This window comes from Stegodyphus dumicola, chromosome 1 (genome assembly GCF_044657685.1).
Source record: "Stegodyphus dumicola isolate Sdum_Otavi_A_Nest chromosome 1, ASM4465768v1".
NCBI lineage: Eukaryota > Metazoa > Arthropoda > Arachnida > Araneae > Eresidae > Stegodyphus > Stegodyphus dumicola.
In genome coordinates this window covers 171,070,997-171,215,175 of record NC_140768.1, presented here as the reverse complement: position 1 = coordinate 171,215,175, position 144,179 = coordinate 171,070,997, and the positions used below count along the sequence as shown (strand labels likewise).

Sequence of the window (144,179 nt, the reverse complement as noted above, 5' to 3'; positions counted from 1 at the left end):
TGTCTTAAACTATTTTTCAACATAGTTTCCGACAATGATCAAACACTTGTCATAGCGGGGGATCAGTTTTTGTATACCATCGTCAAAGAAACTTCCCGCCAGTTTTGATAACCACGACTCCACAGCATTTTTCAGATCAACGTCAGATCCAAACCGCTTGCCACCAAGCTCGCGCTTCGTGTGCAGGAACAAGTGATATTTGGACGGCGCCAAGTCTGGGCTGTACGTCGGGTGATCGAACTGCTCCCAATGAAACTGTCGAGTTAACGATTGAGTGACACCAGCATTATGGGGCCGAGCATTGTCATGGAGCAACACAATTCCTTTACTGAGCATTCCTCTTCGTTTGTTTTGAATGGCACGCCTTAGTTTTGTTAAAGTCTCACAATATCGTGCCGCATTAATGGTTTCACCTCTGGGAAGAAATTCAGTAAGCAAAACGCCTTTCCTATCCCAGAAGACAATGCACATGATTTTTTGTGATGACATTGTCACTTTGAACTTTTGTTTTTCGGAGAATGAGTGTGTCTCCACTCCATCGATTGTTGTTTCGATTCTGGTGTGAAATGACAAACCCACAACTTCACCTGTCACAATTTGGTTTAAAACGTTTTCTCCCTCATCACTGTACCGCGTGAGAAATGTCTGGGCACTACCAAGTCGCTTTGTTTTGTGAACATCAGTGAGCATTTTTGGAACCCATCGGGAACACAGTTTGCTATAATTCAAGCGGTCACACATAATTTCAAACAAAACAGTACGTGAAATTTGTGGAATGTGAAGCGTCTGTTCTCATGAATTGCTTCATCAACTTTCCTTACCAAATCATCGGTGACAACAGAAGGCCGACCACTCCGAGCCTCGGCGTGGACATTTGTTCGACCTGCATTAAACATTCTTACCCACTTTCTCACCATTCCATCACTTATCGCGTATTCAACGTAAACTTCTGTTACTTGACGATAAATTTCGGCCGGTTTAACATTCCTCGCGTTCAAAAATTTAATCACGGCACGCATCTCACAGTCAACGGGAGAACTAATTGTCTTAAACATTTTGAATGTGCACAGCAAACTGAAAACACAACATAGAGCAACATAGAGCTCCCTACTCAAGGACCCCATTCCGTATATGAATAGTTGGGGTATTTATAGGATTCCTTGCCAGTGTGGTTTAATTTACATTGGCCAAACTAAGAGAGCCTTAAAATTTCGCGTCAAGGGACATGAGGCATATTTTAGAAAAATGGAAACACAAGTCTTCTGTTGCTCAACATTGTTGGTCCGAAAATCCCACTTTCAATTTTTCTGCTGCCAAAATTATTCAAAAAGCATCTTCCATTGGAGAACTGGATTTTCTAGAGGCATTTCACATTAAAAAAAGTCTTTCTTTTTTAGTTAACGATCCTAATTCCAGTTCATCTTTGCCTTCGGCCTTTAAAGAAATTATGTTTTAATTCTGGTTTCACCAACAGATGGCGCCACTTGCTAATTCTTGTCCAGGCTTTCTTATCTAATCATTATTTCCTATCTTGTTCATTTGCGGTTTTGCAGCTGAGGATGGCGGTTCTGTAAAACCATCGAAACTAGTCCTGTGAAAATTTTGAAAATATAACGCTGATTTTTGTTTTTTGGCTCCTGTATTAGTATTTGTTCTGCGTGTTAGTGTGTCTTAATGACTAATTCATTATCAAATGCTAGCTATGAAAGTTCGTTCAGCAAATTAAAATAAATTTTCACATATTTACAATCAACGATGGGACAAGATCCCCTAAGTCATCTAGCATTTTTAAGTGTGGAAAGCGAAAAATTTGAAAGGATCGACATGGATGAAGTAAATGATAAATTTGCTTCATCCAAGGTAAGAAAAATGTATACATAGTAATTAATTGTATTCATGTGTTTTATTATTATTAATAAACATAAGTGCCCGACCAAGTCGAGGTGCACGGGATTGAAGCGAGATGAGGACAAATTAAAATTTTTAAGTTAACTGGTGGTGTGTCTGACAATTTTAGATCTTTGGCACTCCAAGCACGAACGTGTCCAGTTGGCTATATCCTTTTGCATGCTAAGCCATACGAAACGTTACTGTATCAGTTTCCTCGAAGCCTTGATGCCAGGATGTGACAGACGATGTAACTGACTAAAAATGGCATGGCGAAACCCAGAGGGAACATAAGCTCGAAATCTTGAATCCTGAACATCACAATAAAGTGATTTTCCAGGTGACAGCTGCATAAGCTGCAAGGTGAGATTGGTGGAAGATTTGCTTTCCAAGAGGTTTTGTAGTTCTAAATCCCAGTGTTGTTCATCCGCAAGGGCAGCAAAGTTTATTGGAAGATTATGAAAACGGGTCCCTCTAGCATATGTCGAAAATATTTGACAGCTTCATAAATTCCTAATAATTCACGATCTGGTTTGTGCTGGTGACAGTTTTTTAAAAAAAAATATGAAAGTGGTCTCCATTATTCTGGATCTTTCTGTTGTAAAACTGCTCCTATACCTGTTGTTCATGCGTCAACGTGTAGAGATATTAGGTTATTTTTTGGAAGAAGAGATGAAAAACATGCAACGCCTTTGCCGGGAATCGAACCGCGGACCTCTGGAGTACCGGCCCAGCGTGCAGAACCACTACACCACACGAAGGCATGCTAGGATAGCGGGAGAAGTACCTTATAAACGTAGAGTGATAATGGTTTAGATGTGGAAGGATACTGCAAATTTGTTGCCGAAATTAAATCATTTTTGCATTTTTGGAACGCTTTGCGAGATTCTGTGGCCCAGGTTATAACACGTTTATCGTTTTTCTTGCTTCCAACCAAAAACGAATTTAGAGGTTCTTGTTTGCTTGCTGTCTGAGGTAAGAAACGTCGATAAAAATTGAGCATAGCAAGAAATCTTCTTAAATCCTTCACTGTAGATGGTTCGGTGACTCTATCTGGAAGGGGTCGAACGCCATCAGCGGAAATTTCATGACCAAGAAAGGATACTCTTGGCTGGCCAAAAACGCATTTGGAAGGATTTACCTTTAAAACGTTCGAAAACTGTTCTCAAATGTGATAGGTGTTCTTGCTCTGAAGAGGAGACGTCTTAATAGACGTCATCAAAATAAGGTACACAGAAATCGAGGCCGATTTACACCTGATTCATGAAGCGTTGGAACCTTTGAGCGGCACTGCATAAGCCGAAAGTCATGACCGAAAACTCAAATGGTCCAAAAGGCGTAATAACCGCAGTTTTTGGAATATCAGCTGGGTTAACGGGCACTTAGTGATACGCCCGCTCAAGATCAAGGGTTGTAAAAATAGCTTTTCCCTCTAAAACTTGCATACAGTTTTGAAAGTGCGAGACTGAGTAACGATCAGGAATTGTACCTGCATTTAACCGATGATAATCGCACACGGAAGCCAGTTACATTTCATTGCCGAACTAGATGGAGCGGACTGGCCCCTGAACTTTTTTAAGGACGGAAATTCCCTGTTCCATAATGTATTGAAATTCCTCTTTGGCGGCTTCAAGCTTGTCCGGAGGTAAGCGTCTTGGTTTAGCTGCAATTGGAGGTCCGGTAATTTCAATATAATGTAGTACATCGTACTTGGGTTCGGAAATACCCATAACTGGGCGCGTGTTTGTAGGGAATTCTCTGAGAAGTTGATGCCGTGGGAAGTTACCCGAAATCAGTTTAATGTTTAAATCTTGACTATTTCGAATTACTCCCGGATATGTTAAGTTGGTTTCCCATTTGCTACATAAAGTTATAACTTGGTAAGGCGCTTTTGTTCGTGAAAATGTGGTGGAACGACAGAAACATCAGCCCCGTTGTCTACAAGAAACCTTAAGCCCGAATTATTTTCGATGACGAAAAGGCGTGCAAAATTCCGGCTGCTGTTGTTCACAACTTCGAGCAACGGCCCTTCTCGTTTCCCTGGTCGATGTAACGACACGGTGGGCGGCATTTGTTTGCCTTGTTTCCAAATTTGTGGTGATGAAAACAAATACTCGGGTTATGAATACCCGGCTTTCATAAAGTTTCCTCAGTGGGCTACGACGTGTATTTCCACCACATGATGTGAAGCGGTTGCGCTGAAAAGGTTCAGCTTGGATGGCTACTAAGCTACTTGTTTGAACAAATTATCAATTTGAGCCTGTAACGCCACAATAGCAGGAGCCTGCACTGCGTGTATTTGCGCTGGAATGGCCAGTTCGTGAATTATATCAGCGATTTCGGGAAGATTTTTAAGTAGCTCGCTACTGGCCGCTAAAATGGTTTGCATGTTAGATGGGAGTCTATTCATCCCTAATGTTTTAAGAATGCTATCCGTCAGGTTACCGGCGGCTAAGTCTGACATTTTAGACAGCAATTGAAAAAGCCTCATATCACCTAACCGTTAATCGTGCAACAGCTGCTGAATTTTAACTGTCTCGGATTCTTCATAAACAGAAATTAATTTTTTTTTTTAAGATTTGTATTTGCCCGTCACCGGCGAATTCAAAATTATTACACGAGCTGATTGCAGTACCTCTGATCTTTATACGGCGATCGCTGTATAAAATTGAGTTTCATCGGCAGTAATGTGACTAAACTGCGCATCCAATTGAATGAACCATAACGATGGGTCTCGGAGACAAAAAAGGAGGTGGCTTAACTACTACTTGCGTCAATTGTGACGCAGCATCGTTGTCAACCACTTTAAATTAATCCAATATGCACAATAATAATATGTATCGAAAAATAATCAATATGTATATAGTGACAGTTTCTTGGTACTTGAAATCAGAGAAATTGGCGGCGCAAGTGCAGTAGACGATACATATATCCGCTGAAATTATGACAGAAATATGTTGACTCACCGGAATGCGGCACAACGCTTGAAATGACAGGTGAAATGTCTTACTTGCATCTCATCACACTGTATAACTTACTGCTATTCAGAATTTGGACATATAAACTCCATATTCGTGCAACATTGAAGGTTGCTATTCGTAATAAATACGTGTCACCAATTATGGTAGTACAATTTTTTGAGACAGATCGTTAAATAATTATAACAATTGAATAGAATAAATATGATTTTGTTTTTGGTTGCTATGGGTTATCAGAGTGGCAGAGTTGAGTTGTAGTAGGCAAGTTGACATATCTATTTATCTACAATGTATATTAAACTTTGTAACAGACCTATTTAAGTGTAATTGAACTATTTTATTCACGCCATGAACTCATGAACTGTAACCGAACTATTTTATTCACGCCATGAACTCATGAACTGTAACCGAACTATTTTATTTAAACGTTATCTCGTGGCGATATGAAAAAACGTCAGTCGACCTCCAGCCGCCATGATGATAGCTTAATATGTTATGTTATTCTCAATGTTTGATGTTCCATTTGGTATATGTTTCATTTTTATGTATATTTCTTTTGTTTGTAATCGTTCCTGTGTGCTCTGTTAATAAATCCTTTTAAAGCTAGCCGGCATTAGTGTCTATTGAGGAACGGCTACATCACATTGGCGCCCAACTAAATTTGAATCCAGAATGGCGCAACAAAATGTTTAGAATTTCTGTTTGGCTTTAACAAGCTCTTACTCCCGAATTTAACTTTTAGTTGCTGGAGATCGGCTCAGTTTCTTTTCAGGTGTGGACTACTGGTCAAATATTCTGGAAACCAATTCAGGAATTAAAACTGTCATACCGTGCTGCTAGCACATCGAATCATCAACTGGACAATTTCAACGGAAAAGATAAGTTTCGTTTACATTATCGTTTAATCTGAGTTTAAAGTTCTTTTAAACTGATTATTTATTATAAGCTGCTTCTTAAAGCAAATGTAAATTCTTTACTGAAATCTCATTTATTGATACTACCTAAGAGTATTAAACGAAAGCAAACGGCTTTCTGTTAACCAGACATTATTTCTTGAATTGTAATTTGTTATTTTAAAATGTTAATGCGCATAGTAAATTAATTTGTGAATAATATTGTTTCACTGAATACATGTTTTGATGTTAAAATTTGAATATATTTATGGACGTTGTTCATTAGAATTTATTAGTTTCTATTCTGACATACAGCAGCAGATGTTTTCCCCCCGCGGAAATGTTTAGACTAGCGATGATTTATGATGTGTTTACGTCAAATCTTTTATTATTTTTATTTCCTTTGAGTGCTGTTGTTCCTTATTAAATGTTTTAATGTACATAAAATAAAATATTGTACTTGTTTATTTATCTTTCGACGAACATTTTGAGAAAATTATTATAGTATAATACTTTAAGAAAATACGATTGTTTTCCTTTAATGAATGCATGTCTTAAAAAATATTTCTTGAAGCGAAAGAAAATAATTATGAATAAAATCGAATGACTATTTAAATAAAGTAAAAGAGTTACTGTGTGTTGCTTAATCAGCTTAATATTTTGTTAAGATTAAGATTTCGAAGAATTCAGCTTAAATATAAAAGCTTATGGTAAGATATTTATGTATGTTTTGCTAAGTAGTAAACAATTTTTGAGCAATTTATTATATGTTATTTTCTTGATACAAGTTGAATTTATGAGGGCATTTTATGATATTTTTACGACTTCGAAATAATAAACTTTGTGAGTATTATTGTTTACATTCATAAATACTGTTTAATAGTGGTATATAAATGTACGAGTAACATTGTTTACATTCATACATGCTGTTTAATAGAGGTATATACATTTTACTTAAAGGTATAATTATTAATTCAATTTTTGAGCAATTTATTATATGTTATTTTCTTGATACAAGTTTAATAGAGGTATATACATTTTACTTAAAGGTATAATTATTAAAACAATTTTTGAGCAATTTATTATATGTTATTTTCTTGATACAAGTTGAATTTATGAGGGCATTTTATTTTTACGACTTCGAAATAATAAACTTTGTGAGTATTATTGTTTACATTTATAAATACTGTTTAATAGTGGTATATAAATGTACGAGTAACATTGTTTACATTCATACATGCTGTTTAATAGAGGTATATACATTTTACTTAAAGGTATAATTATTAATTCTAAAATACTGTATTGTGAATAAAATCGAAATAACAACAAATTCAACTTCATCTTTTCCCTCCCCTCTGACCTCTCATATAATTATGGCTTACCTTGCCAAAGCACGAAAAGAGGATTTAAAAACTCTCGCTGCAGACCTGGGTTTCACTGTAAACGACACTATGCGAGTAATAGATCTTAAAGATCTTATTGTCAATTCTGACACTTATGATGAGGCTTTTACCAGGAATCTTCTGGAAACTTTAATCGAAACTAGACAACAAAAACAACGTGAAAGCAACGATCTGGAGACACGTCAAAGAAAAGAACAAGAACTTTTATTAGAATTGGAACGTTTAAAATTAAACCTGGCAGCTGCTCGCTCAAACCCTAACTATGTCGCCTTTGCTTCAAATGCAGCTATTGGAACAAATATTCAACACCTAATCCCTAAATTTACAAGAACTTCTGACATTGCAACCTATCTGCAAATTTTTGAAAGACAATGTGAGAAAGTTAATATAAAACAAAAAGATTACATCACTCATCTCCTACCTCTTCTGCCTATAGACATTTCGCAAATTATTTTAAGAGAACCAAAAGACAAGTTAGAAGATTATTCTCACATCAAGAAGATTCTGCTACAAAGATTCAAATTAAATGCTGAATCATTTCGAATTAAACTTACTACACACCAAAAACACCAACTATTTCCATATGGAAAGATTTTGCTTACGAATTAAACGATTATCTCGAAGAGTGGCTTCATAGTCTCGATGTTACAGACTTTGAATCACTCAAAGACTTGGTCCTGACGGATCAGCTTAAAAGAAGAGTCAGTAGTGACGTTAAGGAGCATTTTATTGATACTTGGGGGAAAATAAAGAGTTCATCTGAATTAGTACAGAAATTGGATGATTATGAAGCTGTGCGTGTTAAAAATACGAACTATAAAACTCAACTTCCTGGCAGGCGGAACTATTCTTACAAACCGACTAATCCATCCAAACACAAAGTAGAAAATCGAACAAGTGACATACAGGGAACTCATAAAACCTTTTCAAATCGTGTTCAGCAACAAACAGAGGAAAAGCGACCTCCTTTAACATGCTATGGGTGCGGAAAAACTGGTTTTATCAAGTCTAAATGTCCAGACTGTAACCCCCCAAAGACTTCAAATTCATCAAATTTTGGCACTATCCAAATCTGATCCTGTTTATCTTCCACTCGGACTGCTGTATTTCCAATTAGTATTGGTTGTGTTTCCGGTACAGCTTTCGCCGACACTGGTGCTAGTCACTCAATTGCAAGTGAATCCCTCTATCATATTCTGCAGAAACAAGATGCAGTATTTGAAAAGACAACACTAGAGGTGTCTTTCGCTGATGGTTTGGTATCTGAAAAAGAGGTACTTCGCACCGAACAAATCATTCTTCTCGAAGGCAGAGAGTTCAAAACTCCGTTCCTTGTGTTGCCTGATGCCAAGAATAACTCGACTTTGTTAGGAACTGACTTTCTTCAAAAAGCTAAAATTGTTTTAAATCTTGCTGAAAATAAGTGGAACTTTTCTGATGAACCTCGAAGAAAATATAGCTTCGTGAAACCTCATCAATCCCAAGTACTGGAAGAAAGCCCAGTTGTTGTAAACAACTGCCAACTACGAGAAAACGAAGGACAACAATTAACTACAGCCCAACGGCTTGCAACTGATGCATTGCTTAACAAATATCACACTGTCTTCAAAGTAGGGGGAGAAACCACTAATCAAAAGCCATCTGGCTTACTTCAAATTCCAGTCTATGCTCAACGTTTTGAAACCTTGTCAATTCATCTTTTCGGTCCCCTTCCTGAAACACCGTCTGGTGAAAAAATGGATTTTTATTGTGCAGGATTGTGCTACGAAGTGGACAGAACTATTTGCTTTAAAGGAAGCCACGGCCAGAGAATGTGCCACTATTCTTTTGGAGGAAGTTGCCCTTCGATTTGGGTTACCCAAGAAAATAATAAGTGATAATGGTACCCAGTTTACTAGTGCTGTTATGCAACAACTATGCTATATCTTGAACATTGATCAAAGTCTTACTCCTGTCTATCACCCACAATCTAACCCAGTTGAAAGGAAGAATAGAGATCTGAAACCACGTTTAGCAATACTTGTTGGTAACGACTATCAGTCATGGAAGGATAAGCTGCCATTAATAAGGTTTGCTTTGAATACAGCCAAATGTGATTCAACTGGACATTCTGCTTCTTTTCTTCAATTTGCACGAGAGTTACGAACCTTAGATGATATAAAGCATGATATAAAAGCCGTAATTGAGAACGATAATTTTGTTCCCGAAATTACTCCATATTTGAAACGTTTTGCAAGAAATGTACAACAGGTACGAGAAAGAGTCGAATTGCATCAAGATAAACAGAAACGTTATGCTGACAGAAAACGAAGAGAAACACCGAAATTCGTTCCTGGAGATAAGGTTTGGGTCACCCTCCATCCAATCAGCAAAGGTCCACTGAAGAAAACTGCTAAATTCATGCCCAAGAGAGATGGTCCTTATGTGATAGTAACTACAAGATCTCCAACCACTTATGATATTGCCGATCCTCATGAACCAGACAAAATTCTCGGCAAGTATCATGTTTCAGCCTTGAAACCATATCAAGATCGAAATAAGCAAAACTCAGCTCGTGTAATTCCAGTGGTTCCCTTAAAGAAAAGAGGACGCCCTAAACGTGTAATACCATCCGAATCTGCACCTGTTGCACAAGGTGCTGGTGACGCAAAATCTACTCCTCGTCAAACTGGAGCCCGTCCATCTGATTCTCCGCCCGCTGCACTAAGTAGACAAATGTCAGTTCCTGACTTCTTGCCGAGAGGTCTACGAAGTCAGAGGGGGAGGATGTAACAGACCTATTTAAGTGTAATTGAACTATTTTATTCACGCCATGAACTCATGAACTGTAACCGAACTATTTTATTCACGCCATGAACTCATGAACTGTAACCGAACTATTTTATTTAAACGCCATCTCGTGGCGATATGAAAAAACGTCAGTCGACCTCCAGCCGCCATGATGATAGCTTAATATGTTATGTTATTCTCAATGTTTGATGTTCCATTTGGTATATGTTTCATTTTTATGTATATTTCTTTTGTTTGTAACCGTTCCTGTGTGCTCTGTTAATAAATCCTTTTAAAGCTAGCCGGCATTAGTGTCTATTGAGGAACGGCTACATCACAACTTTTAATTAATTAAGACACAATAACACGCCGAATAAATACTAATTCAGAAGTCAAACAACAAAAATCAGCGTTAATTTACAAAATTTTCACAGGACTAGTTTCGATGGTTTTACCGAACCATCATCTTCAGCTGCAAAACCGCAAATGAACAAGATAGGAAATAATGTTTAGATAAGATAAGAAAGCCTGGGCAAGAATAAGCAAGTGGCGCCATCTGTTGGCGAAACCAGAACTAAAACATAATTTCTCTAAAAGCCGAAGGCAAATTTGGATTGGAATTAGGATCGTTAACTAGAACAGAAAGATTTTTATGAATGTGAAATGCCTCTAGAAAATCCAGTTCTCCAATGGAAGATGTTTTTTGAATAATTTTGGCAGCAGAAAAATTGAAAGTGTGATTTTCAGACCAACAATGTTGAGCAAGAGAAGACTTCTGTGTTTCCTTTTTTCTAACATATGCCTCATGTTCTTTGACGCGAAATTTTAAGGTTCTCTTAGTTTGGCCAATGTAAATTAAACCGCACTGGCAAGGAATCCTATAAATACCCCAGGAATTCATATCCGGAATGGGGTCCTTGAGTATAGAAGTTGGAATTTTATTGATGGGAGAGTAAACAACCCGAAAGTTAAATTTCTGCAAAATATGTGCAACTTTATAGCTAATTGATGGAAAGAAGGGAATGACAACAGAATTTTTATAATCTCCTAAAATAAGAGTGTGGCTTTTAGTGTGTTGAGATGAGAATTTTTTAACTGCTTGATTAATAATGTTGGGTGAAAAGCCCCTGTCAATAGCTATTGCTTTTAAATAATTTAGTTCTTCATCAAGGGCTAGTTTCGAGGAGCAAACTTGAAGAGCACGGAAAACATAGGAATAAAATGAAGCTAACTTTTGTTTAGTCGGATGACATGATTTAAAGTGTGGTGGAAGGCAAACCGATGAAGGTTTACGGTAAACTGTAGTACTGAAGTTGGATGTGTTACGTGTGAACAGAATGTCGAGAAACGGAAACTATTACTAAATATTACAAGCAAACTGAGGGATTAGCCATGGGAAGCCCCCTCAGTCCCATCCTGGCTGATATCTACATGCATTATTATGAATCAAAATTGTTTGAAACTTTAAACTTCCCGGCATGGTTCCGCTACGTAGACGATACTTTTACCCTGTTTGAAGGTAATAAAGATGATTTAAATAGAGTTCTTTCAACAATGAATTCTATTGATCCTGCTATTCAGTTCACTTTTGAACTTGCAATTCTCTTCCGTTTCTCGACATTCTGGTCACACGTAACACATCCAACTTCAGTACTACAGTTTACCGTAAACCTTCATCGGTTTGCCTTCCACCACACTTTAAATCATGTCATCCGACTAAACAAAAGTTAGCTTCATTTTATTCCTATGTTTTCCGTGCTCTTCAAGTTTGCTCCTCCAAACTAGCCCTTGATTAAGAACTAAATTATTTAAAAGCAATAGCTATTGACAGGGGCTTCTCACCCAACATTATTAATCAAGCAGTTAAAAAATTCTCATCTCAACACACTAAAAGCCACACTCTTATTTTAGGAGATTATAAAAATTCTGTTGTCATTCCCTTCTTTCCATCAATTAGCTATAAAGTTGCACATATTTTGCAGAAATTTAACTTTCGGGTTGTTTACTCTCCCATCAATAAAATTCCAACTTCTATACTCAAGGACCCCATTCCGGATATGAATTCCTGGGGTATTTATAGGATTCCTTGCCAGTGCGGTTTAATTTACATTGGCCAAACTAAGAGAGCCTTAAAATTTCGCGTCAAAGAACATGAGGCATATGTTAGAAAAAAGGAAACACAGAAGTCTTCTGTTGCTCAACATTGTTGGTCCGAAAATCACACTTTCAATTTTTCTGCTGCCAAAATTATTCAAAAAACATCTTCCATTGGAGAACTGGATTTTCTAGAGGCATTTCACATTCTTAAAAATCTTTCTGTTCTAGTTAACGATCCTAATTCCAATCCAAATTTGCCTTCGGCTTTTAGAGAAATTATGTTTTAGTTCTGGTTTCGCCAACAGATGGCGCCACTTGCTTATTCTTGTCCAGGCTTTCTTATCTTATCTAAACATTATTTCCTATCTTGTTCATTTGCGGTTTTGCAGCTGAAGATGATGGTTCGGTAAAACCATCGAAACTAGTCCTGTGAAAATTTTGTAAATTAACGCTGATTTTTGTTGTTTGACTTCTGAATTAAACTTTTAATTGTTTAAAAAGTGTACTTTTTAGAAACACTTATATAAATATGTAAAATAAATAATACCCTTTTAATTAATTCTACATCATCGTATGTCTGATTTTTCCGCCGACACAGATGCATTTCCGAATCCAAGGCTAGTGTAGTTCGATAGTGCCTATTCTTATAATATATTTTTGAGTATGTTATGGCAGATTCAGCATTTTATTATTAGTTGCATTATTTTCTTATTACGAATATATTCTATACATTATATTACTGAAAGTTTTTTTTTGTGGTGGCAGGGTGGCGCCAAAAAGGTATTTTGCCTCGGGCGCCAGTTATGCTTGCTACGCCACTGATCTCAGACTAACCAACCTACTTGGAATTCGATGAATTTTATTTTGTTTAATTTTAACTCCTAGATATGAAAATGATAGCTTCCAGATATCATTTTTACTGTGTGCAGTTTGCCATTTAAACTATATCCCATCCATTCAGATTGCCCTACTTTCGAAGTACATGTGTATGTATATATATGTGCAAAATTTGCTTTTTTAAGAGGTTTCAAGTATTTATTATAGTTTTTCTAATTGTTGCAGTTGGATGAGGAGAAAAAACTGCATCCATTTTAAACCCTGCTCCAGGTGTTTATTGTTTTCAAGTTTCAAATTTGATAATTTGGCAAACTTGAAAATACTAAAATTTGATGCATGTTTCACGCGCAAGCATTCCAGGGAAACAAATTTGTAGCTAAATCTTGAATAAGTCTCTTCTTTGTATAAAGCTACAAGTCTTCATGTGGTGTTACTTTATAATGAAATAATATCATAGAATTTATTTTTCTATTACTTGGCTTTGCATTTTGAACTTTAATGGCAAACTCTTAGAGATGTTAGACCTTAATCTGAAGTTTTCAGTTTGCAATTTCCCTTTCTTTATTCCTCTTTGTTCGATGATTTTTATGTGTTATGCTCCTACAATTCAAAGCTCAAAATTCTTCAATCTTCACCTTACGTTAAGGATGGTATTCATTTTTTTTTTTTTTTTTTTTTTTTTTTTTTTACCAATTAAGTAATCATCAGATCACACTTCAATTCAGATAATTCAAATCTAATATTTACTTATGGCGGCCGGAGGAATAATTAGTAAAATTTTTAGTACTGCTTTATTTATGGTAGTTTAATAGAAGAGGTTATATTTTGAGAATATTTTATTTTTTCGATAGAATTTTCGATGAAATTGAGCTTCGAATAGGATTTAAACATTTCTAATGCAATGTGCAAGCTAAATTAATATTCATTCTTCATATAACTTCAATATTTTATACTAGATGGCAGCACCAAGTAGTTTGAAACAAATTAGAAATGGTGTTCATTTGTTTGCGCATACAATGTAAAATCTTTCTAAACGTAAGACAACAGTTAAAATTTCGATACATTATTAAATTTTTTAAGTCATGGAAGTAATTTAAAATAACATCATGTATATGTGTAATATGAGCTTTTACAAAAATAAATCTATATATTATGAACACTTTTACATCAGACACTTAGATGGCAGCACTACTCAAGAAGCATAGAAATTTCACAGTCTCATTCAAATATTTGTGGCATTTGTAAATTGAGACGAAGGTTAATGTTGACAAACATATATTCGCATGTTCAAATAATTTTAATTTTGGGGGGGGGGCGAAGAGGGGTTGGAAGCTAGTATTTCTGTCACATCGAAACTGTATAAATTGTCTTTAACAGTCAGGCTGTCAGGGCCGGCTCTAAGCATACTTCTGCCCCGTTTGTCCCCTAAATTTTAAAAATTTTGCAGTCCCTAAATTTTTTTATTGATTTTTTTTTCTATATTCTACTTTAAAAAGAAAGAAATTGGCGCAACTAAATTACATGGCGTGTGCCACCGTTTGCACTGGTTCTGGATCCGGCTCTATAGCTTGCTGCTTGTGCTCGGGTCCAGGTCGCTCCAAAAACTATTTTATCTTCATAAAATTAAAAATAACATGGATATTACGTCACAACTTCATGAATTTACTCATTTTGCTATTCTAAGAAATATATTCATTTTTTGTTTTGATTGCAACATTAACCTATTTGTCAAAAGAGTTTACGTATTCAGGTCCTTTTGGAGCCTGATGCCAAAGTGTAATTATTTAAAAAAAAAATTACCACAATTCCCCTATTTATCGTATGTAAAACATGCATACCTATAAATTAATAATATAATAGTTTTATTAATACATATTATAAATACGTATACGTATATGTCAGAAACCGGGACAACCACCTTTCGCAGAGCGGACCGCTGTCAGACATACATGAAGAGAGTCAGTTAGGTTCTTGAAGGTGTGCCTTGGGATGTTGAGCCATGCCGACTTCAATGCAGTGGCCAGCTGGCCTAAGTCACACGGTTGAGGATCCATGGCGCGAACAACCACAGAATTTATTAATCTAAAATTCATGAAATTCTCATGAATTATGAAATAAACAAATCACAAAATTCTAAATTCAGGCTTCGACTTTCATCTGTTCAATGTAGAGGATTACGAATGTTCGAAATTTGGTGGCTCTAGGTACCGCAGTTTTTCCACAGTGCGAGGACACTTACAAACATACATAACATAATTTAGAAAATTTGATGTCTTAATAGATGTGTAGTGAAAAATAATAGAAGAAGAAAATAAAGAAGTAGCCAAATTTAATATTTTCCTTTTATTTCGTTAACCAACACAAAATAAGTTGGTAGTCTGTTTTTCAAAAGCTAACTCGGTACGGTTCGATTTTCAAAATATAAGTATGAAGACAGATGGCAGTAGTGTGTTAACAGAAGTGAAGCAAATTTGACATATTCCATGATGGACTTTTACTTCAAAAAGCTGTAGATTTTAATTTACAGTGTTAATTTTCGTTTCAAAACCATCTGCGTCGCCAGCGTTATGTAATAATCATATGATGGCTATTTACTTTGGAATGACGCACCGTAGAGAGAGGTTTATAGTGTTACTATAGAAAGTAATTAAGGTAGAGGTTTAAGGGGCAACTTCACATTAAAAGTTAGAATTTTGATTTACATTTATTATTTTTACATGCATACATTCTATACATACTCACAGATTCTTCATTACTTAATAATGGAACTAAATGTGCATTACTTTATAATTTTTCCTCAAGTCTCATACTTGAAATTTTTAGTTTTCCTTTATTATATTATATTCGCTGCGTTTTGCCTTTTATTATGTTTGTTTCTTAATATTTATTACTTGCAAAATATATCTTTATAACTCAACTTCTTCACATTAAAATGTAATTTTAACCATTACCTATATTTAATATGAAATGCTATGAATGAATACATGAATTAAATAAATAAAATATATAATAACACATACTTTTTGGTCCGTCATTTTCCTTGAATAACTTATTATTTTTAAAAAATTAATTAATTTAACAGTATGTGTTTCAGTTCCGTTTTAAGGTTTTAGTTGAGGTATTGCTTGAATTTGAGTCACACAGTCCTGTTAACCAACTAGCGAGCTATCGGTAAGTCTGAGAATAATATGACACAGACTTGCGAAGGTTTAAACAAACTTTTTAATAAACTAAATTTTAACAGAAAATAGCGACTCGTGCTTCAAATGAATCACTGCTTGTGGCGATGTAATTTCATCAAGAACAGATATTTGAATTTAAATGTTCATAAAAGTAGTCAAAGACCAGGCAAGCAATAAAGTTGGCTCAACTAATTTTATATCAATCAGCTGCAATAAAATTGGCTCAACTAATTTCATATCAGTCAGCTGCAATAAAGTTGGCTCAACTAATTTTATCTCAACCAGCTGCAATAAAGTTGGCTCAACTAATTTTATATCAATCAGCTGCAATAAAGTTGGCAATAATGTTGGCTCAACCAATTTTATATCAATCAGCTGCAAGAGAATGCAAAGCCGAGATGATTACATTTAAGTAGAGTTGTCAAAAGTCTAACAGCGCTACGCGAATGCCAGAAGCTTTCTCTTTCTATGATCCAAAGCTCTCACCTTAAATATGATTAAAGCTAATTTGCATTCTGGTGAGGAATACGGAAAGAAGGAGTTAAAGTATACTAGATCAGATCATCATTATTGGTTAATTAACAAAGGAATCTTATAGTTTTCCCCATCAGAGTTAAGTAAACGCAACGAAGGCCAGATCTGAAAGATCCTAATTCAAGAATCTTGGTTAAGATTTTAAGTTTTTAATCTAAAACATAGCCAACATTTACAACCTAGTTAAATGTCTAAATGTTATAACTTCTTTTACTACAAAATCAAACCTTCATTCACTTTACATCTCACCTTCTTCCAGGAATTGTGAAGGAAAATTAGTTTAGCCATAGTTTATATTAAAGTTCACATTTCTCAGTTGACCATTAACAATTTCACATAGCGCTTAACTCTTGAACTTTTTCTAAATTAAATTTTCTCATACTCACTCTCCTGCCTTAATGTTCGTATAAGTTGTGCAAATTTCAACTACTGCCTACTAATTAAATTCCTAGACTGCTATTAGCTTAGACACACTAGACCTCAAAGTTCCTAATTCAAGAATCTATACCTAACATTCTAATCTATGCCTAAAATTTCCATTTAACTCTATAAGTGTTGACCAGAGAGCCTAACTTTTAAATAACTGTACTAGCTTTTACTTTAAATTCACAATACACGTCCTCAAGACACATTTAACACAGCATTCTTCATGGCTAGAAAACACTATAATTTTAAAGATTAATCTGTAAACTTTGTATGATATGCACTTCAATTGCTTAGATTTACTTTGCAATCGCGCCAAAATTTTACTCATTACACTCTTTTTGGATTGAAATTCAGAGAACCATCACGCAAAATAAAATTCTCCAAGATGTTATGTTAACATATGTTAAACTAAAGAGATTCCTTTCTGAATAAGATACCCTTCCTCACTTGCAGAAAAATTCAACAGAGTAACAATTGAGTAACATATTTTTCTTATAAAAAATAATAAGATGTCATAAGAAATTCACGTGCAAAATTTGACGAAGTATCAGAATTTGTGTAAATTTTGATGGAGTTTGTTTATTCCTCAAATCATTTTAATTAATATTCTTATGCTGAAAGAAAAATCTTGCATGGATTACCTAGTTAATTAAAAGGACCAAATTTTATTTGCTAATAAAAGAGTTCCTAAAAAGTTAGGAGTAATAATTGTGTACTATCTATTAAAAGAATTCGTTAAAATGTTAGGAATAATAACTGCGCACTTACTTTTAGTGTTACAAATAAACAATTTCAGAAAACAGTAATGAACGAAAAATTTCTATGATTTGTAATATTAACCCGATTTTTCTATTATCCCTGGTGACTCCTGACTCCGGTTCCACCTCAGGTAACCGAAGTTCAGCAGTATTTTAAATGTTCGGAGATAAAATGTAGTACGTTGTCACGTTATCTAATCAATTTTTCTATAAAGCTCATATTAAAAAAGATGTGAAGCATGTTTGTGATTAAACAAACTAAAAGGGCACAGCTTTAGTATTAGTCCTTTTTAGCGAGAAATTTGTTTGGCGACATTTTGGCGCGATGAATGAAACATTATGATAACCTTATTATTTATGGTAACCCTAAATACTTAGCTGAAAAACATGCCGCTATTTCTGTCCACGTAACTTTAACGAATTGGGTAGGTATCAGAGCATTGATGGCATGAGGTATATATAAACAGCATGTTTTTCTTAAAATTACTTTCGTGTTAGGAAAGCACAACATTTAAAATATTTTTTAAAAAGCCAAAATTTGATAGTTAAAACTGATGCTTTTAATATTACATCATATGAATCTTGACATTTCTTGTGTCAACTCTGCATATTATAAACCATGGTCTAAAAATACCTTTTTGCCTCATTTCTTAAATTAGAACTATATTGATGTGTTATTGCATGAATTCATAGACCAAAATCAGGTTTCATTAATGCTTTTCTAACATTTTTAGAATTTGACTATATAATGTTGCTTAGATTATGGAATAAATTGCTTATAATTTACAGTTCTCAAATTTTGTAAATCTCACAATCTAATAGCTGTAAATGAATAACCTTCACTGAGTATTATAACTTTTATTAATAGTATGTTGACATAACAGTCGACTTTTAATTTTAAATTTTATTCAAATTTTCTACATTACTTTAACATTTAATCTAACAGAAATCTGATTTTTTTTGTAATAAAAACTCTAATAAGAGTACAATTTATATATAAAAATTTGATTACATGGCAAGCACTTAGATACTGATTTCAATGTCTTTAAATGTAATTATTATAAAGTTTAGATATATTCTTATTAAGATATACTCGTATTCTGTTATAAAGTTTAGATGTACAGAACTGAAGGCACACTTTGTGCTTACGACTCAGTCAACCACTTGTGGCAAGATAACTTATGATAACAATTAAGTTCAAATGTAAAATTTAAATTCAAATAAATTTGTAGCCAAAGGCTACACAAATAAATTTAATGAAAGTTGGTTCAAAACTTAACCGGGATGGAATTCAACTATCAGCAATTATAATGCAAAACTGAAGACTACAAATCTTATCTTATCTAGCAACCTAGTAACATGGTCTCTAAAGGCAAAACACCGTTTGTTTTAGAAACTAAAAATTTCATTTGGATTCTGATGGGAAAATTGACAGTAAAGATCCCAAACATAAAATAACTCTGGTTACAAAATAAAGGAAAGTTGCATTATACATTGTTCCCTGATTAATTATTCACTACATGAAATAGTGTAATGCATTTTTGTTTGCATCATATACAAATTATTTATTTTATTTAAATGCTGTCCAAAACTGCATAGAATTTTGCAAACATATTGACCATATTTTTCGACCTATAGATGCAACACTTCTTCACTTCAGAAGTAAGATTTAGAATTAAGAAATAAGAAGAGAGAGTATTTAGGACTAGAAAATAAATATATACGCTGGCTAGCAGAAGGATGCTTTCATAAGAGACTTTTCAAGAAAAACTGGCTCAGATTCACATTACATATAAGGGAAACCACAAAAATTCCATATAGCCAGCCTGAGCTACCACTGTTCAGTGGCTTATCACTCCACCACTAGTGGATTCCAATGACTGTTCGAATCTTTCACAGAAATCATCAGTTATGATGAATGTTGTTGTTTATTATTACCATTGGTACAGAATTTACTCATTATGATAATTTAATTTTAGCTTTTAAATTATAATCATAAATTACTTGTAATAAATAGTGATTAAAAAATACACACTTCTTAATATTTTTACCATTTACAAAATTTAATCATAAAAAGTATTTCTAACGCTGGTACAAAATTTACTCATTATAATTTTAATTTGATTTCGTTCACTTTGAAATATTTTTTTACTTTCTTTTAATAACAGAATCTAAGAAACTAAAGTAACATATACTAGTTTGAAATGCATTTATTAACCTTTTGTAAATTTAAAATATTAGCTAAATATAATATAAATATTAACTAACTACTTAAAATATTAATGTTTAATACATTAATATTATATTTTGTAATTTAAAATACTAAACTTTTGTAAATTTCATTACTCATAACATAATCACTGCCTAAAATTCATTTACGGTAGTGTTCAGAGAATTTATCATAGCAGTACTAGTTCAGTGTTGAAAATTAGAGAAAGGCTGTCTGTTCTGATAGAGAGCTCATTTTTTAGAATTGTTTAGTCTAGATCGGGTTTTGTTGACAATCCGCCATTTTTTTCGGATCTTATAAGCCGGACCTTAGCGACCGAAGTTTGTCGCCAAATCAAAAAATCGCCAAAAGAAATAATACTAAAGCTGTTCCACTAAAAGAGTTACCAGCTAGATTTTCCGTGTTCTAAGTAAACGATTAGGCCACTCAAAGAATGTGTTTGGTGCTGCCATCTATTGGCATTTATGAAAATGTTTTTGCTGTAGAGTTATGTAAGAGGGATCGCCACAGAGTCGAAAAATATAATATATATATATATATATACACTATGTCCATAAATTAAGGATAATTCGGAGTCACGTGGAAATCAAACTCTAAAATAAATATATCACCTGTAAAATCACTACACACATCTTCAAGAATCATATGCAAATTTCAGGAAGTAACCAGATAACACCGATGGTACATCACAATGACGAGAGTGTAAGAGAGCGATATATAAGGAATACAGGCAAAGAAGTAAAATTGCTCGCAGGCGCTTTATAAGCATTTCAGTGCAATAACCGAATAGTTATGACACAAAGGACGCATTTGGGTGATTTTTTACGTGGTAAAATTATCGGCCGTCTGGAATGTGGGCTACCCAACTGGAAGTATCAGACGAACTTGGAATTGCCCAGAGTGTCATTTCCAGGCTTTGGCAACGATTCCAAGATGATGGTAATGTGAGTAAACGTTACAGCACAGGTCGCCCCAGAGTTACAACGCCGAATGAGGACCGGTATTTGGCAGTTACTGCCAAAAGAAACAGGCGGAGCACAGCCTCAGACCTGTCTCGTCAGCTCTCTTCAGCCACTGGTATGACAATTTCAAGGCAGACCGTGTACAGACGCTTAGGGCAGATTGGTTTATATGCTCGTAGACCTTTCAGATGCGTTCCACTTATTGCAACTCACTGTCGCCTGTGGTTAGCCTGGAGTAGAGAGCATGCATTGTAGACACCGTAACAGTGGGCTTGTGTGATGTTTTCCGACGAGTCCAGGTTTAGCTTGCACTCTGATTCTCGCCCGACTTTCATATGGAGAGCTCCAGATACCCGTTACCACCAAGAAAACATCATTGAACGGCACCGTTACGGTGGTGCAGGAGTGCTCGTTTTTGGTGGAATTATTCTGGGTTCCAGAACTGACCTGCATGTTCAAATTGGAACCATGATAAGCCAAATCTATCGGGACGTCATTCTGGAACAACATGTGCGTTTGTTTCGGGGCGCCATGGGCGCACAATTTGTGTTTATGGATGACAACGCTCGTCCTCACCGTGCAAACATCGTAAACGAATGCCTTCAATCGGAGGATATCACCCGTATGGACTGGCCAGCATTCTCGCCGGACTTGAGTCCAGTAGAGCACAAGTGGGACATGCTTGACCGACGAGTTGCAGCCCGTCAACCTCCTCCTACATGTCTACCGGAACTTCGGAGAGCATTGCTTTTTGCGTGGTGATTAATATCCCCCAAGATCAGATCGATAATTTGATACTCAGCATGCCTAGGCGTTGTGCGGACTGTATTGCATCGTCTGGGAGACATACAATGTATTAACAATCATACCAACCATGTAATATTGGTTTTTTTGGAAATAGGTTTTTTTTTTTTTTTTTTTTTTTTTTGTAATTTGCTCCAGGGAGAAAAAATCGCTAATTGTTTTAATAATATCAAATATATAGCCTCTTTTTTTGCTCTGTACCTTTTGTTTAATAAATAAGCTTGCAAATAAATAAAATTTATTTTTCTTCTAACTCTTCCATTGCCTGATTTTGCATTATCCTTAATTTATGGACATGAGTGTATATATAAGTATATAAGATAAAAACATGGAAAGATTATAGATATGTAAAGTATTTTTAAGACCATTCCTGTCTTTGTGTGATATTATATAACTGGAAGTGACTATATATTGTCATACTTCCTGATGTTAACAGCATGTACAACAATATGTAGTTTTTCATTGGCCAATAAAAATTAGCTAAAGCACGCGGCGTTGTCCGGTGCATTACGCAGAGCGAAAAGGGTACAATTAGGAGAATTGAGGTAGTTTGCTTTTTATTCATTTATATACTTTTTTATCAGATAACAGTGATTTTCCTCTTATTTTGGTCAAAGATGTGTTAAGCGACTGGCGGCCACTAGGAGCCTCGATCTCCTAAAGGAAGAACACCGTGTCTGGAAATGCAAGACTTTTCTAACTAAGTAACGATATTCAATCAAAATCGTTAATTACATTTATCTGAATAAAATAATATACGCATCAATCCATTTTACTGAAAGTAACACATCAAAATATGCTGAAATTTTAAATTTTGTCATATTCTCCTATTTACTTACTTTTTGTTGTTGTTGTTGTTCTTAGCAATTATGTACTGAAACTTTCCGAAAACGGCTATCTGCTATTCGAAATAATTTTGCGCTCTCACAGAAGTGATCACCTTAGAAAAAGTTACTATCATTATTGTGCTTAGGGGCCCACCAGCAGCCGAGCGATAAAGTTCCTGAACACTGGTAGTTCGGTCCGAGTCTCGAATCCCGCGAACGGGCTAGCTGCACGGATATTTTTGTCGCTTTTCCCATGTGTAACGTGTTAATACGAGCCAATATCCCTTAAAAAGTCCTCCACGAAGGCAACCCTCTTTTCTGTGTAGGACCTTAGGGCGGAAAGCGTAAATAATAATTATTGAGCTTAATTGTTTCTTTTCCATGATGTATTGATCAGGTGCAGATACTGTCACGAAAGTCGCCGCTGTAAAAGGCTTCGAAGCATTTTGTTTCACAACACTTGCGAAGATCATTTACTGACAACTATACATGAGACGTTACAAATTAGGTCATCATTAGGTTATAAATTGTACAGTCTTTTTTATTATTTTATTTTAGCGTAACTCAGAAGAGCTATTAGTCTTGAAATGGCATTTTGCGTTGTATCACTTAAATGCCATGTACCACTTTTCGAATTCCTGCCATCAAATATTATTACCCTGTATTAAGTCCTCCACACGAACATGGAAATTTCGGATTTGTTTCATTGTCTATTCATATTCTGTAAAACTTTAATGACTTTTTGATTAAAATACTCAACAATGTCAAAGGGAGATGTGACAACACTCTAGGGACAAAACAATTTTATCTCCAAGGCGCGAGACTGTCTATCGAAAATTCTAAAGATATGCTGTTTTTTAAATATTTTAGCCCAAAGTGGCGTTAACCCAAATCCTCTGGAAACCCGTATGTATGTGTAAATGGGAAAAAAAAAGGAAAAAAAAGCAGCTCGTTTGGGCATAATATAAAATCCGAAAGCTTTCAAATTTTATTTCAATTTAATTTTTATTTATTTATTTTTTGAAATTGGATATGTGAAAAATATGCAATACTCTCACCAGCACTCAAAACTGGATGTTTCGAATACGCGCCGAGTGTGCTATCGTTGCACCAGGCAGGTTGGAAAGAGGAAGAAAATACCTTACAAACTCTCCCATTTTTAAAAGGCGACTGGGGACATGGAGGTAGGAAAGGAAGGAGGGGCCAACCGGCACTAGAAGTGAAGCACTACTTTGAAGCTTGGGTCACCAGATGGGGTGTTCTTTGTTTACATTCAGAAGCTCGCTTGACAGGGTTCTGATAGTATTTCGACACACGACAGTTCCATACAAATCGAAAAAGGGACACTTTCGCATGAAAGGAACATTCATAGTGTGATGGATAATAGCAATTTGTATAGTTTAGTGACATTTACGCAAAAATCACATCTTGGTTATTTTTTGATAACTAACAGCAGCGATTTTGATTATGAATTTGTTTTATAAAATTCTAAGCTGTTGAACTACAAAAATATAGATTTTAAGAAAAATGTTATGCTTAAAGAATGAAAAATACCTTACGGTACATTTAAAATTGTATACGTCTTTCGATACCCTTGATAGAGTATTCTCTACTTTTATTTTATTTTCCAAATGCCAAAATGTTTTAAATAGAACAAATTTTCATGGAGGAATTTTGAAGAAAAACTGAACTTTGAGAGGGTATTAAAAATAATGCATATAATTTTCATTCAAATTATATTCATATATATTTTTTATGTAAAACTTTCGGCTGTATGTTAAATTAGTGTAAATTACTTTACACGAAAAATATAGTGAATGCACAGAAATTAAAGATTTGCACATGCCGGATATGAAAAATAGGAAATATGTATGGGTATTTATGCATGTGGCTTGCAAAAAGCATGTATCTGCCTTTGACAAAATACATGAGTATTCATTAAATTATTTATAAATGTATTTGAAATGAAGAATTTATTCACTTATAAACAACTGTGAAAGTACTGTGAAGAAATCTAATTATTAAATGTATCTAATTTATAATGATTATAAATGTTATCTAAATATATAATAAACCTTAATATTGAATTATAAACATAAATTGAAATCCTGTTGGCAAATATATTATAAAACTATTTAAGCAAGAATTGTTCGTATTGGAAAGCAATCTGTTAAAAGGTATTGTAAAGCAAATGCTATGAGATGGGTACTTAAGAACGTAATAAAGAGTTTTGGAATATGTATTTTTGAAATGAAGGGTAAAAAAAATCTGATAAGTATAATTAAAAGAATTATTCCCCTTACATTTTATAATAACTCAGTTACAAATTTTAAATAATACTTAAAAAAAAAAAAAAAAAAAAAAAAAAAAAAACTTATTTTATTCCTTTTTAGAAATGTTCAGAGAAAGTCAAGTACTATTTAAAGTATTTTGATAATTCCTAATAATTCTCTAATTTAAAATCAACCGAATAGAGCATTAATTATAAATTGACTTACATTTTTTGATTTAAAAGATGCCTCAGAAGCCAAAAAATCATGTCATATTTAAGAAAGTATTTTAGGAAGAAGCTCTATAAATAGAAAAGAAATAATGCATAATTTTAATATTAATAATACAATAAACATTGATCTTAATTTTTGTAGCTTAACAGAATAAAATCGAACTACCTTAATTTTTTTTACTAATGTAATTAACGAAAACTTGTGAAAATATTTCATTCAAATTAAACCATTCTGAGAAAACTGTCCTGTGAAAAGTATAGCATTTAATTCCGTTCAGAATGACATGTTGTTTAAAAATATGTTGTTTTCATATACTTAGGACTCTGAAGTGTTGTAGAAAAAGAAAATATATACATTTATATGTATATTTACGACGTAATTACAAAATATTTACATCCGAACGCGTCAAATCCCATTGAACTCAATGGTAAATGACCCAATGTTTTGGTTACCACGTAGGGATCGCCGGTGCTTCAGAGCAGGGTACGGAAGAAACTTGTTTAGGGCTACTCCATCTTACTTCCTACCTCCATGACTGGGGATGAGGGGAACCCAATCGTCAAATCCTAGTGGTGACAAATTATCGTCCACCAGTTTTTTGTTCCGGCATCATTGTAAAGGCATTAGGTGTTTTTTGAAGCAGGAGACATGAAAAAAGTGGAATGCCCTCGCAAGAACTCCAGCCGTAGAACCTCTCGAATATGCGTCGACTATGCTTCCAATTACACCACGAAGGCATGCGGAAAGTAGGGAGAAAATACCTTCTATATTCAAACTTGGCGACTGGGTGTTGGATGACCCAATCGCCAAATCCTAATGGTGACGAATTGTTGTCCACGACCATTGTTTATTAGTTCAGGTGCCACTTGTAGAGTAATTAGGTTATTTTGAAGCCGGAAACATGAAAAAAGCGCAATGCGCTCGTCGGGATTCGAACCTGGACCTCACGAGTGTACTATCGTTAAACCTCGAAGGCTTGTTGGAAGAAGAAAGGAAATACCTAGTAAAATTTCTGATAAAGAATGGAAGAATCATAAAAATTAAAATTGCGCAAAAAAAGGACTAATAAAAGCTTTAAAACAAGAAAGCGTGGAAAACACAGAGCCCCTAAAACGAGACCCTCTTAATTATCTTTTCTTCGGTTATTAATTTAAGAGGAGACTTTCTTCGTATTCTAAAGTGATACTGAGGCCAGTGAGACCTAGGATGGCCGAATCTGTAGGGATTAAATCTTAGCTATCCGTTTATATTTCTCTTGAACTTTTGGCAACACTGTAAAAGAAAAATCACGTGATGGAATTCTAAACATGCAACAGCCGAGTTTGAGTTCCTTACCTATGAGCTGACAATACTGAGAGCAGCAGGTTTTTTTTTCCTCTTCTGTAAAAATATGTGTTTGTGTTACAATCATATTTCTTTTGAGAAAAATAGGTACTATTGTTAAGAAAAATAGTTCATTGATACGTAAAATAGCCCTTAAGGGGACTCGGTACCTTTTGAATGATTTTTTTTATTTAAGAACTTTCATCTACTTTTTATACTCTTTATGACTAATATTAAGTGGTTTTATGAAGAAAAATGATTTTAAGCTGAAAAAAAATTTTTGCTATTAATTTTTGGTTAATTTTAATTTTTTAAAAAAAATTCAACAATTAAATTTTTTTTCTTCTTTCACAGTTTTCAATACTTTTGCTTCAAATTTTTTATCGTATTTATAAGTGTTCTTAATAACTTTACGGATAAATTTTGCAATTAATGAATTAGTTTCTGAGAAATAAAATAAAAAGCACATTTTTATATAAAAACTTTTATAAGGATTATGTTAACTTTATTAACAGTTAAATTTTAAGTTCCTTTCCTGTCAAATTCTTAACTTCAACTTACTACTTCCGCCCAGAACGTAGTTTTGGAATCTTTCTGAATACTTAATGAGGAGAAGTGAAGTCTACTTACAGAGTTAGAGAGAATCAGAGTTTCTGATTTGCGCAAAGTCTACTTACAGCGTTAGAGAGAATCAGAGTTTCTGATTCGCGCGCATCTGCCTTTTGGCTACTCTCCCTCTCAAAGCTGTTATTACGCTCGGCCGTACTCAGGCCCTTGATAAGCTTCGTAGTCAAATAAAGTTAAGGGGCCAACTCGAGTAGAATCTTGATAGCTTCGGCTGTATTTCTTTAGTTAATCTTAGTTTTAGTTTAATATTTAGTCTCTTAAGTTCAAGCCCAAGTGTCGGCTTTGTTTGTATTCAAACAAAACTCTGTCTTGTATTCTCCAAGACAGAGTTTTGTTAAACCTTATTGGTATAATAAAGGGTTAGTTACCCTTCCATCTTGTTGTTTCCTGCTACACGAACTTAAGCGATTATTCCCTAACTAGTTTTTAAGATTCGCCACCTTCTACAGTAACTGAGAATTACACTAGTGAGAAGCTTACACTTTAAAAAAATAGGATTTTAGTGGCATTTTCACTTCCAATGATTTTTCGTTTCGCTATTTTTCAAAACCCATCCTTGATTCTATTTAGTATATAATTTTAAATAAGCAGTAAAATTATTAAATAATTGGTCCATATCTTAATAAGTTTTAGGACTTTAAGTAAAAGGATATGTTGAAAAATTGCAAACTGAGAAAACGCAGTTTAAAGAATGTAAACTCTCTGAATGGTCATTAAATCATTTCAAATTTCTTTAAAATTTTATTACTGAATTTCAATACATATTATATATATAATAAAACTTAGTGCTCTTCAATTGATTAATATGAACATAAATTACAAGCTTTTGCTTAAAACTTTATCTGGCTAGAAATATTGCAAAAAAAAAAAAAAAAAATCATAAAATGCAAGTAGAATTTTTCTTTACCTGTTTTTATTTTATAAAACACACTCAAAACAATTTTAATGCATGAATTAATTATAATATATTTTCTAAAATGCATATAATCAATATTAATAATATTAATTTGTCGTTTTATTAAATTCTTTAAAAGCAAAATTTGAAATTTTAACAGACATAAAGCATTTTATTTAAAACCACTCAGCAGCTTATGTGATTTCTTCTCTTATTTTAGCCATTTGTTCTCGTATAAAAATTGCATTTTAAATTAATTTATGTGCATTTTAATTAATTAAAGAGTTTAATGTTTGTTCCAGCACTATTTCAATAATGCTACAGTCAGAAACTTGATCACTTTCATTACACCACCTCTTTCTGTTCGTGTCCAATCACAGATAATTTCAGTTTTTGAATAAGCATAGCAAAGCTAACATAATACACATAAAATTATTTGCTGAGCTCAGTATAAATATATAAACTTGCCAGTTTAAAGGTGAAGAAAAAAATTTTCCAATTTTAATTTGTATTTAAATAAATCAGTATATACACATAAACAGAGTTTTTTGATAGTTGGAGTCATAGTTAATTACACTCCTTTTCATTTACACTGATTTTTAGTAAGTTACAGAAAAAATTAAGAAGTAAAAAAAAAAAAAAAAAAAAAAAAAACACTAAAGTGGTGTCGAAATTTTTAAAAACCTTTTTATAACATTTATTATCGTCAGATCATTTCAAAATTTCTCTTCAATGTAGTAAGGGTATTAAAGTACTTTTCCAGCAAAAAAAATTTTAAATCTGTAATTTCATTGATTTTGGGGTACCGAGTGCCCTTACACTAACCATATCACTCACACGCACATAGGTACAGGGTGGGCAAATAAGACCTACTAATGTTAAATACGGATAACTCTTATAATGATAATTTATTTTGATTAATTCTTTCATGCATTAAATATATTTTATGGAAATTATGTATGAAATATGACATCAGACAAATGTCCACCATTTTTCTAGATACAGAGATTGGCTCTTTTTAACGCGTTTTCCATTACACCACGTAATGTTTCTAGTTGAAGGCTCAGCATTTCTTCTCGAATAGTCTGCTTCAGCTGTCTAATAGTCTCTGGTTTATTAATATACACTTTGTCTTTTAAATTAATCCCCATTAAAAAAAAAGATTTTATTCCGCCATTGGCCGCAAAATGTTTTCAATCATTGTTCTGTAAGAAGCTCCGGAAATCGTTTCCGGAGTTCCGTCCTCATTCTCGAAGATATATGGACCCGTAACTCTATTAGCCATAATACCGCACCAAACAGTACACTTGAATTAAAATGTTGTCGATATTTACGCTGCGTCATAACAATTGATCGTTGACAAGAATAGAAAAACTCGATAATTTTAACGCGTTTTTTGTACTGGGTTCCATAATAAATTTCCAAGAATTCAATTATAACCTACAAAAAGAAAAAAATAATTACATCAAAAAATAAAAAAGTTTTTGTGTTTACCATTGGTAGGTTTTGTTTGGCCCACCCTGTTTCTTTACTTTTTACCCCCTTTTTAAATTTCTACTATTAGCTCACACTCTCCCTATATATTATTCCAATTTTTAGTCGCTAATAAAATACTTTTTATTCATCCACTCAAGTTCAAATACATTTCTTAAACTTGTAGTGGATGACACTTGATGTAAATACAGCTTTTTCACATATTAAAGGTAATTAAAACTTAAAGTTTCATATATTTCGACTTACAAATGTAGAGACATTAGGTATTTTTTGGAAGCAGGCAAAATGAAAAATGAGCAAGCGCCTTCGCCGGGAATCGAACCACGGATCTCTGGAATACCGGCCCAGCGTGCAGAACCACTACACCACGAACGCACGCTAGGAAGGCGGGAGAAATACCTTATACAAATAATGACCGTTTATTAGGAATTCTCACGTACTGAAAAAATTAATTTTATAAAAACTTCTAAATAATAGTACATGACTGTCATAAATGGAATTGTAGTATTCAACAAAAATAAGTGGCAACAGTGAGACAGAGTTCTAAAGGTTTTTAAAGTGTGTGGAATTAAAGAATTGTAGTTTTATAGAGTTGGAGGAAGCGGATATGATGTCCCATTATGTAGCGAAAATTCTCATAAGTAGGAATTGACTATTATTGACTAATTTTTTTTTTTTTTTTTTTTATATATTACTTGTTTAATTTGATCTTCCGCAAATCGAGAGAGGAAAATCATGTCAATAATTTAGTTTACGAAAGACACTCTTATAGTATGAGCATAGCAAAGGAAACGTACACATCGATAATTAACAAGAAAATATCACAATATTATTCCTTTAAAAGAAACTTACATTCCAATAAGAATACATAGTAATAATAACATTGAAATATCTAATAAGATATCTCCCCTTCATCTTCCCTGTAACTTGAATCTCCTAGGTTCTTATTATTGACTCTACTACTCTTTAGGCCTCAAATCATCCATAAATAGTTAGAGAATGTGAATGACAACGAAATCGCAGACTGTTTGCACCGCTGCGACTAGTCCATTCTTATATTGGGCTAGATTAAGATTCAACGTTTAGAAAGGAATGTTCGGTGTATCCTTCACATGCAATTTTCAAGGATTGGTGTTTGTTAGTAAGACGAAAACATTCCCTACATAGGCAAATCTATTTTAAAATTTAGAGGAGTTGATTCTCTAAACGCACTGTAGAAGGACAAAATTACACGAATATTTTTAAAACTTTCAGAAGCTGTCGCTTAAAATCTAGGGAGAAAAATGCGCTAGGACTTATGGTACTTGAAAATTTGACGACCGTTTCCGTTAGATTAATAAAATTTAGAATCATTTGTTTCCTTTACTTGCTATGAAAAGATAAATAAATAAATATGCTTTAAAAAACGAAGAAATGTGTGTTATCCATTTAACGCATGCTACATATATTTCTGAGGTGTTTAGAGAGCAGAGAAAAACTGATAAATGCAAACAAAATAAACGTTTTTTGTATTTAGAAAGGTAAACATATTTTAAATTCCAGTTTAATAATAAAACACAAGGATAAAAAGTATAATTAATGCTTAAAATTTTTAATCCTTTTATGGTGTATTACACTTACCGAAAGGGCATACATCAGTTATGTACAACGAAAAATATATGCAAAATAATATTTTTATTTTAGCTGATCGTGAAAGAAAAATTTCAATTATATTGCTATTAAAATGTTCTTAAAGCATATTAATCAATCATTCAGTTAATTAATATTAAAATAATTCCGTTATCTATAAGGAGATAATTATATTGAATATTTTCATTAGGTCACCTTAATAAGAAGGTCAATACATTTGAGAAAATAAATCACAGTGCTAAAATGTAACAGGTCCATTGCTTTCAATATAACTGAAATTTAAAATAGGCATTATATATTTATACAGGTATATATAAAACATTAAACTCAGATATAGGGATTCTGAATATGCATAAACAATAAATATGTTCTTACAACAAATTTCGGGAAATAAATACTTAATAAATGTAATAAATCAAGAGCTGAGAAAGAAAAATACAGTAGGACTCTATTTTGGCATAAAACTGTTTTCACTGATGAAAGCCAGAGCTAGGCTGTCTTAAAAAGTGACTTCTCGAGATGAGAAGGAAATTCGAAAATAGAGTTTGTCAAAATAAGATTCTGTAAATTAAAATTAATTGATTAGATTTTAAAAAGTTGGAAAAATCTCTATTTTTTATATGCCACTTTTAACACAAACATAAACATTATTCATAGAAACATGAAACTCTACTCGCATATGAGAAATTAGATGAATTAAGATTGAATACTAATGTATGCCTTAGCAGTTCTTTTGCACATGAAATATATTTCTCAGCAATATTTCAGACTTATCAAATATCAGGCTACCTTATACATTTCTTGTTCTGTAAAAAGTTCACTCAAAATCGTAGCTAGGGTTTTCAGCGCCCAGGGACAACTGAAGATTTCACGCCCCCTACTGCTTGCCAAGGATGGAAAACATTTAATTCTAAAATGTCGTAACATCAGTTTGGCGTCCCTTGGATTCTGCGCCCGGGGACAGATGCCTCCCCCTCTAGCTAAGCCCCTGCAAAAACATCAATCAAAAGATTTTTCATTCCTATACGTATCTTCATAATAGGAGGTATATAAACAATTTCTCTGAATATAAACCAGTGCAGCTTTTTTCGTACCTGAAAGCTGTAGAGACATTAGGTAATTTTAAAGCTGTAGAGACAATAGGCAAGATTAAAAATTAGCAACGCCTTCACCGGGGAATCGAACCGCGGACCTCTCAATTACGCGCTGAGCATGCAGACCACTACACCACGAAGGTTCGCCAAGAAGGCGGGAGAAATACCGTATATACTCCCCCTTTTAAAGTGCGACTGGAGTTTTTAGAGGACCTAATCGCCAATTCCTGGGTGAGGTGAATCCTCATTCAACACCCTTTTTAGTTCGGGCGCCACTGTAGAGACATTAGGTATTTTTTTGGAAGCAAGCAAGATGAAAAATTAGCAACACCTTCGCCGGGAATTGAACCGCGGACCTCTCAATTACGTGCTGAGCGTGCATTCCACTACACCACGAAGGCTTGCCAATAAGGCGAAAGAAATAACTTATAAAGCAAGTAAAAAAGGCCATTTATTTCTCTTCGACATGTGTTTTATGTCTGTACTAAAGAATAAAAATATTAGATCTCCAATAATACTGTAGTGTCTTCGAATTCAAGACTTTTAAACGCAATTTTTAAAGGTCTCTCTATTAGTAAATTAATGAAATCAAGCTCGAATGATTAGGACAAAAATTAATTTTAAAAAAAATCTGAAATCTTTCGGGTTTTATATTACGCTCAAATTAGAATTTCCGATACACAGTCTCGCACGCTGGAGATATTCTTTTTTCCCCCATACAGTGTTGCCATTGCTCGCTTTGAAATCGTCGAGTTTCTTAATCAAAAACTCATATGCTTTACAAAAATGAAATAAATAATAAAATAAATTCCAAATTTGGGCTTTCAGATGCCCATATTCGAGTGGAGACATACGTTATTCGGAATTTGATGGCGAGAAACATATACACATTCATGCAGAGTCTTCATTATTTAATTTCTTTAAATATAATACAGAACGATAATATTTGTTAGCAGCAATTTAAAAAGTGATTCGCCGTTTATAGTGAATCAACACAAAACGCCAAAACGAAATTAATAATTTGCCTTTCTGGGCAAATTGCCTCTTTGGTGTAAAATACAAGAATTTGTGTTAATTTAAAAACAGAATATTAATGTCTGGCAAATCCATTAAGACTAATCATTAAAAATTAAAACCAGTTGAGTTACAGATGATCACGTAACGTTCTTGCTCCCAAGCATTGTTTCGACAAGGGAATGAAACAAGAAAATTAACTACAGTAAGGGTTTCGGACTGAATAAAAAAGTGGGGGGAGAGAGATTGAGCGGATGCATGGGCGTGATTTTGTTCAAAAGATGGAATAAAATATCATAAGCTTACTTAAGTGCATTACAAAAATAATTGGGGTGCACAAGCTTGTGAACATTTTCTGAGATGAACTTTCTTTTTGCAAAGTGTCCGTAAAAAAGCATTTAAAATGTTTACTTGCGTCACTTTCTTCATATGTATTTTAATATATGTCTATAATGCATGTTTTCAAAATATATACTTTGATCTAAAATTCTTCCTGGATGATTGCAGGTCCCTACCATATCCCCCTTTTGTTTCCAATAACTATCAGAAAATCTTTCTTCTATGATACTAGTTCCACATGTAAGTATTACTAAAAAGCAATAAATTAATCTTTATTTGCTACAGCACCCCAGGTACTGACTTTGTTTGATTCTGGATACTTATCGGAGTACCTGGAAATTTCATTTAATTGCTTCCTCGAGTTTTTTTTCAAGGTCATGCCCATAGGTAAGGTTCCTTTCCCCAAGCCGGTACCACAAACTGATTTCTTATCGGATTTTCCTTTTTGCATAGGGGCTAGCATGTAAGGGGGGTTGTTTAAAGAAGAAAATAAGTCCCCAAGTATAGGAATAACGGACGTCAGAGCAACATAATGCCATCGCTTCAAACTTCACAATACATCCATTAGGGACATTTGTGTAATTGGTGCAATTCTACACATTAGGAACCGGCCCCCTGTAAAGAGTCCCCAGCCGACACAAAAGGGGACACTTTTGACCCCTCTCGGGGCACCTTTTGTGCCCCACTGTCGGCACCTACTGAAGTTGTCGGTCTCTTCTGACATCTGTCCCAATGCGTTCGCTAATATCTCTGTTTGTATAATAGTCCACTAGAAACCGATTCTCATCCGCCAGTTCTTTTTACTGTAGCTCAAACCTTTTTTTTCCCCTTTATTATTATTTTTTTAAGTGGTTTTGTCGTTTGGTTTGGGTGGTGTGGAGTAAGTTCGCCCCTTCCTCTGTGATCTATGAGGAAAAAGAGAAAACGCTCAGGACTCCATTTTCCTTTAAAAGGAGGGGGTCTGCGTTTCAAAAGCGCGTTTTTCTGCCTGTTGCTTCTGATATTCCGAAGAATTAGTGTTCTTTTTATGCTGTTCTTTTGTGAATTATATTTTTATACATAAACCCTAAAACTATTTTCATTTAGAGTTAACCAGACACTCATATTGCATTTTACAAAATTAGTCGTTCGAAAGCAGTTTCAAATCTTTTCCTTTTTCTGATTGAAAATGATACAGATTTTGAAGATAGGATTTCCGCTGAAATATTCAGCTCAACACTTTCATACTGAAGGCATATCATACCTGACTTTTTTTTCAGTTGAAATTGCTGCATTTTTTATAATTCTTATTTAAATTATTTATTAATGAAAATGTTTAGTTGAAATATTGTGAGGGTTAATAGTTTGTTTATTAAATGAAAGAAATTTATAGTAAATTGCAATATTCCGAAAAGTGGTCATGAGATGTATCATTTTAACAATAAAAAATAGCCTTTAGAATTCTCAAATATTAATTACTGAATATTTAGTGCTATTTAGTGTCATTGACCAGGAAGAATAAGGTGCTATTTAAAAGTGCCATCATTGGAAGACCAATGACCAAGTTTCTAAAGAAACTCTGTCGACACCACAATTCTTGGTAAAGAGCAGCAAAATGGTTGTATCTAACCCACGCTACTTTCTGGATCTTACTCAATGCAACATATTTTTGTTTCTGCATATACGAGGGCTATCCAGAAAGTAGATTACGTTTTGGAATAAAAAAATAAACAAAGTATAGGAAACAAATTTTATTATATACAGATGAAAGCCACACTCAAATACTACTTTTCTACATAGTCACCATACAAATTAAGGCATTTATCGTAGCGATGTACGAGCTTGGAAATTCCTTAGTCGAAAAATTCGGCCGCCTGCGCCTTCAACCACTTCGTTACCTCTTCTTGCAGCTGTGCGTCGTCATCAAAACGCTGCATAGCCAGCCACTTCTTCATTGCTGGGAATAGGTGGAAGTCGCTCGGTGCCAGGTCGGGACTGTACGGCGGATGAGGAAACAACTCCCACTTAAAAGATTCAAGAACTTTACGAGTGACATTTGCCGTGTGGGGCCGGGCGTTGTCGTGAATCAACAAGATCTTAGAGCTCAACATTCCTCTGAGCTTGTTTTGAATTGCTCTTCTGAGTTTTTGGAGAGTTTGGCAATACCTTTGAGAGTTTATTGTAGTGCCTCTTTCCAGGAAGTCCACCAAAATTACACCTTTTCTGTCCCAAAAAACAGTCGCCATCATCTTCCTTGCCGACATTGTTTGCATGCATTTCTTGGGTTTTTGGGGAGAACTTGTGTGCCCCCACTGCATTGATTGCAATTTCGTTTCACAGTTCACATGTTTCACCCATGTTTCGTCACCAGTAACGATGCGATCGAGTAAAGAGTCACCATCCTTATGGTAAGCGTCCAAAAAGTTCAACGCTGCAGCCATTCGCTGATTTTTGTGGTCCTCTGTCAAGATTTTTGGAATCCATCTTGCACAAAACTTGTGGTAACCAAGCTTTTCGCTGATGATTTCGTGCAACAAACTTCGCGAAATTTGTCGAAAACTCAAAGAAAGTTCCGTTATTGTGAAATTTCGATTTTCACGGACTTTAGCATCGACTTTTTCGAGAAGTTCGGCGGTCACTATGCTGGGTCTCCCACTTCGATCTTCGTCGTGAACATTGGTTCGGCCATTTTGAAATCTTATGACCCACTGACGCACTCCACCTTCAGTGATAATGTTGTCCCCATACACTTCACGAAGCTGCCGATAGATTTCTATCGGTTTACAGTTTTTTGCAGTCAGAAACCTTATTACTGAGCGCACCTCGCGGGATTTTCAATTAACGCAGACATTTCAAACCGTCACAGTATCTGAACGGAGCACAGCACGAACCTCTCACTAGCACGGCTAGATGCAGACTGAGCTGCGCAACGCTCTGACCCCAAGATGGCCGCGCTAGCCCCGCCCCTAGCGGACACAGACGGAAACGTAATCTACTTCCTGGATGGCCCTCGTATATATATATTTATATATATATATTTAATTATATATATATATATATATATATATATATATATATATATTTATATATATATATATATATATATATATATATATATATATATATATATAATTGTAGAAAGCTCGCCTAAAAGTTACCAAGAGCTGCTGCTCCAAAAGGTTTAAGCCGTTTTCAAAAATTAATACACATGAAAAGCAAATCATTAGACATGTAAAACATAAATACAATAAAATTAAAAAACAGAAAAAGTTAAAAAGTAAGCGGAAAATGGTAAATTAGCCCAATTCGACATTCAAACAGGCTTTTCAAGGGAAATTTCATTTATTTGAACGTCGAATCAAGCTAACCCCGTTACGCGTTTCGCCGAAACAGACAATTGAAACTTTTTCGCTAAAAAATTTTTTTGACAAAGTGTCTTGGAAATTTTAATAGTCTCAATTCTCTGTTCCAATTTCCCGACGCGTCCGCTCAGAATGACACATTAAGGAGTTAAAATATGTTAATCAAAATCAAACTTTCTAAATCTAGTCTAAAATTAAAATCAAAACGAAAATAAATAGCGATGAGCTATTAGTCCTAAAAATACAAATACATTCGGGCTGGGCCTACAAGATTAACAATTTTATTTTTAAAAAATAGATTTTATAAAACTGTAAGAAAACCTGTAGTTAATAATCAGTATAAAAAATAAAAAATTGAGAAAAGAACAAACTCAGTGGGTCTTGCTAAGACCAAGAAAAAGTTGTAACAAAAGAAACAAAAAACTGACCTTTGGCGATGTAAAGCTGTCCCTCTGAAAACATGCAGAAAAATGGCTGCTAACTTCTAGCGTCTTATTTTGGATGACGTACGTAGGGGGGAGCGAAGTGTTGTGGGCGTTTAGCCACAACACTTCGCTCCCCCCTACGTACGTGTGTGGCTACGTACGTGTGACTATTAAAATTTCCAAGACACTTTGTCAAAAAATTTTTTAGCGAAAAAGTTTCAATTGTCTGTTTCGGCGAAACGCGTAATGGGGTTAGCTTGATTTGACGTTCAAATAAATGAAATTTCCCTTGAAAAGCCTGTTTGAATGTCGAATTGGGCTAATTTACCATTTTCCGCTTACTTTTTAACTTTTTCTGTTTTTTAATTTTATTGTATTTATGTTTTACATGTCTAATGATTTGCTTTTCATGTGTATTAATTTTTGAAAACGTCTTAAACCTTTTGGAGCAGCAGCTCTTGGTAACTTTTAGGCGAGCTTTCTACAATTTTTATTTTTTACTTATTTTGCAGCATATTGCGCAAGATGTTTTCTTGACCAAAATTGTTTTTTTCAAAAATTGTTATTACTGCTTTGCTTGATAAATTATATATATATATATATATATATTTATATATATATATATGCATTTATATATATATATATGCATATATATATGCATATATATATGCATATATATATGCATCCATTATCATATATATATATATATATCCATATATATATATATATATGCAGAAACAAAAATACTGCGGGCATATCATATATATATATATTTTCAAAATAATGATATAGGAATTGTTATATATTTTTGGAATTACCAATTCTGATGCAGCCACTAAGGAAGCAAAGTGTTTGAATAAAGAAAATAAAAAAAAAGCGTTAATGTGTGATTACTCCGCATTTTGACTTTTTACTCTGCAGCTGTTCTGGGGATCCAAAATTTATATGAGAAAGCATTAAATATTTACATCTTAAAGCATGTGTTCTATGAAAGGAAGACACAAATTTTAAAATTCAAAGTTCAGGTCTTTTATTTTTATATCTTAAAATAAATAACATAGATGATTGCACATAATTATGCTACAGGAACTGGATGATATATAATCCTGCACACGAATGCTGAAAATATATCAGAATTCCACTCTGTTTCTTGATTAAAGCTATAAACAGTGCTGCACTTGCAACAAATATTTGATCCCAAGGTAATAACTACTTGATTCAAGACTCTTTGCTAGTTATCGAGGATGCTGTGAGTTGAACTGCAACGCTTGGTTCATTACATCATCTTTGTCCTTTGTGATAACTGAAAGGTACTGCGCCCGCACTCAGAAATTCTATATTCCTTTTCCGTCAGTCTATCTGTGCATTATGCATTGACATAATCTTGTCGAGCTACATTTTCTCAACAGCATCTTATCCATTATCATATAATCACTAATCTCCTTTTAAATCTATGCTTTAGTTTGGCGCATACTGTTCCATCTCTCTTGATGCAATATTAGTTCATTGGAAATTTGAAACCGTGGATAGAGTTAAATGCTAATTTGGTTAGGGAACTTCTGTTACAGATCAGATGAAAACAGCACGTATAGGGAATGATGAGTTGCAATAAAAATGTTTTTATTGCGGGAAAACGCACTTTATATAATTCATTTTTTATTTCTGAAACCGTCAACGGAATATTTATTTTAAAAAAACTTTACCCTTTATAGATATTTATCAAGTAATTTTCGGTTTAAAATAGGGTCATGAAAATTTTAGATTGAAATAAATACAAAAAAAAAAAAAAAAAAAAAAAAAAAAAAAAACTATCTAGACATAAAGTATCTTTGTATAATATTGTAATTTATGAGAGACATGTTCTTCAGGTTAATTTTTTCTGAGCTTTTAAATTACATACAAATAGCAAATATGAAAACTGCAACAGCTACTGATCCATACCTTTCTTTTAGAAGATTTCTGGTCGCATATCTTTTGACACATATCCTTTCAGTTTCCCATTACTTACAAGCCTCATAATTCATATCAGTTGCCCATCATTCTTTGATTCTGAATTACTGACACTAGAAACTACACATTGTCGGAGAGTTTCCCATTGATGATAATAATTTTTCAACGCGCCATCTTGCACGTGTGCACGTCTGTTCGTACTTTATAATTTTTGCATTTTACTTCACAGCACCAGATCAATTTGCACTTTTTTTTAACTTGTAATACCTCACGAGTGTCATATCCTCTGCCACAACACAGAATACCACAGCCTTCTGGGCCCTTTGAATCCTTAACGCATCTTCTTCCAGCTGTACCCATTGTGCCTGAAAACATACGTGTTTCAGTTAAAACTCTATATTGTTAACTAAATTGCCTATTTAAAAAGAATTTTTATTAATATCTCTAATTTATAATGCAGCTAACTTATGTGATTTGTGATGTAATTAATGGATAGTTTTAAATATTTTCAGCATACCATAATTAAAAAAATCTGATGTGTACACCACAAGACTTCCTTGCACGGAATATTAAATCATACGCATTTTTTCTTGCATTTCATTTAAACGTATTAGATTGAATTAAATCTACTTCGTCGATAGCGCATAAACCACAATAGAATAAATGCACTCTTTAAAATACTAATATTTAAAATTCACTATATATAATATATATATATTCACTATACTTATATATCACAAGGACACTCTGGCGATAGGTTCACTTAACAGCGTTACATTTCGTTCATATTATATAAATCGGAATGCATATAAATTTATATCATTTGAAGAATTATCAATCGCTGCTACATGTCCTATTCAAATACTATAATAAATCTAAAACGATGTATAAAAGAAATTAAGCAAGCAAAACAAAAAAAGAAACAGTTTTCTACAGAAGATTCACTATTTCTCATTCAATTAATTCAGTTCTCACTCTCCGACAAGGCAAAAATACATAAAAACTCAAAATATCTATATTAAAAACTACGAAACAAATCTTAAAAACTTAGTTCCTCGAATAAATTCCAGAATGGATTAAACATGATTTAATTTGCAATAATAAAAGAAGGCGTTATCTTTGTTGTTGCGAAGCTTAGTCTCTCTAGATTGGCAATAAATCTGCTATTTTGCTGTTTAAAATGTAAACATGTCCGCCATGTTATTTGAAAATTAGGCTTAACCGCACTTAAACAGCTTTTAAATTGTTGATAACTCTACAAATATTGCTTGAGGATTTCCTAAAGGCATAAAATCCTTAACCGGAAGATAAGAACAACATAATTCAATCCTTTTTAAAGCAAAAAATGCACAACTTACAAACATATAAGAGTAAAGAAACTGAGCCGGTTAACAGATATACGTTTTGTGCGGCCGATTGCAACTAAAATACGAGGTGCACATCTACATGTTATAGGAGTCCTATATACAAAATTTCAACGTTTTGAAGCTACTCGTTTTTGTGTTATGCGAGATACGTATATACGTACGTACAGACGCCACGAAAAATTCTCTTCAGAATTCATTTTAAATCAGTTTTATAATTTTTTGGGGGGAAAAGAGTCTTTTATTCTGTCTTTACGTACAGATGTCCCGCAAGAACATCGTTAAATTGCATTCGATAGCGGTCAAAATGGATATTTTCGTAGAAATATGATTGATTAGAATACTTCCTTTTTACTTCGTACAAGAAAGTAAAAAGACGATTTTCAATATGATTTAAGTGTTATAATTAGTAAATTTTTCAGAAATTTAACAATAGCAGGCAAAGGTCGCAAGGTCTGTTTAAGTCGAAATTTTCGGTGTGTTCCTGTTTCCGCGGTTGTCAAAAACGTTCTTGTTTCCGTGAAATCATCAATCTTCATTACCCACTTTCACATAGGGTTTACATAATGGGGGAGGGGCGACTGGGCCTCGGCCTCTCCCGAAACGTAGATAAGCAAAAAATTTTAGATTTAATAAAAGAATTTTTAAAAGAAATAATCGAAAAATATTTACGATCTCAGATCTTTGCATGAATGAAGCTAATACTGTATTTAAAAGGGGAGAGAGTTGTTCAAACTCTGTGATGATTTTGTCAATGAACTAAAAGATTAAATTTTTTAAAGTAAAAATAATATTCTTTCGAAATTCTGCATAAAGGTGAATTACAATAAAATCGTTCAGAATAAATATTCGTTACGAAAAGAAAGGTGGATTAAATGAACGTCGAATACCACCGCAGCTTCTGACAAATCTTGATAAGATCAACTGAATGGACTCGCTTTATTTGCATTCATCGGAATATCCAAATACATAAATAGAAATCATTGATAAATTTATGAATCGTCAAAGGTAAATTTTTTAGTTTCAAAGATTTAATTCAAAAGTTCTAGAAGTATGGCGCAGGATTCTACATTTGTCATAATAATTTAAAATAATTAATTATGTATATACAGTACTTGTAATTAATTATTGATAGTAAATTATAAGCAGTTATAGAGTATATTTTAAATAATTCAGTTTTGTATATACATGCATATAGGTATATAATGAAACTGCTAATTATTATTAACTTTTTTAATATTATTTAATTTTACAGCGCTCTTTTTCGAAGTCTCCATATATCTAGCTTCTTTTTTAAGAGAAACTGTACTTTGTTAGTCACTTTCATTTCCAACTCTAAACGCATTTTGCAATTAAATTAAATTTATTCCTATGGTCGCAAAATTAAAAACTTCGAAAACACTGGTTCAACAATTGTAACGTAATTGAATTAGAGTCAACTGCTTTAAGGCAACTATCAAGTGACTTGGGTTTATTGTGACTTTGGATATTTTAAAAGACTTATTAAGGTAAGATGTGAAATAACAGCTAATATTGCAACAGAATTACAAATAGAATGAAACTAAAGATTTCGAGAGAGATCTAAACTAAAATACAATGTCGAGATGAAGACTAACTTATTCACAAAGAAACTGTCCAGCTCTTAATGACTTATCATGACACCCCCTGATGAGCTGTGGGAGGGGCACTGTACTCTCCGATTTCGCGGGAACAGGAAGAATTTTGAAAAACGCGGAGAGAGGAATCGCGGAAAAAGAACTAATTCGAAATTTTCGTGTTCTTAAATTCGACAAAATTCACTTTGGCATTGTAAAAAGTAGGTATTTTATAAAAAATTTACATGTTTCCCTTTTTTTAGATGGGAAAATATAATGCCTCATCTTGTTTAACTGAAAATATAAGAAATAATATGTGTGTGTGTGAGAGAGAGAGAGATTAGGGCAAAGCCTCGAGGGCTATCTGCCTAAGGGAAGGAATGCCTTCGTGGAGGACTTTCTAAGAGAAACTGCCTCGTATACACGTTACACATGGGGAAAACTACGAAAAGGCCCATGCAGCCAGCCCGTTCGCAGGATTCGAACATCGGACCGAACTACCAGTGTTCAGCGACTTTACCACTCGGCCGCTGGGGGGCCAAGAAATAATATGAAAGAATGAAATTATAATATATTGTGCTGATTTAAATAATCTCTAAGATTAATTTTATCCTTTCCGCTTTTAAATATTGTGGGGAAAATAATGGAATTAAATTTAATTAAATTAGATGCACCTTGGGGCCCAGTCGGTATAATGGTTAAGGTCGCTGACTGCCGTGCCGAAGGATCCGGGCTCGAATCTCGGAGAAGGCATGGATGTTTGTAAATGTATAGTGTCTGTGCGGCATGCGACACTCTAAATATGCGGCGAGCCGAAAGTCCTCTCGTGTGGTTTGGTAGAAGGGGAAAGGATGGGAGACTCTCGGACCCGTCAACCAGGGGTGCTCTCCATCAAAATTGGGGGGGGGGGGAGAAACTGAGCTAAATCGCACTGGTCTCGTTTCTCTGGGCCATAATTTTGTTCTTTTATTTCACATTTACTGAAGCCCAAGTGAAGAATACTTATATTTGTTGTGACTTCTAGTTGTGACAGTTTAAGGTAAAATTTTGCCCAATTTCGTGAGTAAAAGGGATTTTTAGACATTTTATTAATAAAGATATTTTTCATAGCAAAAATAAAATTCTTTATTACTGCCGTAAATTAAAGATGTTAGCTATTTATTAGAATGCTTTTTAAATGACAGATACTTGGGTCATTCTGACACTAGTCTAGAAATGAATTTTTACGGTTATGAATGTGTATGTGATACTGTGAAAAGAAAGAGACATTTGTGCAAATTCGAAATTGTCCAGAATCTTAAATTTTATGTACTAAAATAAATAATGTAAATGATTGCACAGAATTATGCTACAGGAACTGGATGACATATCACATCAAGTCTGTACAGAAAGCATAACAATTGCATTCTGCCTCTTGATTAAAGATATGGAAAATGTTATAAAAATTATATCTGCAAATGGAAGATTGGATTTTAAGGTAACACAGTTTGATTCAGCACACTTTGGTTTGATGGAATCAAAAATTTGCAAATAAGATGGCTTTCAACGCCTAGTTCATCTCAAGATGGCTTGAAATAATAAAAACAGAATATTTACTTCGACAACACTTCAAAAAGGATGATTTTGTTCTGCTATTCTTGTTTGCGCATTTCGCATTTTCAAGCTGCATTTAATATCCTTACTAGTTCCTTCTAAAGCCTCATGTTAATATGTTTAATATTTTTGCACAATCATAATACACTTTCACTGACAACTTCCAGAGCTAAAAATACGTATTTATTTGAAATGGAATCATATTTCATTTCGACTTTGATTTCTTTGTAAATTTTATGGACGTCCATCGCGCTAAGAGCTTGCACGTGCAATGCTTTTGCTTCTGTCTTTCAACTTCGAGACGATTATGAATCTCAACCAAAAATATGAAGGCAGAAAAATAACTTTTCTTCAGGCCAAAGATGTTTTGTCAGTTTTCTACATGGAAACGAAAGGGAATTCTCCATCTGAAACAAATCAATATAAAGCTTTTTTCAAAACGTAATTCACTGAATTTGTTGTTCCTTAAGAAAAAAACTAAATCACTTTTCAGCGCTTTCGATTCATTACTTTGTAACACAGTAAGTCTTAAGAAAATCTAAGAATGTTGTACTCGTAATACGATATAAAAATAAGTTAGTTGTTGAAATTGCGTCTTTCGGTCCAAAGACTTCTGACTTCATTATCTCTTTAAGACATTCTTATTGCACGTCTTACTTTGATTTTGAACTGACAATGTAACTAAGCACTGCGTATCAGCGCATCTTGCACGTGTACACATCTCTCCATTTCTTGCACTCATCGCACTGGACTGCACAGCACCAGTCTTTAGTTACCATGCAGTTACACTGATAAACATACAATTCCTGCCAAGTGTCGTATCCTCTACCACAGCAAAGAATATCACAACCTTCGGGGCCCAATGAATCCTTAATGCATCTTCTTCCGTTTATACCCATTGTGCCTGAAATAATATTCCAGTTAATCGATTTGTTAATAATCAATATACAGACATCAAAGAAACTTAAATAATATTGCCAAGATCCTTATAATTTCTAATAATGAGATATGTTTTTAATATTCTTCCATAAATTCTTAATTGTTATTTTATAATTATAAATGCTTTAGGATTTTTTATAATTATAAATTTGTTATTTTATAATTATAAGACGCTTTTAAAAATCAAATGAATTATTTCCCTTGAAGAATGTTATTGTTTTTGTAAAGTATCATCGATGAATCTTCCTTTCATAATACCATTATCGAATGTTCTCAAATGTCATTAAATCATTATGAATTGAAACGCCATTCTTTAAAATTGGGAAAAATTGAAACTTAACTGGCAATCATTTGATGACAAACCTCAAAAGAATATGATACTTATCTCTTTTCTTCAGGATTTTCTTATTTTGCACCACTTTGTCAGAAATACGACACTTATGGAGAAGAAATAGAAATGGAAGAAAATTTTGCAGTAGCATCTATTGAACAATAAGGAAAGCAGAAGAATTATTTTAATTCTCCCCTTGGAGTTTTCAAATATTTTAGTAAAGGTAAGGTATCTGCAAAGACTACATAGATTTTGTCTCCAAGCAATTTTCTTTTGATCATAAGTATTCCATTCATACGTATTAACGCCACCCTATCGAGTTAGTGGTTAGCAAAGACAGCTAACTAGGAGTCTCGCTAGGAGTCTGGATAAGGCTTGAACGCGTGACTGAATGAATACAAGCTATTTGTAATCATTGTGTTTATGTCTGCAGAGGCACTAAAATCTGTTTGTCTGAAAATCCCCTATTGTGAGTTGCGGCGAAGAGAAAAGTCATACGACCATTGAATCGGTTACCCCGAAGGTATTCGTTACCAAATTTAGTTTGCGCGCTAGACAGTCAGTCACCACGGATGCTCACAGATTTACAATCAATGACTACTACATTCATTTCTCAAGCATGCTTCTTCGTACCATTTTTTCTCAAAATGGCCAACGCATAAGAAGGAAAAGTTAATCAGAAGTTTAAAGCGAACTTTCTATATTTTCTATATTAAATTAATTAATATGCATTTTTTCAGTTTCGATTTTGGTACGCACACAGGCACTAGATTTAACCGTGCATTCTTTGGAAAATTATGTATATTTTCACCAGTAACTTTGCCATCAACATTTTTTTTTTTTTTTCCTTTTTCTACTCCTATGATTTAAAATATGTGATATATTGCAAGACTTTTTAATGTTTATTTTTTATTATTTTACACATACACCTTGTAGAGACATTAGGATTTTTTTGGAGCAGGAAAGATGAAAAATAAGCTACGCCTTCGCCGGGAATCGAACCACGGACCTCTGGAACACTGGCCCAGCGTGCTCTTATACATCACGAAGGCACGCTAGGAAAGTGGGAAAAATACCTTATAACCTTACCCTTCCACAAAACCCCTTATGCAGTCTTTATTTCTGCAACTGCTGGTCCTAGTTTGAAATCGTCAGTTTGTTATAAGAAAGTAAGACGTTAATTTTTACAGAATTGATTTTTAAAAAGGCAAAACAAATATATTTCCGAGATTTAAAACATTTTTACATTTGAAAGTATATCTCTAGGGCCCAAAAGATGTAAAAGTAAAAGCCTCTGAAAATATTCGTAGACATGCTATATGTTTAAACACTCCCAAACAATCTACTTAAAAATATTCTCAAAATAACCTTAAGGAAATATCAGAAATTCCTTTCTTGTAAGTTTCGAAGTAAATGACCAAATGAATGAGAATTGTTAATTACTCGTTATCAATGATCACTATCATTACTCATGAATTGCATTTTAATATAAATTATTGGATTAAATTAAATCTACTTCGTCGATAGCGCATAAACCACAATAGCATAAATGCACTCTTTAAAATTCACTGTATTTGTCTACCATAGCGACACTCTGGAGCTAGGATCACTTATTTCGCTCATATTATAACTCAGAATGCATATAAATTTATATCATTTGAAGAATTATCTAATCGTTGCCACATTTTCTATTCAAATACTATAATAGATCTAAAACGATTTATAAAAGAAATTAAGCAAGCAAAGTAAAAAAGAAAGAGGTTTTCGCAGACGATTCAGTATTTCTCATTCATTTAATTCAATTTTTACTTCCCGACAAGGCAAAAATACATAAAAACACAAAATATCTATATTAAAATTACGAAGTAAATCTTAAACACTTATTTCTTCGAATAAATTCCAGAATGGATTAAACATGATTTAATTCGTATTAATAATCGAAGGCATTATCTTTGTTGTTGCGAAGCTTAGTTTCTCTCGATTGGCAACAAATCCACTATTTTGCCAATTTTGAAATGTAAACAAACATGTCCGCCATGTTATTTAAAAATTAGGCTTAACCGCACTTAAACAGCTTTTAAATTGGTGATAATTCTACAAATATTGCTTGCAGATTTCCTAAAGGCCTAAAAACCTTAACCGGAAGATAAGAAAAACATGATTGAATCCTTATTAAAGCAAAAAATGCACAATTTACAAACATATAAGAGTAAAGAAACTGAAATCACTGAGCCGGGTAACAGAGTGGATATATATATAAATATATTTGTATACATTTGGTGCGGCCAATTGCAACCAAAATACGAGGTGCAAATCTACATGTTATAGCAGTCCTACATACAAAATTTAAACGTTCTGAGGCTACTTGTTTTTGAGTTATGCGAGATACATACGTACGTACGTACGTACAGACGCCACGAAAATTTATCTTCAGTATTCATTTTAATATAGTTTTATAACTTGTTTTGTAGGAAAAGTCTTTTATTCTGTCCTTATGTACAGATGTCATGCAAAAACATCGTTAAATTGCATTCGATAGCGGCGAAAATGGATATTTTCGTCGAAATATGATGTTTGAAACTTTTCGCGATTACAATACTTCCTTTTTACTTCGTACAAGGAATCTAGTTACAATCTAAAGTGCGTAATATAGCGAAATAATTAAATACATGGATATTTAAATTAAATAGCTGAATGATCTTACCTAATTTCTTATTGACGACACAGTAGTCAGGCGATGGATCCAAATAAACGAGGTCATTCTTTGTGAAGCGTTTGAGCCCTTCCACTGCTGCCAGTTTACGTTGATTATTTATCGTAACCTGTACTGCCCCTTCGTACTTCTGCTTTAGATACTGACCAATTTCCTTGAAATTACGGGGGAAACTAAAACATGTTCTGATACCACAGGATCCGCTTATACCGTGACATTTACACTTCAGATCAGAATTTATCATCACTGCCTGAAAGCAAAGAAAGCCGTTAATTTAAGTATCGTAGGTTGTCCGAATCATGAAATTTCGTTCTTTATACCACATAAAAATTTTTTAATTTGTAAGATTGGAAGACTATATTCACAGTGCAAGAGGAAAAAGTTTAATTGTTACACACAACAAGATAGTATTATTAATATTAAGAAAAGCAATAGGAATGGTAATTGTATTCTAGATATTCAACGGTGAACTTTTTTTTGTTGCCTAATCCTAAGAATTCTTAAAGTGCGGCATAGAAAGATACAGTACTTATTTTCAAAATGCTTTAAAAAGAAGATTGTTCCACTCTTTCCTCCAAAACATATTTTGCTTTCCATTGAGGCATTGCTTCAATACCAATTTATTATTCTGAGCATAAAAGTATAAAGTTTTATTCTGGCATCAAAATTGCTCCTCCTGATTTCCAAGGTAAATTCACTACAGTTCACGCCGCTTAATGTGGTTGTGCTTAATTTTATCATCAGGATATTGTTATCGAATTGCCGAAGTCCTTCCCATTTGTATACGAAAATATCTCATGTGTACTTACTTGTACTCATGACTTACTTGTACGGAATATTAAATTATGAGCATCTTTTCCTGCATTTCATTTAAACTTATTTCCTCGAATTTCATGAGAGACATATTTCTCATTGTTTTAATTCAGTTCTCACTTCGCGACATGGCAAAAATACATAAAAACCTCAAAATATCTTTACTAAAAATTGAAAACTATAAAACACCAAATACAGTTAAACCAATTAAATTTTTTTTTTTACAATTAAAATTAGACTTTTACGCAGAAACAAGCAATTCGGCCAGAGGGCAAGAAGACAGACTTTTCGATGCACAAAGCTGAATGTTTACGTTTGGTCCCACTCAGCAAAAGGACACTGAAGGTGCAGAATCTGACTTAATTTCACTTAATTCACTATGCTGCTAAGTTTCAGAGGCAAATAAATATGGCTGCTATCTGCTATGGTAAAAACATTTAGGCCTAGCCGCACTTAAACAACATTTAAATTGTTGATAATTCTACACCTATTGCATGCAGATTAACTAAAAGCCAAAAAAACTTAATTGGAAGATAAGAACAACATAATTCAATCATTTTTAAAGCAAAAAATTACCATCATATGAGAGCATTTTTAATCATATAAGAATACCATTTACCATCATATAAGAATAAAAGAAACTGGGTTCACGGAGCCGAGTAACTGAAGGGACATATATATATATATATTGTTGGTGCAGCCGATCGCACCCAAAAAAAGGAGGTGCACAACTACATGTTATAGCAGTCCTATACACAAAATTTCAAAGTTCTTAGGCTACTCGTTTTTGAATTATGCGAGATACAAACATACGTACGTACGAACGTACAGACGTCAAAGAAAAAAATCTCTTCTGAATCCACTTTAAATCCTTTCTGCAACCGTTTTGAGCAAAATAGTCCTTTATCCTGTCCTTACCTACAGATGTAGCGCAAAAAACATCGTTGAATTGCATTCGGTAATGGTCAAAATGGATATTTTCGTTGAAATATGATACCTGGAATTTTTCGTGACTACAATACTTCCTCTACTTCGTTCAAGGAAATAAAAAATGGAAAATACATTGCTTATTGTAGTATGATGAACAATTCGGTTAGTATAATCAAAATATCGCCATAAAATAAATTTTTTAAACTTATAAAATCACTAAATAAGGCAAAAGAGGTTTTTAAAATTTCAAAACGAAGAAGGAATGTCACCAAGTTAGGGATTAAGTCGGCAAACAGCTTCATTACGAAATTTATACTGAAACATTGAAAAATTAGGCAAATAAGAATCTTAATTAAGCTTAGATTTTGAATTTTGATTTGATTAGGCGATCACATTCTTCTCCAGGAGAAAAAAGGGGTGGGGTGGGGAAAAAAACCTGCAGGGTTTTATATATATATATATATATATATGAAGGGGGAACCTTCTTGAAAAGAATCTATACCACACTAAGGTTACTTTTTTTTCTTGGCCTAATTTTAAAGTTTAGATTAACATGTTTTCTTCCAGCGTAATTAAATAAACCCTGTGCAAATGAACCCGTTTCCAAGTTTTATAAAGATCCGCTAGACTAACCAGTTTAACGAAGCTACGATTCTAGATAATCTTGTTTTTATATGCTAAAAAGTTCTCTTCTTTCGGTTCTGATCTTTACATTTTGCAAAATTTCTCTGCTAGGAAGTGGTTGTTTTTTATACAACTTAGTCACTTTTAGTTACTTTTATCATGTGTAGTCACTTTTATTCTCTTTTGACCGCTTTAAAATTATAAAGATTAGCAAAAGGTATAAGGATCCCAGTTTAAGGTAATGATTCTCAACCACAGTGCCACGGCATTTTAGTTTATCTCTAAATTTTACGAATGCATACAGAAAAATTATTTTTGCTTACCTATATATAGGATGACTGCTCTCAGGCAATACAAATATTTTGTGCATGCCAGCTCACAAAAGAGCTAAGAAAGGATACAAATTACGCTTGAGTACATTAAATGCTTACTAACGATCACTCAATTACAGAAGATTTCCTTGATTATGAAGTAACTTTTCTCATATAAAAGAGGAGAAATATGTCAAGACGCTATCATATGTGTTTAAATACCCTATTCCAGAATTTGCAAAAATAATGCAAGTTCAAAAATGTTAGAAATATCTGAGACAGGTTAAATATGGCTGGCTTCTGATGCGGGCCAACCGAACGTCCAGCGGGTACAGTACTGCGGCTGAGCAATACTTGTAAAAGTCACTGACAAAGTTCGGGTGCTTCGTCCACTTTTCCCTGTCCCTGTACTGCGCGTGAGGATTTTCTTGCACTTAACATCATGAGATGCCACTGCGAACAGTAATACAAAAGCGATGTCAGACAAGTTATGGAAATAGACAGGTGCAGACTAATTGTCGAGAGCTGTGTTTGCGATAAGCAGACGGTAGGGTTATGTTACTGCTTACATACTTGCTTTCGAATGTGCAGTACCACAACATTATATTGTCAAACATAATTAAAATGGATTTAAAGATTATAATACCATATGCCGTTTTAAAAAACGTTTTGACAAAATTATTTTAATTTTAAAATAACCTTCTAAAATGGATAGACAGATAAAAAAAAGAAAGACTTACGAAAATAACAAGGATGTTAGCGATGAGGCGTACGAGCCCGCAGCTAGTTCAAGTAAAGATGTTTACTCCGTTAAAAAATGCAATGCTCATCGCAAATATAATGACGACTTCCTAAAATTTGGCTTTACATCTGCAAGAGAAAATGATGAAGCTATTTCCGAATGTGTGACGTGTAACTGTAAATTAGCAAGCAGTGTTACGATTCCCAGCAAGCTCTAGTGTCACTTGCTCTGTAATCATCCTTCACTTGCATCAAAAGACAAGAGTTACTTTCAAAAATCATTACTGTAAGATCCAAAGAAATAAAGGTTTCAGAAAGCAATTTAGTCCGTCTGAAACAGCTCCTTACGAAGTGGCTGAATTAATTGTTCTTAAACCAAAGAGCTCTGGATTGGGATGAAGAAACTATATTACTTGCTTGTCATAAAACTCTAAAAAGAGTGGTCGGTGAATTCGGTTGTGAAGCAGAGAATCATCGTGTGACCTTTTTATGCTGCATCAATATGTGAGGTAAAAAGAAAAAAAAAAAAAAATGCTACTAATCGTAGAAGAAAAATCCTCGATGCTTTAATTAGTAAAGAGTTTACAATGGACTATAGATACAATCCAAGATATGGATTATGTCACTAATTTTAATGAATGGCAACTGATATGGCATAAGGAACTGAAGACTGATATTTCTCTTCCTGATGACAACTGCGCGAATTCACAATATAAATGTCTGTTTTAAGCATGTTGCCATAACCCTAATTCACTCATGTGATCTATTATTAGGCCTGGTGGCGCTAGCGTGTCGCGCAGCAGCACCACAGGTCCAGGATTCGATCCCCTGGATGGGCAAGGCTGACTCAGCCCTTAATCCCTGGAGTGGATGGATCAAATGAATACCAAGTTTGCTTGGGGGACTAAACACCGGGGTTCCTGCGACAAGCTGACTAGTTGTCCAGGTTAAGATGCACAAGCACCCCGAAGCCCACGGTATAGAAAGCAGATATCAGGGCACTGATATCCATGAACGTCCAAGGCTCTCTATGGGCTGTTTGTGCCGCCGCGTTTAGTTTAGTTTTAGTTTAGATCTATTATAAGAGCGATGGTAGAGCATTTTTAGTGGAAGATGATTCCTTTATAAAATGAGTGATCTAAGTGCAAATGGAATGAACAAAAAACTAACCTTCTTGATGCGCTGCAGTTGCTGAAAATGTTTGAAACAGTGTCTCATAAACAAACAACTGTTTTCAGTGTGCCAACATTTTAATAAATCATGAAATAAAGGAGGTTCAAGAATGAATAGCGAGGAATTCAACTAAGGTGTAGATTTTAATTGCAAAACTGATAACTGAAACATGATGACAGTGTACGTGGACGTGATTTTAAATCTGCTTTTGAATCTTTGGAAGGAGAGGATTGTTTCTAAGCTTAAAAAAGCCTTAAAGCAGGTTCCAAAATGCTGGGTTGATACTGTGAGTTTTTGAGCCAGAGAAGCTGTAGAATACGCTACCTCAAAAAGTTTTATACTCCAAACTGGATTGCCGTAGGTGCAGTTAGTAACTGCTTCCTTTTTAATGCCTGCATTAAAAACCCAATTCCGTTGCTGAAGACAATTGCAATCCAGTGCCAATGGTTTGCGGACGATCTTTGTTTCATTGCTCCAGGAAGAAAAAAGAATGCTAAATTCGAAATTGAGAAGAAACTAAATGAAATGCTTGTGACATTGAACAGATAGTGTGAGGAAAATAATATATTGTTAAATTTGACAAAAGCAGCAGTACATAGTACCTTCTCCCATATGGACAGTATTAAGCCCGAGATCTTTTATCAAGGGTCTCGTTTGGGTAACAGTGATAAATGTACCTACCTAGGAATGGTTTTTGATAATAAACTGAGCTGGGAGTTCCAAATAGAATCTTTAACAACTGCTTTCGATGGCGAGATCCAAGAGAATTGAAAAAGATTAAAATTTTTAAATGTCTGGCAGGCTGTCTTTGGGGTTGTTCTCGGTCAAAACTAAATCAAACATATAAAGCATTAATTTTGATTTTGCTACTGATGTGAGGTTTTGATCACAGCTGGATAAAATTTTATATAAAAACTAGAAATCTTACATAACCAGGACTTGAGACTAATTATTGGGCGGTAAAGACTACACCTATAGATGTAGTGCTCCTGTTAGCAAGCAACAGACCTATTAAACTTATTATCGAAACCCCCCCTGGCTGCTTTTTGAGAAATTAATGACAATTGGGATTCCTTTTTTGAAATTGTCACAGAAATCTCCAAAGTAATCTTATAATCCAAGAATGATTCTTCCAGAAGGTAATGAAACTTAAATCAGAACTTGAACCAGAAAATGAGATTTTCAGACTTTTCTGAAACCGTTTAGACCTTTCGAATTGATTTGGAGAAATACAAACTTAGATCTTATTCAACGTAGGGGAAAAAAAGGAAAAAACCCTCAAGATACTTTACAAATTTTGGCCCTTGAAACTATTATATACACTTTACCCTAAACCGGACTGGTTTTACATCTATACGGACGGCTCATTTACTGAGAGTTCACTAAATGCCGGCGCGAGAATTTTTAACACCCAGTTTTCGCTCTACGTTCCCGTGGGTATGCCGACAACTGCTTTCGATGGCGAGGTAAAGGCTATTTGTGTGACTCCAAGACAGACTAAAGCCCCTAATTCCAGCTATAACAAAGTGATCATCCTCTCGGATTCCAGGGTGGCAAATACAGGCTATTGTATCAGGGCCTGTCCAATCTCCGAGATAATCCTTCAGTGAAGACTGAAGGATTGTCCAGTCTCCGAGACGATCCAATTCTTTCGAAGACACTGAGACTAGGAGGTAAAGAAATTGCACCACAAGGGACTTTCAGGCATTGTGTACTTTAGAGTTATAATGTATTTCTCCTACCTTCTTGGCATGTCTCCGTGGTGTGATGGTCTGCACACTGGGCGCGCATTCCAGAGGTCCGCGGTTTGATTCCCGGCGAAGGCGTTGCATATTTTTCATCTTGCCTGCTTAGAAAAAAATACCTTATACCTCCAAAGTGGCGCCCGAACTAAAAGTGTGTTGTATGATGATTTTTCACACCCAGGATTTGGTGATTGGGTATTCGCCCTAAAACCCAAATCGCCCTCTAAAAAGAGGAGTACATAAGGTATTTCTCCCGCCTTCTTGGCATGCCTTCGTGATGTGGTAGTCTGCACGCTGGGTGCGTATTCCAGAGGTCCGCGGCTAGATTCCCGGGAAAGACGTTTGCTCATTTTTAATCTCTCTTGCTCTAAAAATGACCTAACGTCTCTACACGGTAATAATCAGGCCGGCAAACTTGTAATAAAATGTACAGAAATGATTCAAATGATATGTACAAATTGTTTTTACCATTGTGCAAAACTGTACATTCGTAAATTTGTGAAACAAAAATTGAGAAGTGTGTAGGGATTCATATTTATTTTGAATAACCATTAAATAAGTTTACTTTCTTTCCTATAAGCTTTCGTTCCCATAATTATCAATGCCAGAATATTGAAATTTGGTAGCGCGCGTGAAGGAATGTAAATTATACCTTGAGGAGAAAATTTTTAAATACCGAGTTCTAGAAGGGAAAGTTAGAGAGCGTTGGTAAGTGCTGTACATTTGTAGCGTGAGCTTCTAATTCTACGTTGATTGCTGGTTAAAGTGGCGTTACAGTTATTACTTTGATGGCACTAGATTTCAACGCGGTTTTAGGTAACAGGAGTATCTAAGCCCCGGAGAATAATTCTACTGTTTGTTAATATCTTTGAATTTTTAGTTTAGTTCTTGTTATTTGAGTTACCGCCCGAGCGAGGAGTAGTTTTTTAGCGTCAAGTAGACACATTGTGAGTTTTAAATAGTTTTAATAAAAGGTTCTTTTAAGTCTTCTCTTGTGTAGTTCCTACACATACTTCAGCCATCACACCAAAAGATAAACAAGTAGATATTACAAGTGAACTTATGATGCTTGTATCAAGCAAGAGCTGGAGTGACATCTTAGAAAGGAAATTACAAGAGACAAACAACGGGGAATAGCTGTGGCCAGTCTTAGGCCTGAAAATGGTCACAACTGCTTGGCAAGCCATCTTTATCGTGTTCGCATTCTTACCAACTCAAACTGCCTACGTTGCGGCTTAAATGAAGAAATGGATAGGACCCACATCGGACGGTGTCCGGCGCTGCTTGAAGCCTCTGAAGTGGACAGGTATTGCAACGCTAGAGGCCAAATGATGAGATATTGACTTTTTACTTTATATGTTCACAAAGTTCGCGTAATGTTGTCTGTAAAGTTTCTCTCATTGTAAATTTAAAAAAAAAATTTTTTTGGAAGCAAGAGAGATAAAAAATTAGCAACGCCTTCGCCAGGAATCGCACCACGGACCTCTGGAATACCGGCCTATCGTGCAGAACCACTACACCACAAGGGCACACTAGGAAGGCGGGAGAAACACCTTATAAGTTTATAAGGTATTTATCCCGTCTTCTTAGCATGTTTTCATGGTGTAGTGGACAGTACGTTGGGCGCGCATTCGAGAGGCCTGTGGTTCGAGTCCCGGCGAAGGTGTTGCTCATTTTTCCCATCTCCTGCTTCGAAATTACCTAATGTCTCTACAGTTGCCCCCGAACTAAAAGGTGGTGGATGATGATTCTCCACCACTAGGACTTGGCGATTGGGTCCCCTAATCTCCAGTCGCCCTTTAAAAGGAGGAGTATATAAGGTATTTCTCCCGCCTTCTTAGCATGCCTTCGTGGTGTTTCAGCATGTTCGACATATATTCGAGAAGTCCATGGTTCGACTCCCGGCAAGGGCATTGCTGATTTTCATCTCTCCTGCTTCGAAATAACCTAATGTCTCTACGGTGGCGCCTGAACTAAAAGGTGGTGGATGATGATTCTTCACCACCAAGATTTGGCGATTGGGTCCACTAATCCCCAGTTGCCCTTTAAAAGGTTGAGGATGTACGGTATTCTCTCCTTTCTTTCTGCATGTCTTCGTTGTGTAATGGTCAGCACAATCGGCGCGTATTCGAGAGGTCCATGTTTCGAGTCCCGGCGAGGGCACTGCTCATTTTTCATGTCTCCTGCTTCGAAACAACGTAATATCTCTACAAGCGAATTTGTTCCAGAGATACTCGAACCCCATTGTATCAATCTTTGTATACATCTCTTTTTCTACAATCTTGAGATGATAAAGAGTTTTAAATGTATCATTCGTAGCAAGAATAACAATATTATTAAAAATTGTTTCTGGCTCGGTTACTGTTTTGCTGATATTCTATACTGTCAGCCATTTGAAAACGTTATTAGCTTATAATATACTTATTTAATTGAAAGTAAGAGAGGGAACATACACATTTTAAATGCAATACCTATGTCAGCTATCCCGTCCATCTGTTACCTGTATAATCTCATTTCTTACTTTATTTTAAGGGGTGTTTCTACCTCAAAATCTTCAAAAAATTGTGATTTCGGATTTTTGCATTTTCAAATTCTCTACACTTTTATCTTTCTAAAAATACCATTCTTTAATCTCTATGACAATTAGAACTAGAACTGTAAAAACTAAAAACTCTAGTTCTAATTGTCATAGAGATTCAAACAAATCCTCATTCATCAAAGCATTCGATGACAAATTAAAACTAGAACTGTAAAAACTAAAAACTCTAGTTTTAATTTGTCATCGAATGCTTTGATGAATGAGGATTTGTTACGTAAAAACGCATTTTTCTCCAAACGTGATTTTTTTATACTCGATGTACCTTTTCTCACGAACTAATGCTCACAGGTATCTAAAATTTTTATGGCTTACTTATTAGGTTTTCTAATATTTACTAAAATGAGCTTTTTGTGATAAACTTCGAACAAAATTTAAAATTTTTTTTTGTGTGAGAAAAGTGCTAAATTTTACTAACAAAGTATTCTGAAAATTACTCTAAAATTTAAAATGTTTCAAAAGCTCATTTTGATATAATCAGATAGATATACTTTAATTACACAAAAAATTTCAAGGGCGTATCTACAGCAGATTTTGAGAAAAGGTACATCGAAAATGGCCAATTTAACACTGTCAGTATAAGGGTGCATCTACAGCAGATTCAAGGGTGCATCTACAGCAGATTCAAGGGTGTATCTACAGCAGATTTTGAGAAAAGGTACATCAAAAATGGCCAATTTAACATTGTCGGTATAAGGGTTGCTGATACTCCTTAAAATAATGAAAAAAAAAAATTGAGGCAATTTAGACATGCCTTTAGTATCTTTAGACAAGTATCTTTAAATTTTTCACCCATTACGGCTTTCTCTGCATTAGAAAAACGCATTTCGGAAAAGCTGTGTAGCGTCAGTTAAGAGTAAATGAAAACCAAATGAGATAATATCTGCATAGTTGGGGGTGGGAGGAGAAATTTTCTCTGTTACTCAAAAGTTCTTTTCGAATAGATACCACATGAAAGTGAATGGGAAATATCTGACCCGGCTCGTAATATGCAATTCTTTCTGCATCCAATGCGCTGTACATGAAAATATTTACTCTAAAATGAGATTATGTTGCTACTTGAAATAATGCAGATAATTTTTAATATCGTGAATTTGAGATTGGCCTTCTCAAGCTCAGATAAAGAAGTGTTAATTCATAGCAACTTTTATTTATTTGCAATTAAAAAACAATTTCCCAAATCACTTATAATAATGGAAAGCTCGTCTACGATGACGGCATATAATTAATGAGGGTGCTACTTTGGTAGACGGTTGCCCGATTTTTGGCGATTTATTTTGGAGCAATTGTTGGCGTGGTTTTTACAATCGTCAGCCATCTTGGAAAACGCTGTTTTTACGTATTTTACGCATACTAAAGTATTCGAAACTTTAAAAAAATTAAATATCGTTAAAAATAATGGATTAATTTTTTGCTGAAAATGTCGTTTCTTAAGATGGTAGGCAAATGTAAATAAATACGTTTACTATAAGTATAAAATACCAAAATAAGGTTAAATTATTACTTTCATATAGCAAAGAAAGAGAATAAAAACACCGCTGTAAGAACATTGCGCCAGCGTTTAATTTGATTAAAATATTACTTAAATTGAATATCGAATTAAAAACATTATGCCAACGTTTAAAAGAATTAAAATATTACTTAAATTCAAATCCTTTAAAATAAGTTTTATACGATATAATTATTTAACATTAAATCATATGTGGCAATAAATATCTCGACAATTTTTTAAATCAGTGAATTAATTTTTTTAATAAAAATTGAAGTATATAATTATGATGTAAAAGAAAAACAGTACGTAGTTACATTTTTTTTGAGTATTTAACCTATTGTAAATTGATAAGTACAACAAAAAAATCGGAATCATAATTTAGATATAAATGAAAAAATTTGAAAATGTAATATAATTTTAAAAATGTAATCTAAGAGAAAAAATTTGTAAAAAAATTTTAAAATGTAATCTAAGGAATTCGAAGAGATGAATAATAAAATTTTAAAATGGCGCGGTAATGCACAAAAATTCAGTAACCAATCAGGGAGTTGATTACAGCTCGTTAATGCACAAATATTCTGCAACCAATCAGGGAGCTGATTACATCACGAATAGAATTAAAATTATTTAAATAATCATACATACTAAAATAATTTTTAAAAAATGTAAAATTAAATTGTATTTTAATATTTAACAGCCATAAATAATGTTTAATACATCAGATTAAATTTATAGATATTAAAACCAATTACTTTTAAAGTAATGTGACGTTATTCATTACATCATCCACAACATAAAATATCATAAACAATAAATTTTTATTTCAAATAAACATGCAAATATTAAATTGATTTTTAATACTAAGAAGCCATAAATAATATTTAAAATACGGAATTTATGCATAATAAAACGCATTTTTCTTTAAATAAAATGACCACAAAGTATGGGTTGCCACAAATAACTGGTCTAGGAATGGGTTTACCATATGTCGTATCGCTCGCCATAAAAAATCGCCAAAATCCGTGCAGCCGTCTACCAAAGTAGCACCTTAATGAGGAATAACAATTCATATCTTACCTTTCTTCCCACCCTATTATTGTGGATATTAAAAAGGGCTCTAGCATCTTTTATTCTCCTTTCCTCAGCATCAATGAATTGTTTGGAGAATCTCATTCCTGACTGCATATTAGAACATCCTGACCATTTAAATTCTCCCAGTGAATCGAATCCTCGCTGTCGCTTGAATTCATCACAGACGCAGAAACTGGACTTCTCTGACTTGCTGCAAGCTCGTATAAGAGCGTCAGTCACTCCAGCCGAGATGATGGAATATAAAAAGGCCGTCTCCCTGCTTTCTACTGGAGAAATATTTTGCAAATAATTAAAGAAAAATGAACATATGAATAAATTATGATAAATGACCTACTTTTCGTGAAATAAATAGTAATTTCTGTAATGATAATTTCCTGAATATGATAACTAATGCAAATATACTACTCTTTATTGCGTGAAATATCACAGTAATTTTGTAATCTCGTCATTCAGTTAAAGGTTTACACAGTTCAAGAACTGTAACTCCGAATTTACATTATTTTAAATGTAGTGAATCAGATTTGGAATGAAAAAACCATTAACTAAAAATGGATTCGAATTTTAATGTAATTAATGTGATATCATGTAAATCTGCTTTCAAATACATATTTAGGAAAGTAAAATCTAGAAATACAGATTCGAAACTATTGCATTTAGGTCGTACAGAAATAAATGACTCAAATGCTGCCACAAAGCGGGATACAATGCATTAACAAAAAATTTATAGTACATAAGTTAGAAATAATCCCCACCCATGTCAATACACTTCTGCCATCTGTCTGGGAAGTCCCGAAGGGCTTTGGTAAACCAGTGTGTGGGGATATTGTTGTACCACCTATGGACAATTGCATACAATTCGGCAGATTATTTAACATGTTGGCCCCTGACTGCGTCCTTCATCTTGTCAAACAAGGCGTAGTCGGAGGTCTTGATTCGAGGTCCGATGTCCATCCACTTTGCACACTCATTTGTCATCTCCAAATCACTATGTACAATCGCCTGCAATGTTCCTTGCGCAAGTCCTGTCTCTTCCTGCATCTTGTTGAACGTTACGCACCTGTTCGCCCATGATCAAATCCGACATGGCTGCGACATTCTCAATATGATTGTGTACACTATTAATACCAGAACTCATTTATCTCAAAGTCCTCTCAAGTGGTTGATAGTAAAAAAAAGAGGGGCGGGAGAACCTCGGACCAGCCCCCGGGGTGTTATCCCTCAAAATTGGGGTGGAAAGTTTAACAGTTAGCTAGGTTCAACAATACCTCAATTATTTGTGGTACTACGGAGGTGCTGGCCTAGCTTCTACCTGTACCTGTATGCGATGTTGCTGGTCGTCTCGCGGTGACACTCTTGGCTGCGGTGACCATTCCACTGCTGAACTTGACCAACCAACGGGATACGGTACGCCTTGAGGGTGCTTTGGTCCCGCACACCGACACCATACGACGAAGGACTTCACTAACATGTATCCCTTCCTTCCATAGGAACCACGCTGTTCAACGCTGACCGTGATAATCAACTTTAATCACTGCTGTCCACGCTCTCAATGACGATGGCAAAAGGGACGGGCGCTGACTTATACCGTTCGCTTGCGGTCAGCTCCATCTATGGATTCTGTATAGCTCACGCTCCCTTGTGTCTATTTCACTTGTTTTCCCTTCGCTTAGTGTAATAATTTCGTTGTGAGAGCTGTTGTGACAATCATTTCTGTACGATCCAAGTAAGATACAAGTGAATTTTCTTTTTCGGACAGAAATCTAATTTTTACCTCTATTTCCATCTTTCCTCAGAAGTAATCTGAAAATAACAGAACACGTAATTGTGTTTACACGTACATCAATACAAAAAGCTTTTCATTTATGGGGAAAATGATGCACTATTTGAAAAGTATATCCAGTTATTTTTATTTATTTTTAACTCATACGCAATTTTTCAGAAAGAATAATATACATGATACTGCACACTTCACGCTCTGAAGAAATTACTATAAAAGAGAAGGAAAAGTTATTTTAAAATGAGCTGTCAACTTTTCCAGCCTTTAGATAACAAATAATTTTAGATTTTTCTCAAGCAATTGATTGGATTAATTCATTAGATCCTTATATGATCACAAGTTAGATTTTTTCCTCCTAAGGATGGGGCATTTGGATCATCAGATCCTGCAAATCTAATATATGAAATTCTAAAATTCGAATCTTAGCACATTTTCCGTCATGCGAATCACAGGCTATGATATCATTAAAGATCTTGTTACGAATTTCGTTTCTTAGTTAGACATTTTTAGTAAAATTATAATTCAAAATTGTTTTATTTCCCCGTGCAATGCAGCGCGCCCCGAATTTTAAGAAAAAGCTACGCCGAAAAAGTTAAAATTCAGAAGCACGCGAATTTAATAAATAGATATCTCGTAATTTATATTTAATTTGAATAAATGTAATTGACTACTATGTTAACTGTAACCGTAATTCTACTCTTTTTGCTTTCCAGAAATTGCGAGACTTATCTTGCGTGGCCGACTTAGAAAGCTATAAAAGCTGGAGAGAAACATCTCAGTTCAGTTGCTTACTCAGTTGTTGTTTACTTAGCTGCTGTTATTTTGAGATCAGATTAGCTTTCTCTGCGCTTTAGATTGCGTTTTCTTTAACGTTTTAGTAGTTTAAAATATAACTACTGTACGAATATCTGAGGATAATTCTAGCGTTTTGTTACATTTGTTATGATTTGAATAAATTTTATTAATCTTTTATCGGACTTGTGCATTCCATCTATTACGAACCGTACGCACGCAACAGTATAAACTAAAACCTTTAGAAAGATTACTTTTATTGATGTGCAAAAACTTTCACTAAATAAGAATACGATTGTTACAGTTTAAGTAAAACCTGAATTACAAATGATGCCTTGGGACGGTCCTAAGTGATATTCAGTTTCAGTATGGCACCCATAAATATATAGAATTTTCGAGTAACTGGTGTGATGTGTTTTTTCAAAACTAACTCCAATCATCTCAGTAACTGTATGTAAAGATAGCCTATACTGAAAATAGGTTCTGAATGCTTCTAAGAACTCATACCGTGGTATATAAATGTCATTGTCCTATGCATGACTCCAGAGTCTTAATATAGAGAAGTGTGCCCATTGGTTTGGCGCCAAATTTTGACGCTGTTAGCGGTTTTCGACTCTGTTTCACCAATGTTATGGAAGCCATTTTTTTGTTATGTGCTACTGTTTTTCTCAAGTTTAATAAGAATGGAACGTCTTAAGTTAATGACTGAGGGCTACATGACTTGTAGTACGTGAATCAGCCACTACAAATCATGTATTTAAAATTATTAGTATTTTAATTGTCGTTAATTGGACTTTCATTAATTGCACCTGGCTGATTCTAATTAATCATTTTCTCGTCTTTTCCAAAACAGAAGTATGTTTGGTAAGATAAATACTCGTTTTTTCTAGAGCGAAAGGGTAAGTAACTGGCTGGTGTATGAATGAAGGTTCAATTAGTTCTCGCTATGAATGTCAAGTATATATAAAAGATATGGCTATGAGTGGATTGTTGCAAGAAAGTCGCTCATGTCAGCATCATTGAGGGCATGGCTGATCCTAATTAATCCTCTACACATACTCTAACTAACGGGGGTGTTCGGCAGTCATCGGATGACATTTCGTATGAATGTGATGGGGAGCATGATTGATCCTCTACATACCCAAACGGAGATCTTCGGCAGTCATCGGATGACATTTCGTATGAAAGTGATGGGGGCATGATCTCAATGGTATGGGCATGATTGATCCTAATTGATCCTCTGCATACCCAAACGGAGATCTTCGGCAGTCATCGGATGACATTTCGCATGAATTTAATGGGGGCATGACTGATCCTAATTGCTCCTCTACATACTCAAACGGGGGTCTACGGCAGTCATCTCATGACATTTCACACTCCTGCTTTGCGGATTTCACTAATACCGGGATTTTCTATAATACCGGATCAGGAGAAGGATCAATTAGGAGTGCTACACGATTTGCATTACGTATGTGCAGTAGTTACCAGACGCTGATGATGAGACGCAGCCAAGAACACTCGAGGTAAGTACTTTTATTTATTTATTTGCAATATATGTTTTCGGCGTTGTTTTAGTTTTTTACAGTTAAGATATTTAATCATAGCTGTTGAAATTTGAATTGTTATTCAAATGCATTTGTCTCACACACTTGTATCTATCTGTTTCCACGATTGAATTTCGTGCTTTTCTGAAGCCAGGTATTTACAGGAAAATACTTTTCAAGGTTATATACAAGAGCTGATAAATCTAAAAACTTATGTAATCAGGGTACAAGAACCAGGGCATTGGCAAAACGTGTGTATGTTCATGTAGATTATTTTGAGACCTTATATTGAGTACTATGCGTTGTATATCTGTCTATTCTAATGGTCATGAACAGCAAGAACTGGTCACCATGTATATAAGATAAATACAATTAAATTATTCAATAAAAAATTCTAACTTTGGGTTTCGTGATGCTAGAAATTTCAGAAAACTTTTCTCAAATGTATCCAAGTAACTGCTGCAGGCATATAAACCTTCAGAGATTTATTGGTTAAAGTACTCCAGAATGTGAACCTACAAAATGCAAGCATAATAATGCATTCTAATTATTATAATTATTCAGGAGTACTTCTTATTAAATTCTGGAAATAGTGATTAAAATATCTACAAAATAAACATCATCACACCATAGGTTATATAAGTAGTTTCATGCTATTAAATTAAATTTGTTAAATAGAAAGTAAATGATATAATTTATTAAGATATGATTACGTGAAAAATCTGTGCAATATTGAGTATAAAATATTTCTGAAATGTTTAATTTTCTTACCTAGCAGTTGCAAAAAATTTGACTATGTTAATTTAAATATATTTTTCATTAAGGCTTTGCGGTAATAATTTTAAGCTTATGTTTTTGCTTTAACTTATTTTATACCTTTCCACATAGCATGTTACCAAGAGATTCGTTTAATCTGCATAAAAATGGAATTTGCTTTTGAATAAATAGAACAATTTGAATAATTGTAAATTTTTCTTTGATTCATAGATACATATATATTGCATTTTATCATACCTCATAATACATTTAACGTACTGTAAATGAAAAATGAGCATAATTGAAAAATTAAAAATAGTTTAGAGGCTTGTGCTGAAACAATTTGATGTAAAACATATTTTTGTGTGAGGCAAGGGAAACTTTATAAATCCTGGCAAATAACTCCTAGAAATCTCCACTTTTTGAAGGTAAGTGTCATGGAATGTGAATGCAATCAAAAATTATGCATGGAATAATTTGCCCACAAAAACTTTCGCCTGCAGTCTGTCAGCTTGTGAAGGGGACTTGTGATGGAAGAAAAGTCTTTACGAATCTCCTATAATAAGTCCTAGAAAGCTTCTCAGCTGTTGGACATTTTTAGTCCTTAACTGCTGACACTTTTTCAGGATCCGTACACACACCTGACATATTCGAGGTAAATCACTTCCTATCTGAATAATTTACATTTAACGGGACTCGACTTTTAAATTCTCTTCTTTCAGTTTCTGAAGCATCTTTCTAAGATTTTCTAAGTGTTCTGCAAAACTCTTCCCGACGATGATGATGTCATCCGTGTATATCAGACAGACTTCGTAGGAAAGACCTTTCAGAACCGTCTCCATCAGGCTTTCGAATGTTGCCAGCGCATTACATAGTCCAAAAGGCATCACCTTGAACTGACAAAGTCCTTGTCCTGTAGTAAATGCCGCATTTTCTCGGACAACTGGCTATATCTCTACATGCCAATATCCACTTTTTAAATGAAGTGTCGAAAACCACGTGTTTCCAGAAAGAGTGTCCAGAATGTCGTCAGTTCTGAGAAGAAGGTCTTTCTTGGTTTTTGGTAACATCCTTCAACCCTTGATGGTCAACGCAAAACCTAGTTCAACCGTGTTTCTTTCTGAGCAGGACGATGGGGGATGCCCGTAGACTTACTGAAGGCTCTTTGACATCGCCTTCTTAAATATCCTTCAAAAGTGCTCGTACCTCTTCCTGTTTAGTAATCGGTAGATATCTTGGATGTTGCTTGATTGGTGGATGATCACCGGTATCGATTCTATGTCGCGTCAAACTGGCTCGACCCGCGTCAGAAGACGAGCGGGAGAAAACATCTTGAAGATATTTAATAACACGATCAGCAGCATTCCTCTCTTCGTCGTTTAATTGCGCATTCTCCAACAATTAGGATGTAATTAAAATTCTGGGATGTTACTGTTTCGTTTAACGCTGATAATTGGAGTATATGCTGCAACCACTTCATCTTTCTTAATAACTTTCGCCTTTTCAGTTACATTGGCAACTCTTACTGGGATAACGGTCTTCGATAGGTTGATGAGTGCCGAGGCTAATAATGCTCCTTTCGGGATGTTACAGTTCCTGACATATTCCATGACGCCGTATCATAAATTTCTATTTTCGGCTATGGATCCAGGAAGTAAAAATTCTGTTCTTGCTGATACTGTGATGTCGTCTTGAGCTATAATTTTGTGGACAGACTTAACTCCTTCACCTTTAATCCTGAACAGGGGAATTTCCTCAGAGGAAGAATGCAGTTCGTTATTTTTAAATTCTAAAGTAAAATTGTATTTGCTTAGAAAGTCCGATCCGAGTATGCAAGGATCTGTAATACCTGCCACATATGCCGTGTGGTGGTAGGCGGCATTTCCAAACGTGATGTTAAAGTTTAATTTTCCATCAATATCGATTTTTCTCACTGGACACAGTCTGGAAGGTAATGCAGGGCGGCGTTCAGATGAGTTTACCTTTCAATTGTTGAGCCAAATCTTTTCGAATGATGGTTAACATTGACTCCTGTATCGATTGTCATATTGCAAGGAACTCCATTGATATGTCCTATGATGAAAAGTCCATTACTTCCGCCTCTCTGCATAAATCTGAAGCACTAACTATGGCTTTTTATTATATGGCAACCTCCGCCCCGCAAGATGGCCACAAATCAGTTTCCTTCCTTCTTGACAGGCGCGGTCTTAACTTCAATGTCCTGTGGTATTCTGCAGTTCCGTCATATGTGGCCTTCAGCACCAGAGTTCCAACACTTTATGCTTGGTTTCTTGACATTCCTGTTCCCTCTCAATGCACTGACTTGTCTGGTTTAATCGTCTAGACTAGCAGTTACTCGATCCACTGGCTTCTGGACTTGAGCATCTCTGATTGGATGGCGGTCTCTGCTAGTTGAGCTGCTTTAAATTTCATGGCCTACACTAGAGGGCTTTTTAAGTCCTTGACTTCGGCTATTCGCAGAGCTTTCTATATTTCAGGATGCCTGATGCCGTCGATGAAGGACTCCAAGGACATGATTTCTTTTATTTCTGTCAGTCATTCCGAAAAGGCGAGATGAGACCGCCTTTCAAGATCCGTGGTAAGTTCCTGGAGTGTTTCCGTGGGCTTCTGTTGACGGAATTTTAATTGAAGCTTGCTGTAATCTTTTAAACACTTCTCGACAAAGCGCCGCATAGAGCTGCGAAGTCTAGTCTCTGGTTTTTCTGCAAGAGTTTGAAGAATATCCGCAGCATCTGCTCTCAGAGAACCGGTGAGACGGCAGGCCTTAGCTTGGAAATCCCATCCATTCGCATCTGCCACTATAGAAAATTGGGTACTATATACTTTCCAGGAGGTTTTTCCCATCATATGCAGATAGCTTCAGAGAGGGACGAAGAGCCATGGGTAAAAATTTAAAACTGTCATTATTACTCCCTGCCGTCGTTGCGAATTTTTCAAGGTATCAACTTGTTTTGCGACTGCATACTTGAGGCACCCTGTCATCGATTTGTTGTTGGACAGCAGAGACTCTTTCTTCTATCTGTTCTTTGACAGAAGAAACTCTTTCTTCTATTTGTTCTTTTACAGAAGAAACTTTTTCTTCAGTGTGTCCAACTTTATTTTCAACAGCGTCAATTCAGCCTTCCATAGCCTCAAATTTGTTTACATTTATACAGGTATACCTCTTGACTTCTATCTTTACGTCTCTTATTTAACAGATACATGACCAGCTCCCATTTTTTGGACAGCTTTCATCTCTTAAACAGGTACGTGACCAGCTTCCACCTTTTCTTGAATGGCTTTCATCTATCCTTTAACAGAAACATGACCTTCATCTCTTCTTTAAACAAAGCGACAAAGGTTGCCACTAAGTGCTTTAATTGTTCTTCCATTGCTCTTGTTCCTGCCATTCAGTCCCATTTCTGACACCAAAACGTGCCGCGTGCGTACGGGTTCGTAATATCAGAACTCTTGAATTTCCCTCAGAGATATTCGTACAAGTGTTCCCAATATCACGCAGTATAATCAGTAATTGTACTTCAAACCACTAAAAACATTAAATAGAACGCAGTGCACAGCGCATTTAGAGAGAAAGCTAATCCGATCTCACGCTGAAATCGCAACAATAACAACAGCAGCTAAAAAAACAACTAAGGTATTTTGATACCTTGAGTGGTATACTGGTGTTGAGCAGAGATTTCTTTTCCTGCACTTACCAGTTCACTGAAGATGTCCCTTAAAGGGCCTGACTTTTGAAGAAAACCTGAAGGAAATTCTCCATGTGAGAAGAAACTTAGTCAGAGAAAGGTGAATAGAAAGCACTTGCTTTCGATGAGACGAAATAAAAATCCTTGCGATAGCGTAAACGAGTCGATATATTCTGAGCTGTGAAGAAAGGGAGGTCCAAGAAGTGAGTCAATGAATGGTTGGGCTGCATCACGTGAGGCGTGTACTTTGCTTCATCATTCGTGGAAAGCTAAGTTTCCTCTGTTCCAAGCATCTCCAATAGCGAGAGACTTAATTTCAACTTCTGCAAAGGGGATTTCAAAGTCCTAAATTTAGAAGCTAATTCAGCAAATTTTTGCAAGAAGTTTCCTAAAACTTTATCAGAAAAAGCATTCTTTGCACGGAACGAAGAGGATACTTTCTACAGCGGTGCGATAACAGCAGGCTGCGTTTTCCTATTGTTCGGAATAGCATAGATAAATTCTTCGGTTTTAATCAGACTTACTTTCTTCGAAGGTGACGATTTTCGCATTTTTTGGAAAAAACAAACAGTCTTCGGAAGAAGCAATGTGTCGTGATCTGCATCTCACACAAGTCTGCTTCGCGTGTTTAAGTAGCTAACAAGTATAGGTTAAGTGAATTGAAACTTGAGGCACCTAGGTTTGTTTACAAAACATTTGACCATGGCCGTAACGTTGACATCTGAAACACATAATAGGACGATTACCCTGGCGGTAACGTCTTATCTTCACTTGCAGTCTCTGAATACATTTGAGAGAGTAGATTTTACTGCCCTCATCCGTGCGACTTAACGCCATGAAGACATTCTCTTTTGATTTTAGTTTATTTTTAGAACAGTTTAAATGGAAGGATGGAAACCAGAAAAAATGCTTGGCTTCTGTCTGCATCTTACAGTCTTAAGTACAAACGGTACCTGAATACAGAGCAGGATAAATATAAAAGTTCTTATTTTTGTATAACCACAATAATTACAACAACAAAAAAAGAGGGGGGAGAAAAAGAAAAAATGGGAGGGGGACGCGTAATTCACATTCATATGCTTCAACCGTTCCATTTATTAAAATGTGTTTCTTTTTAAGATGTAAATATTAAATTGCGGCTTTTAGAAAAAATTGAGATACGGCTTTTGAAATTACTAAATCCTAATGTGTGGCTCTTACTGTTAGGAAGTATGACCATCCCTGTTCTGTAGAGTTCATGTCTAGATTATCTGGCTGGCAAATCCCTCCAGTTCGTATCTTTACTTTCCAGAAAAAAATCCATCAGATTATTTCTTTGTGGACAAGGGCACATTGGTAATCATCGATGAAGAATGATTCAATGTACAGCAACTTATCGAAAAATATTGGGGAAAAGCTGGTTTTAAAGAGAGAAATGGCTACAGTTTTATAAGCAGTTGTATGCATTGTAAATATTGGGAATAGACAGAAATTGTGAATCTCTAAAGTTATTTATAATTCTTGAAAATACTCATGTATCACGGGGGACAATAAAAAACACACCTTTAGTTGCTCTCGAACGAAGCAAAACTTCATCAGCAAGCAAGTGTAGAGTTCTGTACTAAAAAGGGAACGTTGGATTCACCATTCTTATTCTCCAAATTTATGTCTATAAGGACAAAATATTTTCCACTAGCTAAAAAGGATAATAAATAGAATAGCTCGTCCTAATACAAATTCTCTGTGATAATCTCGGAAAAAAAATGCAAAATGGAAGACCTTTCTATTAGAAAATTGACAGAGAGATCTGACAATCAATTTGAAGTCAAAAATCACAATTTGAGGTGCCTCTCAGTTAGAATTCACAGAGAGATTTGCCATTGAAAATCTGAGAACCCGAAATCGAAAGTTATCATAATTTGACACAGCTTTCGATTAAAAAATTTATTAAAAAAATCTGCCAATCAAAATTTTAAAATCCAAAGTCGAAATTCATAATTTGAGATGCTTTTTAGTTCAACATTTGACAGAGTGGTGGAGATATTTCAGTAATACAGAAGAGAAGAACTGTCAATACTAGTACATTATATCTTTTTGGATTGCTAAAAGCATGTAAGAGCTTTGATCTAAGTGTTGTGATATACGTATGATGTTTGATAGTTAAAAGGGCTATAAAAAGTCTTTCATTAAATAAACTGCTACTTTATTGAAGATACTTAGATACTTTTTTCAGTACCATATTTATTTCACCCTTATGCAAAGGACTTTGAGAGTATTTTAATAACTATATATAGATAAGTGTATAAAAAAGTATAACTAAGAAAAATGTTTTTGTTCCTGAATTTTCTCTTTCAGCAGCAGGAGATTCCAAGAGTAGTTAAAAAGTAATTTCAAGAGTAGTTAAGTAATACGAAGAGTAGTTAAAAAGTAATTCCAAGAGTCCAAGAGTAGTATAAAAATTATTTTGAGTACTAATACAAGTAAAGAAAACTAAAAGTGAAAAGTTGAAATGCATTTTAAATGTAACGAAATCATTTGAGAATTTTTTAACCATGCAGTTAAGCATTGTTCAGGGCTTAATTTCCAAAATTAGAAATACCGGAGCCCTATGGAAGACCGTCAACAAAGAGGAACAAGAGTAAATAAAAAAATAAAATGACTATTAAACTCATGAATAATTTTAAAATTAAATAGTTAATTATCATCAAATCAAGTAATAGCTATTTAATTAATGTTTATTAATTTTTATTTAATCAATAATTATTATATAATTAATTAATTATAATTTAATTTATAGTTAGTAGATACTTAATTAATTATTATTTATTGAAATAATTAAATAATTAAAGATTAAATTAATTAAATAATTATAATTAAATTAAATGTAAAGAGATAAATTAAAATTTAATAAGCGATTTTTAACATAATTTTATTGCTAAAAATAAAATTTTCGAGATAAAATTTCTACTGAAATTGTTATTCAGTTACATAAAAGAAGTGCCGCACCCTTTTGATTTAGGGCTCCGGTGCGTTCCGCCTAGAATTATAATTTATTCCAAAAGTAAGAAGCGCCGGAGCTGGGATCCTATGGACTCCGGTGCACAGGTCTTGCATTCAACTTAGCACTATTTAAGCACTGGTCTTGCATTCAAGAACTCAGTAGTAATTTAATTATGTAAATAGCAGTTAAAAGTAGTTAATAAATACGAGTTAAAACTAGTTAAATAAACTGATAATACGTTTCATGAGTATTAATGTTAAAAGTAAATTTAAAAATGAAAAAGTGCAGTTTCAACTTATTTACTACATTAATAAAAAAAACTGAGCAACTTAGTTCTGAAAATCTACCTGAATTAAATCTGGTCCACCTTATTTAGTTCGATTGGACCAATACTCTCTACGATTCCACCTTCATAAGTGCGAAATAAATATAGTACTGAAAAAGAATTGGTACTTTTCCGTTTTGCCGGCGCAGGAGATAAAGTCGCTGGTAATGGTACAATTGATGCCAAACGTAATATCCTTTACCGTAATATCCTAGTAACCTTTTACACCTTATTTTCAAAACAAGTCGCAGCCATTTCTTATCACATTGATTGTTCTTTCAATACTGGCATACAATTACATAGAATTTTTACCAGATAATTGAATTTTATGCCCTAAGGCCGTTCACGGTAATTAAGTCAATTAGGATGCAATCACACCGCTCAGCCGAAAATATAGAAAAGGCAAAGTCAAGGCTTAAATTTATCAATTCTAATGAGAATGCACTAGCGAAGTAAAGCATTGCGGTTCTACATAATTTCTGAGTAAGCTATTCGTACGAATTGAAATAATTCTTGCATTTAAACTTGTATTCGAAATTATGATTTAACTTGAAATTCATATAGATAATTACTGAGAGAATTAGGTTTTTGTAGCGTAGTTTACGTGAGATAAGCTCACTTGGGGTCACGTGATAAGAACCGGCGAATCAGGATGTTGAACCATGAAAGCATAATACATTCTTAAACTAATGTCTTTTTACAAATTTATTGTCTTTATTTATTGGATTTTTACAAAATTGTAAACGATATTAAAATGTTTATGCCTTCAAAATAAAAAATTCTGAGAACTAACATTTGTTAACATTTTTTATGTGTATACTGTATGTTGCCGCCAATAAAGTCTGCTTAACGGGATTTGCGCCGGCGTAACGGAAAAGTACCAAAGAATCTAAGCATCTTCAATAAAGGAGCAGTTTATTTAATGAAGGTAATATCCCAGCTTATAGCAATGAATGCGATTAATAGTTTTGAAACAGAACCGGAAGCCTCAGAATTATTGCTCTTACCGATCAAGATCCTCAAGATAACAAATACCAAGGAAAACTATGCATGCTGTGAAGGCAGGGCTTCAAACGTTTTTCCGTGTTTAAATGATAGTGCATTAAGAATTCATTCCTCTGTTTAGCTAAATAGATGTTTAATTGTGATATTTTGAGGCGCGAGAAAGGTTATTCGTCACATACATCGTCATCTGCGCGCATGGTTGGAAACTTATTACTACACCACGAGAAATAACCAGATCTTAATATTCTGAGGTATCAACAACAGCTTTCGGTGGCAAAGTAACTTTTATCCTTTATTTGCTAATTATTGCTATTATTATTAAATTAGGATCATTATTACGCAAATTAGGCTTTCTGAGACACTTTATTTCCTGATTTAGTCTCACGCTTTACAGGATATTCAGACCAAATTTCAATGAATGCTGGACACACTTTAATTAACAAGTCTGCAGACAGCATTTCAGTTACAATGCATAAGTGCAGAAATAAAATTTAGTTAGTCTTACTCAATTTCTGTTTGATTATCTTAGTATCTCAAATGTGGCACAACCATTCTGTAAACAGAAAGATAAAAAGAAAAATACAAATCTTCTGCTTTGCACATTAGATGTCAAATTCCTTATTTATTCTAGTGATGAATATGAATTCACGTGTTCTTGAATGCTTCTATACCATTGTTTGAACAAAGCATATTTTTTTCACTCTGGTTACGAAATGCATTAATTTAAAAGGACTGAGTTTAAAGGGTTTGGCATGTAAACTTTCCAGCATAAGAATATTAATTTCAATTTCAGGAATATTTCTGAAGTTACAGAATTGCAAATTATTCAAAATAAGTTAATCTATTTTAATTAGCTTTGTTTTTGAAATTTACAAAATCAAAACAAAAAATAATATATGAAATGAATAGCATATATTTCCAGACATGTTTTATTCATACTAACAACCTCAAAATTGTAATCAAATTCTTATCATACAAAATTATTCAAAATGATTGTCAAAGCTTTTATGTGTATAATTCCATACCTAACAACAGTGCATTAGCTTAATATGATGAAGGCAAAATAAAATATTTGAGTTGCTGCCAGAAAGTTGAAGCAGAAAATTGTGTTTCTTAATAAAATGACTTCTAGGCGTTGGCGTGATCTTAGACGCAATGCAGTTCTTGATATGATAATCTACAGATAACATTTCCGACTGCCTGATTTTTATGCTGTGACTTTTTATTTTGGGTGCTATATAATGATTATATGCTTTTTCCAGTTTTCCTGTAAGCCTATATTACCTCTCAAAACCCCCATCATCACTGCCAAGTGAACAATAAAATAAAGGATGAATTGGAACATTAGGGGACAGAAATTAGTTACTATCGATGCTATTTAAGTAACTGAAAAAGTCACACAAAATACATGAAATTTGAGTAAAATTTGAATTGTTTCATTGGTATCTTCCATTTTCCGCGATTCCGGTTTCCGCGGTTGTGAAAAACGTTCCTGTTTTCGCGAAATCCTCAATCTTCATTACCCCCCCCATTCCCAAAGGGGTTACATAGTGGGGGGCCGAGTGGACCTTGGCCTCTCCCGAAAAGTAGAAAGGCAAAAACTTTTAGATTTAAAAAGAATTTTTAAAAGAAATAATCGAAAAATATTTACGATCTCAGATCTTTGCATGAATGAAGCTAATACTGTATTTAAAAAGAGAGAGATGGATGTTCAAACTCTGCGATGATTTTAGCAATGAACTAGAAGATTGTTTCCTAAAGTAAAAAACAACATTCTTCCAAAATTCTGCATAAAGGTGATTTATAATAGAATCATTCAGAATAAATATTCGTTCTAAAACTACGTTCTTTCTTCTAAAACGACGACTTCTTTGATCTTAGTTTCGCTTTTTGAAGAATTCTTTCATTTATCCAAATCCAATAAACTACAGTTTCCTTATTTTTATTCTGAATTCGTTTCTGATAACCTTTATAAAGGGCTAAAGGTTTTTTTTCCCCTTTTAGTTCCAATAATGTCTAAAACGTCCATATTGATTAACATAAGATGTGAAAATAACAGCTAATATTGTAGCAGAATTACAAGTGGAATGGAACTAAATATTTCTAGAGGAGCCTAAATTAATACACGTCTTCAATCTACCGAAGACTAACTTATTCACAAAGAAACTGCTCCGCTCTTCTTAATGACTCATCGTGGCATCTCCGATTAAGCGGAAAACGGAAGAATTTTGAAAAACGCGGAAAGAGGAATTGCGAAAACAGAACTAATTCCTTTCATTTCACTTCATGAGTAACCTTTCACTCTATAAACTATCTCTCACTTAAAGGAATTGGTTCAAACATGAAGATTAAATATATTTTTGAACTATCTGAAAGTCAGCGCGTTACTTTTAAAATGAAGCTTTGAAAGTTTTTATGATCAGACGTAGATGGTCTATTCTTACCTTTGAGCATATTTTTTCGAAACGCAGTGGCTCCTGTGGTAATGGTAGAACAATTCCATCTGTGATATTCGAACTGAGATTGACACTCACGTACTCCGGTTTGAGCTCCTTGGCTGATGATTAGAATTATCTCAGGATATTTCATACAAAACTGTCTCTGCTGCTTGACTAGGCCTGTGAAAGAACTGCACAACATATGTGTGCTGGTGTGAACTGAAGAAATTGGTAAGCGGCTTAGCAACCTAAAAGAAGAGTCAGTGATATACTGAAAAGCCATAGAAATGTATAGGGCGTTTGTGAATGATGGCTACAGCTTTATTTCCCTAACTGTTGATTTTAGATGTGCACTTCGAATCACCATCTTAAAGTAGGCTTATGAAAATCGTGTAAAAGCTATTCAGTCGATTTAAAAGGTTCTGTAAAAGATATATTTAATTTGTTGTATAATATCCAAAAACTTCCCTTAGCAATATAACCACGGTTTTTCGGGAAAACATTTCCCAAATATGCTTAATATCTCTTTTAAATTAGCCAATTGCACCTTGTTTCCAGCTACTTCTTAAATTTATTCAAAAAGCCTTGAATTTAAATCTGCAATGAGCATGGAAAAAGACCTAAGTCATCAAATGTGTTCTTGGATATCTTCGCGAATTTTGAACACCAAGTCTGAAGTTTTTTGTATTTTATTACAAGAAGTTTGAAGAAAATTTGCTACATGGAACTTTTACTTGAACTGAAAATATCTGCAAGTCTAAAAGAGTATAAAAAATTTAGAACTTATTTTTTCAGTGAATTTATTTTTATTTAGTGCAGTCAGGAAATAAAATCTCAGCCACCTTTTTCGAACACCCTACAGTATAAAAGCAAATATAAAAAAGCTGCGTTATTTTATTTACAATATTTAATGATTAAATGAATTTCTATCAATTTATTACAGATTACATAATTTGACAACAATTTAATTCAACTAAACTAGTCATTTAATTTTAAAGCATTAGCTATACCATTTGTTTCATTAATCATTCAATACTTATAAAGCACTTTTAAAACAATTGTTTGGACATAACTTAAAAGTTATACATAAATTTGTGACTAAAAATGCTCAAAAAATGTTTTGCAAAGATGCAAATATCTTACATTTAAAGTTGAAAAAAGATGGCATTCATATTAGAAAATAAATTTAAATCATTTAACGAAATAAGAAGTTCAACGTAATGATAAAGCGATCCTGTACTATTCGTAGTTAGATCCTGTTTGAAAAGTGGATCAAAATATGTTCCAACGTGTATATGTTTTGAAATAGCATATTTGAATCAAAGATAGGCATATTTTGAACATATTTATGTGCTCTTTTAGTTTTGCCCTCGTGCATAGTGCCCCTTTTTTATTTTTATGTTCGGACTCTTGAGATCTAATAAAATTTTACCTCCTCGTACCTCCATAAATTTTAATTATTTCGCTTCCCTTAATCCTGCCGCCCGGTGCTGTCGCATTGATTACACCGGCTCTGGCGTCGACTCTGTTTAGAAGCCTCATCCCCCACTCAAAAACAGATACAATTTTTATCTAGTTTTCCGAATATTTCCATTAAATAAAAGGCCCACCAGCGGCCGAGCAGTAAAGTCGCTGAACACTGCTAGTTCGGTCAGAAGTTCGAATCCCGCGAACGGGCTGACTGCATGGGTGTTTTCGTGGTTTTCCCCATGTGTAACGTGTATACGAGTCAGTTTCCCTTAGAAAGTCCTCCACGAAGGCATCCCTCCCCTTAGGCAGATAGCCCTCGAAGCTTTGCCGTTATTAAATAACCTAACCATTAAATAAAAGGATGAATAGCCCTTGTATACTTTGTAATAATCATTTAGACACATAAAAGTACCAGAGGATTTTACTTTAAAAATGATATACTCATACATGAAATCAATGTAATAAAAATTTATTTAAAGCTGCTTAAAGATACATTATTTTCAAAAGGCATTAAGAAGAATCGCAAAACCCATTTGATTGTTGCCATTAATTATATTTTCATGCATTTAAATTCTCACTTTTGAGTGTCATTTTAACCAAAAAAAAAAAAAAAAAAAAAAAAAAAAAAGGTGTGTCAATATAAAACTACTTAAATGAAATAAAAATATTTTTACCTAAAAATATTTCATAAAATGCATTTAAGATACAATCTAAATTTTACTCCTTTAATTCTGAAATATTTTATTATCCATCTTGATGACTATTGAACTTATTTAATAAATAAATATAATACACGAAACGTTTAAAAAACGCCCCTTTGGGCGTAAATATAAAGTCTAAAAGCTTTCATATATTTTTTTTTAATTTATTTCTGCCATAATCATTCGAGCTTGATTTCATTAATGTACTAATTAAGATACCTTTAAAACTGCATTTAAAGGGCTTGAATTAGAAGACAAGCTTTAATTCGAATGCTTTTTTTTTTTTTTTACTTATTCATGATATGGTGGACAAATACGCATTATATTTATGATTATTGACAAAAGAAGTTTTATATTTGTAATTTCAGAGCCATTTCCAGGTGCGTTAATTCAATCCCTCACGTAAAAAGGTTTTAAAATTTTAAATGCGCAAACTTTCTCAAATGCCGGAGGTAACGGAATCACAGCATCTCTCCTATTTGATACAAAAACTGGCAGAATAAAAATAAAGGTCTGTGTAATAAAAATAAAATCCTGAATAAATGGTACCAGTTGCATTATAAATGAAAGCACCTCTTCAACTGAGTCGTAAACATAAATTCATTTTAATGAGTCGTAAAAAAGTGTTTACTGTAAAATTTCTGTAGCATTTCACTAAGAAAATGCACAGAATTTCCAGATTTGTTGAGAGGATTTAGAAAATTTTGCAAGACATGTTTTGATTACTAACCAGCACACACTTGATTCATTTGAAATGCCCTCATTATTAAATAAGACACACTTTGAATTAATTCGTTACACACATTTCTATTCAAACTCCATCACACACGATTCAATTAGACTTCCAAATTAAGCGTATAAGACCTAGTTCTGGTAGTTCGATCAGGTTTCTAATTCTGACGAATTGGGCTTTTTACCCACATACCTGAACACTAGTTAAATAGAAACAACTGAGCAACAATAATTTCTCTTAGAAGGTTCTTCACAAAGCATATCTTTACGCAGGTAGATAACCCTAAAATACTTCGCCATAATTTAATAAATCCAGTTTGATTTCCAGCCACATAGGGAAAATTCAATTCATTGCGCAAGTGCTAGGATTCCTATATAAACGCAGAAGCCGATACTTTCATGGGGAGGGGTTCAGATTTGGGTTCTTAAAATTTAATTGTTAACTAGCTGTCAAATCCGCCAAACGAGCGGACTGCGACCGAAGCAAATCTTATATATTCTATGCACACCTGGGAAGAAAATGTATGAAAACATTTCAGTATAAATGAAATCAGTTCATTCTTTCAAACAGCATCCAATTTGTAAATAACATTTTTGTTGCGGCGCTACTTTGGTAGACGTTTGCACGGATTTTGGCGATTTTTTTTGGCGAGCGATACGACTTATGGTATTCTATTGCTGGACGAGTTATTTATGATAACCGATACTTTGTTGTCATTTTATTTAAAAAATAATGCGTTTTATTATGCATAAATTCTGTGTTTTAAATATTATTTATAGCTTCTAAATATTAAAATTAAATTTAATTTTGCATTTTTATTTGAGATAAAAATTTTATTGTTTATGACATTTTATATAATTTTATGTTGTGGATGATGTAATCAATAACGTCCCTTTACTTTAAAAGTAATTGGCCTTAATATCTATAAATTTAATCTAATGTTTTAAACATTATTTATGGTTGTTGAATATTAAAATACAATTTAATTTTGCATTTCTTTAGAAAAGTTATTTTATTATGTATGATTATTTAAATAATTTTAATTCTATGCGTGGTGTAACCAGCTCCCTGATTGGTTACTGAATATTTGTGCATTACCAAGCCATTTTAAAATTTTATTATTCATCTCTTCGAATTCCTTACTTGTCATAGTGAACGGATATGTCTCTTTCAAAGATGAATGTTGTTATCGGTAAATACCGAGAATTATTGGTATCGGAATAAAAAAACTGTCCCCTTTGAGACCTTATTTTGGCCAACCTGTCTTTCCTAATCAAAGATTTATTTATAAATTGTTAATAGCGTCAGAGGAAATTTATTTTAAATTTTAATATTAAATTTATAGAAATTAAAAGTAATATTTTAATCCAATTAAACGTTGACGCAATGTTTTTATAGCAGTGTGTTTATTCTATTTCTTTGCTATATGAAAGCAATAATTTAACCTTACTTTAGTATTTTATACTCGTAGTAAATGTATTTATTTACATTTGCCTGCCATCTTAAAAAACGAAGTTTTCAACAAAAAACTAATCCATTATTTTTAACGATATTTTTTTTAAGTTTCGAATGCACTGCTATGCTTAAAAAACGTAAAAACTGAGTTTTTCAAGATGGCTGACGATTGTAAAAACCGCGCCAACGTAAATCGGCAAAAATCCGTGCAACCGTCTTCCGAAGTAGCACCTTTGTTGCCAAATCAGGAAGCAAAAACTTTGGACACTTCAGGTTAATACATATACGTAGACGTTATGATTTAAATTTAATGTAATATAACAACTTTTTCTCAATAACAATAAAGGAATTAACGTGGCAATAGCATACCGTATCAGTTATCTTAATTTGAAATTAAGTTAAGTTGCCAGCGGCAGCAAACTTTCTCAAATCTCTAAAATTCTGACATTAACGGAAAATTTTCGACATACAATGACGTCACATACAGTCGCATGCTTTCTTCAACGTCAGAATGTAACCTTATATAATAATAATATATTTAATATTTGCTAAAGCTATTTTTACTTCACATTTTGTAAAACTTACAAATTTTTTATCAACAAACTCTATGTTCTGAAAGAGAACGGAGGCAAAACTTTTCGAAATAAACCAGATTTTTATCTCCAGCGCGCGAAACTGTTGCCACTTGGAAAAATAAGTCTGAATATTAGCGTTTTCAGAATTTTTAGTTGTTATCTCGGCTGATTAAGGGGACGGTGGACTTTAAAAATTAGTTTTCTAAGTTTTTGTGTTTTCAACAAGACATTTTACACATATACATATTATAACATCAGTTTATAAAATATATACATATTATAACATCAGTTTATAAAATATATACATATTATAACATCAGTTTATAAAATATATGTTCAAAATTTCAATTTATTTTAAATTAAAGATTTTTAAAACAAATAATTAATTATTTTAATTAAGCATTAAAAATGCTCCTTGCGCTCTAACTTTCAATATTTTTTTTTTAATTTTTCCTTTTAGTTAATTATAAAGAATTAACAAAATATTTTGTGTATCCATTATTAAACTCAAAATTTTTTAAAAAGGAATTTTGGGAACATAAACCCAGTTTTCGGAAAAATATCACCTTTTGTTAAACATTATCACAACTTCTTAATAACCTCCTATCCAAAAATGCATACACAGTTACTGCAACATATAACAAGATAGTTTCTTCCAAATATCATTCATTTTGAACTAAAAATGAGTAGCATGGAGCATTTTCAAAACATGAGAACTGCCAAAATATTTGTTTGTGAAAACCGAATTTAAAGTTTTGCTTCAAACTTACATGGTCATGAGAAACAGCAAATTAACTTTAAATATGACTTTATGAACACTAGATAACATTTTCGTATCATTTAACTATTTTTAATCTAATAATATTAAATATGACAAATATAAACATCTCAAATTGGTATGCGATTCAAAGTTATAGGGAGAAATAATATATGCATTATATCCAATGAAACTTTTTAAATTCACCCGCACCACATGTTTTAACTTCATTTGTCACATTTACATTATTTTTTAATGCTTTACAACATTTTTTACTATTTCTATTTTTTTCCAAGCAGGTAAACTTCTCTTTTTGCTTTAGTTCAAGCGACGTTGATCCCGCATTTTTGCAAAGAATAGGGAAAACGAATTTCCCCATGCTCTACGCGTATAGCATTTACATAACCAAGTTAAATTCACTAATAATTGTCAAACCTGACATTTCTAGCCTTTTAAAAAAAAAAAAAAAAAAAAAAAAAGAAGAAATAAACACTTCTTTTGAGCAAATATATAAATTATAACTATTGAAATACATTTTTTTAAAATTTTCTCCAAAATTTAAAGGGCATTGTTTATACATTTTAAATGCTTGCAACTTCTTTAAAAATTAGAATATTTGAATTCGGTTTTTTGCATACATAGTTACTTATATGGAATTTTACGAGAATAAAAAATCAAATTCAATATTTTGATTGATTTTTAGCTATTTTTATCGTCCCTTTAAAGTCGTACGAAGATGAGAATGATTGAAATGGTTTCCCACGAATTTTTGGAATCCGTTTAATATATTTAATGCTATTTTTATTTCATATTTTGTAAAACAAGTTTTTATTAACAAACTCTATAATTTGAAAGCGAGCAGTGGCAACATTTTTTCGAAATAAAGCAGACTTTTATCTCCAGCTTGCCAGTCAGAACAATGACTGGGAAAATTAGCGTTTACAGAACTTTTAATTAATATCTCCGCTGATTAAAATCATACGAAAATGAGAATGGTCGAAATGGCTTCCCACGAATTTCTGAAATTAAGCCGTACCTCTCTCGAAACTCTCGAAACCGGAGGAGATGGTGTCACAAACAAATAGACAGATGCACGCAGATTTTGATAATATAGATTTCATGTCCATTTTGACCAGGTATGTCGACCAGCGAGCGATGTTTCTTATAGAAAAATAGTTCTTTTTATATCGACGTCATGAAACCATTGATTTATAGAAATTTAAGGCAAATAAAGTAATTAGTATGATGTATCTACATATATTCTTTTCGATGCCTGTTTCACAGGAAAGTAATGAAAGATGGAAAATTTCTACAAAAGTTTCATAATTAATGGCAGTCAGATACTTTTAGCCATGCCTCTTCTACCATACACATACAAAACTTCATCTGCATAAATTACTTAGTTTAATACTTGAATTAGGTTCGGCCGGCACGTCTCATTTATAAACCAAAATTAGCTTATTAAAGTTAGGCATCGCACTATCAGCTGCTACGAAGCCACTTAGTTACTTTTGAAACTTAAACGTCTAGGTGTGGTTTGCTCGCTATTCTTCTATAAAATATAAATTATTTAGGAATTGATCTCTTGAACTAAACATAGTTTATTATGTCATGTATTTATTATGAAATTACTTAATTTTGAACACAAAGGATTTTAGGCAAAATTATTAAATATTAAAATAAATAAGTCATCTCTACATATAATTAAAGAAAGAGTCTGTCAGTGTGTATGTCTTTCGTTCGCGCTGAGCGTAAGCTAATAGACCCACGGCTACGAAATTTGGTATATAGGTGCATCTAAATAAGAGCCAGTGCACTCCGAAGCGATTTTTTCGAAATTCGAATTATAGAACTTTTTTTATTTTATGTTTTGTGACGAAATCGCGTCATTTTGAGACATAATGGGCTATAGCATTGTTTCTTAACCTGTGGTTCATGGACCCCCTGGGGGTCCATGTGTCATATTTTGGGGGTCCGGCGACTGCTCCTAATTTTTAAAATGTTTGCATCAATATTTAAAAAAAAACTTTTTTTGTGACGGCAACCTCTGTAAGCCGTCTGTCTGCCATTTCCCAATAATAGAGACCTCCACAATACGAGGAAAAAAACATTCGCAAACCGTATAAAATTTGAAATTTTTAGAAACACAAAGTAGCCTTTGAATTTTACTTCCCTTGGAAATAAAGAGAAGTTAAAATCAGTTCCGCAAAGTTCTTGCAAATTTTTGAAACAAAATATTTGTTTTACTTTTTCATATGTTGTAATTAAAGTTTTTTTTTTTCAAGTGTTTCTTTCTTTTTTTTTTTTTTTTTTGTTTGTGTGTGTGTGTCTTAATGTTTGTTCTTAATGTTTCATTTGATTATTTGATTTTTTTTTTTGTAGCCCAAAATGTCCAAAAAAAAGAAGTATGACGAAAATTATGTAAAATATGGATTCTGCTGCATGAAGGAATCGGACGGTGTTGAAAAGCCACAATGCTTTCTGTGTGGAAAAGTTTTGGCAAACGCCAGTATGAAACCGGCAAAATTGATAGAGCATCTCAAATCTCTTCATCCTGAAAATGCATCTAAAGATCTAGAATTTTTTACAAAGAAGAAAACCCAGTTTTCGAAATCTGGAACATTAACCAAACTTGGATTTGGTATTTCACAAAAACCTTTGGTTGAGTCATCTTTCAGAGTTGCATATCGTATTGCCAAAAGTAAGAAACCGCATACTATTGGAGAGACATTAATTAAGCCATGTGCGCTGGAAATGGTTGAATTAGTTTGTGGACTGGAACAGAGAAAAATCTTGAGGCTATTCCATTGTCCAAGGATGTGATACATCAAGAATAGTTAAAATTTCTTGCAATATCTTGAAACAGATCATCGATGAATTGAAAGCATCGCTATTTCCCTTTAGTATGCAACTGGATGAAACTACAGACATCTCGAATTGTAGTCAACTTCTTGTTTTTGTTCGTTATGTGTCTTCTTTGATAGTCTGCTGATACTATCAAAGAAGAATTCTTATTTTGTGAGCCTCTTTTGCAAACTACAAAGGCAGTTGATGTTTTAGCGATTTTAAATGTTTTCTTTTCCAAACACGACTTCGACTGGAAACAAAAACTTCATTCACTTTGTACGGATGGAGCACCTGCGATGCTTGGCAATAAATCTGGTTTTGCCCATTTGGTAAAAAGAGATGCTCCTAATGTTATTGTTACACATTGTTTTTTACATAGACATGCACTGGCTACAAAAACTCTTCCAACCAGCTTAAAAGAAGTATTGTCAATAGTTATTAAACCTGTGAATTTTATTAGAAGTAGAGCTCTTAATCATCGTCTTTTTAAAACACTGTAATGAACGCAGAACATGAGGTACTTCTGTACCACACGGAAGTGCGCTGGCTGTCACGAGGGCAGGTTTTGAAACGAAGTTTCACGTTGAAGACAGAAGTATCACTTTTTTTAGAAGAAAACGATAACTCACTCTTCGAATATTTCAAGAAAAAAGATTTTATATGTAAATTGGCTTACCTGGCAGACATTTTTAACCACATGAACGATATATGTCTTTCAATTCAAGGGCCTGATACAACAAATATGGATGCCACTGAGAAACTACAGGCATTTTTATTGAAAATATCACTTTGGAAAATTAGAATTCAAAATGGGATATATGCAAACTTTCAAATGTTGGAAGAAGTGCTTTTTGAAAATGGATCTCGGAAAGATAGTTTGTTATTGAATAACTTGAAAAATGAAATCTGTGAACACCTGGAAGTACTTCAAGTTTCCTTTGAAAAATATTTCAATTCGGATGGAATAAATGTAAAAGATGAGTTGTGGGTTCGTAATTCTTTTCTTTGTGATATTGACTGTATCGATGACATGAACCTTGCCAAAGATCAGCTGATTGATTTGAAAACAAAGTCCTTGTTAAAAATGGATTTCGATTCAAAACCTCTTGGAGAGTTTTGGTCTTCTTTAAGAGAAGCATACCCATTGCTTGTAAAACGAACTACGGCAGCCATTATTCCGTTTGCTACAGTATATCTTTGCGAAGCGGGATTTTCCACCCTTGTCACAAAAAAACCAAAACATCGAAACAGACTGAATGTCGAACATGATATGCGCGTTGCTTTATCGAAAACCACCCCTCAATTCAATATGTTAATCAAGGAAAAGCGGCAACAGCCCTCACATTAAAAATTTTAATTTCTTCAAATTTTTATACTATTGAAATAAAAATATTAAAATAATTAAATAATAAAACAGAATATATTTTGTAATAAATGAATTTTTTTTCACAAAGGGGTCCGTGACATATTTAAAATTTTTAAAGTGGTTCATTGTGCCAAAAAGGTTAAGAAGCACTGGGCTATAGGAAAGCGAGATTTTACTCTACTCACTCCATTTTCACATCGTGATGAAACGTAGGCACTTAGCTATTTTACGAACTTAAAATAAATTTCGTATTTCAATAAATCGATTAAATACGAATTTATTTAACAAAGTGAACTTAACATCTTTTCAACGCGATTTTTTCTAAAAAAAGTTTATTTTTCTTTGATTTTTGGACACGTTAAACTTTCATCCTTGCGACTGCTTTTACAAAAAGAATTTTGGAAAAATGATAATATTTTGTATTTTTAAAATATTTTTTAAATGAAGCTTCCGAGTACACCTCTCACATCTCACATCTCACATCTTTAAAAATGTGATTTTGGCAACAATTTTCCTTTCTTATTGTTGTTGAGAGATGTTTGATGAAATCACATAATTTTGAATAGTTTCATTCTTTTAGAAATATGTGTTTGGCAACAATTTTTCATCGTATTTCTTATGTCATTGTTTTTAAGAGATTGGCATATTTCATTGTCATTTTTTTATATATATAATACATTTTCATTGATTTTTTTGATAAAGTTGTTCTGCAAATTAAAATTCTGCGCGGAATTTGTTTTTTTTTTTTTTGAGTTTCTTTCATGTTATTTTTTGCTTATTTCACTATTTGTAAGATATTGAAAAGTTTTGAATGATTTTTTTAGGAAACAAAGTTCTTAACCTCCTTTATACCATTTGAATTCTTAAGATTTTGCAAAGGGAAGTTGGTTAATTTATATATTAGGATAATTAATATTTGTATTAAGGGATATTGCTAATTTCATTGTAATTTTGTTATACGTAATAACTTTTTTATGAAGTTGTTCTGCAGAGTAAAATTCTACGCAGTTTTTTTAATTTAACGTTTGGTGTTCCCTTCAGCCATTTTTCTGGTATATTTAAAAGCCAGACGAAGGCTGGCAGCGAAGCTGCTAGTTTTCAATAAAAATTTCACTTGGAAGTATCTTAAATACCCACAAATAAACTATTCTTTTCAGCAGAATTTCCTGTTCATTCGGAGCTAGAGAGAAACTCTTTACTACACTCTCAAAGAACATCTGGAAATAATGCATGTAATTACCATAAAACCAAGGTCAGATATAAGTGAAAAAATTCTGAATAACTTTCTCAAAATTATGACTAGAATAATGGCAATGCCTGCTGTTTAGTTCATAAACATTTAACATGTCTTCATTTCATTACAGGCTATAAGAAATCAAATAAGTCGAGAAAGTTTGTATTTATTTTCTTATTATTTTGACAAGTACTCAAATCATAGCGCCAAGTAGGATAAGGAATTTTTAATTTATTATAGGATTTATTTTTAATTTATTCCATTCTATTAAAACCGCTGCATTTTTTTGTTAATTATCATTCTGAATCAGGACCATGTGGACCTGGTCTGAATCAGATCAGCTCCACGAGTTTATAATGGTCAAGAGTAAATGAAAAAGCACCTACCCTTGGCAACGAGCTTGATGGCCATGATGACAGTGAACATTTTCTATCGTAATCTCTAATCATTTATCTATCGTAATCGTAATCATTTTCTATCGACTCTATCGTAATCTCTACCAAGAAAACCTCTGAGACAAAATCCAAAGGGCTTGTGCTGATCTTCTCCTGCAACCTAACTAAAGGGACTTTCGATTCGATGGACTTTAAGGACAATTATCCGAATCAATTGGTACAGGACCCTATTCCGATAATCAAAAATTCAGATAATTGGATTTTTTCCGAAGAAAGGGTCTATGTACATTTTAATTAATTACTGTATGTTGAAAATGGGAGAAAAAACTATTTTTAAAGCAAAAAAGGTTTTTAATTAATTAAAATGAAAAGGAAACGCTTTTGGGTACATGCTATATAGCATACTGAACTTAAAAGTGCTGAAAGTCATTACTTGCTGACTATCTCGGTCAAAGTAAGCTGTTTGACATACATCGTACCTGCACTTAAAGTTTCTTAGCCAGCCGTTACTTGCTTTACAGGATGAACAACCAAGTTTCTGAGCTAAGACCTTAGCTTTTTCACAAAAAATCGGACCCGAAATTGGGAAAAACCACTTAAAAAAGGTATCTTCTAAATTTTTTGTTTATTGCTTTGATCTTCGTTTCAAGCAGGGCCACAAAGTTTAAAAGTGTAGGTTTGCTCCTTTTAAAGTCTGAAATCGTTGATTGTTAAACACTACGTTTTCGTTCTAATTTTTTTCTTAAATTCTGAAAGCGATTCGGATAATCAGCGATTCGGATAGACGGAGTTCGGATAATTGGAGTTGTACTGTACTTCAAACACCACCAAGTCACTAGGTATTTATAAACATCCAGACTTTATACAGATTTGATTAGATGACAATTATAAATAAATTATATGATAATGGAATTTGATAACTTTCATACTGAACTAGAACATACCATACTGTTATTAGAGTCATATTGTTAGTTAAATTAGTAAGTTACTATCATACTGTTAGTTAAATAAATGGATTGAAATTTCTTCTAATTTCCCTTGAGTCGAAGGCGTACATAAGTTTTAAATCCTCAAGCTGAAAACGTTCTCTGATGCATGCAAATGTGTTACAAAATGTTAATTATAGAGTAATAATACGAGATTTATTGCACCATTCCTCTGTAAAACAAAGGTGAACCAGAAGTTTCAAAATTTTAATCCATTTAATTGATTTTACTCGCATTTGAAGCAAAATTGTAATTACACAAATTAATCGATGCATTAATTGCAAACTTTTGCAGAAATTTCAGTGCATTTATAACTATTTATATGTAGACACAATACTTCCATATTTTGAAGATATGATTAGATTAGAAGAATATAGCAAATCACTTGACGTCTGTCTCTCTCGAGAAAGCGATGCCTTTGTGAAAGACTGTTCTAATGGAACTGGCTCGTATTTATATAACGCATGGGGATATAAGGTATTTCTCCCGCCTTCTTAGCGAGCCTTCGTGGTGTAGTGGTCTGCATGCTCAGCGCGTAATTGAGAGGTCCGCGGTCCGATTCCCGGTGAAGTCTTTGCTAATTTTTCATCTTGCCTGCTTTTAAAAATACCTAATGTCTCTACACTGGCGCCCGAAATAAAAGGGTGTTAGATGATGATTCTCCTCACCCAGGATTTGGCGATTGGGTCCCCTAAAAACCTCAGTCGCCCTTTAAAAGGGGGAGTATATAAAGGTATTTCTCCCGCCTTCTTAGCGAGCGCTCGTGGTGTAGTGGTCTGCATGCTCAGCGCGTAAATGAGAGCTCGGCGGCTCGATCCCTGGCGATATCTTTGCTAATTTTTCATCTTGCCTGCTTCCAAAAATACATAATGTCTGTACAGGGAAAACAACGAAATCCAAACATGCAGCCAGCTCGTTGGCCTCGGATAAAATTCCCAGTACTCAGCGGTGTTACATCTAAAAATTGTTGCAGTTCAGCGTATTACGTATTTATAATACGCTTAAATAAAATTGACCAATATGATGTTAACAAAAATATTAATACATCATCTTGAGATACGTTCTTGTGACTAAAAGAGTTTTGAAAAAGGACATTTCTCTGGAAAAGATATACATAGATGATGGAGATTCTGGAAAATAATTCTTGATTTTTTAAGGTTTTTGGCAAGGGGCTGTGTTTGTTGAACATTTGGTCAACTTTTCAGAATTATGTTTTTTGTTTAGATAATATTTTCTTAGCATTTTTTAATCGCTTTTGTTTTATATTTAGACAGTTTTAGTCAAAATTGTATATGAGGCAATTTTATAATTGTTCCAATAGCTTGCTAAATCTCTCATTTCACTTGTAAGTTCCTTGGTTTGTACAGCACAAAATCTCATCTCTCTACCATAATTCGGCTTGTAGATGAAATGTATGCCGATTCTAGTTGAATCCGTTATGTGGCACATATGCTTACATTATTATGTATTTCAGAGTTTCTTAAACTATGAGCCGCGACCCCAAATGGAGTCGCAAATCGAAATTTTGTGGTTACGAAAATTCAGTTCGATAGTTCAATTTAAAGAAACTGCATTTCTGTCTTTTAAAGAAATTACATTAATTGGCATTAATGAGATTAGATTTTTAAATACATAATATTAATTGATATTAATGAGATTAATTACCTGTTATATAAAGTGCAAAAGTAATTTGTAAAACTATCTACCGATTCAAACATAAAACTTGAGCTTTTACAAAAATCCTTGATGAATTCTGGATCGGAGTTTGAACTAGATATCTCACTATTTCTGAAATGGTATTTTAAATGTTCTTCTCTCATTCAGCATTACACATTTTTATAAAACTGCTTATTCAACTTCACCGCTAATTAAAACCAAATGTCGTTAAACGTTGAAACATGTTGAAGGTGTTTTATATCCAGCAGGTGTCAAATATCGCACCAACGTTAAATTTGTTATGCCTCAGAAAACAAACACATCTGTCTCATTAGAATTTTCTTTAATTTTTGCTTGTTTAAAATATATCCTAAAGCTACTTTTTTTATATGTATATTGTTTACCAAAGAAGTAAATTATTTACAAGAGGATATTAATTTTTATATCTTTATTTGATATTTAATATCTGTGACCGCAAAAAAAAAAAAAAAACTCAGTGATAAAAAGGGGTCGCGATTGAAAAAAGTTTAATAAACCCTTATCTATTGCATTCTACAAGTATGTATATCTCTCGATTTTTAAAAATTTTGTACTTCTGTAGGTCTTTAAGAAACGTAAGTGGAATTTCCAGCTTAAAAAATTTCAAATCTGATAATCAGGCTTTCGTTATCACTTGCATTCCATTTCTGTAATTTAAAAAAAAAAAAAAAAAAAATCCGCTATTAAGAAAACTGGAAAGTATTATTAGATTATCACGCTTTTGATAAGCGAGATGATGGATCTTATGATCTTTGTATTAAACCGGTTTTTCCGCCTTTCGGCAAACATTTAATGTGGGATGGACGTGTGTAGCGATAAATGATCCAGCAAATGAGTGATAGCATCATTCTAAACATTAAAAATGATGTAGAATGATATGAGCAGCGCAATTTTCAGGTGCATTTTAGTTGTTATTTTTAGTTCTTCATTTACTGCTTTGCATTAAAAAAAATTGTCTTTAGATTTCTTAATACAAATTACTTTATTTCTAATTTTTTTCAACTTTCTTACTCTAGCTATATCCAAGATAATTCTTTGAAAAGGAGTAATATATAAGCCTTCTCTGAGACGAGTATCCGTGTTTCTAATTGACTTTCAGTCTCTAAAACAGCGGTCATCGTAGCGAGGTAAAGATCGCTACTAACGTTTATTATGTTTTCAGAATGAAATGTAGTGTATCCACATAAAAACAAGATTAGATTTTTTCAAATATAAAAAATATATCAAATGCGTTCCTCATTAAGAAGAGAAAATGCGCATTTATAAAAATTATCGTAACTCTTCGTATATTATGTTTACTATTGTGACATATATCTTTTTAACAACCACATTTATACATTCTTGTGAGATGTGTTTTCGAAAACAGGACCAAACGTAAAATTTTCGTATTTTTGATATTGATGGTGTGATATTTTTCTCACTGTTACTCTTGATTCTCACAATCAGTGAATGGAATTACTTTGCAGATTAATTTTAAAGTCCTTAAAACTACTTTTTAGAATTTTATTGAAGCTATAGCTTACTTTGATATGCAGTGTTTTGTTCATGGAAATTAAATTTCATTAATTTCAATTATTAAATTTCTGTTGCATGTTTATTATTGTCATTCAAACTTTATGCAATAAACTTAATGTGAACTTTCTGAGCAAAATGTGAGCAAAATTTATCACTGTAAATATTTATATAGAATTAATAGTTATAGATAGGATTCACAAATTGCTATTTTATTTGCTCTATAAGGTACAGATTTTAATACTTGTATGACTAAGATGAGACTATGAATATAACATGTATAAAAGAAATTAAGCAAACAAAACAAAAAAGAAACAAGTTTTCATAGACGACTGAGTATTTCACATTCAATTAATTCAGTTCTCACTTCACGACAAGGCAAAAATAGATAAAAACTCAAAATATCTGTATTAAAAATTACGAAGTAAATTTTAAACGCTTATTTCCTCGAAAAAGTGCCACTTTTGTTCCTCTTTCGAATCTATTTTGAATACACGTTGTATGCATGATTCTTTTTTGTTTTCAATTCAATTTTTCTGTACTTTAATTCTGAAAATCATTTAAAATTTAATTAATTTTTATGGCAAAACTGAAAAATTTCCGGTGGATTTTGGTTGAGCAAATAAGGAAAAAAGAGCAAACTCAGACTAGAGTCAATTTTTAGATTTTGAGTTTTATTCAAAACCTGCGTCAATCTAAGGTTGCTCTTTCGCCACTTTTAAATTCTACGTTGACTTATTCCTCTTCCAAGTTGAAAGGCAAACAGTCGCCGTTATGCTATGCTTTATTCAAATAACCTAACCTAACCTTTTCCAATTAAAATTTTAGTATATTTCTCTTAACGTGAACCAACACCTAAACGTGCTTTGCCCCGTAGATTATTAATGTAATTTCTGACTACATTTCGCCGAAGATTCTTAATGTACTTCTTAATAGTTGCATGCATAATTTGATTTCAGTATTGATTTTGATTTCATTTTGTACTTTAGTTAAAGTTTTACAGTTTTATAGCTCCAGATTAGATCACATTTTTATAGAACAATTTTCTGATTTTCTTCTATATTTGCGTCAATTTTTAATATGAATTTCACATTACTATAAATGTATATTCAAATACAAGAAGATAATTACTTTACCTCAACAGATATGGAAAAGAAATAAATAAAAGCGCTGATTTTGTCGATAGTGTTTGCGCTAACAAGTAGTATAATATAAAATAAAATTTTAAAAAAATAAGATCAACCTTAAAGAAACATTCAGATTAATTCAAACGATATTCAGAAGTATATAAATTAATAGCAGTATAAAAAAAATGTAGATTTGACCTTCTTAGGTAAAATGAAAGACGAAACAGGACCTGAAATCTAAAGGTGAATGCATGAAAAATTCTAATTGCCACTGCAAAGTAACCAACGTATGAAAAATTATAGAATAATAATATTTTGCTATCTGCTTCCAATTTATATTTATATCTTTTTTCTATAAAAGGAAGATTCAATTCCCTTTCAAAATACAAAATTAATGTAAAGCGCTCAAAATGGTCTCTCAAAGTGGTAATGTGTGTTCTAAGTGTCTTGAAGCAGAGAATAAAATCAAGACATAAACCTGTTTCGTTTTTACATCTTTAAGGCCCGTTCACACGAGTACGCTCGAAACGTAGCTGACGAACGCGCTTTTACTTTACCAGCGTAAAAGCGTCCAAACGAGTACGCTTGCGAAGAGTGCGTTTAACCAATAGAATTATTTTGCGCAAAAATCACGTGACGCTGTAATATAGCGTCAACAGAGCTGTATCTTGTTACTTCGCTGTTCTTCTGTATGTTTGCGGCAAGTTGTCCGAATCAGATGATTCTTTTTATAGCTGAAACTTTACTATTATGTGCAATTATTAAGCAGAGGCAAAACCGCAAAAAATGGCAAGAATGAGTCCGAAAGATTTATTTAGAGCGACCTGTTCAAAGAGATTTTTTTTTTTTTTTTTTACTGCCTTGTTTGCGAAAGGAATATCTGGAATTATTAAATTCCTACTATTAGCTCACACTCTCCCTATATCCTGTTCAAATTTTCAGTACATAAAATGCTTTTTATTCATCCACTCAAGTTCAAATACAATTTTTTAAACTTGCAGTGAATGACACTTGATGTTAATACAGCTTTTTCAGATATTAAAATTTTTTTAATTTTTAATTTTAAAAAATTATGTTTGTATTTTTATTTATTTATTTATTTATTTTTGTATTTTTAAACTTTTCATTGTGGACCTAAGTAGGAATTGACTTAATTTTTTTTGGGGGGATATTACTTGTTTTTTAATTCCTTCAGGATGAGTATCGACCAGTTTGACAGACTTGCAGATTCTATATCGTATGAAAGTTAGGATTTATAAAATTGGTTTGTAATACAGTATATAAAAAGAATTAAATTACTTAATTATCTTTATATACACCATCCACCACATAATAAAACCAACTTCATATTTTTTTAACTCGCTGTCCCTTGGTCTTTTGTTTTTCTTTTTATTTATTTTTGAATTTAGAATGAGGTTCAAACTTTGGACAGTTTATGAGAAATTATGTGCATGATAAAATATGCAATAAAGTAAAAATAAAGAGAGAATTTATAGATGATTTATGATAAAGAGATGCAGATATATTTTTACATAAGGATTTCTATTTGCACTGCACATTTTTAAACTAAATTAAAAACAATAATAATAATGAATAAAATAAGAAATAAAAACAATAATAATAGGTAAAATAAGAATATAATGATTCATGATTAAATATAAGAAACACGTTTCAAAATGAGAAAAGCTAACTGAGTTATACCGTCTACGGGTGAGGTTCGAACTTGCCACCTTTCCATTCCTCCGCCAACAAAGCAGGGCGCTGACCACTCAGCTGTCTGTGATAGCATTGTTTGTGAAAAATAATGTAACAAGTAGAAGTCACTGCAAAGGTCATTTAATTAAACTTAAATAAATGATTGCTGTATGACACAAGTTGTAACTTTCCTCCAAAATTTCGTAATTGTATTTTATTGAATACTCTTTCACAGTCAACTGCTTTATTTTAGGAGTTATTATATTGCTGAAGTTAGTTTTTGGTATATTTAATATTGGGATATTTATAGAGCTTTTTATTACACATGATATAGCCAATATTTATAATAATTAAGGAGAATTTTGTAAGGCAGAAACTTTGATTTCGTAGAAACTGTAATTTATTTAGGCTCCTATTACTTACGGTGTTAAAAATAGGTGAAGCATATGTATATAGTGGTCGGATAATTGCTTTATAAGTATACAGTTTTCCCCTTTAATGAGAATTTTAAATTTATACTAATTTGTACGGTTTGAGAAATCTGAAGATGACGTGAACAATGCTGATTATTTTATTGCTGTATACAGTATATTTCTAAGCAAAAACTCATCTCTGTGTGGCTCTGACGCCATATTGAAACGGGTAAGCAAGAAGGTTTTCTGATTATGACACGTGATAAGAACTCGGTCGGCTATTGACTATACGCGAGCGTCGCGGGCGTAAAAGCTGAACAGGAGCGTACTCAGTTTTATGTCTTCTGCGTCCTGCGAATTTACGCCGGTGTCAAAAAAGTTACGTCAACTACGTCGGGAGCGTCCTCGTGTGGACGGGCCTTTAGACTTTAGATAGGTATTTGTTGATACAGAAGCTAAAAGGAATACTAAAACTTAAAATAAAATGCAGAGGTACCCTGCTAAATAAATGCCTGATTATTTCTGATGAGATTAAAGGATTTTTATACGAATTATTATTAAGTAATAATCACATATCTGCTTCTGTAAATTAAGTTTTCCTGCACGATAAGGCATAAATGACTGGTATGAGTAAAACCGTAAGATCCCAAGTGATGTAATATCAATGAAACCTATAAATGCTTCCCCCCTTTTTATAAGTAATTTTCTTAATTAACGCCTTAAGAGGGAAAACTTAGATTTAAAAGCTTCCTTAAATTTCATGCGTGCAATTACAAATTATTGACTAAAATTCATGTTTGAGAATCATCAAATATATTTATTAATATTTGAGCTTTTTACTTGTGTATTGCTTCACTAAAATCTACTTGTATGCAGTCATTGAAGTATGTATATGCATACAATTATATGCTATTTACCTATATTTATGCAAAACCTTATTTGAAGTTTTACAGTAATTACTTATTTAGTAGTACATGCTACAAATATTTCAGCAAGCTTTATTTACCATAATATCTACGCTTCGGACTAACACTTATCACGCAATAAAAAACGAGCTGAAGCTAAATTTATGTTATCATCATGATCCACTGGAGCAAATACATTTTACTGTTTACATCGTTTTTAGTCACTGTCAAAAGTTATGTGCCATTATATTTCTAAGAAACTCTTAAAATTTCGTTTAGGAATTATTTAAAATTTAAAAACATTTAACAAATTTTAGGCAAAACACAAAATTTGAAAGTTTACAGTTTATGATAAATTGAAGAATCGCATGTTCAATATGAATCAATCTTCCATTTATTTATCAATTGTAAATATTTTACTTAACTGATTAAAATTTATTTAAAGTATAATTAGTCCAAAGGGGCAATTTGATCTGAAGGAATATTAACTTCGTTTTTGCATTTTGCGCCGATTCATGGTAAGTGCTGTTTCACTTTTCAAATTGTTGCCACCAAAAATTATCGCCCTGTATTATATTTAAAGAAATTAAATAATGAAGAATCTGCATGAATGTATGTATGTTTCTCGCATTGTGATAAAACAACGGTACATAGAGCCATCAAAATTTGAATGACATAATCTTCCATAGAATATGGGCATAAAGAAGCTCTAATTTGAATTTGAAAATTGTTTCATTATCAATTTCATATTTTGTAACACTTGAACGAATTTTTGATTAACAAACTAAACGATTTCAAAGAGAGCAACGGCAACGTTGTACAGAAGAAACATTTCTATCTCCAGCGCGCGAGACAGTGTATCGGAGCTTCTAAAGATACGCTCAATTTAAAATTATTTTGCGATATTGCTGTTGAACTGAATTTTATTGTTTAAGTGCGAAGAACATGATATTTAATCAATAAAGGTAACACACGAAATGTTTAAAAAACGACCCTTTGGACGTAATTTAAAATCTGAAACCTTTCAGAATTTTGTGATTTTTGTAATAGTTTATAGTTTTTATTTATTTTATAGTTAATATTTTATTTAACTGATTAAAATTTATGATATTCATATATGAGTAAATAAAACTATAAAATGTATACTTTCATTTCATTGTTTCTAGAAACATCGTAAAAAAGTGTCTAGAGAGAAAACACGGAAGTTATTCCCTCGTAGGAGGAAATTTCGTAATTTTAGGGAGAATGCGGTCAGCCTTTTATTTAACTGTTAAGCATTTGGCTTTAGTTTATGGATATAAAAAAACATTTTTGCATAAGTTTTGGCATTTATCAACATACTCTATACCTTTTATTGTTTAATGTATAATATGAACAGCATTAAAATATAATCTAAACCTAAGTAATGCCAGCTTTGGAAAAGAGGGGAGGGAAAGGTCTTCTGACAATGGTGAAATGAGTGCATGTGGCAAAACAAGTTGAGAACGCTTTGTTTTAAAGGCATCATAATTGTTTAGATTCGCATTTCGCCAGCTATTAAGGATAAAAGATTGTTTATATCGTTACACATAAGCAAGGAGGTTTATTTCCGGGGTGACGTGATACTGGGCATTTTGTTTTTCTTCTACATGTAAACACGAATACGATTTATAGTATGGCCTTTCAAAAGGTTAATTTTACAATCCGAAATTAAATAAAGTAATAGATTAATAAATTAATTCATATCTGGAAAAAAACGCGATACAGAATTAGGATTTTTATTTTGGATTAAACAAACATTTATGACGGATTGAAACACATATGGAAAAGTGTCGCTCTAATATAATCAATCGACTTTACGCGATGGTTCATTAATTCCGTTTGTTAATTAATGTTTTATTCTCATTGTTCATCCCTCATAATTCAGACTTGATTGTTTGGTATTTTATTATAAATGAGAAATGTTTTGAACTACTTTAACTAACTTTAACTAACTTATTTTGTTTGTGTCATTATTTTATTGTTATTATTTATTTGTTTTATTTAGATGTGGCTTGTTTTACTTTTTTAATATTATTAACTTAATGCCTTATGCAAATAAAAGGTTGAAAATTAAAACTCAGTAAAGCCTTTAGAATCCCGTATAATTTTTTTAAAATCCCTATATAACAATAACAGTATCATGCATAAAAGCTAGAACACTCTAAATAACAAATCTCTCTGAAATTTATTTTTTTTTTTTTTTTTCTTTTTTCCAAATCCAGTAAAATTTGTGATATATGTATTTTTTTAAGTAAATTCTAAGAGCTGCGCTTTAGGTTTCAAATATACGCACATTCTAAAGTTGAAGAACATTTCAGTTTCAAATGTATGAAATTTTATTTTAAAAAAAAATATTGAAGTATAACATCAAATACGTGCATAAAAGCGAATTATAATTATTTATTGCTTTTTTATGCGGAGATAAAAGGGAGCAATAATCCTACAAAAAATTCAGATGCCGAATATTTCAACATAACGATCCACTAAAAAATTTGCTAGGCGAGAAATCTTGTATTTCGCTTTATTTATTTATTTATTTATTTATTTTATTTTATTTTTTCTGTTTGTCAGTTAAAATTTTCATATTTGTTACATGCTTCAAAACTAATTCTGTAGAAATAAACTAGTCATGAAATAGTTCTAATAAATAAGTGTGCTAAATGATTGCTATGAAAATGCATTATACGCTACAAATTACGATGCTACAATGAATAACATTTACCCATTCCCCAAAAATAAACGTTATTTCTTCGGATATATGACTGATACAGCCCATTGGGAAAGAGTATGAAAATTTTTAACGGAATGCCGATTTAAAATTAGGCGAAAGGATAGCTTTATATTTGAGTAGATTTTTAATAAAATTCTATGCCAATCTAAGGTTTTCTTTTCTTTAAAGAAAACGTATCAAAATAATAATATCGAACAGAAGATGACCTTCAAGAACCTTCATATGTACATGAGTGCAAGGTAGGATTCTCAAAATATTCTTTTTAAGATAATAAATTATAGACAAGTACGTCTTAGCTCTCTATCTGAGATTTTGATTTACTATAAAGCTATTATTTTATTGATAATATTTAGTTTTCAACATTTAAGCAGTTTTTTTTTCAATACTTTTCAACAGAAGAATTTTAATGGAAAAGAAATCATACTACCTTTTTTTATATTTTTATCTAGAGTTCAGTCAGATGTTTAACTTTTCAGTTCGTAATATTAGAGAAAAAATTTACAGTAGTATTGTACTGCTTTCTAAATATTTCAACAACGATAACATTAATAGAAGAAATCTTTGTTAGAAAGTTGAACCCAGATAGTTTCACAAGGATCTCTTTGAATTCATATTAAAAATCAACACCTACTCCGTAAGAGACTCTAGAAAATTCCATAAGAAAACATTTTTGTGCAAAAATTATTACAAATTATTCTTTATATCTAAGATTGGAAACACGCAGATATTTTTATGTCTACGATTGGCTACTTGTTATTGTGCTAATTAAACAATATGTGTAATGAAATAGTAAAACTGAAGCAGAAGTTAATAATTTTGAAACTTTCTGCACTGAATGGAAATTTTTCCCTCCGTCCAATTTTCAATGCAGGTATCTTAAATATCATTGTATCTCTAGTTAAATCCACATACAATTCATAATTTTGTACTAAATCATATTTAACGAATCATGGCTAAGAAGTAAATTTTGATTCAGAGAAAAATTGGGCTTGCTAGAAGGTATGATAATTTAATTAATATTCATTACCTCTATTTTTTTTTTAGAATAAAGTTCATAGTTTTTAGAATTAGTGCATATAGCGATTGCAAATGAACCAGAGTTTGAGTTGAGGAAGAATCTCCATATCCACTTCCATGCAATAATTTTCACCACGCAACGGATATTTAATTTATCTATTTTACTAAGCATTAAATATAAAAAAGCAAAGAAGAAATTAAAAACTCACCACCAAGTTCCAGTGGCTCTCTGTGTACAACATGAAATCAACACCATCAGGATAGCACTCAGTAAGCTTGAGTGCCTGGATGTATTTAAATGTAAAATCACCATTGCTTGGTGAAGCATGAAGATACACATCGGAAAACTGTCATTTCAGGCTTGTGTGGACATAAAAGTCCCCGACAATATTAACCACTCTTCACGTCACTAACAAATGGCAGAAGTCATAAAGTGTTTGGGTATCATTTGCAAAAGCGGTATGTTTCAGTCGTCCATCATCAGGCTGAAATTTTAGGGCTGCCATTGAAGTGGACGGTACTTCAAGAAGAGGGAGGTGCCAGCGGTCTCTTAATAGAAATCTCGCCAAATGGTTGGCGGTAAACTCTCTCTACTGTTATGAAGTGCTTCAGATGAAATGTAAATAAAAAGCATTTATTTCAAAACACATGAAAAAAAATCTGAAAGGTTACAGATTTTCAATTACGCGCAAAGTGGCCGCAAAATAATTTTAAAGTGATCATATCTTCAGAATTTCCGATACACAGTCTCCTGCGCTGAAGATATATATATATATTTACAACGTTGCCATGGCTCGCTTTGAAATCCTTAAGTTTGTTAATGAAAAATTCGTTAAAATTCTACAAAATATGAAATCGATAATAAAACAAATTCCAAATTTCAAATTTGCGCTTCCACATGCCCACATTCGCAGGAGGATTACGTCATTCAAAATCGGATGGCTCTAGGTACCGTTTTTTTTTTATCACAATGCGAGAAACACATCTACATGTATGCAGATTCTTCATTGTTTAATTTCTTCAAATATAATACAGGGCGATAATATTTGGTAGCAACAGTTTGAAAAGCGAAACGGACATTCAGAGTGATTCGACGTAAAATCGCAAAACGAAAACAATACTCCGTCAGGGACAAAGCCCCTTTAGACTAATAAAATGCCAAATTCTTCAAAACCTCATACATTTATTAAATGTTATTTTATTTAAAAGCAAATGAACCAAACCATACATTTATTTGGTTCTCTAATTCCATAACCAGTATTTCTGCAATTAAGATTAAATTAAAATTGAAAAGTCGAGCCTATCACGTAGGATCGCTGAATTCTGGTAGTTCAACCCCGATCTCAAATCCCGGCGAATGGAAGTTGGCTGCTTGAAAGTTTTCTTGGCTTTCTCAATCTTTAATGCAAATAGGAGTCAGTTTTCCTTAAAAAGTATTCCGCATAGCAAATCGCCCTTTGCTGTTATACCAATAACAGTAATTCCTTTCCTATTCAAGAAGCATTATATTACTACAAGCACTGTTTTAACGTTACATTTATGCAAATCACTTAACGTCATTTTGAAAAAAATCTGAGACGATCATTTTAACTTATTTAGAGAAAATTTGAAGCAACGGTATAAATTTATGAGTTTTATGTTTTGACATTTCTTTTTTCTGAGATAAATTTTGTCGTACAAATTGTGAATATATTTTAAGCAAAGTAAACCTGATTTAATATTTAACAGCATCTGAATTTTTGCACTTCTTATATAATAATTTTAATTATGTAAGCGAATTTCTCCATATTTTTAGTAATTTTTTTTAAATTCCTACTATTAGCTCACACGCTCCCTATATTTTGTTCAAATTTTCAATCGTTAATAAAATACTTTTTATTCATCCACTCAAGTTCAAACACATTTTTTCTAAACTTGTAGTGGATGACACCTGATGTTGATACAGTTTTTCCACATATTAAAGTCAATTCCTACTTCATTTTTCATGTTTATCGGAACTTTTGATCAACTAGGTCTCTCAGTTTTTAATTTACTACTTTCTACTTTTGCATATGCTGCTTTTTAAATATATTATAAGACTCACAAAGAATAAACGTTTATTAGGAATTCTCCCGTGCTGTAAAAATTAATTTTATAACTACTTATAAATAATAGTACATGACTGTGATCAATGGGATTGTAATACTTGACAAAAATAAGTGGCAACAGTAAGACAGAGTTCTAAAGATTTTTAAAGTGTATGGAATTGAAGAATTGTAGTTTTATAGAGTTGGAGGAAGCGGATGCAATGCCTCATTATGTAGCGAAAATTCTCCCATATTTCCATGTTAATGTGATAATAATATATGTTTAAAATATAACGCTTTAAAATGTCCCTTGCTTCACAAACGGAGAATGACAAAAGAAACTACAACCCAACGCAAGCGACGATTAGAGAAAGAAAAAGAATTGATGGAATATTAATTGAAGAACTGGACTGCTCGAAACTCACTGGAAAGGTTCCTTACAATAATGAAGCATTACAAGAGATGGATGGAATAAGAAATTATAGACCACCATAATAATATATTTATAAATTAGAAACGAAAAATTATAATAATGCTAATAAAAAGTAACTAAAATAAAATTTTACTTTGTTAACATAAGTAGGAATTTAAATTTTTTTTATATTACTTGTTTCGCGTAATTTTTCCAACAGAAATATGTAAATAAGCCAGTTTTTCCTAAGTCTTTCTTTGCAAAAGCATTCCGTCTAAGGGGAAAAAAATACCTCTTCTTGGATAAAAAATTACTTTTCTATTTATTCCTCTAAAGCTTAAAATAATTTCCTACTTAACATTTATTTAAGTAGGAAACATAGTTTAATACGTGAAATTTGAGAATTATAGAAAATTTAACTTTTACCTGCGATTTAAATTTAAGGTTCATTAAGACTAAGCACTGATCATCATATATTCTGAAGAATTTTTAAAGTTCAATTTTTATCCTACATTGCGCAGTTTATTCAATACTAATTGTTCTTTAGCATTACGTAAGAGACCAAGTTTATAAAATAAGTTTCTGCATTAAATTTCTTTATAACTAATAAACGAATTACCGCATTCTTTCCCGTGCGTACTGAACTGGTATAAGTGGTTGGTAAGTCCAATCAGCAGTTAAATAAAACTATATTTAAGATCTCGACGAGTCCACAGCTGATTTTTATTATTTATTGGCCCGAAATGCATAAATTCTCTACCACGATATAAATTTCATTGAAAAATAATTTTACTTTTCTTTAATTTACCATAAACTAGAGCAACATCCCCTTGACGTAGAGCAACGTAGAGCTTACGTAGAGCAACATATCCCTTGACTTATCATGACTTCTCCAGGTACCCCAGCCTTATCTCCATTATGTATAATTATTAACGTCTACATCTGCAAATACAGTAATAGTTCTATGATGCAAAGACATTTTTATTTTTAACAGTTATGCAAAAATGTTGAACACTGATAATTATACGCATTTACTTCAATTTTAAAAAAATTGTAAAAGCATATTTAATGGAAATTTTGAGGCTGTTTGGCAGCACTTAGCGAATTAAAATCCGGAATGGAAGATGATAAATACAGTCTCAATTCCGAACTTATGTTGGGAAATCTGTTTTTGTACTTATTTTTTAAGTAAAGCCCTCTCCTATAATGCGGACACTATAGCTATTGGTATTTACGTGGCTTTCTGGAAATGTGCGAGTGCTTTACAGGCGAAAATTCAAAATTTATGAAAATAAACTTTCATTTATGTGTTATATTACATTTATTTCTCGCAAACTTTCTTAATAAGATTTATCTTCCGAATATAGAATTTTTTTCGTTGTCTTTTCCCAGCAACCAGTTTTATATAACCAGAAATATTTTCCAAAACGTGCAAGAACTTGTCAATAACTCAGTTTCCTGTTTGTTTTTCTCACAAGGATATTACACATTTTGGCTTGTTTCGTCTGTTGAAACATGTTTTGGAAATAAAAGTTTCCTTAGCGAAATCACTTCAAAATTTTCCGAGTGTTTAACATTACGTTACTCTACTATTTATTTAACATCCAAATACACATATTGTTGCGTAAATACGGGTTCATATTATATTGTTAAAAAGTTAGTAAAATTTATTCTTATCACAAGAATAAATAAGAAAACGCTGGATTTTTCCTCAAAGATGCCCACCAGCGGCCGAGCGGTAAAATCGTTGAACGCTGGTAGTACGGTTCGAGGTTCGAATCCCGCGAACGGGCTGGCTGCATGGGCGTTTTCGTGGTTTTCCTCATGCACACTATACGAGCTGTGTATACGAGCCAGTTTTCTTTAGAAAGTCCTCCACGAAGGCATCCCTCCCCTTAGGCAGATAGCCCTAGTGTGCTTTGCCGTATTCTCAATACACCATCCTCAAAGATATTCGTACAATGCCTCAATATCATGCAATATAAACAGTAGTTATATTTTAAGCTACTAAAACGTTAAATAGAACACAATCCAAAACGAAGAGAAAGTTAATCCGATCTCAGAATGACAGCAGCTAAGAGCTGAGCAGAGCAACTGAGCTGAGATGTTCTCTCTCTGGCTTTTACGACTTTTTTAATCGGCCGCACGAGAGAGTTCCAGCAATTTACGGAAAGCAAAAAGCGTAGAATTAGGTTACAGTTAACATTGTAGTCAATTACACTTATTCAAATTAAATATCAGTTACGGAGATAAACTTTTTATTTAATGTTAAATGTACGTGCTCTTGTATTTTTACTACTCCGGCGTAGCTTTCTCTTAAAATTCGTAACGCGCTGCATTGCACAGGGAAATAAAACAATTTTAATTATAGTTCTACTAAAAATAGCCAACTAAATACAAAATCCGTAATTTTTCGAATGCTTCACATTACATTACCATTTAGTTAACATCCAAATACACATATCATATTGAATTCAGAACTTGAAGAATTAAGTAGTTATATCATTTAACATTAACCAGTTTTCCTTTGAAATTCCACCAAGATAGCACTTTTAACTTACGCAAACGGCCTGGGTGCACATTGAAGAAACAAAAGAATAAACATTTAAGATTGACAATGTCGAGCAGTGAATATAAATTTGACGAAATTTTACAGGGAGCAAAAGTTTTTCCAAGGGCGAAGTAAACTCGTAATAACAATTTAACCTGTTAAAAATTCAATTCGCTTTTGACAATGCTGTCACCCTCAGTTTCAATGACGTGACAACACCAATTTGCATTACAAATGCTCCGCAGTGTTGATTCAATCCCAGTCTTGAAAGAAATGTGCAAGTTTCATGAATGATAAATAATTTGTTGAGCTAATTTCAAGGCAAAAGCAAGATGAAAAAGACAGAAAGAGGGGAAAACTATCCTAGCTGTTAGCTGTTTTAAGCAATGTTAACGTTTGCCCTTATTTAGCTTATGTAATAAAATATTTAAAATTTATTTCCTTTTAATTTATAACATCTATATCTTCTGTCTACATAGTTGTCATCTTTTTAATTTAATAATTAAAGAATGTAATAAATAAGAAAACAGCTGGTTTCGATCGAAGGGTACGTAATATAAAGCGTTAAAAATATCTTTTATTAATTTCTAATAATGATGAAAATGTTTACAAAAATTAAAAATTAGATTTATTATTATTTAAATGATGTGAATTAGATGAATATTGTCGATGAATTTCAAGATAAACATCTTAATGATTCTTCGAATAACAACATTCTGGAAATTGAATACTTGGAATGGAATACACAATGGAAGATAAATTAAAAATCTTATATCTTGCCATAAGGCATTTTTCATTCGCTTCATGTTTTACCATTACCGAATTACAGTTATTAGTCCAAAGGGACTTATAACAACAGTCCCTGAAGGACTATTGTTTTCGTTTTGCGTCAAAACCCTATAAACGGCGTATCACTTTTCAAATCGTTGCCACCAAATACTATCGCCTGTATCATATTTGAAGACATTAAATAATGAAGAATCTGCATAAATTTATGCATGTTTCTCGGATTGTGATAAAACAAAGGTACCTAGAGCCATCGAATTTTGAATGACGTAATCTTACGGCGAATATGGAAATCTGAAAGGCCAAATATGAAATTTGGAATTTGTTTTATTATCAATTTCATATTTTGTAAAACTTAAACGAATTTTTGATTAACAAACTCCATGATTTAAAGGCGAGCAATGGCAACACTGTACGGGGGGGGGAACTCTTTTTATCTTCAGCGCGCGAGACTGTGTATCGGAAATTCTAAAGATATGATTATTTTAAAATTATTTTGCGAGATTGATTTTGAAGTGAATTTTATGGTTTAAGTGCAAATAACATGATATTTAATAAATAAAGGTAACACACAAAACGTTAAAAAAAAAAGCCCATTGGACGTAATTTAAAATCTGAAACCTTTCAGATTTTTTTTTCCCGTACAGTGTTGCCATTGTTCGCTTTGAAATCCTTTAGTTTGCAAATCAAAAATTCGTTGAATCGTTACAAAATATGAAATCGTAATAAAACAAATTTCAAATTCAAATTAGGGCTTCCACGTGTCCATATTTCTATGGAAGATAACGTTATTCAAATTTTGATGGCTCTAGGTACCGTTGTTTTATCACAATACGAGAACCATACATGCATTTATGCAGATTCTTCATTACTTAATATTAGGAGGATCGTATTTGGTGGCAACAATTTGAAAAGTGATTCATCGTTTATAGTTTTCAACTCAAAATGCCTACACGAAATTAATAGTCCTTCAGGGAAAATTGCCCCTTTGGACTAATAATTATACAATAACAAATGTCATCTTAAGAAATCTTGGACGTAATTTAAAATCTGAAACCTTTCAGATTTTTTTAAAATTTTTTAATCATTGTTTATTAATAATCTCATAAAATTTCCACCGGAAAACTGTCAAAACTTCAATCAGTTTAAACTAAGTTTTGATTTTTGTTGTCTTAAATAATTTTCCTACATTTTCCAGGTGACTTCGCTTATAATCTCAAGTAACTACTCAACACTAACTAAATAAAATTTAATTTCTTTCTCAGAAGAATTCAAGAAAATTACGTTTTGCAGTTGAAAATACGGGCAAATTCCTGAGCGAGGCAGACACGCGCGGTCACATTAAGCAGGTAGATATCACATGCTGGTGCTAAGTAAGTCTTAAATTCTTGCTTTTGAGACAGATAATTTCATTTATTAGACTGAATGTTGTGAGATAAGTAAGTCAACTTACCTGATTATTGCATCCGATCTCTCAATTAACAGCCATAATCGTAAACTGCTCAGCATCCTATATTGCTGCGAAAAGTGACGCTTGAATCATCAGTTTTGCCAGTCGTTAGAATGATTGCGGAAATAACTTATGTGATAAGCTCAGTTCGAATCCCGGATAAGGCTTAAGGCCTTTCTGTAGAACAGCTGCAAACTGATAAATTAGGAAAAAAAAAAAAAAAAAAAAAAAAAAAAAAAAAAACGACAGTTTCGACAATATTCTACGACGAACAATATCTAAATGGTTAGTAAGCAACTATTTAAAAGATAAAATAAAAGTAACTTGTGATCTGAAAATTAAATTCAAGTCTAAAGTCTCCACGAAGAGTTCATCTTTAAAATTTAAAACAATATTTAAAAACATTGCCGAATATTATTGAAATATTTAGCTAAATTAAAATGGTTTAGTCGCACTTCCGCACACCGCACGTGCGCACAAATCGAAAAGCAGGGACTCTTCTGCGCAAGAAACATTCATAAGTGATGATTGTTATTTTAAAGGGTAACTGGGGTTTTTAGAGGACCCAATCGCCAAATCATGGGTGAGGAGAATCATCATCCAACAACCTTTTACTTCGGGCGCCACTGCAGAGACATTAGGTTAATTGGAAGGAGGAGTCATGAAAAATAAGCAACGCTTTCGCCGGAAATGGAACCGATGACCTCTGGAATACCGGCCCAGCGTGCAGACTACCACACCATGAAGGCATGCCAAGAAGGCGGGAGAAATACCTTATAACTTAAAAGATAAACAAATTCGATTTTATCTCATTAAATACATAAGTACAAATCTACTGGGAGGTACCTGACGCCTTAAATCTGTCTTGCAAACATTCGTAACTTCCTTGCATACTTTATTTAATCGTTGAAGACTGGCTGAAAAATACCGAATCGCTTAAAAATCATCCTTTTCCCGTGTTCTTCGCAACAAAAGTTTTAAATGTTTTTTGAAATTATGAGCAACACCTGACCTCCACAGGGTAAAACAAAGTTTATAATATACCACTTTTGCCGCATAAATAGTATAGTAGTTAGGGGTGTCTACTGCTGCACCGAAGGACCCGGGTTTGAATCCCAGAGAGGGCATGTATGTTTGTAAATGTATAGTGTCTTTGCGGCAATGGGGTACTGTAAATACATTGAGAGCCGAGAGTCCTCTCGTGAGGTTGGTGGTAGGGAGGAGGCCAATGGGAGACCCCTCTTCCTCGAGCCCGTCCCCTTGGGATGCTGTCCATCAAAGTTGGGGGCAGAACTGAGCGAAATCGTACTGTCACTGTATGATGCTCAAGGTTCTGGCCAACAACTGGCCATTCCTTTGCCAGCATGAATTTTGTGGGCTTGTTCTGATGTTACTATAAGTCACAACAACAACATATATCGCTTTTACGTTTTTAATTTAGAATTAGCATCAACACGCAATTGCTGATCACAATAATGGTCATAGATTGGACATGTTTAAATGTCTCATTACCGATGAAATACATTATAAGTAAATGTTTAAAGAGAATGCGAAATAAACTATTACTCAGAATAACCCCCAGAGTAACAATGGGCAGTACTTAAAAAATATCATACCGGTAATTATAGACTGATTGTTTCTGAGAAGCTTTGCGGAAGTGTCACTTGTCAAATGATTGGTTACATCTTTTAGAAGATCTCATGTTTTCTCAGGGATGATGTGCTGAAATGCCACTTGTGCGGAAGGTTTAATTGCAATTGAGCACAAATCGAAAAGCAGGGACACTTGCGCAAAAGAAACATTAATTACCCGGATGGGCAATAGTATTTTAGATAGTTCAATGACATTTCTGCACAAAAACTATCTTCCGATAACTTGGAACAAGGAACTTGTTTATTAATTTGCTTTACAAAATTTTAAGTTACTGTGCTGCACAAATACAGACTTTGACAAAATCTTTATATTATATACGTGTTAAAATCTAAAGACTGATTAATACTTTAAGGAAACAAGGGCACTTGGAGCAAGAATGTTTTTAATACTTATTTCACCAATCTAGGTACTGGAAAAAAGTTATAAAATTTAATTTTCAAGCAAACTAATGGGAAAAAAAATTATTAGATAGCAATTCCCGACATAGAAGACTAAAAACTAAATGGTCCATTATGGGTGGTTTAATTCTTATTTCGCAAGAACAAAAAATCTTTACCGGTAAAACTAGCATTAAAGATTTTTAATTATTGGTAAGTTTTACGATTTTACTCGTTCCAATTTTCATATTGTAGTATCCTTTTGAAAAAAGTTCGTCCACTCATATACCCATATTTTGATTTTCAAACGAATACTGTTACGATACATAGCACGGTTTAGTCAATTAGAACGATGCACATATACGTAAATTTCACGTATATATTTTTTATTCATTTTTGTAAGTTATAATTATAAAACTTATGATCCTCATAACTTATGCTTTGTTTTACATTCTCAATTTTCCGGAGTGAGGCTATGTTAAAGATGCAAGTAGGATATTATACATATTTTTTATTTGTGCTTTAGGTTTAATAGATACCTTTGATCAGATGTGCAAAAAAGAGATTTGAGGTGTTGTCTATGATAATGCAAATTCTTGATTTGACTGTCGCAAAAAAGCTATGTTGTCAAGGATTATCAAGGAAAAAAAATTAAAAAATCTGAAATTTTTCAGATTTTAAATTACGTTCAAAGGGGCGTTTTTTTAACGTTGTGTTACCTTTATTTATTAAATATCAACTTCTTCGCACTTAAACCATAAAATAGTTTGTGTCAACAACATGGCTTTCTTCCATGCTACTAACAGTTATATTACTATTACAATAAGTCTCTTTGACACATGTTTTTATTATTAAAAAAAATCGCCTGAGAGCACATTATTGTGAGACTTCCAATGCGATAGAAAAAGGCTTCAAGATAAGATTTAATAAACAAAGGCAATGCTAATATAGCGTCCATAATTGAAGCAGTAGCAAAGTACTTATATGTAATTCGCATATTTCCAAATTTTACTGCAATTATGCGAAATCCCGATTAATATGAAACTGCGAAAAACATAATATTTATATTATGCAAACGAATGCGTTTATCTCATAATATGTGTAACACAAAAATTAAGGAATAATAATAATAATAAAAATCGGAAAGGTTTCAGATTTTAAATTACGTTCAAAGGGACGTGTTTTTAACATTTGTGTGTTAACTTTTTTTATTAAATATCAAGTTCTTCGCACTTAAACCATAAAATTCAGTTCAAGAGCAATATCGCAAAAGAGTTTTAAAATAATCCTATCTTTAGAATTTCCAATTCACAGTTCCGCACGCTGGAGATAAAAAGGTTCCTCTCCCCCCCCCTCGTAGATTGTTGCCATTGCTCGCTTTCAAATCGTTGTTACATAAAAATTCGCTAAAGTTTTACAAAATATGAAATCGATCATAAAACAAATTCCTAATTCCCATATTCGCAGTAGAATTACGTCATTCAAAATTCGATGGCTCTAGGTACCGTTGTTTTATCACAATGCGAGAATATACATACATTTATATAGATTTTTCATTATTTAATTTCTTCAAATATAATGCAGGACTCTAACATTTGGTGGCAACAGTTTGAAAAGTGAAACGGACATTTATAGTGAACCAACGTAAAATCGCAAAACGAAAACAATAGTCCTTCAGGGATAAAGCCCCTTTGAATTAAAAATGAATTAAGCAAAAAAAAAAAAAAAAAAAAATTCGTGCATTCTGTTTGTTCTCAGTTTCTAAAAAGATCACAGTGCACTACAACATATATTCCAATCCGAAAAATTAGTTTTATTTGAATTATGTAAACTGGCAATGTAAACAAGTACTAAGAAACTACAATTAAAATCTTCAGAATTGGCGTCATTTTGAAAACACCAAATCACAGATAATTCGCCTTTTGTAGAATCACTGCAGCTTGCATAAACTTGCTCCTGAAATGCTTCACTTAAAAGCCTCCTCGAGCACGTGCAAGTTATTTTGAGTGTGTTCGACATTTGTAACTGCTGCAGTAAAACCACAGCAGAGATCAGTCATAAATTCATAAAGAAACTCATCAGCCTGGGGTAACGGGTGTGAAAAAAATCTTTATTTAAAGAACCAGAAGCGACAGCAGGTCTACCGGTTCCTTAAGACTCTATTGTCACTCTTTGAAGATAAGCCGAGTGACCGGCTCTGTCTCATCTGTTTCGAAGTTGTTAATGAGGTGTTTTAAACGCACTGCTTTTTGTTGAGCCATAGAAAGCTGTTATTCATTTTCTTGGAATAGAACCGTGAGAAAATGTTTCGCACGTTGCAGGATTTAATACGTAGTACCCACAAGGACCTATTAATCGTGTTTGCAGTTAGTATCGCCTAAGAATAGAAAATTTCATGCTCACAAAAACCTCAATTTCATGGTACATATTTTGAATGGCAAATATGACTTCTTATTATCTGAACGATTTCCTGCTGTTAATTAAGATTCTCTATTCTTAATACTTGCCTATTAACTTCTAACAAAAATGCACTTTAGTCCCGATGAGACCCCAGAAAATCGTAAAAAAGGAACATGTTGAGTATTGTTTGAGCAATCACTGTGGAAGAGTGTTAATAGTGATTAGTACTTTTCAGTATTACACAAAAGCAACGGTGTTTTATCCCCTTTCTGTTCAAATCGTGAATCTCATTACGCAAAACGTTTCTCTGAGGAAATCAAAATGAACGGACAACAATTGTTAAGGTATTTAATTTTAAATAGAATGACTAGAAATATTTTCTGCCAGTTTGTAAAAATAAAAAATCTGATGTGTACACCACATGACTTCCATGTACGGAATATTAAATTATACGCATTTTTTTCTTGCATTTCATTTAAACTTACTGGATTGAATTAAATCTACTTTCTCGATAGCGCATAAACCACAATAGAATAAATGCACTCTTTAAAATTCACTATATTTGTTTACCATAGCGACACTCTGGCCCTAAGTTCACTTAACAGGTTATTCATTTTAAATTAGTTTTGCATTTCATTCATTTTTTAACTATGTCGTAATGTCTATGTCGTAACACAATTAAGAGGCAATCGGCCTAGTGGCCTTTAACAATGTATTATAAGTAGGGTGTCTTTAATGATGAGTTGAATCCAGTAAGATGGAACGTACTTTTTGCACCTAGTGCAGAGTCTTTGGAAGAGAAATAAACGTGGCTCCACGATGCGAGGATCCGCAGCTTGAGGATTTCTGCCGCTCGGCTATGCTTGTCTTGAGAGATGTTACGAAGCGATTAATGATACTAATGCGTAGTTCGAAAAGCTAGTAATAACTTGACTATTCTTGTTCGAACTATATTTTGTTTAAACGAGTTTGCATCAGTGGTAAATTTGATCTTGATTTGGATACAAAATATTCATGACGATATCTTTTATATATTTAATGAAAACACCAAATATATCTCAGTAATACACACTCGCAATGGCGAACTACAGTTACATAATGTAAAAAAACACAGAATTCTTTTGGCGCAACAGCGCCCTCTATACTATGAAAGGTTCCAACACACCCCACCTGTGCTCTTTTAAGAGCACATTAAATTTACATATCAATAATATATTTAGATATAATCAAAATCAATATGCACAAATTAATACTGAAAACTACATTGCAAATTAAATGCAATACCTGAAACAAACATATATATATAACTTTAAACTTCAAAAGGATAGATTAATTGGATGGGTCTTCGATAAAGTCCTTGAGAAGTACGAATCAAACATGAACGCACACACCCATCCCTACCTTTATAAACTTCTTCTATAATTCCAATAGGCCATAAAAATTTTGATTTCGTCGATCCCTCCAGCAATACAACCTCACCCTTTTTAAGATTCCTTTCAGGAGATGGATTTAGAAAAGTATGCGCAGACCGTAATTCGAGGAGATAATTCTCCTTCCACTTTTTCCAAATTTGTTTCAAAAGATTAGTTTGATACAGTTTTCTCCTAGTCAAAGTCTGCCTGTTCAATGGTTCATTCCTGAAAAGGTCGGCGAAATGTACAGGATAAGAAATATTTTCTTGCCCTGGAAACAAGAAATGGGCAGGTGTAAGAGCTTCTGGCTCTTTTATTTCATTATGGACATAAGTAAGAGGTCTATGATTTAAAACTAAATTTCTGATAGAATAGTCATCATTTCCTCAAAGTTAAGAAGAGCCCTTCCGAGAACCTTTCTCAAAGGATCTTTGATACTTTTCATAAGCCTTTCATAAAAACCACCCCACCAAGGCGCGTGAGGCGCAATATATTGCCAAGTTATGCCGTTTATTGATATGAAATCTTTCAATTTTGAATCTATTATAATTTTTGCTAATTCTTTAAGAATTTCATTAGTGGCTCTAAAGCTCTTAGCATTGTCGGAAATGATAACTTTACAATTTCCTCTCCTAGCTAAAAATCTCCTTGATGACAAAATAAAAATTTTTGTTCACATATTTGTGATTAATTCTATGTGCACAGCTCTAGTAACACTGCATGTAAATAATGTTATGTAAGCCTTTTGAGGCGTATCCTTTCCTGATTTTATTAAAACTGGGCCAGTGAAATCTATGCCAGTTACAGTAAAAGGAGGGTTTTCAGTAATTCTACTTTTAGGTAGTTGACTAGTTATTTGTTTAGCTGGTTTCAACTTATACTTTCGACAAATTAGGCAGTTACCTAATACTCTTTTTATAATTTGTCTACCTCGTGGAATCCAAAATCTAGACCTAATTTTGGCTAGCGTAAATGTAACTCCACCATGAAAAATTTTATTATGTTCTCGAATAATAATTAACTCTGTAAATTTAGACTGCTTAGGAAGAAGTATAGGATGAGCTTCATCCTTTGTAAACGCTCCTTGTTCTAACCTTCCTTTTATGCGCAATACACCACAACTGTCGAGAAATGGGGCTAAATTCGAAAGTGGAGAGTTTTTAGGAATCGATTTACCATTTTTAAGGTTCTGCAATTCTAAGTTGAACTCTATGTTTTGCTCATGTTTTATCCAGTATATTTCAGCATTTTGAAGTTCTTCTGCTGTGAGGGGACCTGCAATCGTTTGTCGTTTTTGAAGTTTATTAACAAACCGTTTAACTAGTGCAGTTACTCTTAGTACTTTTAACAAACAACTATATTTCCTTAAATCTAAAATAAATTTCGAATTTTCTACCAAACAGTTATTTTGCACTGTACTTTCAAATTCTCTTTTTAGCTCTAAGTCTACGTCTGTAGATTTTAAGTTCTCTCTTTCAGTAGGCCAGTATTCAGGTGATTGGCTTAGCCACGGTGGACCGTGCCACCAAAGATGGTTTGTAGCTAAATTTGCTGCAGAAATTCCTCTGGACAAGATATCTGCAGGGTTATCCTTACCAGGGCAATGAGCCCAATTATTGGTATCGGATAAAGATTTAATTTCTTCTATTCTATTTTTTACGAAAGTTTTGTATTTACTAGCTTGTCCCTTAATCCAACATAATGTAATCATTGAGTCGGTCCAAAAATAACTAGAAGTATTAAATTTAAGACATTTACTTACTTGATGGACTAATCTTGCGGACAATAAAGCTCCCATTAATTCCAGTCTTGGTAATGTAAGACCTTTCAGAGGAGCTACACGACCTTTACAACAAATAAAACTGATACTTATCCTCCCATATTCAGATATAGCTCTTAAATACAATACAGTTCCATAGGCTAAAAGAGATGAATCTGAAAAAGAATGAATTTCAAATGAAATAAATTTACAGTTCAAATTTGAAAAATAACATCTAGGAATTTGGAGATCTTCTAAGTGTTCGATTTCACTGCACCACAACTGCCACTTGTGATCCAGTGACGATGGAAGTTTATCATCCCAGTCTATGTCATGACTCCACAGTTCCTGTAGAATGCACTTCAGCTTTATGATGAAAGGCCCAAGAAATCCGATAGGATCATAAATACGACCCACTACTCGAAGAATAAATCTTTTCGAAGCAGTTCCGTTCTTGACAAACTTTGATAATTCTTTTACGTTAAAAGATATACTGTCCGCATCTGGATCCCAAACTAGACCCAACACCTTGGATGGTGAGTCAAGTCCCGTACTTGAGCTCTTTTCCTCATCGATGTCGAACTCAGCATCTTTCCACAGCTTACGCAGTTCCATGGAATTGGTTTTCCATTTTCGTAATATCATACCACATCTTTTGAGAATTTCTACACTTTCAGTCGTAATTTTCAAAGCCGCTTGCAAGTCTTCTTCGCCTCCAATCAAATCGTCGACATAAAACCATTCTGACAGTAATTTGCAAGTATCAGGAAATTCTTCTTTACATTTATCAAAATGATATTTCAGAGTTGCAGCTAATAAATATGGACTTGGTTTTAGTCCAAATAAAACTCTACTAAAGTTCATTTCTTGATATGAATTAGAACCGATATCATCAGTCCAGAAGAATCTAGTAAATTTTCTATCGCTAGGATCGATCAAAATTTGTAGATACGCTTGCTTTATATCCGCTGTGAAGGCGATTGTATTTTGTCGAAACTTTAAAATCATTTCAAATAGATTTGGATACAAGTTTAGTCCTTTAAATAAACAGTCATTAATTGAAAGTTGTCCTCCTTCATGAGAAGAACCATCAAACACGATTCGAAGTCGACTAGTAGATTTGTCCTCGCGAATGACAGCGTGGTGGGGTAAGTAGAATGACTGCTCAGAATATGACACTTCAGTATCTGACGACGAATTCTCAATGATACCTTCCCTACGATAATCATCAATTACCTTTTTATAATCCTCATAAAAAGCTGTATCATTTCTAAATCTCCTAACCAGACTATCGAAACGTTTCCGAGCCACTTCTCTATTATTTGCTAATTTCTCCTGCATACCTGGTTTCCACGGCAACTTTACACAATACCTTCCATCTACGAACCCAACAGAATTATTAAATTAATCAAGTATCTCCTGTTCCACTAAAGTCAAACAGTCCGCTTCCTTGTTTTCAATACCTAAACTTTCCAGTTCCCAGAAACGCCTGAGTTCAGCTGATACAGTGCTTTGATCACCTAAAACTAAGTTTACAGCAGCCGTTTTACTCATATCACCACAATTTCCCTGCAAGGACCATCCAAGTTCTGTGTTTACAGCTTCCAAAGACGTATTTAACCTTTCAAAACCTTTTGTCAACTTCCAATAAAAATCTATACCTATTAACAAGGAAATTTCATTATCATCTGACGCTTGATTATAACCCCACGTTAAAGTTAATCCCTTGGCTTCCATTTCAGCTCTTGTACGCTCATTCGGCAAATTAATCGCCGCCCTCGAAATTTCATGTGTTTCCAACGCCTGTATTACGACTTCATTTCCATCTAAAATATTTCGCAATCTCACTTCAACTCTGCGACATGTTTGCAACCTAGGATCCTTTGCTCCAAATGAATAAATCTTTAATTTTTCTGACCCTAGACATTTTAATCCCAACTTCATAGATACATTTCTTTTAATAAAACTCTTCTCACTACCGTTATCAAACATTGCAATAACTGTACCTGACGATTTACGACCAACAATTTCTGTCCTAACACACTGCAATAAAATCACATTCCTATCATTTACAACTGAATTCGAAATAGTAGGCTGAATTTCCAATTCCTTTGGTTTTTCTTCTTCCGGTTTTGAATTAGATTTACACTTGCTAGAATTTTCAAATTTAAAACAAATAGCTTTGGCGTGTCTACCAAAGCAGAATGAACACTGTTTGGCATTACATTTTTTCACAAAACAGTTTGTGTTACAACATAACAGACATCTCCTTTCCTTAATTAATTTATCCCTTTTTTGCTGTACAGTCATGCTTTCACATTCAGTCTTACAGTGACCTTGACCGCAGAATAAACAAACTTCGGAAGTTTTCGCCATAATTTCTGTTACTGACGCGTGTTGATTATTGCGACTCCGATGAAGTTTCGTTTCTGATTTCGAAAATTGTTTTGTTTGTGTTGGTTAGAATGAAAATTATTATATGAAGATACATTATTAGAATTAATACGGAATGCCTTTTCTCTTGCACTAATAGCATTGTGTAAAAACTTCATCAATTCCTGTAAATCATGACAATTATTTATATTTTGCTTCGAAAATTCAAGAGTCAATTCTCCTGGCAGATTTTTTAGTATTATGTTAGTCAGTATTGTTGTGTATGTTTCCGATTTGACATTTAATTCCTCTAAACATCTAATTTGAGCTTGGGCTTCAAAATAAAGGTTACGAAGGGCCTGAATGTTAGAAGCATTTTTTACAGGTGCCAGATTTAATAAATTTGACAAGTGAGCATTTATTAAAATGTCTCTTTGGCCAAATGTTTCCGAAATTAATTTAACAGCCTGTTTATAATTCTCTGGAGTAATTGAGAATCCTTTAATGCTAGCTAGAGCTTTACCACCTAATAACGACTTTAAATAGCAAAATTTGTCAATCTCAGTTAAATTAGAATTATTATGCACAGAATTCTCAAACTGATTCCAAAAATCTAAATATTCTGAAGGCTCACCATAGAATCGAGGAAGCGAAAGCTTAGGAAGTTTAGTTCTGTTTTCTAAATGCAAATTTTTATTTTCTACGTGAACATTTTCTGGATTTACTGTTTGTTCACCTGACTGATATGGAACTATTCCAATTGATTTAATTTTGTTTTGCAACTTTACTTTAAGTGGTATTATTTTTTCGTTATATTCATCTACTGTGTTAATTTCATCCTTAATTTCTTGTTCTTCTTTCAACAATTCATCAGTGTCACTATTTAGTATGTTAATAATTTCAATTTTACTATTCAACTGTTCTAAATATGAATCACATACATCTATGTCAATATCTGATTCATTCAAATATATGTTTATTTTTTCTACTAACTTTAATGTTTGTTCACGATGTATGTCACGCTTAGTCCGAAGCTTTAACAATTTAGCCATTTTCACAGTTTCTAGCAACAAATTTTACCCCTCAAATACTTTAACAATAAATTCTAATTCTAGAATTCTAAGAAAACAAACTGTAATTTTCAACAACAAATCACACTTCAAGCATTAACAACAAATTCTAATTCTAAGAAAGCACAACATTTTCTTACTTGCAAATATTCAGTAAATGCGAAACCTAAAGTTGTAAATTTTTACCAAACAAGATCAACAACATCAAACAACCCTATTACTTCAACAATTACAAAATATTCTATTCAACCAAATTTTCAACAAAACTATTTACTCACCCCACCATTACGATAATTCCCGGCGACAGCACCACATGTTACGAAGCGAATAACGATTTCTAATGCGTAGTTCGAAAAGCTAGTAATAACTTGACTATTCTTGTTCGAACTATATTTTGTTTAAACGAGTTTGCATCAGTGGTAAATTTGATCTTGATTTGGATACAAAATATTCATGACGATATCTTTTATATATTTAATGAAAACACCAAATATATCTCAGTAATACACACTCGCAATGGCGAACTACAGTTACATAATGTAAAAAAACACAGAATTCTTTTGGCGCAAGAGCGCCCTCTATACTATGAAAAGTTCCAACAAGAGAAGCTGCGAATTAATCTTGATCTGCAAAGTTCAAAATCATCTCGATGGCTCGCAAAGCTAGACAAAGTTTCTGCATATTTGATTTAGCTGATTTAATTCTCTGAGCTATTGTGGTTATTGATTTCATGAGATAAAGGGTTTTCTGATCTTTGAAAATGTTAATGATTTTTGCTAAATTTTCCTGCGGGGTTTTCTGCTTAACTTTGTCACTTTTTTTACTTTTACACTGCTAAGGAGGACTACTGACCGGGAACAAGCCCTTGCAGTATGATGTCCGCCCTGCAGACATTTATTAAGTCTAAATTTAAAAAAAAAAAAAAAAAAAAAAAAAAGAGTACAGAGTCACATCTAGATAGGGAATACAAAGGACTACCTTGAATACATCTGACATTCCTGATAGTATAGGTTACAAAATAATAATAATAATAATAATAATAATAACATTGGAATTTCAAGCCTGCAGTTATACATCACACTGACTTACTATTATACACTTACTATAATTCCGCACATTACAACATATTATGCAATATATTACTATAAGACTGAAAAACACACTAACATAGTAAAACTGATACTACAAATAAAACACACTATATACACTGTTCGTATCAGAAAAGTACACACTGACATAGTAAAGCTGATATTACAAATAAAACACAACATATACACTGCTCGTATCAGAAAAGTAGACAATTCTGTACATGATGCTGTACTGTAACGCTAAAACTAAAGAACACTAGACAATAACCTTTGGAAACAGTCACAGTGAAATTAGGAATATAATATATTCTAGCAGAGTTAGAATACGAGTCATTTCAAAACATTAAATCCAGCAAAATATTTCAATACATATTTACAAAGTTCTACAACCAAGAAAGTCTGATTCAATACTACTATTATACATCACACTTACTTATCATTATACGACCCTAAACTATTATACTCCACATTAATAGAAAAAATTATTCAAGATACTTAATGGAATACTGTACATACATTGAAATAAAATGGCGAATACTACAAAATAACAATCAATATACAATGTGCTTATCAGAAAGTTGGTTCTGCGGCCACGAATATTTGTTATAAACTGTTGCATTTTGCACAGTACTAGAAACTGTTACAAAACATTTGCACACAATATTTCATGGTACTAGTCGAGAGCTCTATATATGTATTTACTATTATACCGCAAACTTAATTGAAAACATAACACAGCGCACTTACTACTTAACAGGTCAATACACTAAGACAATATGTAAATTGAAATACACAGAATACAATACAAAAATTAAGTAAACACAATAAAATTTAAAGATTAATAATGGATAGAAGCGACACTGAGGTACAAATAGACAGACATTGATTGTGGTAATCTGCATCTAGGAGGTAACATGTTCCAGCAAAGTTATTCATGTACTGCACTAAACATGGCTGTCATGCATGTACGTAACATAGGTACAATGGCATGCCATTAGTCTCGGAAATTGTCCTAATTTCAGTAGTTGAATATTATCGTATATAATAAGATACTTTAACTTTGTCACTGTAAAGGTTTTTAGGCATTTCTTGAAAGAACGATAAGAAGAAACGTGATTTTCGTGAGAGTAAATGCAAGTTGGTTTTTCATCTGGTTTTAATTTACAGATATTGGATCTGCGATTTTGTCCACACTTACAACACCAGACCTTTTTAAAGCAGTTATTTTGGGAGTGCCCGAACTCCTGGCAATTGAAACATTGAATTGGGCGTTTTCTGGGCTGATAATTTTCTATTGTGATATTGAATTCGAACATATTGTTTAATTGACGAATTTTCTCTCCTGCAGAATTTCTTTTTAGTTCAAGGAAAAATATAGGTAAACGGATAATTTGGTTGTCTGCTTTCTTCGTGAATTGCTTTACTTTAGAAGCTTCTGCGTTCTAAGTCTGCGTGAATTGCTTGTTCTGTGTAGGATCTTGGGATATTCTTAAGTATAACTTTAATTGAAGAGGCTGAGGAAATTTGGTACGTATGAAAACTAATCTGTGCTTTCTGGAATTTATCAACTGTAGCTTTGTAATCGGCTTCGGTGGTAGTGTAAAGGAAAATCTGTCTGGTTTTGATTGTAACTTCAAATTCGTTTTTACATATTTCTCTGAGCATTTTGTCTATTTCAGGCCAATCAACATCGTTTTCTAAAATGACTAATGGGAGAATTTTCGTTTTATTTTCTGCGTTATTTTGTGTTGTAGTCGTCTGCGTTTCATCTGTAACTTCCATAACTTCGTTATTTTCGTTAAGAGTTTCAAATCTGTTATTTTGCGAAATATCTGGTGGTGGAATGGACTCGGAATTTTTCGCTGTTTTCTTTGGAGTTTGCTACTCTTTCTGATTTATTGTTTTATCATCTGTTTTAGAATTTGCGAGCTTCGGGGTGTTCTGAATGCTTGCTAAAATGAACTGATTTTGTTGAATTTCTTCATGTAACTTTGAACGCACTTCTATAGCTGGTGGGGAGGTTAATGTCTTCACAGACTCAATACAGTTTAATTTATCGGCGATTTCGTTTTCTAATTTGAGTGAGAGATCTTTTGGGTTAGTCGGAAGCTGAGTATTAAGATATTCTTGCGAGGTAGCTTCTGTTAAATTAGGAAAACCTTTTCTGTGTTTGTTAACTACTGCTTCAAAATTTAAAGGGGAGGGTTTGAATTGCTTAGAATTATCGGCTATTTTCTTAGGACTTCCTGCGGTTTTCTTTTCTTTTCTCTGGGATTTACCTTTCTTAGTAGAAATTAGAGTAGCAATTATACTTTGAAGCGCCGGGTCATCTGAAGCAATTACAGACATCTCTTTGGATGTAGTCGATTTTCTTGAATAATTCGAATAAAAATAACGATTATCGCTATCATAATCGCTGAAAGTCGAAATTTTGCCCCTATCAGGTGGTTTGCTATTACTGGCCATATCGAAGAGAACAAGCAAAAATAATATTTACCAAAAATCAAGGAGAGCAGTCGTCGTAGCGAGAGAGAAACTACCTCATGATGACTTTTCCTCGTTCATTTTTTAACTCAGAATCTCATATTCATCATTTTTTAACTCAGAATGCATAAAATTTATATTATCTTAAGAATTATCTAATCGTTGCCACATGTTCTATTTAAATACTATAATAAATCTAAAACGATATACAAAAGAAATTAAGCAAAGAACAACAACAACAACAACCAAAAAAAAAAAAAAAAAAAAACAGTTTTTCACAGACGATTCAGTATTTCTCATTCAATTAATTCAGTTCTCACATCGCGACAAGGCAAAAATACCTAAAAACTCAAAATATCTATACTAAAAATTACGAAGTAAATCTTAAACACTTATTTGCTCAAAAATTTTCTAGAAAGAATTAAGCAGGATTTAATTCGAATAATAAATGAAGGCGTTATCTTTGTTGCTGCGAAGCTTAGTGTCTCTAGATTGGCAACAAATCTACTATTTTGCTGTTTCACATGTATACAAACATTTCCGCCATGTTATTTAAAAATAAGGCTTAACCGCACTTAAGCAGCTTTTAAATTGTTGATAATTCTACAAATATTGCTTGCAGATTTCCTAAAGTAATAAAAAACTTAACCGGAAGATAAGGACAATATAGTTCAATCATTTTTAAAGCAAAAAATGCAAAATTTACAAACATATAAGACTAAAGAAACTGAGCTCATTGAGCCGAGTAACAGAGTAGATATATATAAAAATATATTTATATACTTTTGGTACGGCCGATTGCAACCAAAATACGAGATGCACATCTACATGTTATAGCAGTTCTATATACAAAATTTCAACTTTCTGAGGCTACTCGTTTTTGAGTTATGCTAGATATATACGTACATACGTACGTACAGAATTCATTTTAAAGCAGTTTTATAATTTTTTTGGAGGAAAGGAGTCTTTTATTCTGTCCTTACGTACAGATGTCACGCAAAAACATCGTTAAATTGCATTCGATAGCGGTCAAAATCGATATTTTCTTTGAAATATGCTGCCGGAAACTTTTCGCGATAACAATACTTCATTTTTACTTCGTACAAGGAAGAAATAACGCATTTATTCACTTACACATTACGTTTTAGTTGTGATATGTTTTTATTATAATCAGCTATAAGGAATTTTGAGTAAAAAACTCCTAACCAATCCAGAAAATAAAGTGACTGCAACTTTGATTAATGTATGTTCGGAACTCCTACATCCTTTACAAACAGGTAAACTCAAAATATCTGTACTGAAAATTATTAAGTAAATCTTAAATCCTAAACACTTATTTCCTCGAATAAATTCCAGAATGGATTAAGCATGATTTAATTCGCGATGATAAAAAAAGGCGTTATCTTTGTTATTGTGAAGCTTACACTCTCTAAATTGGCAACAAATGTACTATTCTGCTGTTTCAAATGTAAACAAGCAATGGCCGCCATGGAAAAAATTATTAGGCTTAGCGGCACTTGAACAACTTTTAATTTGTCGATAATTCTAAAAATATTGCATACATATTCACTAAAGGCATAAAAACCTTAACCGGAAGATAAGAACAACAGAATTCAATCCTTTTTAAAGCAAAAAATGCACAATTTACAAACATATAAGAATAAAGAAACTGAGATCATTGAGCCGAGTAAGAGAGTGGATATATACAGTGGCTCCCAAAAGTGTTCGTACAATTATGATTTTCATTGAAATAGGGCTTTATCCATTAATTAAAAGTAAACTTTCTGAGTGAGATTTTAAAAATAAGATCTATAATCTATTCGTAAGAAAATTACGTGAAATATTTTTAAATATAGCGAAACTTTATTTTTAAGAAATTAATAATCAAAAAATGATAAACTTTTTATCTCACAAAAGTCTTCGTACACTGAAATATTTTTGGATAAAATCAAAATTAGAATTATCGTTTGCTGATTTTTTTAATTTTTGCATTGTGGTGGCATTTAAAAAAATCGTTTGCTTTAATTTTTGATTATTTACTTCATAATATTCTATTTATTATTGAAAAATGGGTCGCAGTCGTAAAGAAATTACAAACAGCATTCGAAAATTGATAATTTTTCACCATAGTAGTGGTAAATCAATTCGGAATATAGCTAAATTAGTTAATTTATCCCATTCTACAGTGCAGTATGTGATAAAACGCTTTAAAGAAGAAAATCGGATTGAAAACAAGATAAGAAAAGGTCGACCGAGAAAGTTAACTAAACGTGATGAGCGATTTATTATTAGAAAATTTGTGAAAAACCCACGTTTGAGTGCTGTAAAAGTTTCTGCAGAATGTAATGCAAAGTTTTCTACTTCAGTTTCACCTTAAACTGTTCGACGAGTCCTCAGAGAAACTGGATTACATGGGCGTTCTGCTCGTAAAAAAAAAAAATTGTTAGTGAGAAAAACAGAAAGCTTAGGCTTTCATTCGCAAAATCAATGATAAATACACCCGAAACGTACTGGAATAATGTTCTATTTGCTGACGAATATTTTTGGTTCCAATGGTCTAATAACTGTATGGAGAAGAAAAGATGAGGAACGTCATTCTAAGAACTTAGTTGGAACAGTTAAGCAGGATGGTGGAGGTGTTGTGTGTGTGGGGGGGGGGGGCGGCCATGATAGCATCAGGACTAGGTAATTTGGTATTTATTGATGGCATAATAAATCATTCTCTTTATTTAAATATTTTAAGAGACAATTTAAAATTATCAGCCCAAAATTTGCGTATTGGAAACAACTTTATTTTTAATCATGATAACGATCCTAAGTATACGGCTCTCAACGTTTACCTGTAGTGTCTCTATAATTGTCTACATGTTTTGAAAACACCACCTCAGTCACCAGATTTAAACTTCATAGAGCAGATTTGGAAAGAGCTGGAGGTTAGCGTACGAAAACATGACATCAAAAGGAAAAGCGAACTCAAAACTGCCATGATGGAAAAATGGATAAACATTGAAACAAAAATTAAAAAAAAAAAAAAAAAAAAAAACTAGTAAATCTATTCCCAGACGTTTAAAAGTTGTTGCGGATGCTAAAAGATATCCTACTAATATTAATTTAACGAAAAATGAAAATGTTTACTAATATGTCAAGTTTTTTTGAAGCGTACGAAGGCTTTTGTGAGATAAAATGTTTGCCCTTTTTTGATTATTAATTTCTTAAAAATAAAGTTTCCATATATTTTAAAAATATTTCATTTAATTTTGTTACGAATAAAATCTCATTCAGAAAGTTTACTTTTAATTAATGGATAGAGCCCTATTTGAAGGGAAATCATAAGTGTACGAACACTTTTGGGAGCCACTGTATATACATATTTATACTTTATATATTAATTGTATATACATATTTATACTTTATACATTATATATTAAATTTGTATACTTTTGGTGCGGCCGATTGCAACCAAAATACGAGGTGCACATCTGCATGTTATAGCAGTCTTATATAGAAAATTTCAACGTTCTGAGGCTACTCGTTTTTGAGTTATGCGAGATACATACGTACGTACGCACAGACGCCACGAAAAATTCTCTTTAGAATTCATTTTAAATTAGTTTACAATTTTTTGGTGGGAAAAGAGTCCTAATCCTGTCCTTACGTACAGATGTCACGCAAAAACAACATTAAATTGAATTCTATAGGGGTGAAAATGGATATTTGCGTTGAAATATGATGTCTGAAACTTTTCGCGATTACAATACTCCTTCTTACTTCGTACAAGGAAGTAAAAACGTATGCAAATTTATAAAAGAGACCTGCTTGCTAACGCGCCTGACTACGGATCAGGAGATTCCAGGTTTTGCCTTAAAACGCAGAGAATCCCAAATTCGATCTTATTTGTAGTAATTTAAGGCATCCTAAATTCTAAGTGTCCGGATTGCTTATCCTTTATTTTAGGCTAATTGTAAAGTTAAGAATGATGTTAATTTACTTACATAAACAGTACATAATAATTTCAATGTGTCCATCTAGTATCAATTCATAAAAAATATTTAATATTCTAATGAGACATTTTATGATTTAAATGCCTTTTTATTTAAATCAATCATATAAAAAAATTAAGAACAAATATTTTTCATGAAGTGCTTTTATTGATTTTCAATCCCTCGGTTTGCTATTCAGTAACAATTTAATTATTGTATTAAGAATTTGGTGTCTCTTAGGCGCCATGGTTTTCCCATAGCGCGAGGAACATCTATCAAAACAAACGGATGCTTCCTCATTTAATTTTATTTTAAGTAGTAATCACGGTAACATTTGGTGGCAACAGTTTGAGAAAAAGGGGATTCCAGACTAATAGCACTTCTGATGCTAAAGCATAAAGTTTGAATGCATTTAGCTAAAATTATGTAGTAAAATGAAATATTTTTACATATCTTATTTTAGATTTCAAGAAGGACGGTTCAGAATGTATACAAGATTTCCTTTTAATTAGCATAGTAACGAAATGCTACGACATCACGTTTCTATCTTCTCAATCTATTTTTTAATCTTCTTAATCTATTTTTTGACATAATTATTCAATTCAGTTTCTCCTTGGCAATTTTGTTTCAGAAATTTGTCACTGTTAGTAGCAGATCAATAGATTAAAGGAAAAAAAAAATCGGCCCAAATCGACAAGTTATGCTGGAAATTTTGAACAAATTCAATTTGAAGATTGCTCTCTCATATTTGTAATGATGCAAAAATTTTAATGCAAGTAGTTTAATTAGTTTAATTGCTAAGAGAAATCTATAAAAAAATCCATGTGAAATATTGTATTATCAATGAAAATGTGCCCTTATGTCAAATTTCAAGGAAATCATTTCTGTAGAAGTGAGCTAAATTTGATTTTGACCTTAATAAATAAAACAAACAAAAAAAAACAATTTGAAAGCCTTCAAATTTTATATTAGGCCCAAAGGGGCGTCTTTTTAACGTTCTGCGCATTACCTTTATTTATTAAATACCATGTTCTTCCTACTTACAAAATGAAATTCAATTCAAGTCTAATATCGCAAAATATTTAAAAAAACATACATTTACAATTTCCGATATACAGTCTCGCTCGATGGATATATATATATATATATCCGTACAGTGTTGCCATTGCTCGCTTTGATACCGTTAAATTTCTTAATCAAAAACTCATAAATGTTTTACTAAATATGAAATCGATAATAAAACAAATTCCAAATTTAGGCTTCCAGATGCCCTTATTTCGGGTGGAGACGTACGTTATTCAAAATTGGATGGCTGTAGGTACCGTTGTTTGATCACAATGCGAGAAACATACATACATTTATGTAGATTCTTCATTATTTAATGTCTTTAAATATAATACATGGCTATAATATTTGGGGGGGGGGGAACAATTTTAAAAGTGATTCGCCGTTTATAGTGAATCAACGCAAAATGCCGAAGCGAAATTAAAAGCCCTCTGCACTAACGTTCCTTTGTGCTAAAAAAAATTAATTTTCTGAAATGAAAGCAATGCACTATACCAGTGTTTTTTAAAATTGGGGGTCGCGGGACCTGCAGCGAAAGGTCGCCAGAAATTTTAGAAGCTTTGACATTTCTTTAATTTATTATAATAATTTTACAATTACCAAATATTTGTGCTCAATTTATCTGAAAATAGATAAAGTAAGACAATACAGACAAAAAAGAACGAAAACGTTTTTGATGCTTTCTTTCTGTAATGTAAACGTTCATTTTCCTTGCTTTGCACGTGACGCTGTCATTTCGTCTGTTACTTATTTAAAATTTCCAATAGTTCTACATCTTAAAATTAGAAATTAAAGTGAATGACCTAAAACTGCAATAGTATATTACAGTACAAGTGAAAAAATTTACGGTTTCATTCACGTGTGTATCGGATTTGCGCAATGCTTATGGAAGCCGACAAAATTTTCGTAAATATTATGGTGTTCTAGGGTCGCGAAAAAAATCTCAGTGATAAAAAGGGATCGCGTCTGAAAAAAATTTAAGAAGCGCTGCATTATACGACACTCAAGAATCCATGTTAAAACTAAACCACACACTTTATACGCTTGAAACTACATTAAAATATCTAAAAATGTATCCATTTTAATTTATAAAATATTAACAAAAGGTTTGCGGGTCTAATATATGAATTCCTATTACTCATGAAATGATCAAAACAGCAAATTGTCCAAAAAAAATGGAGGACAAAAAACACGTGCAGCTTAGTCTACTAAATTAATTCTAGAGAACTTGTAATACTTCAGAAGGAGTTCCCGACGCACACGAATTGTTTAAGACTAGTGCTCCTCATTTTTTTTAATATGTACCAGTTAGAGAAACATTGTTGTGTGATACATTACTTTATTCTTTGCGAATGTTTTGTACGTCGATGTTCTGTAGCTGCCTGTGCGCGTAGAAAGAAAAGTACATGTGGTATTTCCCAAAAATCAGTCCACTACAACATAGTCACAGCTTAGAGAGAATACAGTTCGAGATTAGGAAATCACCATCGTTACATTTATGATTCATAGATGAACTGTTCATGTGAAATATTGCTTTACTCTAGTTAAATTGATATTTCATAGGTTTGCTGTATTTAAATTGGTATTTCATATCCAGGATTAAAACTACGAACGGCCTCTTGTACCGCAGCTGAACGCGGCACCTGCCTTTTAACTCACGTTCCACAATACCCAATCAGAGCCTCACGTAGCAATCGTCTCTCTAATTCGATGTCTTCACGACGATTCGACACGCTTCGTCGCGGGATCACGATCACTCCATTTGTCAGAGCCCCACGCCGAGAAAGTGGGACACTTTGGGATCGGCAAACCCGCCTTCCTCAGCCTCAGTCTCGCAGCCATGTGAACTAGTAGATCTTATTCAAAAAAGTATATGAATAACTGTTGCTTTGCAAATGATATTGCTTCCTTCGAGTTCTTACAGTGATCTTTAAAATCAGCTTTCTCTTTCATTTTTGAATCCTTTTTATTTAAGGAAGGATTATGTTGGCATATGCTAAAATAAAATTTCATCTACTAAATAACAAAATAATGATAAGCAAAACTGACGAAAATGACATTAACAATTAAATTAATTCTTAAGAAATAAATTAAATATTTCCATTTTTCAAATATTTTCTTGGGAAAAATATTATTTTTTCTTTTTATCTCATTTATTTAAAAGAAGATAATTAAAAGGTATTTTTAAACTGTTGCCACCAAATGCCACCGTAATGTACTATTTAAAAAGAATATTTAAAAAAATCTGAAAGGGTTCATATTTTAAACAACGTCCAAAGGGACTTTTTTTAACGTTATGTGCGTTACCTTTATTTATTAAATATCATTTTCTCAATTCATAAAATTCACACGCTTGAGAAAAAAATAAATTTTTTCGTACAGTGTTGCCATTCCTCGCTTTGAAATCGTTCAATTTCTTAATCAAAAATTCTTTAATGTCTGACAAAATATGAAACAGATATTAAAACAAATTTCAAATTCATATTAGGGATTCCACATGCCCATATTCTATGGAAGATTACGTTATTCAAATTTTAACGGCTCTAGGTACCGTTGTTTTATCACAGTGCGAGAAACATACTGTCTGTCTACGAGAACAACAACTTCCGCCACAGTGTAAATGAAATCCATATTGTATGATAATTGCCTGCTACTATATTGCCATACAAGAGACCCAACGAAAAAGAAAAAAATACATTAAATGAAAATTCCGTAAATTTTCAGTTATTCTAGTTTCCATCTGTAATATGATGTGGAAGTCGGTTCTTATAAGCATTTCTTTTTCTATATGTGAATTCTTGAGGAAACAGTCCATGTTAGTGTGACATTCTGTACGTTGGGTCAAAGAAAAAGTGCATAAAATATGTTCTTCCGTTGGTGCATTAAATTAATCTGAATTTTAGCATAGATATAACAATCTCAGTGCTTTATTTAAAGATTCAAATTCTAACCACCGTTTCTCTATATAGAGATAAATTCGTGGTTTTTATCTTTAATTTCATCTTCTATACATACATGGCGCTGTAATTTTTGCTTCATTTCCTTATTTATTATTTATTTCCTTATTTATTACGAGCCAGTTTCCCTTAAAAGTCCTCCACGAGGGCATCCCTTTCCTTAGGCACGTAGGCCGTAGAGGCTTTCCCGTAATCGCATAACCTAAACCAAACATTAAATTATTTTTCTGTTCAAAAACTGCTTTACTGCTTTTAAAATGATATAAATCTTGTTGCTACTTTCGGAAATATACTTGCGGGTATTTAATTATCCTGGTTTCTAACATCTGACTCCTACTGACAGGAAGTTTGGTCACCTTTGTTACATACCTACATATGAAACTCGTTTTCTGATAATTAAATTATAGTATAATGAAGGTTAGAGCACGAAACTGTGTTTCTAAGGATTGCAAACAGAATTCTTCGAAAACTTTTACAATGCCGTTTCTTTTTTTTTTACCACAAATGGCAGTATTTGTAGTCAAAAGGTAAAGGCTTCTTAATAATATGGTCAGGAAACCACGTTGACAGGTAGTTTTGTGTTGCTCAAGATAACAACAGAGTCTATAGAAAAATAGCATAAATCTATCAAGCTAACCATCAAAGGGAGAATCATCAAAAGCATAAATAATCTCCATTTGCTTTTAGATAAACACCGCGAGAATCTAATAGCCCCTCTCCCTTGGGTGTTGGTAATGGAACAGAGGTAGCTTCTTATTACGCGCCCAGGTGACTAGTACAGTGGCTTCCGGAAAGTCATCATTTCATGTTTGCTATCTTATGTTTCTGCACTTGTTTCTGGTATCTTATATGGTTAAAAAATATCCGCTGGAAGAAGGAGGTAGGCAAAAACTTAACATAGAAAAAAAAAAAAAAAAAAAAAAAAAAAAAAACTAGATCATAATAATAACAATAATAAACTTATAAGATCCTATGGATTGTTTTATTGGAATCTTAAAATTTACAGTTTGAAATATATAAAAAGAACATCTGAAAGTTTTCAGATTTTAAATTACGTCCAAAGGGTCGTTTTTTAAACATTTCTTGTGTTACCTTTATTGATTAAATATCATGTTCTTCGCACTTAAGCAATAAAATTCAGTTCAACAGCAATATCGCAAAATAATTTAAATTGAGCGTATCTTTAGAAGCTCCGATACACTGTCTCGCGCGCTGGAGATAGAAATGTTTCTTCTGTACAACGTTGCCATTGCTCTCTTTGAAATCCTTGAGTTTGTTAATCCAAACTTCCTTAAAGTTTCACAAAATATGAAATCGATAATAAAACAAATTCCAAATTTGGGCTTCCAGATGCCCATATTCGCAGAAGGATTACGTTATTGAAAATTGGATAGCTCTAGGTACCGTTGTTTTATCACGATGCGAAAAACATTCATGCATTTATGCAGATTCTTCATTATTTAATTTCTTCAAATATAATACAGGACTCTAACATTCGGTGGCAACAATTTGAAAAGTAATGCGCCGCTTATAGTGATTCGGCGTAAAATCGCAAAACGAAAACAATAGCCCCTCAGAGACAAAGCCCCTTTAGACTAAAAATAAAACTTAATCCTCTAAAAATTAAAAATTTTTTTGTTCTTTTCTTAACAGAAAAACTAAATTTTTCCTTACATTTTTTAATTATATTTCATTACCAATAAAGCTCATTTTGTAAGAGCTGTTGGCATACTCGTAAGACGAATTTGTAGCTTTACAACTACCATTTTAAACAAAAACTGTTCTTTCTTCAGTGTTTCATAGGACGGTTCTTTTCCTTCAGTCTTTAAACGCTTTTCATAACACTTAGCAATGGCATACTATTGCAGTCGTTTCCCATTGCTTTTCGTGGTTCATACAACATTTTAATTCTATATTTACAAAGAAGCCCACCAGCGGGCGAGCAATAAAGTCGCTGAACACTGGTAGTTCGGTCCGAGGTTCGAATCCCGCGAACGGGCTGGCTGCATACGTGTTTTCGTGGTTTTCCCCATGTGTAATGTGTATACGGCCAGTTTCCCTTAGAAAGTCCTCCACGGAGGCATCCCTCCCCTTAGGCAGATAGCCCTCGAGGTTTTGCCGTAATTAAATAATCTAACCTAACCTAACCTTTACAAAGCATTCTTTCTATAACTCCAAAGATGCAGTCATGCTGGATGAAACGTTATAGAACTTTAGAGAAGTATGAAGAAGGGATATAAATTTTATATTTGACTGTTTTGCCACTTTTTCAAAAAATTTAGAAATAGTTTTGCGCATACCAATAATAACTTAATTGGAATCAGTGGCAGCTTAATTGTAATGTAATCTTGTCCCCTCACTAAATGTTTCAAATTCCCATTTCGGAAATTCCCGGGATTTCTTTGCATTAATCCCCTTTGATATTAAAAACAGCAAGGTTGTGAGTGAAAATTAATGTCTTATTATTATGAAAGTAAGTAATGTTTTGTGTATGTTGAAATTTAATTTGTGAAACCAATGACGTTATTACATTATTTAATTATTATCATAAGGAATTAACCAGCCTTTTTTAATTGCTGATGATCTAAAATTGTAAATAAATAAATGTCTAAATTTAAGCTTAAAGTTATTATGTTCAAGGTATTAAAATATTTTGGCAAAGAAAAAGCATTTTTCATCTACCGTACGTTACACAAAGTTAGGTAAAGTTTGAAAAATGCATATACAAAGCTATGACCTAAAACTAACAAAAATTATAAAATCGTAATAAAATAAAATAAAAATCTGAAAGCTTTCACATTTTATATTAAACCCAAAGGAGCGTTTTTTAACGTTTTGTGTGTTACCTTATTAAATATCATGTTCTTCGCACATAAATCATAAAATTGAATTCAAGAGCAATATCACAAAATATTTAAAATAGCATATGTTTAGAATTTCCGATACACAGTCTCGCGCGCTGGAGATAATTTTTTTTTCATACAGTGCTGCCATTGCTCGCTTTGACATCTTTGAGTTTGTTAACCAAAAATTCTTTAATGCTTGACAAAATATGAAAATGATAATAAAACAAATTCCAGATTCCAAATGATGGCTTTCAGATTCTCGTATTCGAATGGAGGACTACGTTATTCAAAATTTGATGTCACTAAGTACCGTTATTTTTTTCACAATGCGAGAAACAATCATACATTCATGTAGATTCTTCATTATCTAATTTCTTTAACTATAATGCAGAGCTCTAGTATTTGGTGACAACCATTTGAAAAGTTGAACTGACATTTATACTGAACCGGCGCGAAATGCCAAAACGAAATTAATAGCGCTTCTGGGCAAATTACCTCTTTGGACTAGTAAATTTTTATTTTATTTTATTTTAATACTTCAACTCCTAGGCTTCTAAACGAATGTAGTGCTCACAACATCAGTGTAATTTTCAAATAACATTTTGTTGCTTAATATTTTTTTCTTTTTAAAAGTTTTAATTTTCAGTTTAATTCCCTATGTTTCAGCTGGAATCTCCGTGATTTATTGTCACAGCTTGGCATAAATATGAATGATTCATTTGCTGCTTTTCTTGCTTGATTAATAAAAAAAATGTTTAAATGGGGACCGACAGTTTTTTTTTTTTATTTTATTTGTATTTTATTTAACTTGAAATGGCACCCTTTAGAGTGGTTATTATTTCTGGTTCTATCACTTGAGAAGTGATTCCAGATATTTCTCCAAACGAAAAGAGTTAGAAATCAAATTCTGCTTTATTTATAATACTTTTTCATCTAGAATACTTGCTCGATTTCTTATTTAATGTAAATAATTTTAATTATTTATATTAAATCATTGCATTTATTAATGTAGTATAAAAGATATTTCTAACGCCATATATTACGTATCATATATACCATATATTACGTACCATAGTACAGAATGATCTTTTACGCAATACTTGATAATAAATTCTTACTAATACAATCTTTTTGAAACACATTAAAAAGAATAATAATTAAAATATATAAGAAAGAAAAAAATTTCTTATATTCACTAAATTACTTTTAATACTACTTATGTTCAATACTACTTATGTTCACTAAATTATTTTTTATACTATTTATATTCACTAAATTATTTTTAATGCTAACTGAAACTAAATTAGGTGATATGTGTAATTTTCCCATTTGATACTCGGGGATCAGATTGAGAAAACAGTGATGGAACTGGGAAAAAGACACTTCTTCGCAAGAGGTTAGGGGAAGGAAAACTTGGAGAAACATCATTCGGGAGAAGAGACACATAAACCGCTAAGAGAAGTATGATAGCATCTTGAGGTTTAGCGACTCTAAAAAGGCGATAAAAAGATGGAAGTGGTAACCCAAAACATATAACGTCATTGTGAGCGAATAGGTCCAGAATGTGAAGACCACCTGAGTAGGTAATGACGGGGTGATCGTCTGGGGTGGAATGTATTCATTAAGACCTCACACCACTACGTCTTTATTAATAACAGTAATAACAATAACAACAAAAAAATATATATACGTCCCTTATTGTTACCTTTCTGCAGAGCATCTTGCATTACATTCACGGCTCGAGATTCCAAATGGCTTTCGGATTGAAGCAATTTAAAAGTTTTGCTCGCAAATAACGAAAATTGTTTCTTTCAATTTACGTAAGGCATTTTTTCCCTCCCTCTTTGGCGTTCGCTTGACCAATACCATAAGCAATCTCATTTCATCAGAGTAGGTGAAAATGGGAAATATCTTTACGAGAGAAAATGGATGCTACGTTTTCGAAGTAAAATTTGCTGTTAATTGTAGTTTTTATTATGCTTCTTCAGCATCATTTCTTACATAGATTACTTTATCTTGAAGATTTTTATACGTGGCTGTCCTTGAGGAAATAAGTATCTAAAGTGAATTAGTGTTATAACTGTAGCCGTTTCTTGAATTTTTAAAGCTTTAGAGATGAGGTAAGAATATATGGCCCCTCTTCCATTCTCGAAATTTTGGGAAAAGGTACAAAAAAAGGTCAATTTGGAAAAGTATAAAAGTATGATTATTTTAAAAATTCATGGAACAGCAACACTGACTTCATATATTTTCTAGAACGGGGGTCAAAAAATTTTTTCGGAAAGGTCCATATCGTAAAATTTTAGGCTCGGCGGGGAAACAAATTTGAAAATAGTTTTTTTAGGAAGTGATATATTTTTACATACTGTTTACACATATTTTGCTGACACTTAAAAAAGATAAACAAAATATTTCCGGCTCTTAATAAGGACACGTTAAACTTTACATTAATGTAATTGAATGTAGTTGTTTTTAGTCCAAAGGGGCAATTTGCCCAGAAGGGCTATTAATTTCGTTTTGGCATTTTGCGTTGATTCACTATAAACGGCGAATCCCTTTTCAGATTGTTGCCACCATATACTGTCGCTCCGTATTACATTTAAAGAAATTAAATAATGAAGAATCTGCATAAATGTATGTATGTTTCTCGCACTGTGATATAATAACAGTACCTAGAGCCATCCAATTTTGAATAACGTGCGTCTCCTTTCCCCCGAAAATGGACATCTGGAAGCCCAAATTTGGAATTTGTTTTATTATCTGTTTCATATTTTGTAACGCATTTATGAGTTTTTGATTACGAAACTGAAGGATTTCAAAACGGGCAAGTGCAGAAACAACAACAAAAATAAAAAACATTTTTATCCCCAGCGCGCGAGACTGTATCGGAAATTCTCAAGATGTGATCTTTTAAATATTTTGCGATACTGCTGTTGAATTGAATTTAAGTGCAAAGAACATGATATTTTAATAAATAAAGATAATACACAATACGTTAAAAACGTCCCTTTGGGCGTAATATAAAATCTGAAAGCTTTCATATTTTTTTTCGTGTTATTTGCATTATTATTATTATTATTTGATGAGATAGTATTTTATCATACTAAAATCTGAAGTTAGTACTTCCTTCATTAAAGTTGTTTGCAAATACTCATCTGTTAATTATGATTTGTGTTCCGTCTTTACGCGTTTCATTTTCAAAGATGTTCTTTCATACTGGGAAGTACTCCTAAATACAGATAAAAATTCCTGTGCGAACGATTTTAATTGATCGTATTTATCTTCCGAAAGATATATATATATAAACTCGGATTAGCTCCATTTCTTCTGATGGCAGCTCCTGAATTGTAGAGTCAAATGGATTGCATTAAAATGTTGAAATGCCTTAAGGAAGAAAAACAATGTCGTAATTATAATTTAAGAACATATATCTGCAACGAATTTCTTTGGGAATGAGAATCTGAATTTTTTACAGTCTGGAAAATGGTCGAACTTATTTAAGGGGATTTGTATTTCAAACAATGCAAAATTATCGGCGATGTAACTTTACTATAGATTACGTTTCATATATAAAAACTACTTATCCCAGTAATTTCAGTTAAATTCGCTAAGACTGTAGAGGCATGATGTATTTTTTGAAAGGAGAGATAAAAAATGAGCAAAGCCCTCGCCGGAACTCGAACCATTGACCTCTCGAATACGCGCCGAGTGTACTGACCATTACCCCACGAAGGCATGCTAAGAAGGCGGGAGAAATACCTTATAAATAGCGAATAGATCCAGAAAGGTATATAAGATATCTCATAATGTCTGTAGAAAATGCTAATTTCTGTAGCATTTAACATTCGATAACGGTTACGTGGAGTTTTTCTTATTTAAAAATGTTTCTATTGTTTCTCTGTTAAAATATTTCAGTAAAACGTTTCCATTGCTCGCTCAGCGAGCTGTTTTATGGTAAAACAAGTCAAAATATTTCGCTTCGATCTCTAATAACAAGTCTCGAGGGAACAAAATTAACCTCTGAAATAACTGTTTCAATAAAATGAGGTGTTTCCCCTGAAACAGCCTGCTGAAGAATAATATTATAAATTACCTGAGGTTTTGAGCATTTGACTTTTTCATAACCCTAAAAAATTTGTCAAACTAAATCTATGTGTTCCCCACATTATTTTATCACCATCAGTTCTCACATGTTTTAACTGATTACATTGGAAATTGTACTGTGCGAACGTTTTCTAGACTTCTCTGAAGATATCTTCGGCTAGAAGTGTTAGATGCAGCTTACTTACAGATGCTAATTCTTCAGTTATCTCAAATTCAGTAATACCATCGAATAAACAACACCGATTGGGACATATCCAGAAACATCGGTAGACTAATCAGCATCCAATTAAAAACACCCGACATTTTTTTGCCTTGCCTTTTAAATGACTCTTGATGTAGCTCGTGAGACCCTCAACTTTCTAAGAGTTTTTGTTGCTGAAAGACTGATAGATCTATACAAATCCATTTTCTTTGGGACCATTTCTTTGGTTACCACAAACAAAAATGATTTAATTAATTCACCATTGGTATAGGGTTTACCTTTCTAGCTAATAAATGAACTTTTCTTAAGATGACATTTGTTATTGTATAATTATTAGTTCAAAGGGACAATTTGCCCTGAAAGACTATTAATTTCGTGTACGTATTTTGAGTTGAAAACTATAAACGATGAATCACTTTTCAAATTGTTGCCACCAAATACAATCCTCCTAATATTAAATAATGAAGAATCTGCATAAATGCATGTATGTTTCTCGCATTGTGATAAAACAACGGTACCTAGAGCCATCAAAATTTGAATAACGTTACCTTCCATAGAAATATGGGCACGTAGTAGCCCTAATTTAAACTTGAAATTTGTTTTATTATCAATTTCATATTTTGTAACGATTCAACGAATTTTTGATTTACAAACTAAACGATTTCAAAGCAAACAATAGCAACACTGTACGGGGGGGGGGAATCTGAAAGGTTTTAGATTTTAAATTACGTCCAAAGGGACTTTTTTTTAACGTTTTGTGTGCTATCTTTGTTAAATGTGTGTTAAATATCATGTTGTTTGCACTTAAACCATAAAATTCAGTTCAAGAGCAATATCGCAAAATAGTTTTAAATTGAACATATCTTTAGAATTTTCGATACAGAGTTTCGCGCGCTGGAGATAAAAATGTTTTTTTCTGTACAACGTTGCCATTGCTCCCTTTGAAATCCTTATGTTTGTTAATCAAAAATTCGTTAAAATTTTGCAAAATATGAAATCGATAATAAAACAAATTCCAAATTTGGTCTTCCACATGCCCATATTTGTAGGAGGATTACGTCATCAAAAATGCGATGGCTCTATGTACCGTTGTTTTATCACAATGCGAGAAATATGCATACATTTATGCATATTTTTCATTATTTAATTTCTTCAAATATAATGCAGGGCTCTAACATTTGGTGGCAACAGTTTAAAAAGCGGAACGTACATTTATAGTGATTCAACGCAAAATCGCAAAACGAAAACAATAGTTCTTCAGGGACAAAGCCCCTTTGGACTAGTTATCGCCAGTGCGCGAGACTCTGTATCGGAAATTCTAAAGATATTCTCAATTTAAAATTAATTTGCAATATTGCTGTTGAACTGAATTTTATGCTTTGAGTACGTAGAACATGATATTTAATAAATAAAGGTAACACACAAAACATTATAAGAAAACGCCCCTTTGAACTTATGACATGGAATTGTTTTCCGGAAGTATAACGTAGTAAATCATGCTGTTGCAGTGACACGAAATTTAGATCTTTGAAAGGCCGGCTTCAGACTGTTAGCCTGCTATATGCTATATCTATCAATACGAACTGGGAGGATATTCATAATATTCATAACATATCTGAACCACAATAGACCACCTTTTTTTTTTTCCTTTTTATCAGTCACTTGATTAATACTATCTGATAATTCTAAACTTTTATGCAATTTCTTTTCTATAGTAATAGTTCTAGGTCATTTAAACTTTTCATTATCCCAGTTTAGAATCCTATATGTTGCACTATTTTTATTTACTCTATTATATCATTTTCCAATTTCAGTATTGATCTAGTTTACATCATGATTAAGTATACCTCCTATATAAGGAAATGTGAATAAAAAGATTCCATATTTTGTACAATTTTAAAGAAATTAAAATAATTCAAAACTCCTCTTTCGAAGCTTCTATGTCGACTAAATTCAATGAAGGACATGAATAAGGTGCGGAGAAGTCCTGTTGCATTTAAATAAGTATCGCCCTTTTTACGAAACTTCGCTTTATGCTAATTCACTTTTACAAAAAAACCTACTCCTTCCTCCGTCTACGAAATGAATTTCAAGAAAATTTTCACTTCTACGGAAAAGGCGAAAAGTGAAAAATTAGTCCAGTAATGAGTTTAATGCATTAATTGAAGGGAAGTATGATGCAAATAACACCCAGATTTAGGTTAATTTGGTACGAAGGTTTTTTGTCGATGAAAAAAGGTATCACAGGAAAAAAAAAGATAGTCTAAGTAGTCAAACACATTATTTTGTTCCACAGGCAAACAGGAAATTGTAACCGTACCGACTTCAGGGTTATATATTGTTACGGATTTGGTATTTAATTACTTAATAATATTAGAATTATTAAATGAAATTGTTTTATTCCCCATGCAGTGCAGCGCGTGGCGAATATTAAAAGGAAGCTAAGCCGGAAAATTAAAAATACAAGAGCGCGTGCATTTAACATTTAATGAATAAATATCTCTTTTGGATTTCGAGAAAATACCAGAAAATTCTCGCGCATTTAAAAAGTTTATATAAGCTTATATAAGCGGCATGAAAACCTCTCAATTCCTTATTTGGTTACTTGTTGTTTTAAGAGTTTGTTTAGAAAACTGCTCTTGTTGATGGTAGCGAATTCGCAGATTAGCTTTCTCTAGCTGTTTTGAATTAAGCTCTGTTGAACGTTTGAGTAGTTAAAAGATAACTACTGTGAGATATTGTAATACTGTACGAATATCTGAGGAAATTTAAGAGTTTTGTTTTATTTGTTGTGATCATAATAAATCTTGTTAATTTTTTATCGGATTTGTGCATTCAATTCATAACGAACCCGTACACACGCATTTATATGATAATTATATGTCTTTTTCTGTAGAGCAATGAAAATTAGCATCCAACTACCATCCAGGCGTTTCGCTGTTTCTAATAATTATAATCCTAATTTATCTTATAGAGTCATTAGGGTGTTTTTTTTTTTTTTTTTTTTTTTTTTTTTTTTTTTTTTTTACGAAAAATGTGCAGTACTCTCGCCGGAGCTTAAACCAGGACCTATCGAACACGCGCCGAATGAGCTCCCAGTTACTCCACTAAGACATGCGGAAACGGGAAAAACCCTTCTGGCGCAGCCCGTAAAAAGGCCATAGGGCGACGTAAAGTCTGCCAAGAGGGTCGGGCTGCGTTCCTCATATCTCATATTTTATATACCCCCTTTTAAAGGGCAGCTGGGGTATAGGGTACCCAATCGCCTAATCCTGACGGTGCCGAATTATCGTTCGCCATCTCTTAGTTCTTTTACAGTTTGTAGAGTCTTAAAGAAATTTTCGAAGTCAGGAAACTGAAGAAATCCGCAGACCCTCGTCGGGATTCGAACTCTGTACCTCTCGAATACCTGTCGAGTGTGTTTCTAATTACACCACGAAGTCATACGATAAGAAGAGGAGAAATACTTTATAACCTATTTCTTGAAACAGTTTGGCATAGAAATAAAGAAAACAAATAATAATGACTTAAGGTTCTTAAGTACCGAAGAGGTCCTCCTAATCTGCATACTTGACATCTGTGTAGCTGCATATTTATATTTGTTACGTAGATATGTATACACAGTCTAACTCGATTTAGCGATAGATTTAGCATTTTCTATTTAACATCTGTTTACACTGATCTGCCCCGAAGTATATGAAAAACCAATGCTGAATTATCTACAATTTAGCAATGAGTTTCCTTGATTTCACACTTTTAATCAAATCAAAAGATTCTAAAATTATACGTAATTTACAGATCATGATGAAATACGTGAAGTTTTCCTCCATCTTAGCTATTTCAATTTTAGAACAAAAAAATTCCTGTTTCTCTCTGTGAAAAAGATGGATAAACAAATTTTGCATCTTATTGACTACTCCTAAGACTCAACAAATCCTTCTTATAGTTCGACAATGTCAAACGCAACCTTGGCGCTAGCTTCACTTAATAGCGTTATATTTCGTTCATATTATAACTCAGAACGCACCAAATTTATATCATTTGAAGAATTATCTAATCGTTGCCACATGTTCTATTCAAATACTATAACAAATCTAGAACGATGTATAAAAGAAATTAAGCAAACAAAACAAAAAAGAAATCGTTTTTCACAGACGATTCAGTATTTCTCATTCAATTAATACAGTTCCCCCTTCGCGACAAGGCAAAAATACATAAAAACTCAAAATATCTATATTAAAAACTACGAAGTAAATTTTAAACACTTATTTCCTCGAAAAATTCCAGAAAGGATTAAGCATGATTTAATTCGAAAGAATAAATGAAGACGTTTGTTGTTGCTAAGCTTAGTCTCTCTAGATTGGCAACAAATCTAATATTTTGCTGTTTCAAATGTATACAAACATTTCCGCCATGTTATTTAAAAATTAGGCTTAACCGCACTTAAAAAGCTTTTAAATTGTTGGTAATTCTACAAATATTGCTTGCAGATTTCCTAAAGGCATAAAAACCTTAGCCGGAAGATAAGAACAACATAGTTCAATAATTTTTAAAGAAAAAAATGAACAGTTTACAAACATATATTTAAACACAATTTATAAACATATAAGAAGAGATCACTGAGCCGGGTAACAGAGTGGATACGTTTGGAGCGGCCGATTGCAACCAAAATACGAGGGGCAAATGTAAGTATTTTAGCAGTCCTATATACAAAATTTCAACATTCTGAGGCTACTCGTTTTTGAGTTATGTGAGATACATATGTACATACAGACACCACGAAAAATTCTCTTCAGAATTCATTTTAAAGCAGTTTTATAATTTTTTTGAAGGAAAAGAGTCTTTTATTCTGTCCTTACGTACAGCTCTCAAGCAAAAACATTGCTAAATTGCATTCGATAGAAGTCAAAATGGATATTTTCGTTGAATTATGCTGCGTGAAACTTTTCGCGATAACAATACTTCATTTTTACTTCGTACAAGGAAGTAAAAACCAATTCACATAGGTGTGCAACTCTGGAAACTTTTTGTTTTTAATAACGCAGGGATTTTGCGTGAACAGTACATAATTCATTACTTACTTTTAAAAATAAGAAAAAATAAGATCACTAAAAATAATAACTAATTTTAATGGAAGTATTGTTTTTGTAACTAAAAAATAAAAATAATAATAAAAAAAATCAACAGATGTGTTTCAACAGATCAACATAAGTGTGATAATCATTTATTATAATATAATTAATTAAATTACTATAATAATCATTTATCATCGTATAATTATTATAACTAATTATTAAGAAATTTCTTTTTTTAGTGTATAGAAATGTACATATATATTAATTCATAGATAAAAAAGATGTATAATATTTATTAATTATAGCTATAATTATATACTAGTATTATTATTATAATTATTTATTATTGTGAAATAATTGTTATGCATTGTAATGAAAATTACGCACAAAAATAATAGTTAAATAGTTATAATAACAATTATTACACAATGCCAGCTATTTATTGAGCTTTATCATAAAATTATGTATGTACCGCAAAACAGAGCTTTGAAAACACTCATATTTTTACCAATACGTAAATCAATGCATAAAATTAAACACAATATCTTCAAAGAATTAATTACAAATTATGATCAGAATATTATCTTAATTTACTTAAAAGTAACTTTCAGTGCTTTTACATATGCGCTGTTTGAGCACAGGCAAAATAAACAGGGAAAAAATAAGAGGGGAAAATATCCCTACTCTTATGAATCATGTTCCTTCTTCCCTATTTCGTCAATAAATCGGTCCGAGTCGATGGTGACGTCCAAGTGGAGCATCCGTGTCTGTGGCAAAGAATATGTGTTGTTAAGAAGGAAAGCTTCGCAGCAGCAGGAGTGGCTCCCTCCGAACGAAAAGGGACACAATTGCGCATGCGTGAAATATGTGTCGCCAAAAAGCGCCAACGCTCGAAGCTCATGTCGAAGTTCGAACAGGTTCGACGGTCACGTTTATCAAGATTTTAAATCTGTGTGACTCCATTTTTTTTTTTTTTTTTTTTTTTTTTCCCTCTACATATTGACAGATATAAAATCAGACATCAAACTGCGATATGGATAATACAAGTTCAACTAGTAAAGCAAAAAAGCACGAAAATTCAAGTTTAAATTATCGCGAAAAGTCAAAGAACGATTCATCTTAACCCTTCTTCCTCAATTTCCTGTACACGTGGCGAAGGTGGAAAAACTCGGCTAGGTACATCACAAAGGGGAAAATTCTCGCCAACAGGTTCCGTCGCCAAATCCCTTGGCGAATTGTCCCTCTTCTTTCTAGCGGCGTACAAGACAAACTGGTTTACATTACGTCTATGGAGCCTTTCCTTCTCTACATAGACTTTCTTTGTCTGTGGCTCATAGTCGCGGCCGGCGCGGTTAAACCATACCTTGGAAATGATGTTTGTAATGTTTCTACAAGTGAACTCACTATAAAGAAAGAATTTGACTGAAATTATATATCTTAAAACTCAGTGTTGCAAAATTTCCAAGCGAGACATTTTATTAAAACCAAACGAAATTTTATAAATTATATCGTCAAGCTAAATGTTAATGCTTTAGAATAGGGATCTTTAACCCGTGGCCCGCTAAAGGCATTTAGTGGCCCCACATTTAAACTTGATCAAGCATTGAAGAATTTTAAGAAATTTTGATTTTAAGAAAAATTGCCTTGTCAGCTTTTTGTCGTAAAAAAAAGCTTTTTTTTTTTTTTTTTTTTTTTTTTTTTTTTCTTATTCTTGATATTTAAAGCATTTTATTGACATGCCTGATATTATTTGAGATAAAAGTTTCTGAAAATGATCTCAATGATTTGAACTAACGCTTCCTGGAAAAAGATCTACTCGTTCACAATCTGTATTATGTTATGAAAGCTTTTGAGACAAAATTAATCCTGTCTGTAAGTGAGTTGATAAATACGAAATCCACTCACTTTCCAAAATTGATGGAGTGTGTGAAGAACTCTACAACATGAATTTCGAATAATTTTGCACAATGCATTTCAAATTTGAAAGAGGAATTCAAAAGCAGATTTTCGTGAAAATAAAATTCTTATCAGAATGTTATCCTCGCCATTTTCAGTAGACGTTGGAGGTGTTCCACCTGAACTTCAATTGCAATTTATAGATTTACACTGTGGCTCTGCAATAAAATGCGTTTCTTGAAAATCCTACATTAATTGGCTTTTATTCGAAGTACGTGATCGAAGACAAGTATCCAGGAATTCGTAAACATGCACTCTTCATGTCTTCTATCTTTGGCAGTAGCTACATATATGTCAACAGCTTTTTACGGATTGCAACAACACAGATTAAACCGGATATTGAAACTTTAATCAAGAATAAACAATGTCAAATTTCGCATTAAAACTAAAGTAACTACCATCCCCGCCAGTAATGTAAGTTTTTTTTTTTTTTTTTTTTTTTTCCCGTAAATGCATTTTGTAACATCGTTCTGTCCAATCATACTTCTTTTCCATAGTTAAAAAATGTTGCAAAACATTTAAATTCGGTTTCCGCTTGACTTTTTGGAACAAGTATATATATATAAATACAAATATATCTCTTCGCTTAGAACTCATTGTAGTCTTGTAAAACAAACCTCCCTCTTTTATATAAATTTTTTGACTACACTATTTTTTGACAAACATGTTCCCCGCGGATCTTTGTGAATTTATTGATGTGCCCCTCAGGCTTGAAAGGTTGAAGACCCCTACTTTAGAAGGAATTAGTTCTGTTTTCGCAATTCCTCTTTCCGCATTTTTCAAAATTCTTCCTGTTCCCGTGAAATCGGAAAGTACAGTATCCCTCCCGCAGGTCCTCAGGAGATGTCATGATCAGTCATTAAGAATAGCTGGGCAGTTTGTGAATAAATTAATCTTCGTCAGGACTTAGAAGAGATATTGTATTCATCCCTTGTCTTCGTTAGATTGAAAGCATGTCTTAGTTTAGGCTTATCTTGAAATCTTAAGCTTCATTCCCTTTGTAATTCTGCTACAATATTAGCTGTTATTTTCACATCTTATATGAATCAATATGAATGTTTTAGACATTATTGGAATTAAAAGGGAAAAAAAACCTGCACTTTATAAAGGTTATCAGTATCGAATTCAGAATAAAAATAAAGAAAATGTTGTTTATTGGATTTGCATAAATGAAAGAATTAAAAGCTGCAAAAGCGCAATTAAGACCAAAGTTGTCGTCGTTTTAGAACGAATATTTATTCTGAAAGATTTTATTATAACTCACTTTTATGCAGAGTTTTAGAATAATTAAGACACAAAAACACGCCGGATAAATACTATTTCAGAAGTCAAACAACAAAAATCAGCGTTATATTTACAAAATTTTTACAGGACTCGTTTCGATGGTTTTACCGAACCACCAACCGCAACTGCGGTTTTGCATCTGAGGATGGTGGTTCGGTAAAACCATCGAAACGAGTCCTGTGAAAATTTTGTAAATATAACGCTGATTTTTTGTTGTTTGACTTCTGAAATAGTATTTTAGAAGAATACTGTTTTTTTACTTCAGGAAACAATCTTTTAGTTCATTGCCAAAATCATCGCAGAGTTTGAACATCTCTCTCTCCTTTTAAATGCAGTATTATCTTCATTCATGCAAAGATCTGAGATCGTAAATATTTTTCGATTATTTCTTTTAAAAATTCTCCTTTTTAAATTAAAAAAAAAAAAAAAAATTGCTTTCCTACCTTTCGGGAGAGTCCAATATCCTCTCCCCCGAACTATGTAACCCTTTTGGGAAGGGGGTAATGAAGATTGATGATTTTGCGGAAACAGGAATAATTTTGACAACCGCGGAAAAAGGAAACCCTTTAGAAGGTATGGAACTTACAATAACTGGA

The 144,179-nt window shown here is 33.0% G+C and overlaps 1 protein-coding gene across 2 annotated transcripts; it reads right to left on the bottom strand.

The window, feature by feature from the left end:
• Positions 1–43,465: 43,465 nt before the first annotated feature.
• Positions 43,466–98,697, bottom strand: LOC118198281 (protein Wnt-2b-A-like). 2 transcript variants are annotated; one of them, XM_035369917.2, is made up of 5 exons: positions 98,443–98,697; positions 74,605–74,846; positions 59,260–59,540; positions 47,749–48,007; positions 43,466–44,678 (listed from the first exon to the last, which is right to left on the bottom strand). In XM_035369917.2, exons 1-5 carry the CDS (start codon positions 98,571–98,573, stop codon positions 44,470–44,472), a joined length of 1,122 nt encoding a protein of 373 aa, XP_035225808.1. In that variant the 5' UTR covers positions 98,574–98,697; the 3' UTR covers positions 43,466–44,469. The 2 variants fall into 2 exon arrangements, with proteins under 2 accessions (XP_035225808.1, XP_035225809.1); XM_035369918.2 differs by having other exon boundaries at positions 59,260–59,537.
• Between the last annotated feature and the right edge of the window lie 45,482 nt (positions 98,698–144,179).

Excerpts from the sequence above, each read along its gene's own strand:
- LOC118198281 (XM_035369917.2), bottom strand. The coding sequence starts at position 98,573 with ATGTGTATCTTCATGCTTCACCAAGCAATGGTGATTTTACATTTAAAT. Across the intron at positions 59,541-74,604 it reads TCGAAAAAATATGCTCAAAG|TAGAAAGCAGGGAGACGGCC; the intron begins GTAAGAATAGAC and ends ATATTTCTCCAG. Across the intron at positions 44,679-47,748 it reads TGTCGTCAATAAGAAATTAG|GCACAATGGGTATAAACGGA; the intron begins GTAAGATCATTC and ends ATATTATTTCAG.